The 144,179-nt window shown below is 34.4% G+C and overlaps 11 protein-coding genes and 1 long non-coding RNA gene across 21 annotated transcripts; 7 read left to right on the forward strand and 5 right to left on the reverse strand.

Moving 5' to 3' along the window:
- Positions 1 to 3,126: 3,126 nt before the first annotated feature.
- On the forward strand, positions 3,127 to 4,167 carry LOC132634312 (VQ motif-containing protein 11). The gene has a single exon (XM_060350580.1). The coding sequence runs from the start codon at positions 3,357 to 3,359 to the stop codon at positions 3,891 to 3,893; it is 537 nt and encodes a 178-aa protein (XP_060206563.1). The 5' UTR covers positions 3,127 to 3,356; the 3' UTR covers positions 3,894 to 4,167.
- A 3,866-nt stretch (positions 4,168 to 8,033) lies between these two features.
- On the forward strand, positions 8,034 to 19,443 carry LOC132633073 (formamidopyrimidine-DNA glycosylase). 3 transcript variants are annotated; one of them, XR_009579547.1, is made up of 10 exons: positions 8,034 to 8,331; positions 9,507 to 9,558; positions 9,834 to 9,891; positions 10,815 to 10,883; positions 10,969 to 11,109; positions 17,125 to 17,175; positions 17,786 to 17,863; positions 18,101 to 18,245; positions 18,509 to 18,543; positions 18,628 to 18,731. XR_009579547.1 is itself a non-coding variant. In XM_060349282.1 (10 exons), the coding sequence occupies exons 1-10, from the start codon at positions 8,103 to 8,105 to the stop codon at positions 19,156 to 19,158; spliced, it is 1,344 nt and encodes a 447-aa protein (XP_060205265.1). In that variant the 5' UTR covers positions 8,036 to 8,102; the 3' UTR covers positions 19,159 to 19,443. The 3 variants fall into 3 exon arrangements, 2 of the variants coding, with proteins under 2 accessions (XP_060205265.1, XP_060205263.1); XM_060349282.1 differs by lacking the exon at positions 18,101 to 18,245 and adding an exon at positions 17,947 to 18,046 and having other exon boundaries at positions 8,036 to 8,331; positions 18,628 to 19,443; XM_060349280.1 differs by having other exon boundaries at positions 8,037 to 8,331; positions 18,101 to 18,203; positions 18,628 to 19,443.
- LOC132633074 (uncharacterized) lies at positions 12,091 to 16,020 on the reverse strand. Its single transcript, XR_009579548.1, has 3 exons — positions 15,778 to 16,020; positions 14,175 to 15,693; positions 12,091 to 13,959 (listed from the first exon to the last, which is right to left on the reverse strand). It is a non-coding gene; the product is annotated as an uncharacterized LOC132633074 (long non-coding RNA).
- Positions 19,444 to 27,222: 7,779 nt separating the features above from the next.
- On the forward strand, positions 27,223 to 30,076 carry LOC132633075 (protein FAR1-RELATED SEQUENCE 6). Its single transcript, XM_060349283.1, has 2 exons — positions 27,223 to 27,380; positions 27,873 to 30,076. Exon 2 carries the CDS (start codon positions 27,873 to 27,875, stop codon positions 29,949 to 29,951), a length of 2,079 nt encoding a protein of 692 aa, XP_060205266.1. The 5' UTR covers positions 27,223 to 27,380; the 3' UTR covers positions 29,952 to 30,076.
- A 2,023-nt stretch (positions 30,077 to 32,099) lies between these two features.
- On the forward strand, positions 32,100 to 33,711 carry LOC132633076 (uncharacterized). Its single transcript, XM_060349284.1, has 2 exons — positions 32,100 to 32,235; positions 32,456 to 33,711. The coding sequence occupies exon 2, from the start codon at positions 32,507 to 32,509 to the stop codon at positions 33,488 to 33,490; it is 984 nt and encodes a 327-aa protein (XP_060205267.1). The 5' UTR covers positions 32,100 to 32,235; positions 32,456 to 32,506; the 3' UTR covers positions 33,491 to 33,711.
- Positions 33,712 to 36,232: 2,521 nt separating this feature from the next.
- LOC132633077 (ABC transporter C family member 13) lies at positions 36,233 to 67,820 on the forward strand. Of its 8 annotated transcripts, none has more exons than XM_060349285.1 (36): positions 36,287 to 36,401; positions 37,171 to 37,211; positions 37,297 to 37,384; positions 39,043 to 39,198; positions 39,276 to 39,407; positions 40,049 to 40,149; positions 41,097 to 41,163; positions 41,466 to 41,723; positions 42,224 to 42,293; positions 42,958 to 43,018; positions 43,789 to 43,876; positions 44,950 to 45,068; positions 46,254 to 46,351; positions 46,824 to 46,890; positions 48,251 to 48,368; positions 48,456 to 48,572; positions 48,658 to 48,738; positions 48,823 to 49,071; positions 49,825 to 49,926; positions 49,999 to 50,066; positions 50,297 to 50,428; positions 50,528 to 50,675; positions 61,704 to 61,984; positions 62,162 to 62,318; positions 62,813 to 62,988; positions 63,064 to 63,175; positions 63,299 to 63,352; positions 64,023 to 64,145; positions 64,590 to 64,688; positions 64,891 to 64,983; positions 65,077 to 65,187; positions 65,261 to 65,422; positions 65,998 to 66,185; positions 66,344 to 66,533; positions 66,618 to 66,785; positions 67,398 to 67,820. In XM_060349285.1, the coding sequence occupies exons 1-36, from the start codon at positions 36,363 to 36,365 to the stop codon at positions 67,476 to 67,478; spliced, it is 4,395 nt and encodes a 1,464-aa protein (XP_060205268.1). In that variant the 5' UTR covers positions 36,287 to 36,362; the 3' UTR covers positions 67,479 to 67,820. The 8 variants fall into 8 exon arrangements, 7 of the variants coding, with proteins under 7 accessions (XP_060205268.1, XP_060205269.1, XP_060205270.1 ...); XM_060349286.1 differs by lacking the exon at positions 36,287 to 36,401 and adding an exon at positions 36,467 to 36,683 and having other exon boundaries at positions 37,299 to 37,384; XM_060349287.1 differs by lacking the exon at positions 36,287 to 36,401 and adding an exon at positions 36,683 to 36,813 and having other exon boundaries at positions 37,299 to 37,384.
- A 5,027-nt stretch (positions 67,821 to 72,847) lies between these two features.
- Positions 72,848 to 75,691, forward strand: LOC132633078 (putative receptor-like protein kinase At1g80870). Its single transcript, XM_060349292.1, has one exon. The coding sequence runs from the start codon at positions 73,383 to 73,385 to the stop codon at positions 75,495 to 75,497; it is 2,115 nt and encodes a 704-aa protein (XP_060205275.1). The 5' UTR covers positions 72,848 to 73,382; the 3' UTR covers positions 75,498 to 75,691.
- A 16,485-nt stretch (positions 75,692 to 92,176) lies between these two features.
- Positions 92,177 to 93,055, reverse strand: LOC132633080 (early nodulin-like protein 19). The gene is made up of 2 exons (XM_060349294.1): positions 92,755 to 93,055; positions 92,177 to 92,665 (listed from the first exon to the last, which is right to left on the reverse strand). Exons 1-2 carry the CDS (start codon positions 92,906 to 92,908, stop codon positions 92,319 to 92,321), a joined length of 501 nt encoding a protein of 166 aa, XP_060205277.1. The 5' UTR covers positions 92,909 to 93,055; the 3' UTR covers positions 92,177 to 92,318.
- A 191-nt stretch (positions 93,056 to 93,246) lies between these two features.
- LOC132633079 (pentatricopeptide repeat-containing protein At1g80880, mitochondrial) lies at positions 93,247 to 96,426 on the reverse strand. The gene is made up of 2 exons (XM_060349293.1): positions 95,563 to 96,426; positions 93,247 to 95,156 (listed from the first exon to the last, which is right to left on the reverse strand). Exons 1-2 carry the CDS (start codon positions 96,150 to 96,152, stop codon positions 94,121 to 94,123), a joined length of 1,626 nt encoding a protein of 541 aa, XP_060205276.1. The 5' UTR covers positions 96,153 to 96,426; the 3' UTR covers positions 93,247 to 94,120.
- Positions 96,427 to 97,512: 1,086 nt separating this feature from the next.
- On the forward strand, positions 97,513 to 102,030 carry LOC132633082 (uncharacterized). The gene is made up of 2 exons (XM_060349296.1): positions 97,513 to 97,799; positions 101,771 to 102,030. Exons 1-2 carry the CDS (start codon positions 97,640 to 97,642, stop codon positions 101,851 to 101,853), a joined length of 243 nt encoding a protein of 80 aa, XP_060205279.1. The 5' UTR covers positions 97,513 to 97,639; the 3' UTR covers positions 101,854 to 102,030.
- Positions 102,031 to 102,940: 910 nt separating this feature from the next.
- On the reverse strand, positions 102,941 to 104,904 carry LOC132633081 (chaperone protein dnaJ 8, chloroplastic-like). Its single transcript, XM_060349295.1, has 3 exons — positions 104,470 to 104,904; positions 104,026 to 104,094; positions 102,941 to 103,350 (listed from the first exon to the last, which is right to left on the reverse strand). Exons 1-3 carry the CDS (start codon positions 104,701 to 104,703, stop codon positions 103,168 to 103,170), a joined length of 486 nt encoding a protein of 161 aa, XP_060205278.1. The 5' UTR covers positions 104,704 to 104,904; the 3' UTR covers positions 102,941 to 103,167.
- A 20,682-nt stretch (positions 104,905 to 125,586) lies between these two features.
- Positions 125,587 to 130,615, reverse strand: LOC132633085 (uncharacterized). The gene is made up of 2 exons (XM_060349299.1): positions 129,562 to 130,615; positions 125,587 to 126,396 (listed from the first exon to the last, which is right to left on the reverse strand). The coding sequence occupies exons 1-2, from the start codon at positions 130,242 to 130,244 to the stop codon at positions 126,306 to 126,308; spliced, it is 774 nt and encodes a 257-aa protein (XP_060205282.1). The 5' UTR covers positions 130,245 to 130,615; the 3' UTR covers positions 125,587 to 126,305.
- Between the last annotated feature and the right edge of the window lie 13,564 nt (positions 130,616 to 144,179).

Below are 144,179 nucleotides of genomic sequence, written 5' to 3' on the forward strand. Positions count from 1 at the left end.
AAAGTGAGGAAGAAAATTTTCTAACTAATGAGAAATACTTTCTTTTTGCGATATCACACTACACTAGCTAAGTTTCTAACTTTCTTGTTAAGCCTGTCAGGGCTGCTGCTTCATTCCCCAGCTAATAGAATAAACTTATCGATAATTACATATAATAAATATTTGTATAAGAAAAAAATCTTTCACTCATTTGATTGGATTATTTAAAAACTATAGGGAGCAAGTGTTTCAGACTGACGTGAGGCGATATTTTGTCGCTAACTTAATAAAACAAATTTCCTCTATCAAGGACGATTACATTAATTTCATATACACAATTAATCATTTGAAGAGCTCATTTCCTTAATGGACTATTTAACCACTGTACTATGACGATTGGATTATATATGTCATGATGTATGTCTACAGTCTACGTATATAAATTATGCTCCTTACTAATATTGATACGTCTTTCAATAGAAGAAAAAGGAAACTAGCACCCGTGAAGAAAGAGTTGATTAGAAATTAAACAAACAAACAAAACAAAGAAAGGCCAGCCCGCAAAGCAACCAAAGAAGAAAGCCAAGTGTAAAGCAAACAAACTACGCCATAATTAGTTATAACCACATATAACAAACTTTTCTAACTTGTAAATTGTCTAATAGTCTACGGTCTACTGCTATATAACTGTTAAGGCAAATTAGTACTTGTACTCTTCATATTATTATGAAGAAACTAATAAAGTAAAAAAGCATAACAGAATGAAAAAGCAAGTAGAAAACTTAACTGCGGATGGTGGAATGGCCTTTCTGCCACTGAACAAGCACTTTTTATGTCAAAGTTCACGTAATCAAGGGGAAAGCTCATGCAGAAAGAAAAGGGGAAAACAGGCTTTCATTTCAGACCCAATTTCCTTTATTTATCTCATGTATAAACTGTTTATTTTTTAACTTATCATATGTACATGGGGTGCAGTCTTTCTCCGAACCCTGACATAATATTTTATGCACCGAGCTGACCTTTATATATATATATATATATATATATGTATACACACGGTTAATCTGATATTGTTTTTCTAAAAAAGAAAGAAAAACGGAGGGAGTTTACTTGTATTTGGTGTACTGCCAAAGAGTTCCTCGTTTCCCGTTACAAAATGCTGGCAAGATTCATCATTCATAATGCCAGCTCTTTCCCATTTATTGCCTCTGTGTTTTCTAACTTTGCCCCCACTCCCACTCTTCCCCCTTTAAATTTCAAACTTTTCAACTCCCTAACACCACTATATGCACCCCGGTTAAAATATTTCCCAACCACATTTTTCCTATTTCCACTCCCTTTCTTTTATAAAATAGTAGTGCTAGTAATTTTCACTGCGATAGAGATGGATTAAAATTTGAAATTTGAAAAGTTCAACATTTAAGATAATGCCAATGAACTTGTTCCACTTCATATGTTTAGTATTTAATATTTGTTAAAAGTTTAATAATTATTATATATATATAATTCGTTTCAAAATTATTGAGATCAATTCAATATATTGAACTCATGTTCTATCCGCCTTTACCTACGTATTAACACCAAATATTACTCTAGATGTTGAAGTTTACAAGGCTTTATAGGATACGTAACTGTTGAAAATGATTTACAGCGTGCTCAGGGGCGGATCCACCCTTTAGGATGGGGTGGCCTGGCACCCCTAGGTTGATAATTCTTTTATATACTTATGTTGCAATTTGCTTAAACTTGATTAAATATTTGATCATGCCGCTTCTAGTTGTAAATTAGACAAAGGTATCATGGCTGGTAGACACAACTTTGAATCTATCTTGAACATTTCCGATTCCTGTTTTTCTTTGTGCTTTTAGATCCTTTGTACCATTAATTCCCTTTTCGGCTCTCCCAATTTTCTATTTACCTTTTTATTATTTATATTGTCTTTCATTTATTCTATTATTTTATTTGTGATCTAGTGTGAACACACAAATAGAAACTTCAAAATCCCTTAAATTAAGCATTTTTCTTAATCTCAAATATGTTTTAAATCGAAAAACTTGGGTCTCAATGAGAATTTTGGATTGAGATCAAAATTCAATTTATTTTTATTTTTTAATTTATTTTGTTTATTACTCCCTCCGTCCATGTTTACTTATCTATATTTGACTTGCGACACTCTTAATAAGCAATAAATAAAATGAGAAATGAATTGGAATACTTAATAATAAGGGTAAGATAGGTATAAAATGGTAAATTATGTCTTGGTTTTTCAAACTATACAACTTAAAAGTAAAAGTTGACATATATTTTTAGTATAGTGGACAACTAAAAATGGACGGAGGGAGTGTATTATAAAAAATTGTGGTATTCTATAATTGTTAAATTCAATTTAAATCACTTTACTACTTAAATTGTGATGGAAATTTCGTAAGCATTGCTTAGAAAAAACATGAAATTTATTATTTATTTTTGAGAACTTGTAGTTTATTTAGTTCTACATTTACTTATGGGGTGTAATTATCTATTGAAGAGATTTTCTATTATTTTTCTTATTTTGATTGGTGTAATTCCCTTATTGAAGATGTAATTTTACTTGTGCAAGTTCATTTTTTAAAATACATAAAAGATGCAAGTCCCTTGGTAAAAATATTGATTTTACCTTGCTGTTAATGAGTGTGATTCCTTGTTTAAGATGTTAATTATGTTCGTTTCTGGATTTTTGAGATGTAATTTTCATATTTGCAAATAAAAAAAGGCCTATTAAGTTGATCCTAATAAACTAAAAAAAGATGGACCCGACCCAGCACATTCCTACTAAGATGTACATTGAAAAAAATTATGACACCCGGAACCTTTAAATTCTAGATCCGTCTCTGAACGTGCTTGGCAAACTTTTAAAAAGTAAAAATTACTTATATTTTTTTAAAACACTCTCTATTTTAGAAAGTGTTCATCAAGTACTTATTTGGTGAAGGAATAATTACTCATTACCCTGAATCATTCCGGCATTGACTTAATTCAACAACATTTGTTTTTGTTAAGTTAAAAAAGGTGCTAAGCTTTTAACGTGTGGAATGGAAATATCAAAACTTCAGTAAATTTGTCAAAACGTAAGAAATATTTTTTTGTTCTGCTGTCCCTATATGCCTCAAAGTCTACTCCTTGGAGTATCTGACAATATTACAATCCTCGATAAGATGCTCCAAACCAGCAAACTCTGTTTATATATACACACAAAAACACAACCCAACGGGACGGAACCCAACACTAACAACAATTCTTGATACGCAAAAAAAACACACCTCATTTTATGCCTTAATTTCTTCCCGCTCTCTTTTCCTTTCCGTTTTCCTCTTCTTCTTCTTCTTCTTCTTACAATCATGGGTTCTAATGGGTCCGACCCGAATTCATCAACACCCAATACCACTTTCGTTCAAGCTGACCCGTCTAACTTCCGGGCCGTTGTTCAAAGACTCACTGGCGCAACCCAAGATTCTTCCTCTGTGAAGCTCCCTGTTACTGGGCCTGGTCCAGCTGGGCCACGTCGACCCGCTTTCAAGCTACACGAGCGTAGGCAAAGTGCAAGAAAGCTCGAGATCATGCTCAACAATGGTGGTAGTAGCTTCGGTGGGCCTGCTATGGGATTTGGTTGTGGCCCACATTTGTCACCTTCTTCTCCTTCTTCAGCTAGGAAACGAAGCTTTTTGGCTTCGCCAATTTCACCATTGGAAATGCTGACACGTGGAAGTCCGAGATCACCTATTATGGAGGAAGAAGAAAGAGCTATTGCTGAAAAAGGATATTATTTGCATCCAAGTCCATTAAGCACTCCTAGAGGCTCTGAACCTCCTGAACTCTTGCCTTTGTTTCCACTTCAGTCCCCAACTGCAGCTACAAATGATTCATCATCTACTTAGTTTAATTAATTAATTAGTGTTGTGTTGTTGCGTCATTTATAAATATATTTAACTATATGAAAGGAATTGATCATGAAGAGGTGGTCTTATTCTAATGCTGGTCATGTGATTGTGGAATGTGAAATTATCTTCGTACTTGATGTGTCTCAGATGTTTTGAGATTGTGTGTGGTACCATCTCTCTCTCTCTAGTACAATGTTTAACCTTGCTAGTTGCTACTAAGCTACCAGAATATATTAATAATACGTACTCCTATTAGTTTATGAGTTCTTAATTCAAATTCTTAAATGATTTTCTTCATTTATTTGAATTTTGATGGACAGAATTATTTAGTGTTTGTGTTTGTTGGTGCTCTAAAATTAATCGAAATACACACAAATTAACTCGGATATCAAAAATATATTAATATTAATATCTTTATTAGTGAACGTTCCTTTTTTGTTCCTTCCTTTTTTTTTTTTTTGTTGAAAGTTCAGACCGTGTAGTGTCGCTTAGAATATGGATTTTTTTATGAATTTAACTGAACCTGTTATTTATAGCTTGACCTCTATATATATTCAAGAAATATTTAAAATATTTATAAAAACATATAATTTGAATTTACTTACTCTAAATCCTGATTTGCTTGAAGTAATTGAAGCACTGGATTTGGGTTGGTATGTATTCAAGCTAACGTATTCTTTTCTGCATTATTGATTGCACATTTGAAGAAAGGCCAGGGTAGCAATGATAATTCTATATTGCTTGTTAGGGATAATCCAATGTCCCAGCACTGGTGAAACTACAGGATTTAGTAAACGGAAAAGGGCAAATATACTCTGTACTACTGGGAAAGGGTCAAATATACCCTTCATTATATTTTGGGTCCAAATATACCCTTGCCGTTATAATATTGGTTCAAACATACCCTCCTCCGTTAAGTTTGCCCAAGGTGAACATCCAGTCCAACGTGGCAATGACATTTGATGAGGTGGATGCCACTTGGCATGCCACCTCAGCGCCCCTAGCCCATTTTGCCTCTCTCCCCTCTCTAATTATTCTTCCATCGCGAAAATTTTCTTTACCTTCACCACCATTGACAACAAACATCCGACTGTTATAGTACCAAATATCCAATGCAAGTCCAAGAACTGGAAAGAAAATGTGAAACTTAAAAGTTAATTAAGTAGGCGTTTGGCCATAATAATTATTCACTTTATTCTGGAATTTTGGACCCAAAGTATAACGAAGGGTATATTTGACCCTTTTCCGTTTAGTAAATCATGTTAGATCGATCAACTATTTACTACTTCAATAACTGGCGTCTTTTGCTTGTTTCCGTGCTTTAAATTTTGTAGGCACAAAGCTATTTGATATTTGTGTTGGTACGTAACAAATACCAACATGTATGAGATAATCAATAAAATAGTCAAAACGTGTACAAGTTGATACGAACACTACTTTTATGGAGAAATACACAAGTAAAGAGCAGAAAGGGAGAATGGGTAACGAAAGAAATAAGTTCCATAGGAGTTGAATTTTGTTTGGCAATTTATGTGACATAGGCTTAGAGCAAGTGCGAACAAAAATAGGATTCCAAATTTAAAGTTTATGAATGTTTATTAGACCTCAAGTTGATACTATACCAATAATTGAATTCATAATTAAATATTTTAAAATACTTAATATATTTACAATGTTTGGCTAAAAATTATTGAATTCACGTGAAGCAGTAACTTAGTAAATCAGGCCTTGAGTGCTAATTAGCCAACCTCTGTTATGGTCAGGCCAACGGCTAGGATCCGTGTTTTGCATTCAATGAGCTGCTTCCTTGCTCTCTTGAAAGCTTCTGAAACTTATTGTAAAATCTCTTCCTTACACTCGACTCTAGGTTTTTCAATTTATTACACTTCAGCACATTACAAATTCAAAATGCAAGAGGAAGTACAGATAGAGTCGCCCAAATTTAATTTTTCTGTCATACCAATTCAACTTTTGGGAAGTCAACTTGTTCAGTAATTAATTGGCTACTTACATGTATAGCTGCACGAAACATAAATTGGCAAAATGAATGATCATACAATTGTCACCAGCTAGAGTGCTGCCAGTAGTGGGAGTTACCTTTGATACTGGGCATACAGGTGTATCTCTATATTCACGCGATTTGTTATTTCCAAATATATATTTTATGCTAAGTTCACACGAAAAAATTTAAAATTCTAAAGTCATTTTAGACAACAGTTTTACCGAGAAAAAAATTTAGTTATAAGATTACATCAATCCATATGAAAACAAGACGTGTATTGCTATAGCACTTGCATATAGTACCTTAGCAGCAATTCGATGTTGGAGTCTACGGTACAATGGTTGGTCTTAAGGTTTCTTTTGCTATTTCGTATTTTATTTTATTTTTCATAAAAAAATGTTCTATTGAAAATTTGAATTTCTGGTAAATCAAGCACGACGAAAAAGAACGAAAAGTTGTCGTACATTCCTACATACTACTATTAATTTGCAACTTGACCTATACATATGGCCATTTTCTTCCTTGGTGTGCGTGTATATATTTAAGGGTGGAGTTAGAGTATAGGTTATGGGTTTGGCAAACTCAATAGCTTTATTTTAAATTTTGTATCTATTTTAATAAATTTACTGAATATATGTACAAATTAAACATTTCAAACCTAGTAACTTAACGTAAGCTTCTTGTTTAAAACGCGCATATACTTACGGGCACTTAAAGAGAGCATTTTTACCTTAGGGGATATGTACTTTCGGCATATAACGTCATCCCAAGTTAGATGACAACTAGCCTTACAAGAAAAGGACAATTAATATTGCTCGTAAATTTTACATATCATTTGTAATCGTTAGTGTGCACTTGAAGGGTGATGGAGTTCAAAGTAAAACAAAAAGACAGCAGGAAAAAGCGAGAGAAGTTGAAGACTTTCTAGAATATTTTAGTTATGAGAATGGGAAAAAAATTTCTGACAACCAGTGTTTATATTAAATCAATAAATATAAAATATACAGTATTAAACTTTTTAATCACTTAACCAATATTAATTGGTATACATTCTAACTTTATTGTATCTCTTAACCATGATAAAATTGATGTGATTTGATGTTAATATGGGATGCGATGGAGTATTTTCCGATGCTTGATGTTTCAAAATCAAATATTGTGCGTAGGATCAGTACTTCAATCCGAAGATTAAGGTTTTGTAAAAGAATATTGAGTAAGACAGAAGGGTCGATTGAGGTGACAGTCGAAAGACCAAATTTGTCAAAAGAAGGCAGGTGTTATCGTGGAAGACTGGAATCACAAACCAATAGCTGCAAATTGGATTAGTTTTGATTTGTGATAGAATATTTGATTAGTCATACTAAAATCTGCATAGATGCGGAATATATTCCAAAACACGTAGTTAGTTTTAAATGGGATAAAAGACCTACTTTCGACAATACCCCTGTGTATTTGACATTATTGATACCATTATCTATTTTATTTATTATTATATATCACTAAACAAAAATAATTAGCACACTATTATCTAATTATTGTGTTCATCCTCAAAACATGTTAGCTTTACTTAAGATCATATAAATTGTCTAATGCCTTTACGCTTAAAACTAAAACATTATTACAAAAGATGAGATGGAAAATTGGAAAGGTACTAAATAAGACACGGTTAACTGAAGTATTAATACAAAAGATATTTTTTTGTTCTTCCCATACTCTCATGTAGGTACTGCTAATTTGGACGTGTTAAAATCGAGATGGACTATTTCATAACTCAAAAGGATAAATAAATATCCCTAAACTATTCCAAAAAATATGAAAATCAAACTCCAAGAAAGGAGTTTGAAGTTGAACAAGGTGCCCATTTTAAAAATAAAATAATTGATATGAATATTTTACAACAATATCCATATTAATTGATGTTTACTTTCAGATCTTGAAAAATAATTTAATGAAGAAATAATTATTAATATTAAAGGTAAAATATGAAAAGAAATATTTTTTTTGATATGTTAAAAGTGATAAATAAAAGTAAAAATTAAATTTTAAATATAGAGGACAAATAAAAACAGCTAATATTCATGAGGCAATAAATTAATAAAGGGTAAATACGAGACAAATGACAAATATGAGTACACTTTAGTTTTGCCTTGTAAAACCCTCTAACAAAACCCCCATTAGTTTTGCAGAGAAACTGAACTCGAAAAATGCCAGAGCTTCCAGAGGTAGAGGCAGCTCGAAGAGCCATTGCGGACAACTGCATTGGCAAGAAGATTGTTAAAGCTATCATCGCCGACGATCCCAAAGTCATCGACGGCGTCTCTCCCATGGATTTCAAAGCTTCTCTCGAGGGAAAAACCATCCTAGCTGCTAAACGCAAAGGAAAGAACATGTGGATTGAGCTCCATTCCCCTCCTTTTCCTACTTTCCAGTTTGGTGAGCTTACTCTTACTCTTCTTCTTTGCATCTGAAAACTGACCCCCCCAAATGTTTGTTGTTATAGAAAGCTTATGTATTTGCATGTCTGGAATAGCCACCTACACTGTTAGTTTTCTTTTGTAAATGAATGAGATTCACCAGTGTGGCGCTGAGTAACCCTAGTTCTAGTTATCTTATACTGCTGTCTTGTGGCTTTACAGCTTGTTTGGATGGTTGTTACCTATTGTATTGTACTTTGTTCGTAGTTTAAATATAATGTTTGTTTTGATTGTTACTTTAATTTACTGTAACGACGGAAAGTCCCATTTTGGGTAAAGACTGATTTGGTGTGATTGCGTCGTTACCTTAATTTTTAATAGTAGCTCTACCCCATACCCTACTTTTCATGTAGGTTTATCCTTCAAATTGCTAATGTGTGACATTATGTAACAACTCAAAACAATTTATCTTATACTGCTGTATTGTGGCTTTAGTTGTCCTTCATATGCATAAAAAACAGGGTGGAGGAAAACTTTAAGAAATGGCTCTATGTATCCCTTTTGTTGTGATTGGTTTTGTCTATTGTGCCGGGGAAGAGGCGAGGTGTTGGGAGATCAATTGTAATCATTATTCCTACTTAGTGCAGAGTCTTTCTTTGACAAGTAAGAACCTGAAGGCAGAGCCACAAAGGGGCAAAACATAATGATAGTAGGTTACTGATGTTGTGTCATGTCAATGAAGATGCCTGAAAAACGAGAGAACTCTGTTCAATTATTCCAAATCATAGGCTAGTGAAGATGCCATGCCTATGATTTACTTGCTGATTGGTTTGCTATGATCTTCTATTAGTCCTCAGTTATTTTGTGGTTGTTGCTGCAAGTTCCTTTTAAGGAGGGCCAGATCTAAGACAGGGATCTTAATGATATATCTCCTGGCAGCTGATAAACCATTTTGGTGTGCTATATGCTTTCCTCCAAATCAAATTGCTCTCAGACACAAATATCTTTTACCATTAAGCTATTGATGAAGTTCCCATACTCATGTCTGGCATTTTAACTCTGCCTTTCCTTAGTGTTAATTGAGGTTTTATCTCTACAACAGAATAGACTGTCTATCAGATTGGAAAATAATAGCATCTCTGTTGCTTAGTTTATTTGTTTGGCCTCTTATATTTTCTTGACAACTATGGTCAGGAATGACGGGTGCTATATATATCAAGGGAGTTGCAGTTACAAAATATAAACGGTGAGTGTTAATGTCATGTTGTGCTGGTCAAGCATGTAAAGCTATTCATTTTGCAAACTGATGCACAATAAAGGGTTTAAGGGTCACAACCTGTCTACCCAGATTATGGAAAGTCATTTACTTATCCCAAAAAAATGTTCTCGAAAGTGTTCAATTAGTGGACTGATTCAGGAATTGACAATGTCAAATTAGTTTCTCATCTAATGTGTGATATTGTTCAAAGAAAAGAATGAATTCATCTTCAGTACTTATAACAAATGTAAAAATTATTCTAGGTCTGCGGTAAAAGACGATGAGGAGTGGCCTTCCAAGTACTCAAAGGTTTTCCTTGAGGTATGTTTACTCTTTAGAACAAGTTAATGTGTCAGTCATGTCTTCTTTTTTTAATTGCTAACAAAGATTGTGGCATACATTAATAACCGTAAAGTTAACAGTAGATTCATAAAAGGATAGTGGTCTGAGGTGATTTTCTGACTCAGATAGAATCAATGAAAGCAAATGTGGGTGTAGAAGCACACCGATGCATGGAATTCCTCAATGCACAAAATATAGAACCATTTCCATCTGGACGAGGCACACATTTCAGAACCATCTTCCGTCTGTACAAGGCTTCTTTTACCTTCTCTAGTCCTCTTGAAATATAAAAGATCATCATACACAGCATAGTCCAAGCGAACTGAACTATGACCTACTATCATACTTACAAATTTTAACGTATTTTTTTGTAAGTTACTAGTGGCATTTAAATCAACCACCTTGTTGTATTAATTATCTACCTCGTTTAACTGGACTAGATGGACCATCAACAACAACATACCCAGTGAAATCCCATAAAGTGGGGTCTGGTGAGGGTAGAGTGTACGTAGACCTTACCCCTACCTTAGGAGGTAGAGAGGCTGTTTCCAGTAGACCCTCGGCAGATGGACCATGAAAAATAATTTTGCATTTTGGGGTCCTATTTCTGTATGTTAAAAAAAGTGGATTGAAGCCTTTGGTTGTGAATGGAAATAACTTGTGGCAAGGCTGATATGGTGATGACTTACTGGTAATTATGTCGTAATCTGTTTGCTGTAGATTGCATTCATTCTCTTCAGTTAGAATATTAAATATTGATGATTTCAGAATCATCTTCTGCTTCTCCCTTTTTCTTCATCCACTTATTTTGCTCCTTTATCTCCTTTGCCATTATTTTAGAGATCAAACTGGCACATGAATGTAGCTACTGATGACTGTGGACACCTTTCAAACTTTTGTAGTTGGATGATGGTTTGGAGCTTTCATTTACTGATAAGAGGCGGTTTGCAAGGGTCCGCTTACTGGAGAATGTAAGATGATATTATCACCAATCCTTGGATAATTCCCCTGGAACAAAATCTTGAATGTTATCTCCCAATGAATTTGTCATTGCAGCCGGTTTCTGTTCCTCCAATATCTGAGCTTGGTCCGGATGCGCTGTTGGAGCCAATGACTGCAGACGAGTTCTATAAAGCTTTGAGCAAGAAGAAGAATGGGAAAAGGTCAAAAGAAATTAAGGCTTTATTACTTGACCAGGTTAGAAACCGTTTTCTACTTCTCTATGATTAAGGTTAGGAACTTTTGGGGAAAGGTCAAACGTAATCCTCTAAAACACGTATTTTATTGACATAGTGGGTATCTGACTTTTTTCCCCTTGTTTTCTTGTTTTCTTTTGAGCCGAGGGTCTTTCGGAAACAGCCTCCCTACCTTCCAAGGTGGGGGTAAGGTCTGTGTACATTTAACCCTCCCCAGACCCCACACTGTGGGATTCAGCTGGGTATGTTGTAGTGAGTAAGATGTGCAAAATTTTAGGATGAAGGAATATTCATTCTCAGCAAAGCTATTGTCACGTTATACATTGCTTGTTCATTATTGGTGGCAACAGCTTGTCGTAGGAGGTGTAAACCATCCTGTAGCCTGGTAAGAAAATCTATACGTACCTAGAAGTAGAGTGCCATAAATCATTTCCTTCTGTGTGTAACCTTTCTATTAAGTCGATTACACACCCATCAGTCCTAGCTAACAAGTTAAGGTTAATATCTATCCACAGAGAGCGTTGACAAGTCCTTGAAAAGATTATTCTTCGCAACTCCCAACACCTAAGGGTTTTCAAGTAAAGATATATAAAATGTCTTTCCGAACCCTAACACAATACCTTAATGTAAAATCTCAGATCAGAGGTAAATGACGTTCCTGGATGGAAATAAAAAGTAACAACATAGACTAAATTGGAAACATGGTGAGAGCATTAATAAACTAACACTGCCGAAAGTCTGCTTAGCGTCCTTCTTACTTCATACTTCAGGTCCACAACTTTCTCTACGATGATCTCTATAATATGTGTTGGAAGCCTTGAAAGAGATGGTTCCGCCGTTGAGATGTTGATGTTAGTCTTGCAACACTAAGTTCAAGGTGCTAAATGGAATAACAATTTGTTGTAAAAGTTCTACCACCCCACACAGAGCTTTATAGAATGGAACCTTGCCGTAAAACATTTTGTAGTAATTACTACATTGTTGCGGGTAAACATGAAGAGATAGAGTACCATCATTACAAAGTTGATAAATACTGTACAGTTTAAGAAAATTCAACATAGGTGGAATACACGAGGGATTTAGCTCCTCTCCATGTACCCAAGTTCTTACTTGGATGGGTGACACATGTCCATTTTATTATACGAATAATAGTGTGTTGTGTCTTGCTATTTATTATACCTTAATCTTATTTATACCTTAAAAACTACTACTTTATTTTACGTCTTGCTGTTTATCATACGAATGATAGCGGATCATTAAAAAAAAAAATTACTAGTTAAGAAGTAATTAGGTCATAAAATGTTCATCACTAAAATCTATTTATTCTCCATCATGCTATTCACTATTTTTTTCAGCTTATACAGTTCGCGAAGAAGTGGTATGTCACGTTCAGACAATAGAGCCCTTTTTGTTCCCGTTAGTAGTTGCTCAACTTGTCCCTGTTCCTTTTCTTTCAATTTCAACCTCTCTTTAGTGCATCCAATCTTATAGTCTCATCTTCCAACTTCAAGCGTTATAGTTCTTTTTGTAGTCCATATTTTAGTGAAATGCATTGTTACGTAGTGTATCTTCTCATGCAAATCGATATTTCTCATCTGTAATAAACATTGCAAATATCAAATATCTTAGACAATTTAATCGTGAAAATTAAAATTAAAATCAACACGACTAATCAACCTCAATCGGTTTTGACAAGGTTCCTTCATCACACTGCTTCTTGAACAAAAGCTCATTGAAGCCCGCAAGGCGAATTTCAACTTCAAACCTCAAAATTGTAGTTGAATTTGGTAACATCTTAAAAACAAGATGATCTCCTACCTTTATATTATTATTGACTACAAACTTTCTCCATCCATTTTTGGGTCTTAATGTGCCCCTATATCTGGAAGATTTTACAAATTTTACTCAGTAGATACTATATCGGAAATGGCTAATTTAGCAACAAACTATGCATTTCATCATCTATAAAACATCCAAATATACATCATACAAAGCCATACTTTGTAAGTGGTAGCATTTCTTGCCCAAAGATTTGGATAGTTGAATTCAATCTACACTCAAGTATCCATACGTTGATCATCCATAACGAACTCAATAAACCTCAGGCTGTAAGGACCACATGATGTACCCGAGAGATTTTGTGGGACTTTAGGATGGTGACTTATCTTCCACTCCTTGTTCAGCTTCTCTTTTCCCAAATATTCGAACATATTAAACATTACCATTCTCAAAAAAAAAACCCTCAGGGGTTGGCCTGGTGGCAATTGACTTGAGCCTTGGGGTGCTCCCTTTCAAGGTCTCAAGTTCGAAACCCGCTGGGTGCAAACAATTTCTGAGGGCCATCGGACTGGGGAAACCCTGAATTAACCGTGGTGCACTTGCGGGAAACTCCTTGCCGAGGGCCTGTGCACCCCCGGGATTAGTCGAGGCTCAAAGAGACTCGGACACCCGGGGCTAATAAAAAAAAAATAAAAAAATAATAAAAAAAAAATTCAAACATATTACCGCAACATTTGAGGAACTTGGGAGACATCTTTTTAAGTGGTTTGGCTAGCTCTTCCAGTGATTTCGTTTTGGTTAGTGAAATGTTGTCGTCATATATATCAGTCTTGGCTTCTCCATCAGGAAAATAACGGTGCATAAGTGGTTTTCTCCAATGTCCCACACACAAAAAATCCTTTTTGGCCCTAGCCAAGGCATACCATCTGGTTCTGGACGCGCACCTTTAGCATAACCCAATAGAGAATCGTCGAATCCAAATTCGTCGATCACTGTTCCCAATTCCTCCTTCTGCTCCTTTCACTCTCTGTCTTCAGTTCCTTATATGTGAGTGTCAACACGTTACAGAAATCTGCATCCACAATGACATCGTCAGGAATGTAGTATTCTTCGAACAGTCTACTGCTTCTCTGCATCAAAACCATTATTTCTGCATGTGCTGCAGAAAATAAACTTTATACGTGTAACTTCTAAAGAGTAATTCATTAAAAAAGATATGCGTAAGACTAGTAGAATGTTTATACGTCGAACAATAATACATGCAAATCTTGCAGGAAGTTTACTTACCTCGGTCTCAATCCACGTATTCATTTTTTTCAATTCATCAAACCATGCGACATCAAAGGAACGGGTGAGATATACCTTCAGTTCATTAGGTTCCTAATTTTCCCACTTAAAGTACTCTCTCCCTCTCTCCACCTTTATTCTGTAGAGCTGACACTGCCTCATAACAACACCCTCCATTTCAACCATGCGGCGGCCGGCGAAAACCAACAATCTCCTTGATCCAGATTTTTTTCCAGAATCACATTATATTGTTTTTTCAGCACTGCCAGAATCACATTACTCTGGCCTTAACCCTGCGGATTCTCTTCCGGCCTCTCAAGAAGCTTCTTAAATTTCTCTTCCAGCCCCTCCAAAAAATTCTTGTTTTGCTCTTCCATTCTCATAACACAATTGTCATTTGGCTCTCTCACATTCTTTTTTTTTCATCCAGTGTCTCTGGAGTCTCCTTAGAACGCTCTTACATCCCCGCCAGAAACTTGTTATTTGCCTCATCCAAGCGTGGCAAGATGTACTTTTTCTTGATCTTCCACGTATCCTCGCCTATCTTCAGCTAGGGGACCAAGAATTTTCTTATATTCTCCATCCAGCGTCTCAAGAGACTTCTTTGCTGCCTCTTCTAGTCTCTTTTAGTTCTCTTCACTTGCTTTTTTCAGGTCCTCAAGCATCTGCTCAAAATACTGACCTGGCTCTCCCACGTTCTTCATTTCATCCAGCGTCTCAAGTCTTCTTATGACGCTCTTCCAGCCCCGCCAGAAACTTCTTATTTGCCTCATCAAGCTTGTCAATATGTATTTTCTCTTGCTCTTCCACATATGCATGCCTATCTTCAGCTAGGGGACCAAGAATCTTCTTGTATTGCCTCTCTTTTGGTTCTCTTCACTAGCTTTCTTCAGGCCCTCAAGCATCTGCTCAAACATTAGCTGCATCCTCCCCAACAACCAACTGGGTATCTCTGGATCAGGGCCACAGTAGAACAAAATGCCTCCGGCCCCTATTGTACCTACACCGCTTGAACCCCCTTCCTCACAGGCAACATTGACTCCTCCCCCTACCGAACCCTCATCAGGTTCTACACCATCACCCCCTCCAGATTGGATTTGCAGTGGTAGGGATATTGGAAGAGTTTGCAGACCAGCACAGTTTTGACAAGGCTGTCACCCTTCCAACTCTTCCTTAACCTATCTATCTTGTCATCTGGTATATCAACTTCATGCGGCACAAAGTCCCTCATGCACTTTTGAATCACCTCGCGAGAGGTAGGGACAAGGGAAGGATGCACAACCCCTGTCTGCAGTCATGGCACAGAATAATATCTACATCGAATCAAACAACATTAAACGAATCTTGAAAATAAAAAACTTGATATTACAATGGCTTCACACGTTTTGCGTCAAACTGATCTATTTGGTGCCTGAGGGTGGCTCTTAATGACACTGCATCTCAGCATCCTTGGCAGTACCTTCGAATTTGCCCCGACGACTATACGTTCAATCGATGGTATAGCTTCAAATACCCAAGCCTTGCAATAAAATATGGATTGTAAAATCAGTACAACACGACAAATTATTAATTACACATAAAATACACAGAGACGATAATACACCTGGTGAAGTGATACCAAGAATGCAGGAATTGATATCCGTGAGGTTTTCCCTTTTGTTCAAGGTTTACAACAACTTTCTTATGCACCTTTTTCCAGTTGATTTTTTAAGGCTAGTCTATAGCCCGTCAAAGGGTTCACGCGACCCCATGGATAATTCTCAAAGAGGGACTTTCTTGTGTGTGTCAGCAGCCATTGAAACATATTGCACAAACCAGACCAAGATCAGCTTAACCGTATCTGCTAGCGTGAATTCCTTTGGATTTTTTTTTTTAATCTTCAGTAGGAATTCTTGATCCACACTCAGATTGTCGGCATGGACCCTTTCAACCAGATCTTTCACACTCTTACTTCTGGTTACCTCCTTCAATTATACACTGGTGGGTTGAGGCCGCAATTTAGTCCAGTCATGAGTGCGAACTCCCTCAAGTCAAAACAGAGAGGCCTGTCGTGAAACATGACCCGTAGCTCATTTTTCTTCGAACATTTTATTCCATGAATAAGCATATCATGGACCAGATGTGAGTTGAAGGTCCATTCCCAGACATGGGTAGAAATTTCCTGAAACAACTTCTCTTGAATTTGTCCAAGATTTTTACTTTCTTCAGCGCTTTCTTGAATTTGACAAATTTACCGAAGGAACACCTCTTCCTCGTAGATAAATAAGGCACCTTGGATAAAACAATCGTGAAGCCATAGGAGGATATGCCAACGGTCTTCACGGGATCGGGTATTGAAGCAGTGTCGGAATCCTCCGACCCTCCCGAATCAGCTTCCCCGGTTGCATCTGAATTCTTGTACTTACAGACATATAATCAGTTCGGCGGAGGGGTTATTGTAGTATTTCAGGTGACGTAACTTGGTATGGGGATCTTAGAGGAAAGAGGCAATGAAAAGTCATTCGGATTTGGACCTGGGAAGATATGTTGACAGAAAAATTGGGCTTGTTTTGTAGGATAACTACATCTGAATTTCAGATGGCAAGCACAGTGTTTATAACTTGATTCATATCACTACCTACTAGTATAAAGTTAACTTTGCGCATCAACTGCTTAAAAGATACTGCATATCTGAGCGGTGACATCTATCAATGAATGCTTTTATGCGTGTAAAGATATCTGTATTTCTGCCGCTATCCTACTCTGAACAATCATTGCTATCCAGTTAAATAGGAGCCAGCATGTGGTAAAAGTTAGATTCAGTAGCATATAATTGAAACTGCCTTGCTGTATATACAGTACTTTTTAATAAGGAAAGAGAAAAAGCTATGTCACCCTTTAAATTCATTAGCAGTTTTAGCCAGGTTTCTAGTAGGTATTATAAATTTGTTTCCTGCTGTTGTTTCTGCAGAGTTTTATTTCAGGAATTGGCAACTGGATTGCAGATGAAGTGCTATATCAGGTGTTTGTGCTCAACTCTTGGCCATAATACTAGATTTTTGAGTTTCTTAGATTTACGTTTTACTGCAACTTACAAATTTTGCTGACTTATTTGCTCATTCAAAGTCTAGGTACTATTTTCTTTAATATATGGACATATTTGTCTCTTAATTTTGTGAGATTACACTAGGTATGTTGTTATATGGAAAAATTTGTCTCTTCATTTTCGCTGTAAGCATATCTGTTGTTTCCTTTCTTCGGTTACTGTATTATTTGTTGTTGCTACTGTTCTTTTATCCATTATTTTTTACTTGGCTTCTTCACTACTGTATTTACTTTTCTTATTGATTTTGATATGCTTTACTTGAGCCGAGGGTTTATTAGAAACAGCCTCTCTACCTTCACAAGGTAGGGTAAGGCTGCATACAACCCCTCCCAGAACCCACTTGTGGTATTACACTGGGTATGTTGTTATTTTGCTTACAGTTATTTTAGTTGTAAGCAATTCAAGGTGTTTGGATACAGACTGATGTTGCTAGCAGATTTTTGCATTATCTTGTAAATTTGACCAAATAAAAGAAAGCTCCAATTGGAAATTTTTGTGATTAACTTTGTCAAGTTTCTTTTGACAGGCAAGAATCCATCCTATGCAGTCTGCTTCAAGCATATCCAAAGAGGGCTGTGCAACGTTGCTGAAGTGCATTAACGAGGTAGGTCTCTGTCTGTTGCGATCACTTATCATTTGTATAGGATTGCTTTCCTCATGGCTAGCTATTGGAGATGATACTTCTAGGTTATAGAATTTGCGGTTGAAGTGGATGCTGATTGCAGCCGCTTCCCTTCTGAATGGTTGTTTCATTACCGATGGGGCAAAAAGGCTGGAAAAGTTAATGGTGAGATAGTTTCCATATGCATCCCCATTTTGACACAGAAATGTATGTTCACAGGTCATCGAAAAAGCTGTTGAAGTTGGGGCAGATAGTAGTCAGTATCCTACTAGTTGGATTTTCCATTCCCGGGAAAAGAAACCTGGCAAGGCCTTTGTTGATGGTTTGGCTCCTCACCTTTAAGCTACTCCCTGGTTGGGTTCTGGTTATTCTCATCATCCTTGCTCATCATATCCACATTGTAGTGAACTAGATATTTTTTGTTTTGTTTTGTTTTGTTTTGTAATAGCCTGACGATAGGTTAAATAGCTTTGCATACTTATATAAAATTTTTAAAAAAATTGATCTGCTTGCTTGTGCTCATTGTTCTGCCCGGATTTTAGTTAAAAATTCTGCAGCTTTTTATATGCTTGCCATTTTAGTTTTTCTACATGGAAAACAATTGACAGAAAATTCGGTATTTTGCAGGGAAGAAAATAGAATTTATCACGGCCGGTGGCAGGGTATGGCTCTGTAACACTATTATCTGGTGTAACTGTCTCAAGTGTGATCTAGATAATGACACTTTTTTTTTTTTTAAATCCTAGACATCAGCATTTGTGCCGGACCTACAAAAGAATACGGGAGCTGAATCTGCAAAAGCAGCAGGTAAACGGCAACAGGGCAAAGTTCAGAGAGTCAAGCATAATAATAGTGATGGTCAAGATGAAGAGGCAGAAGCTGGGAAATCCAAGGTGAAGCAGCGTGGGACAAATACCAAAACAGCTTCTACTAACAAGAAGTCGAAGGAAAGCAATAGTGACAATGATGAAAATGATAGTGATGAAGGTCTAAAGAAGCCTTCTGGAAAATCAAAGCAAAACAGGAGCTCCAAGGGAAAAGATGGTGATCAAAAGAAGAAACCTAGAGGAACAAATATGGCTGCGAAAAGAAAACTAGAGGAAAGTGATGATGATGAAATCAACGACAATAGTGATGCTAGTGGGGGTGATAATGATAATGAACAGAGCAAGGATCACAAGCTTTCAAGTAAAACACAATCAAAGGGGAAGAAGACCACCAAACAAGCGGCTGAACCGAGGCAGACGAGGAATAAGCCGTCCAAGAAGCAGAAATAACTTATCATCTAAGTATCAAGTATTGGTGAAAAAGAAAGCAGTACCTAGTGTGCAATTTTGTCAACTTAAAGGAAGTGCTAGTAGCTATTGTTTTTGTTGGGATCACAAGTTTGTAATCGCCGGTGAATAGCTACTAAAGCAGTATGATGACATGACTGTAATATTTCAACGGTTTAGGCCTAGACTAAGGTTCACTGTGGGATGTATATTGCAAACCTCTGAACTTCCTTTAAGGAAATATTAATTAAGTCATCGCTGTCGAAATCACCGGAGACAATTCCTTCCTCTCAAGTCTTCCTCATAATTTGCATCTTTCATTTCATCATTGTTTGTACTGAATTTCTGACCGGAGAATGAATCTCTGGAGCAGCCGAGAGCTTGATGCCTTCTTTAGCCAATCAGTTGATCCGCAAGTAAGCTGTTTGATTGCTATTTCGGGCAGCTTGATGGATGCCAAAATTTTCACGTTAGAGTCATATATATCATGAATCGGGTTCTTTATATTCATATCCAGATTTGATACGCACTTTGTCACGACTTGTCTACTTGATGAGAAATTAGAATAAGAACATTTTCCCAATCTTAGATGATACATGACAACAGAATTTGACGGATAATATTTTATTTATGAACTCAATAAATCTCTGAATGCTCTCTACAATCTCCACAATCTTTCTTGTTATGAAAATAGCTAGTAGTACCCTTATTTATAATAGTAAGAAACCTTTTTTAACTCAAAACAGGAAAACTTATTCCTATACTAATTTGCCTATAAATCCTAACTAGACATGAATTAAAATATCAAATTCTAACCAGTTTTGGTTTCCTATAATTTTGAATTATTATTTTCAACATTCTCCCGTAATTCAAACTTGTATATCTAATTTTTGATCCACTTGTTATCATCTTCCAATTTTGTTGAAGCACGTAAGCAGCAACCTCGTTGATGCTCTTGTCACCAACCATCAATCAATTGTTGAAGCACTTTCTCTTCAACTTTCACAATCGTTGAAACACTTTTTCTCTAACATTCTAATTTGTTGAGGCACTTTCTCATCAACCTTCAATTGTTGGAACACTTTCTCTTCAACCTTCAATTGTTGGAGCACTTCTCTCCAACTCCCATTATTTTTTTTCTTGGTTGTGTTGGAGCACTTCTCTCCAACTTCCAATAGTCAGAACACTTCTCTCCAACACCCATTTTCTTTTTTTCTTGATTATGTTGGAGCACTTCTCTCCAACATCTAATAGTCGGAGCACTTCTCTCCAACACCCATTATTTTTTTTCTTGATTGTGTTGGAGCACTTGTCTCCAACTTCCAATAGTCGGTGCACTTCTCACCAACATTCAATCTTGTTGAAGCACTTCTCTTCAACCTTCAATTGTTGGAGCATTTCTCTACAACTCTCGTTGATGCACGTTGTCACCAACACTCATTTTTTAACCCACTTCTTCAAATTTTAGAGAAGACCGTTCCTTCCTCTTATGCAAATTTATTTGCACCTCTTGAAACATGCAATACTTTTTTCAATCATTCTCAGCATGAGTATTTCTCATGCTTATATTATTGGCCCGACATACTCCAACATATATATTCTTGGCCAAACGGCGGCATATATGAGTTATCGCCGCCCCCCGGCAGTGGAAGCTCTTTGGTTGTCTACAGGATCGTAGAAGCTCTGATACCAATTTGAAGGAAAATATTTTATTGGTAGACTCTAAGAATCTCTACAATATCTCTTGTTCTCTCTCGTTATGAAAATAGCTAGTAACGCCCCTATTTATAATAGTAAGAAACATACTTTAACTCAAAACAAGAAAACCTATTCTTATACTAATTTGACTATAAATCCTAACTAGACATGAATTAAAATATCAAATCCTAACCAGTGTTGGTTTCCTACAATTTTGAATTATTATTTCCAACAAAATTAGAATTAGCCAGTAGCAAACGATCTTCTACCTGGACAAAATTTGTGAAGCAAACCATTCTCGACGGAGTGTAGCAAAATGAAACCAGGATTGTCATAAATTTTAATGGAAGATGGTGTCACGACCCAGCCCCACGGGCCATGACTAGTGCCCGAGCTGGACACTCGTATACGAACCTGTTAGATATAGTCAAACTGAAACTAAGGACGGAATGAAAACTTGTAAAAGCAACTAAAGATTCATAATGCCATATATCATAGTAAACCTGTCTCCTGAGGAGTCACAGCTGACCAAAGCATAACACAATACGCAAGCCGACAGGGCTACCACTATATACGGGAAGATCCAAAACAAGCCATATCGACACAGCTGACCAAAACCTATATACAACCCACATATGTCTACAGACCTCTAAGAGTATAAAAGTGAAATATGACGGGACAGGGCCCCGCCGTACCCCTGGATATGCAGAAGTCTATATCAAAAGATCTGTACCAAAATAGTCTAGGCTCCGGAACAATGAAGCTCTCCAAATAGCTTAGCTGAAGTCCTAGGCTGGAGGATCACCAAACCGAGTGTCTGTACCTGCGGGCATGAAACGCAGCTCCCGAAGAAAAGGGTTCAGTACGAGATACGTACTGAGTATATAAAGCATGAAATACAATAAAGAAGATCATGACTGAATAAAAGATTACATGAGACAAGTATAATAATCAAAGATACCAATGTACTTGTGCCTTATGAAATGAAAATCATGCATAGCTATACATATACCATACCCGGTCCATTGTGGGACTCGGTGAATAAAGTCGTATACATGTATACCATACCCGGCCCATCATAGGACTCGGTGCCATAATCATATCATCATCACATATATATATATGTATATGTGTGTGTGTGAGCGCGCGCGCGCGCGCACGCGCACGCGCGCGCACGCGCGCGCACGCGCACGCGCTTGATCCTCACAAAAAAATGATCAAAGCAATCCATTATACACCGCTTATAACTTGTAATTATATATAACATAATTTTACAAGTATAAACAATACAATGAAATAAAAACTATTATGAAATGCAAAACAATTCTTACATTTTAACTTTCAAACACGGAAAAAAACACAGTTTCTTAAAACACTATTACTATCATACTATTCATTTTATCTCTCTATAAGCAAATAATCAATAAAATTTATCAATATTACAATTAAACATAACTTCTTCATGAACAAAAAATAAAATTATATGATAATTCTGATACATAAGACTTATGACCAATGACAAGTGAAAATGTGCAATTCCACTATGTGTTTTTTTAAAAAAAATTAAGTGATATTCACCCTCTCTAGGGGTATTCATGGTTCGGTTTGGGTCAGTTATTGATTAAAACCATAACCAAATCAATTTAGTCGGTTTTTAAATATCTAAAATCATAACCAAACCAAATAAAATAATAACCACCGGTTTGGTTATTGCCGGTTTGGTTGAATTTTTTGGTTTATGACTAGCAGCCATGAGACTTATCAGTAAAACATTAAAAAGTTGAAAAAGACATGTCTTTTTTTTGCTTCAAACGATAACTTTTATTTATCGTTTAAGGTGGAACATACATCATAGAAATATTTTCACTATTAGTGATAGTGTCATACTCAAGTTACCCAAAGTTGCTAAACTATTACATATAGAGCTAAAAACTAACTAAGTAGTGACTGCACCATTTTTGTCATCTTAATACACATACCTGGAAATAAAGTAGAGCCTAGGAGCTTTTAGTTGTTGTTACAAACATACATATAAATTAAACATAAAGACTGCCTAAAATTAAAATGAAAATATATGAAATAAAAAAACTTTGTGTAATGATCCAAACTTTGGGGCAATACTTGCATTTTGACCTCAATTCTCCCATTTTATTAAAAACACTTTGTGTAATGATCCCAAACTTCAGATGTTTTTCTATCATTATCCCCAGGGCTAGGGTCTCGACTACAGAGAGTTGTTCTTGGGCATTACCATGTGCTTGAGTTACAGCAAATGCTGATGTTACTGAAGTATCTTCTATAGGAACCTCCAAATCTACAACCTCTGTCCTTTTCACATGAAAAATATTAGAAGTTTAGGACCCATTCAGACAAGAAAAAAGAAAGGTATAAATTCGGGAAAAAAAAGAAGAAACAACCTAAAATCAAATGGCTGACAAAGAAAGACTAAAAATTTAAGTTAAAGACATTAGACTCTAACGTGAACTTCTGTTAGTAGGTTTACATTTAACACTTAAAGAGTTAAAAGACTTAAAGACATGGGCTTGGACATATTCTTAAAAACATGGGCCTTAAATAATCATGTGAAATAAGTAGACCAAAAATCAAATTAATGATTAAAAGGTATAAAATATTTATAATTATTTATGAAAAACTAATATTATACATATAAATAATTATAAAATTTATGTATATAATTTATCAGTTTGGTTCGGTTATTTATTCGGTTATTTTTTAATATAACCATAACCAAACCAAATATTATCGGTTTTTAAAATTTAAAACCAAATCAAACCAAACTAAACCAAATGTCGGGTTTTTTATTCGGTTTGGTTAAATTTTCGGTTTGGTTCTGGTTCTAACCAAAACCGTGAACAGCCCTAACCCTCACGACGTTCTCAAATAGTAAATATCCAATACTATGACTTGTTATATGAGTTACACCCAATCTTCTATTTCTATAAATGAAAAGCTATTGAGTATCATTATTTGGTTAAACAATTATGAGGGTGAATGATTTTAATTAAGGAATTTAAAATATAATTTGTGTAAGAACTGTTAGGCGAGCCATGGGCGTTAGGCGTGTTTAGGGCGTACGGTTGGGCGCTTAGGGCGTAAGCCTCATAGGAACTAAGCCCCGCACATTAGCCCCAGGGCGTTTTGCCACTGCCCTGCCCCGGGGCGAGTCCTGACATTGCCTTTTAAAATAATGTTACAAAATTAAATAAACAACTGATTATATTAAGGAGGGTAAATTAGTCGCATTTCAATTTTTTATATTAATAATTAGCAGGTTAAAAGATTTTTTACCAAAAAATCAGGATAAGGAGAAAAGTTAATGACATGAAGTCAAACTTGGAAGGAGGTATCTAATTTATCTCATGTTTCATTTATGAAGTTACCCATGTTAATCTTGCTTTAGAAATCCAAATCTGACTACTAATACTTCAATACATTTGAGAAATAATTAATTCATGATAAGAACAAAATTGGAAAAAGAATTTTTTTCCTATTTACTAAAATATATTGGTGAAAGACTAATCCATTGATAAAATAGACTTGAAAAAAGAAGTAGCAGCAACAAACAAACAATAAAAAGGATATGTGATAGAGCTTTGGATGTTGTAATAATGACAATTTGATGTTTAATACTGAAAATAACATTTTCGGATGTACTAAATTAGTAACTATAATCAGGTTACTATTTAATGCTTTCACATTGAAGAACAAAAAATAAATAGTTAATGTGCATTTTTACCCTTTATGACGTTATCACTGTCATCATTTTAGATATTAATAAGTCACTTAAAGTTTGTCATATTTACGAAATTGTACTGAACAACTAAAGTAATTAAAAAAACTAATCGACGTGCAAAAAACACTTAAAAAAAGTACACAACATTTAGAAGCATCCGACACATTCCAAATAAGGGCTTTAGAATTACGTTACTTGACTGAACACAAGAATGTAAGTGCAATAATAAAAGACATATGCGTTGGGGTAAAAAAGACCTTTAGAAATAGTGGCACGAGGGGTACATTTGGATTTTAGTGTCAACTCACGAAGACTGTTCTATTTCAACTTAGTAGCTAATTTAATTCTAAGTGGACCCAAATTGAAAATGGTTTTGATTGTCTTGAAAACTTTTGCCTATAAATAGAGACTGCTTCTTTCCCATATTTTTCATCAATCTTATGTCATTTCGTAGAGAGTGTTGTCAGAAAAATATTAAGAAAAATCTTTTGGAGTGAATCAATGAGTTTATTTTTTTGGAGTTTTTTAGTAAATTAAAATAATATCTCTTATTTTGTACTCTTTGTAACTTAAATTAGTGGAATCGATCCTTCTTAGAGAGAGTGGCTTCTTTTCTTGTTACGCAAATTGCATCGAGTCAGATTTAATGCTAGGGGCAAAATGCATGCCCAAATTTAGAATGGCCAAAGATGAACTTGATTTTTTTTTTGGAGGTCCTTGATTTTCATCTTAAGACATTCTACAATTTGGGCAATGCATTGTGCCCCTAACGTTAAATTGTGACCTGATGAAGTCTGCATAACAAAGAAAAAATACACTATCAGTAAGAGAACTACGCCTTATGATGTATAATACTGTACGGATATTTACTTATTCGTAATCTTCTATTCAGTTTACTTTTAACGATAGATTGATTTTCTCTCTTTAGTTATGTCATATCTGATAATTAAATTCTATCATTTACCTTTTTAGCTTGGACAAGTGTGTGTGTATATATAAGGTAGATTTAATGTGTTTATTTACATATATAAGTTTTGAATATTGTGAACAAATGTAAAAGGTTAGTTCAAACGGTCCAAGGTGTTTAAAATTGTCTCCAATGTTCAAGGTTTGATTCCCAGGAACAACATTACTTTTTATGTTTAGCTTTTATTAGTTTTTTCAAACCTTACTGCTTATTTTATGAAAATATCCATATCGTCATAAGTTTTGTAACATTTTTTTCTTCCAAAATTAGACTTTTGTCTCGCTTGTCACAAGTTCTGTAGAAATTAGGTTATGCCGCATAAGTTATGTACTATTTTTCATATTATGTTGAGTGTTGAAATTTTTGTCTTTTCCGGCATAACTTGTGTAGGATATTATGATACATATGGCGAAACTCAATGCAAACTTTGCCGAGCAAAATTTAAACTTATGCAGTTTCTCACATTATGTTGAGTGCTGAAAGTTTTGTCTTATTCGGCATAACTTGTGGAATGTTACGATACATGCCGAAGCTAAACATAAATTTTGCCGAGCAAAATCTAAGTTATGCAACGCCAAAATTGTTGAAGAGCAAAAATTAAAGACCAAACATTTTGAGGGGCAAAAATTAAATATCACCCTGAAATATGGGCATTTGGGCGACTGACCCATCAAATTTGGGCAATTTGCACGAATACCCCTATCTTGGAGGTGGTCTTTAATTTTTGCCCCTCAAATAGCTGGTATTTAATTTTACCCTTCGGCCCTTAAGTAACAAAAAAGTGGCCGAAAATACCATTGACATTGAAAAAACAAAAAATAAAATTCAGATTTATGACCTAATTTTGCAAGCCAAAATTCCATAGAAACTATGCCTTGTCTGGCATAGTTATGTAGAAATTAAGATATCTAACATAACTTCATTTCTGCAGAAGTTATATCGAAAAAGGCAAAGTTTCTATAAACTTATGCTGAGCGAATTAGTCACTGCACAAAGTATCTTAATTTCTACAGAACTTTGTTGGACAAAACATAGTTTCTATGTAACTTTGCCTGACAAGACATAATTTTTATGAAACTTTGCCTTGCAATTTTTTTTTCCAATTCTACCCGAATATTTGATTTTATAAATCATCGAATAAGAATACTTTGGCCCACAAATTTTCAATAGATGAGAAAATGAACAAAAATTAAAGACCTCCGCTTTGAGGATAAAAAATTAAAGACCAGTCCATATGAGGTCAAATCCTGGCAAAAAAAAAGAAAAAAAAAGGATCAAATTCTCCTGGGCAATTTGCAGGATTGTCCTTCGCTGGGTGGTCTTTAATTTTTGTCCCTCAAATCAGTGATTTTTAATTTTTGCCCTTTGCTAAAAGCCCCTTAGTTTCAGGTTCGAACTCTCACTCAATCAAAAATTAAAAAAAAATTGGCAAGGCATAAGCTGAGATTTCAAACTCTGCCTTAAGGTAAAAAAAAAAAGACCTATTTTGCTGGATTTTTATAAATCTCTGCCTTTAAGGCCTAATTTTGGATAAAACTTATGCTTTGCAAATTATTTTTTTGATTGAGTCTGAATTCAAATGCAGAACCTTTGAGTGTTAAATGACAGGTAAATATTAAAGACCATCAATTTGAAAGACAAAAAAAAAAAAAAAAAAAAAAGGAATTCTCCTCGAGCCTTTGGAAGCCTAAATACGAGCTAATAACCCAAATTCGGCCCACAACTGAAATGAGGGGAGAGTAGTTTCACTTTCTGACGGCAATTTCACTGAGCTGCCAGCCCGCACCTCTCCGGCGAAATTGATTTGTAAGTAATACAATACTATTTTTGTTTCGAGCAGTAAAACTGTTTTTGTTTAAAAGACCACGTGAATTAGTAAATTGGGGAAACTTGATGATTAACAGAGTGGACCCTTTTGAGTTTAAGTTAGTAGATTATTAGAAAACATAATAGATAATCTTTCTAACTACAGACTGCACTGCATCATTTAGATTTTTAGGTTTGAAGTTGTTCCTGACAGATCCTAAGAATATTATGCTTATTTTAGTGTAGTTTTTATTTATCGTCGTTCAATGCTTGCAAATTATGCAGTTAGATTTAAGCCTAGGCACATAATCAAAATCCATGCAGTGCTATTTGATTAAAAAAAAAAAGGTTTGAGATTGCTTGTGATATAACCATGTTGTTTATTGTTACAAGCAGATAAGATGACCGACCTCAATGTGACTTTGCTCTCTGGTTAGAAGTTTAGCTTGCTAATATGGCTAAATTCTAATTCATTATATATCTTAATTTCAGATGGAAGAAGCTTGTCTTGATAGTGAGCATGATGTTACTGGGCAAGGCAGTGGGAGATTTCAAGAAATAGAGTCAGATGGGTTAGATGATCAGAACAGTGAGCAAATTGAGTCGGATGAATTATTTGTTCAAAATGGTGGGCAGGTAGAGTCAGATGGGTTAGATGATCAGACTTGTGTTACTGATGGGCAGAAGGAATTTGTTGCCCCAGCTGTAGGAATGGAGTTTGAATCGTATGACGATGCTTACAACTACTATATTTGTTATGCCAGGGAGGTTGGTTTTCGTGTTAGAGTAAAAAATTCCTGGTTCAAAAGAAATAGCAGGGAGAAGTATGGCGCAGTCCTATGCTGCAGTAGCCAGGGCTTCAAGAGGATTAAAGATGTAAACCGGCTGCGCAAGGAAACTAGAACTGGTTGTCCTGCAATGATCAGGATGAGAATGGTGGACTCCAAAAGATGGAGAGTTCTTGAAGTTACTCTTGAACACAATCATTCGTTAGGTACAAAAGCATGCAAGTCTATCAAGAAAACGGGTGCTGGAAGCAAGAAGAAGTTGGATTCAAATTGTAATGCTGAAGTGCGAACAATCAAGTTATACCGGGCGCTTGTGATTGATGCAGGTGCAAATAGGAATGCCGATTTTAGTGCAAGGAGGTGCAAAACTTCATCTAATTGCCACGATAAGCTAAACTTAAGAAAAGGAGACACCCAAGCCATGTATAATTATTTCTGCCGCATGCAGTTGACAAACCCAAACTTCTTTTACTTGATGGATCTGAACGATGAAGGGCAGTTGAGGAATGTGTTCTGGATTGATGCCAGGTCAAGGGCGGCATATGCTTACTTTGTTGATGTGATCTATTTTGATAATTCATATTTGTCCAACAAATATGAGATTCCTCTTGTGGCATTTGTGGGCACAAATCACCATGGTCAATCAATGTTGCTGGGCTGTGGCCTGCTTGCTGGTGAGACTAAGGCCTCTTATGTTTGGGTGTTTAAAGCTTGGCTCACCTGTTCTCTTGGACGTTTCCCTCAAACATTTATTACAGAAAGATGCAAGATTTTGGAGACAGCAGTCAGTGAAGTGTTCCCGAGGTCTCTTCATCGTTTTGCTTTATCGCACATCATGAGAAAGGTTCCAGAGAAGTTGGGAGGATTGCGTAACTATGATGTTATTCGAAAGGCATTGATTAAAACAATATATGAGGTTCTAAAGCCATTTGATTTTGAAGCAGCATGGAGATTTATGATCCAAGGAATTGGAGTTGGTGATCATGAGTGGCTTTGTTCATTGTACAATGACAGAGCTAAATGGGCTCCAGTTTATCTGAAAGAGACTTTTTTTGCTGGAATGGCCACTGCCAGGCCTAATGAAATATTGACTGCTTTTTTCGATAAATATGTGCACAAGCAAACTCCTCTAAAAGAGTTTCTTGACAAATATGAATTAGCTTTGCAGAAAAAGTTCAAGGAAGAAGCGTTTGCAGATATGGAGTCGAGAAACTCAAACCTTGAACTCAAAACAAGATGTTCATTTGAGTTGCAGCTCTCAAAAATGTACACTAGAGAGATCTTCAAAAGATTTCAGTTAGAGGTAGAGGAGATGTATTCTTGTTTTAGCACAACGCAGTTACATGTTGATGGGCAGGTGGTAATATTTTTGGTGAAGGAGCGTGTTTTGGATGAGGGAAATGGGAGAGAGATACGGGATTATGAAGTTCTGTACAACAGAGCAGCAGCCGAAGTTCTTTGCATTTGTAGCTGCTTCAACTTCTACGGATATTTGTGCAGGCACGCATTGTGTGTACTGAACTTCAATGGTGTGGAAGAGATCCCTTCAAAGTACATTTTATCACGGTGGAAGAAGGATTACAAGCGATTATGTGCATCAGATCTTGAATCCAGTTCTACTGAACAGGTTCAATGGTTTAGCCAGTTGTATAGCAGTGCATTACAAGTTGTGGAAGAAGGGATGATTTCCCTAGATCATTATAAAGTAGCTGTAAACGCATTTGAAGAGTCTCTGACCAGAGTTCACCACATTGAAGAAAAACTAAATAAAAATTCTTTGTAATTAACGTATCTACTATCAGTCCTTGTAATCGAAGGGTGCCTGAATCTCTTCTTGTGTATAATGTATTTAGAACAAGGACATTTGTAACTGTGTTGAAATAATATATATAATTTCGGCTTCATTTACAGCGGCCCTAGTTTTGCTGTGCATAAATATGAATCTACAAGCTCACAGAAGCTTTCCAAGTGAAAATGCTGAGTAACAAAATTCACTTACTCTTTGTACCTTAGAAATCGGAAGAATGATTGTTTTTGTGAATTACTTCAGCATACGTAGAACGAAACTTTAGAGCATGCTATTTGTTCTTCAATAGGCATCAGCTCACGTGTCATATTTTTCTTTTGGACCTTGTTATACTCGACTACCCACAATGCAAAAACAAATGAAAAAGAAAAAATGGTTTATCGTCTTATTGTGTTTATCCAGTTTCCTCTTTTCCATCAACTTGGTGTGTCTAGGCTGTTTACCACCTTTAATGAACCTTTTATAGGTACCTTATAGAATTAATCTAGGTGCACACCAACTGACTCGAATACTATAGTTATAAGGGAAAATGACATAGTAATACTTGTTAAGATCCTATATTACAAAATATAAGAATATTTTTTCTTATTTACAAAATATACCAACTTAATTACAAAACATACTAGATCTGGAAAAATTAAAAGCCACCCTATATTATGGGCGGAAATTCAATGCACAGAGCCTAAAAATCCATAACAGAGAAGATATTCATAGAAAATACTTAAACGAAGAACTTCATAATATATCATATTCATCATACACACGCTGCAGAACCACACAAAAGATTTGGGAAACTAGAATGCAAAAGGTGAAACCAAATCATCGCTATCTCTAATAGTCAAAACTTCAGTTCTTGAGAGTAGATCCGATGAGGAAGGCAACAACAGTGACGGCAAAACAAGCGGCGAACGATGGTGAGATAGATCCGGCGACGAACGACGGTGAGATAGATCCGACGGATGAAGCCGACGCCAGTGCAAGTGAGTCGGCAACCACCGTAGCTCCGATAAGAGAACAAACTGTGAAAATAACAGAGAGTTGGGGGATAATTGACGAATCTGTTGAATAATTAGTTGGTGTTTATGTTTTTAGGTTTTACATGATTAGGTATTTGAATTAGTTTCTGGAAAGTTTTCTAATTATTATTGTTGTTAATAGTTTAGTTCTTAGGAGATTGGGTAATGAATTGTATGAATAATGGTAGAATCGTGAATTATGTAAAGCATAAAACTCTATGAATGATGGTAGAATCATGACTTATGTTTCAGAAAAGTGTTTTTCAAGTTTTCTATGTTGTTGTTGTATTAAATTTGTATGAATATTGTATGAAAGTTGTATATAATGTTGTTGTAGTTGTATTAAATTCTCAAAAACCTAACATGCTAATCCTTGAGCGAGACATACATATTTCATACCTGTTTCACTTTTCATACATGAAAATTTGAGCAAAATTTTTAAGTCTTGACTGAGATATACACATTTCATACACTAAATTCTGAGCGAAAATTTTAAGCTTTAAGGGAGATATACACTTTTCATACACAAAATTTGAGCAAAAATTTTCGTATATGTTTTGTAAAAAATCTATTGATATGTTTTGTAAACTGAAAAGTATCATCATATTTTGTAAATATACCCTATTCTTATGTATATATAGGTTATTCTCCCTTAGTTATAATAGTAATGCATCTTGATAATGATAGCACAAGCAGTAAAAATTCATCAAGTATACGAAATATGTAGATGCACATTAGCAACATATTTACTAGTCATCTTATTTTAAACAAGAAAACAAGTGTCATAAAATAGAATGGAAATTGATAGTACTATGTTTATATACTTAAGGACCCGTTTGGCCATAAGAATTATTCACTTTTTTTCAGATTTTTTTTTTACTTTTTTCAAAAAATTAGTGTTTGGCCATGAAAAACAAGTTGGTTTTTCACAATCATAACAAGTACATTTCAATAACAAAAAAAAAAAAAAATGCTATTCGCAAAAACAATGGCCAAACACAAATCCAACTCTAAAATTCCCAAAAAGGTGATTTTTTTTTTGATTTCTATAGCCAAACGCCTACTTAAAAAGGTGAAAGGACTACTCTATCATGTAGTCAAAGTTGAAGGGGTATTAGTGCACTTCTAACCATTTCTCTTGTGGATGGCGAAATAGGTCGTCATTTGGCCGCTTCAATTCTCCCGCCATTTGTGAAAAAAGAAAGAGCTCCAAACCCTAACTTTCCTAATTCCTCATCGAACTGGTATGTATCTTTCGAAATGAAACCTAATCGTTGATCAATGTTCCGTCATACTATTTCAGTTTTCACTTTTGCTGCTATCCCTAATCGACGTTTTGAGGTCGTAATGTCTAAGGCTCCTAGATTGTTGAAATTTGCTTTCGGCCGACCGGCTATATGTGTAACTTGGAGCGTGTTGAGGTCTACTTTTGATTTATTCTGAGGTGATTGCTTGGTCTTGCAGGAATCCTGGGAGGTATCGTATCAAATTTCCTTGTAGTGTTTATTGAACTAAATGAAGTTCAAGGCATTTCTAACCGACAATGGTGTCAATCTTTTGGACAAGAGGTTCCTGCCTGCCCTTGACAAAATGGGAAAGATCTGTCACCTCTATCTTACGAGAGACCACGTATATTTCCTCCATAACCTCCTTAATGGTGATGGTATCCAATCCATTGCTCAATTCCGCAAAGAAGCACTCTTTGATGAGTATCGCATCTCTAGCCAAAATGATGATCGGATTTCTTTTGCTATTGACCTCTCTCTTCTGCACCGTGCCCTTCATAGTCTCATTAGTATTTACACCGAGTTCAGTGCCAGCGACAGTGGAGTTCCTGGTGGAAACAACGCCCCTAACCGCATCCAAATCAAGCTGGTAAAGAAGCTCCCTCCACATTCTCAACAACCTATGCCTTTTCTCACTTTTGAGACGAAAGGTTACAAGTCTGCCGTTATTCAAGATGTGCCCATCTCTAAGCCCTTGTCAAGGTCTGATGTACTTGAATTACAAGCAGCCCTTGATATGGCTCAAGATATGCCTCAGACACTTATAGGAGTACCAGACATGCACCAGTTACAGAACTTCGTGGATAAAATGAAAAATGTCGGTGACGTGCTTAATGTTTCAATAAGCAAGTATGGTGATCTCCATCTGCAAGTTTCTACTACCCTAATTACACTTGGTGCTGAGTTCCGGAAGCTGTCAGTTGTAGGAGAACAAGCAGAGAGTCCAACAGATGATCAACATTTGAGTGCTCAGTCAAGGACAAGAATAGCAATTGAGAGAGGAGATGCAATGACAGTGCAGGTGAGCGTAAAGCATTTCTTCAAGAGTCTTCAGTGTCATCAAGCAAAGCCCGATTGCGCTTTCTATGGGATCGCTCAGCTGGGTGCTTGCTTAACAGTCATATTTCAGTTCTACATTCCAGGTACACATCAAACGGATAAGGCAATCAGTCTACATTGCCGGCTACCCGTCCTTGACCCCGGAGCTAGTTGAAATGTCACTAAATTAAGATTTGTATTTCTTTGGCTTAGAAGTACTTTTGGCAGTTTAACCTTCCTAAATTCCTTGCTGGTCATGTGAATGCTGTCATAGACTCATAGCTGAAAGCATTAGTCCTCATAACATGAATTATAGTGTCCTTTCTGTATAATTAAATGAAGACTTGATTGCGTCGATTCAATTTTTCGGGTGCTCCCTCGAGACACTTCAGATTTTACGATTGCCTGGACTTCATCAGGGGAAGGAGGATTGTACAATCCGCTGTTCTCCCTAATCTCTTGCTAGTTTTGGAAGGCGTAGTAAGCGTTTTCTTGATACTCGTATTTCTGTTGAGGTTTTATTTTTATTGTTACTAATTTGATGTGTTTTAGTTTTCTATTATGCTCTGTGTGCGCATGGTGTAGCTCTGAGGCAAATCAGAAGTAGCAGCTTAAAAGGCTAGGATGACAGACTAGTGTATGGTTAAGGAAACTAAAGTAGCCAGAAGATCTATATCTTCCCTATTTTCCTCTCATCATACATGTAGTACTGCCATCTTAAGTGTCACCCTTATACACTAACATTAGCATTGAAGTAATGATTCTCCAAAACCATACAAAGGAGACAAGGATTCATTTGCTCAGCAAATATAGGGCATTGTAACGAATGACACTACGCCCTCTGTCCCAATTTATGTGATACACTTTTATTTTTAGTCTGTCCTAAAAAGAATGATACATATCCTTATTTGATAATAATTTAACTTTAAACTTTAACTTTTATGCTTAACGAAATGATCTATAACCACACAAATATTTTTGGCTTAGTTTAGACCCCAAGATTCAAAAGTCTTTTTTTATTTCTTAAACTTTGTGCTCAGTCAAATTATATCACATAAATTGGGAAGGAGGGAGTATAATTTTTGCGGGTCTCTGGCTTCTCAATGACTTGAATTGTTTTCTTCAGGAGTGTTGCATGTACTGCTATTTAGTTTTTCAGTATACTTCAAATTCGGTGAATGTAAATTGAACTTACTTCACATATTCAACGGAAATTGATTGTTTGGGGCCTAGGATTTTAAAAGAAAGATACCTTTTTCTTTCCTTGCTTTTTAGGTGACATAAAAGTTAATGATATCTTAAAGTTAAATCTGACATTTTTTTGGACATGTACATTGGACTTCAAGAATTTTCAGAATCACCAATCTTGTTATGTTTGCTTTCCCTAGAGTTAATCCTAACATGTGATGTCCAACACAGGCTTTTGGCTGGTGGATTTGTGACGTTACCACAAAGAATCCGTAAAAGATCCACTCCAAAGCGATTTGCACCTTGCCATAGTGGATTTGTTTTTTGAATCCCTCTTCACTCTTTTTTCTTCTCTATTAGTATATTTTCTAAAATTTAAAAAAGGATTTCACTTGATACAGTCCTTTTTTTTCCCTGATAAAATTAATTAATTAATTAGTGTTTAGTTATCACCCTTTTTAAAGAAAAATCATATTTTTCTCTAATAAAAGTTATTAATTTGATTCTTTTTTTCAACAATATAAAATCAATCATTTAATGTTCGACTATTCATATAATCTTAATCTTAATTATAATCCAAACAATTTTTTTACCCAAATGTCACCCTTTAAGTTAAAGAATGGCGATGAGGAATCATATTCGTAATTTGAGAGGCTATATTTCTTCTTCTAAAAAGTTTCAGTCAAGTCAATTGTTAAAATCAATAGTCTAGTGGAATAGAATGTGTTATTATTTCTATATTCGGGAAAGGGGCTGAAATATAATCGAGATTCTTGAATAATTAATTTCCAAAGATTATATTTCATTTTATAAAAACTTAAAATCAATGTTCAAGTGGGAGAGAATGCGTTTTTCTTCCTACCTTTTAGCTTTAAAATTTCATGTACAATTGCTGAATTTTTTCGCTATAACAAGGTGATAAAATTATTTTTTATCATATTAAACTAACTAAATTTACTCACTATAACAATAACATCATAAAAAAAAGTTATTTTAATTGTTTAAACGGCGCAAATAAAAAAAAAAGTCACTTGATGAGAAGGTTCTGTCAACAGAGAAGATAAAATTGAGTGACGTTACTATTACAATGATAAAGTTTAGTCATTTGAATGTAATAAAAAATAAATTTTGTAACTTTACTATTATAATGAATAAAATTAAACAACTTTTTCATTATAGTGCATATAGTTCAATTATTTTAAAATGATAAAAGATAATTATGTAAATTTTGTTAGTATAATAATAAAGGATCAAAACTAACTCTAACTTTTCAGGAAAAAAGTGGGCTGAGGAGTTCACTATGGAAAGAAGAGATAAAGTAACATTTGTTTTGGTTATGGAAAAAATCGTGACAAGGATAGATAAAAATTCCTTCATTTTTAATTAAACGTTTTGAATTTGAGTTTTAGATATGAAAAATACCTGATAAAGCATACTTTTTCTTTAAATGTATCGTATGCAACACGAATTTAAATTAGTTGGGCTCCAATGCAGATGCATGAAAATCGCCTGGGAAAACAGTAACACTAATCAAAAAAAAAAAAAGGCAACCGTTTAAATGTGGAGCTTTGGATCTGTTTACCGTAAAGGGTTTATATTTTAGCCTCCTCAGCTTTAAGTTGCACCATACCGATAAAGCTTAAACTTTAAAGCAATAGCCAGTTAAAGTAAAAGTAGAAAAAGACGAAAATCACCACAACAGATTCAAGGGGGCATGTGGAAAGTTGCGGATTAGACAAAAATGATCCATAAACCCGACCCGCATGTTGATTTGCCAACTTTCTTTCTTTATATATAATGTCATCCATCTGCATGCACTACTCTTGCCAGTTTACTTTCCACTTCCACCGTTGAATTCCATGGACTTGATGAAGCGTCTTTGTCCTCACTCTCCATACGTATGTTTTTACTATTTGCCTAATTCCCACTAATTTGATTACTCTCTATGATCAGTTTTCAGTATTCCCAAGTTTATACATTAAAAAGACTGCTCTTTTCTTGACGGTTTTTGTTTCAAGAATTCAGTTCTTCCTACTTTTCTGGCATCCTTAATTAGTAGGAGTAGTATTTAATTATGAACTACAGAAGTTAGTTGTTTTCCTCAAACATACTTCCTGTGTCAGTTTTCTTTTGCGAATGTTCAAGATCAAGATTCTGTCTGGTTCTGATTACTATACAGAGTGGGATAACTTTGGAAATTCTCTTTTATTCAAGTCTTTTACTTGGTTACATTCTTGACTTCTTGTTGTACACAGTAATCCTACTACAATTTACAAACATCCTCTGTTGGCCTATTCGCCTTGCCGTAGGGTATTCTTTTGCTTTTAAATAATTCAGTTATTTCTCTGCACTGAGTTTTTCTCTCATCCTTTCTCCTGTATTTTCTTAATAAAATAGTAATTAGTACCATCTTTTTTCACTTTTTATTATCTGAAAATATTTCCGCTTCTTTCTTGAGATTTTCTTTGCTAGTCTTCAAGATTCTATCTGGTACTAAGACTATTGCTTCTCGGTGTAACCTTAGTCCTTAGTTCTGAAACTTCAAAAATTACTCTTTTTCTTGAACCTCTATTAGTAGAGATGGAAAATCATGCTTTATATCTTGCTACCTTTATACCTTGTGTTTGTGCTATTCACCACTTCCTTTTTTTATTTCTTGGTGGTCAGGTATGGAATAGCGATGGAGTTTCAGAGTGTTTCAGCAACTTATATCCTTACATTAATGTTTTTTTTTTCTATGTTAAGAAAGATATGTTAATTGCAGTAATTGTTTATTACCTTAACCATGTTCACAGTTTTAGGTTTTGGAGCTAATATCTTGACTGTTGTCCTTGTTGCTGCTATAGGAGCAAGTAAAAGGAGTGCCAGAGATGGAAAAAGGGTATGCTGCATATTCATTGCAAGAGAAGTTGATTCCTTTCACCACTCCGCTTAAATTGGATATAAAAGTTTCTACACATTTCATATAATAAATGTAGCCATTCCATTTAGGAAAGTATATTTCATTTGGCATGATCCATATGGGAAGTAGAGCACTTAATTAGAAGTGCATCTTAATAAGCCTTCGTATCTGATTGCAAAATCTGCAGCGTCTATCTCTATTTCTTGGAGAAGGGAGGGTGCGAAAATATCTTTCCTCCACGGGTTTTGGGGTTGGATAATTATCAATCTGAGTTTGTGATCAAACTCCTAACTGTTGAAGAAACTAGTTTTCCTGTACCTTACATTGATCATGGAACTGTGTTTATGATGGTAAACATAATCCACTTTCGCAAAGGTCCAACTGAGTTTTCTCATTAACGGTAAATGGCTGTGAAGACTTGCAACAAAAGCAGGACAGTTTGGGGAGAAAAGTGATTGGAGCAGAGTATAGAAGAGATGGGGACAGGTGGGTACTCGGATGCTGATGAGTTATCAGAATTCATTAGCTTCAAATTAGTGATCACCATCATATCTCTCTTTTTCCAGGACGGATATCAGTTTCTGGAGATTTTATCATTGCACGGTTTTATGTAGGTTAGCCCAGACACGACGGTTATAAAAAGGAGTTTTGTATAGATTAATGAATATCTGATCATAAAGAAGGTTTTCCGTGCTATTTTCTGGCTGTGTAGGAAGCAGTGTATAGTCAGGAACGCGCAATCATATAGTGTTGCAGAACTTCTTTTTTTCCCACCGAAACTAAACACTTTGTATTACTGCATCAACTAACTACAAAGTTCAAATGTACCATTAGCATCATGCACAATCCAACTTGGTATAAAATTCTCCCAAAAAATACAACCGCTCTTTTGGCTCTCATAGCAAGACAGCAGTGCCACTTGTTTTTATTGAGCTATAGCTGCAGATTAATTATCTACCACATGTAATTGCTTTTACCTATTAGATAACGTCAATTGTTTCTTCCCCTGATATAATTAACAGGAAATGAGGAAATTTATCAGGTGTTGGTGTTTTGTGCAAGGACAAGTGTAACAATTTTATCTCTCCATTTGTTGCTGTCATGTAGCTTGGAAATTGTAGTTCTTACAAGTTTTTAAATCACATAGGTTTCTGGCACATAAGAAAGAAGGCTAGAGGTGAAAATGCACCTAGGGAAGTGTTCTTGTCATTTATGTTTTGATTATGTGCAAGGAAACAAACGAGGGTCTTTAATAGGATTCAAGACCCTGTGTAGAAGACTGAGGGTTCAGTTTGTATTTTACGTGTTTGGGTGAAAAATATAGGGTCTCTAGCTGTTTGATTAGATTTCTTAGAGCCATTTTGTTTTACATAATTGTACTATGAATGTGATTTCTTGGTGCTTTATGGAGTTGGATTAGCTTAAAGAAGACAACATAGTATTTTCTTATTTATTTATGATTAGTCATTTCAATTCTGAATTGCCTTATTTCATGTTTTCCATTCTCTTAACTTTATAACTGCACTTTTTGACTCGTAATTATACAAATTATTTCCATGGAAGTCTTCACTCTATATAGTTAGTTTAATATTTTCATGAGGTGTTTCGTGGGCTAATGGTCTACAGGGATCAAACAGGTACCCCTTCTGTTAAAGGTTTCCTTGCATCTTATACCTGCTTTGGGTGCAAGCATGGCACTCTACGACATGATTGTGCTAATAAAAAAAATGCTTGACAGTAATCATGTTCAATATCATGAATGGCTCTTCAGGTTCTCACAATTCTCAGTTTGGGTGAGACTTGCACTTCTCTATCACATTATGAATTTGTTTGCAGTGATTCCCATTTCTTATCAGGCATACTTTTTCAGGCTACCATTCTGCTGGTCTTGAAGTGTGGGTACTGCTATATTGTTTGCTGCAACCCCATCTTATGTGTTTGGTGGATGTTGAAATTTCTTCTTTTAGTACCTCATTTACAAAGAGATTTTACTTCTCTTCAGGTACAACTTGTCATTTACAGGAAATTTTATATGGCTTTCACTGCACTGAGTTTTTTTAAGATGGTGGACTTGTTGGATCTGTGAAATTTACTTTCTCCAAGAGATCTATTTTTATATGGTGGTAAATGCATTAATCAGTTTTACGAATGCCCCTACAAGTAAATATGCTGGATCTTGTCGCACTTCAGAATCAGTTTTTTTTTTTTTTTTTTTTTTAAATTCCTGAGGAATACGTTGAGCTACTGTTTATTACTTTTAACCCAAATTCATGCATATTGGTACTTGTTGTGCATTGGCATTTTTGTGCTAAAATGTTTTTTCTAGGCTTGTCTAGTGCTATGCTTTACAAGTATGCAGTAGATTACTGCCAAAGCAGATTAATAGATTCTCTACAGTAAGCTGAAGCTAAAGGTGGTTTATTATCTTATGAATCTTTGTGTTCTTCATGGATATACACCCTAAGGTCTTCGAACCAACATCTTATGTAAGAGAAAGTATCTGTTCAGGAGGAGGCTTTACTGGTCTTGAACAATTTTCCATGTTCAGCTCTTGATACTTATCTGCTTTACTGCACACATTTATCACCTAGATTCTGCTGACAACTGAATGTTGAAATAGTCGAATATGATTTTCTGTTACAGGTTCTACTATGTCTTAAAGAAAGCTTCACTGCTTTAATGGATATGTGTTTTGGAGTTTCGATTAATATAATCAGAGCTACAGCAAGGCCTCAGAGTAGTAGGTAACTTCCTCTTCTTGTTTTTGACATTATGAGTTTGCAATGATTCAAAGATCCAGCTATGGTTCTGTAATCTGTGATCCTAGCCTCTTAGTGCAGTTGAGTAACCACATATGCATAAAGATTATAGGTTACCTGACAGATGAGAGGTCAAAAAAAGAGTCATCCTAGTAGGGAGAGGTGCTGTTTAATTTTGAGAAATTAGAACTTTGTGCCCTTGATGAAATACTAATTTATAACCTAATAGCATGAATCAGTGAATGCAAAAAATAAAAAAATGAAAGATACGTTTCTTGAATTAAAACAATCAAATGCAGTGGATTTTAGCATAAGTGCTTTAAGTGTTGTAAACATACCTGAGAATGAATGACAAAAAATGGAGCTTGGAGCTTGGCTTCGGGTCCGCAGATCGATTAACGGAACGACCTCTTATTATTTGTAATCCAAAATGGAATCATAAAACATATTATTCCAATCTTCTATTACCTTGCTAAGTTGATATGGATTTACGTCCAGGATTTGTGTATTCAACCAGCTACTGGATATGTTAAACATTCGAATGTTGATAATCATCTAATCCCTTGAATGCATGCTGCTTTGACTCTCCGAGCTTTCTAAATTTTAATATGTATGCATTAAATGTCTGGCATAAGTTCTGATAGAAGTTCATTTACCTACATTGTTTTGGATGATATTATTCATGCAGATGCATAGAAGTTTTTGATTTTTCATCTACCCGGATTCATCATATATTTATTTATTATTATGTATTCTCAATGTAACAATATGATCTGGCAATAATTATCAGATTTTGAAATTTTAATTATGTTGATCAAACAGTGAATGCGTTGCTAAAGTTAATTTATCCAGTAGTTAATACATTCATCTGTTTTTTTTTTCTTTTTTTCTTAATTCATTACTAACTTCATGATTAATTGAAAAATAAATAGTTGCGTGGAGGAGGAGTTACTTCTGCCGAGTAAAATGGACAGTGGTCAAGGTAGCTCCAGAGGAGTGGTATGTATATCTTTTCCACTCATTATATGAGATTTTTCATGCTATTTATTGAATTCCGTCATGGGATTGTTGAAATATGAAAACACTGAGACCAGTTTTACCACTTTGGACATGTCAGAAAATACTAGTTCTTTAAAAAATAAGTTACAAATTCTATACTTTTTCTGTATTAAAATGGTGCGGAATCCATATTCGTTTTTACTTTGCGCACAAACTTTGGTTCCTCATAACATTTTTACTTTCTGTTCTTCTTTCCTCTGTTTATTCTAATCTTGGAACAATGGCTTTCATTGGGATATTAGTCAAAGGGAATTATATGCAACTGCTGGGATCTGATAGCATTCAAATCTATCAAACCCGTAATGGAATGTGGAGTCAAAAGGCAACTTAACTTTGAAGATTTGCTTGAGCTACCCATTGATATGGATCCTTCATCCTGCCACACTTTGCTGTTGACATGCTGGAAAGCTCAACAAAGAAACGAACATTCTCATCCTTCATTAATCAAAACAATATGTCGTGCTTATGGATGGCAATATTTCCGTCTAGGTCTTCTGAAGGTAATATTTATTGTGACCACTTTATGTTAATCTTGGAAAAATAAGGAAGAACCAATGCGTCCATGTCACCAAGCTGATGCATTTTTGATGGGACACATTTTTTACCAGCTACCCACTGTATTAGACAGTTTATTATCTAAACATACTACAAACAACTCTATGTAACCAAATCAAATCCTTTTCCATAACATATTACTGGACAATGAGAGTCAATTGAATAGGACAAGGGAGAACTGTCTACTGATTCCATAAAGGTTTATTCCAGAGAACTTCTGCATGATGCAAGCTGGTAACTGATGAAAGTCTTTTCTGCTTTAGGTGACTAACTTCTTATATTGCATACCACAAGTTTTTGGTGTTTTCTTACGTGGCATCATATGCAAAGTTTCTTTAGAATATAGGGACCAGTTAGATCTCAAGACCAATAGTTGAATTTGATGATGCATTCATTATTCAAAAATACAGTACTGAATTGTTAATACCTTTTCTCCATTTTGTAGGTGCTTAATGACTGTCTCGGTTTTGCGGGTCCATTGCTTCTCAATAAGTTGATTCGCTTCCTCCAGCAAGGTTTGCATATAGAATTATTTCATTTTATTTTCAGTATCCTTCAGATTCTGAATCTACTGAACTTAATCCATGTTTTTCACTGGAAAAGTGATACTTCTCTCTGGTTTCGGAGCTTTCATATTCCAAGACAGTTGTTTTTTCCTGCTTTTCAACTGACATCAAAATTAATGCTCTCCTAGAGTTAATTAAAACTTTGCTTCTTACAAATGCGATCAGAAGTTTTCTGAATGATTACTCTTGTCAATCGACATAATGCCTCCATAGAATTAATTCTAACCTGATATTAGTACGTGTACTGTTAAAATTTTCAGAATCAATAATCTTGTCCCCATTCAGTTGTTGCATGTCCTCTTTTAGCATGTCCTCTTTTAGTTTTTTAATGCAGATGCTTTCTCCCCATCAATCATTAGAGTGTAGATTTTTAGTTGAAGATGCTGCTTTCTTCTCCTTTACAAGGACTGTAGTATCTTCCAGTCTGACGGTATTATTGACAATGGTTAGCTTTAATGTTGTATATCATCGAACTCAATTTAGCATAGATCAATTAACTAATCATTGGACAAGTCTGCCAGATGCCTTCATGACTGTTCATCGGTTCTTCTTAAACATTCTTCTCAAGGTCGAATGACCCTTCATGACTGGTGTTTGTACTCTTTATCTACAGGTTCGAGAGACTATGATGGCTATATTCTTGCACTATCCTTGGGCCTTTCTTCTGTCTTGAAGTAACTGTTAATCTCCTTTTCTGGAATTCATTTTAATTTTTAGTTATGATATTTTTCAGTTTTTTTCAAGTTCTTGTGAAACTACATGTTGTTCTTGGTGAACTTCGTATCAGAACTTTAGTTACTGACAGAATTCTGTTGCCCAATGTTATCTTGCACACACAAAACATGAAGAAAAAAAGAGAGAGAGAACTGTGTGAATTCTAGGTTGCTCGTTTATCAGCATTTTGGATTTCAAGTTATATCTTCATGTCATAATATACATATCTAACTGCTTAAGTGTTTAGAAAGAGTCGTGTTCATATATATATGTGTCTTAGAAGGGATGTCACTTCCATGGCAGGACATACATGTAAACACAATTGGTCTTGGATAGATGTAGGCTTTTACTTTAGAATTTGCTGTTATCGACATTTTTGAGAGTGGAACATTTCACCTTCTATCTCTGTATCTCCAGCCTTGTTAGAATTTGCTTTGTTTTTTTACTTTTTTGAACTTGAGTTTTACTGGAAAATGGGAAGTCGATTTTAACTGGAGTTCTACCCATCTCGCATTTTCTTTCTTTGGAAATGTATACTTATTGTGGCAAGCTTTCAACCTGAGTTTTGTTATCTATATACCGAATACTTCTCATACTATCTAGCATATATCGTGTCTTTCTCGCATTTGTCTGACCATTTTAGTTGTATAATTTACATTGTAAGATATTATTAGTCTCTGATTTATGACACATTGTCTAAGTTTCAGAAGTTCTCTGTGTAATGCTGCAGATCGTTCCTTGATACACAATATACTTTTCATCTTTCAAAGCTCAAGCTCAAGCTAAGATCCAGTATCATGAGTCTTATTTATGGAAAGGTGAATCTTCTTTATCAACAATAAGCTATTATCAGTTCCTTCTTTATTATCTTCAACAATCTGTTGTATAGCCACACATTACAGCTGTCATACGGGATCATGTTGTATCTTCATTTGTGATTTATATCGTGAGTAATTTTCACTAGACCATTTAGATGGTAAAGTGGCATTTGTAGTCTCTTTAAATTTGGACAGTGTCAGGTGCTTCTTTTCTTGTCAAATGAGGAGGGTATTTATTGTCATTGCTTTCTAATGAAACGAGCTTAAATCTTGAGCTTTCAGATACTATGTCTTAGCTCTTTTAGGTCTGAAGTATTTGAAATGCCTATCTAACTGAAAAATGTTATTATTTTCCTATGTTCTCAACTGAATGATTCTTTTCTTTTAAAAGCCTAAACTGGAAATCTTTACAATAACAACTATGCTTCAGCCCCAAACAAGTTGGGGTCAATGATATGAAGCCTCATTCACCATTACTCCATATGATCTCATCTCTGGACAATATTAACAAAATAAAAATAAAAAGCACTACAAGTTCTTTATATTTTCTTCATTCAGATTATTTCCATCTGGATATTTTCAAACTTAGAATATGTTTGACCTAAAATGAGAATATTGACACCCATTTTATATTCGGTTAAAGCGAGTATATTAGGAGTATTGAGCTCTTTAGATAGTAGAGTATGATTGACCATGATTTGCGTGTTGTTCTTATACGAATTTTTGTCGTCTAGAGTGACAACTGAGAAAAATAATACATTGGATATTTTTGTTCCATGTAAAGGGTGTCCTACCAGTCTTCAAAACCTAAGGCTAGGTAGGAGGGCCAAGTCCCATTTGCAAAACCTAGGAATCCAGGCAGAGAGTACCTTTTATTTATCTTTTCCATTTTTGAAGTATAATGGTCATAGAGAAAAGTGATAAATCGACCTTTGTCCTTCTATAGGCATGTCTATGTGTCTACCACTTTTTTAAACCTAAAGGAGCTTCTCCTTAGTTTTCAAACTTCAGCAGTGAGTGAATTTTATGGCTACATGATATTAGTGACTAACAATGCCATTTTTCTTTTCAAGTGTCTTTCTGTTAGTTTGGCTGAGAGATCAAAATTTTCGGAAGGAGAGATTCAGACATTTATGTCCGTGGATGCTGATCGAATTGCGAACCTGTGTAATAGTTTACATGATGTGTGGAGGTTAGTATTCTCTATCTTGAGAAGATCAGTAACAATGCAATTGGTCCATTCCCCCCGGCCCCCAAACCCCCCACCCCCACCACCACCACCACAATAAGCTATACAAAATGAAGATGTTATAACTTCCTTTTGCTTGCTAACCTTCTTATGATCAGTATCCGAAAGATCTGAGTAAAGGCTTTATTCATGCAGTAGTGGATGCTTTTTATTTTATAAGTTTCAACAATTATTTTCTGTGCATATTTAAAACTCACTTGTGCTTCCTAAATCTATGCCAAAACATTCTTGAGAATTTTTTTAATTGCAATTTGTCATTTGCACTGTGACCGGAAAGAAGAAAATGTTTCGGGAAGTCGGAACCAGTTAAAAAATCATTATGGTTCAGTGAATGATAAAGATTCACTTATTGTCTTTCAGTAGGTAACTTGAAAGCCACGATATAAGAGAACTCAATGTAAAAAGGTAGCATGGCTAGCAAAATTTGAGTACGAATTAACGTATATCTGCTGGCTGTGCAAACAGTTTCTTTTATCAGTAGCTAGCTGTACTCAACCATGTTCTCTAAATTTTGGATATTGTGCTATTTATCCACTATGCTTTTTACTTCATTCAGCGAAAATTTGGTATGATGGGTTCATATTTGTGTTGACGGATCTTTAACTTTCTGACTCTGTGTTACCATTCTTTCTTACTCTTTATGCATACTTCCGACTGTATATTCATGTATTTTATTTGATTACCAGTGAAATCCCACAAAGTGGGGTCTGGGAGGGTAGAGTGTATGCAGACCTTACCCCTACTTTGGAAAGTAGAGAGGCAATATTAAATGCACAATTTTCGATCCTATTGTTAGTTTTTCTTGGGGATAACTAATGATAAATTGTTGCTAAAAGAGAGTGGTCCTGCTCTGCAAAATGTTGAACATACTGTATGTGTTTAGTCAGGGTCAATGTGGAGAAAGTATCTGTTCATTTGTATTTTTCTTGTGTCATTTTCTCTTCTTGTTTCTTTTGTTGTTAAGTGCATCTATTCAAGAAAAGTGAGGGTTTTTTCAAGATCTACGATAAACTCACTACACCTTCTTGTGACAAAGAGTGTCTATTTGAAATGTGATGAAGCATATTTGGATGTTGTCCTTTTTCCTTTTCCTTGGTTACCGGATCTGTTAATCATGAAATGCATCAGTTTGCCATTGCAGATTGGAATTGCTCTTTATCTGCTGTATACACAAGTCAAGTTCGCATTTCTTTCTGGAATAGCTATAATAATCTTGCTAATACCAGGTACTAGATGCCTCTGATATAGAGTTGAACATGCTGCAAAAACAATTGACAATTTGAAGCTAGTGTGTTTGCCTAAATACGAGTGCATATGACAGAGACAAGTATATGTTTTAAGTTGGTCTGATGGAAATACGGTGTCGCGATAATACTAAGTTTATGGATAACTTGCTTATTATTGGAGAATCTGTAAGTGATAAATACTGATTAGTTGTCACTAGAAAACATTGTTGATATGCTTGCAGATTAGTTTTCCTTGATGCGAGGTTGATGAAGGTTTAGGCCTTAGTTTGAGGAGCAATTTATGTTTTTCAACTTATATAACTCATCAGCGTCAGTAATAAAATCAATAGTCACCATATATTAAGACCTTTTCCTAGTTTGAGTTAAAGGTTGATAAGTGGTTATTGATATGCCTAGGTCTTAATGGTTTAGACAATTCTAGAGAAGGCTTGATAATTGTTATTTTATGCAGTTAACAAGTGGATTGCAAATGTTATTGCGAAAGCTACACAGAGCATGATGGAGCAAAAGGATGAAAGGTATATGCCCAGAAACTCTTTAGAGCCTTGCTGGATTTCATTTTAGTATATCACCTCATATGGGACTATTATTTTGATTTCATTTTTCTTTTTCTTATTGTTTTTCTTCTTTGCTCTATTATTCATTCCTGAAATGTATGTTCACTCATTATTTAATTATTTCTTATAAGAAAAATGTATGTTCATTCATTATTTGAACATTTCTTATTAAAAATGTATGTTCATTCATTATTTAGACATTTCTTATAAAAAAATATGTTATTCTCATTAATCTTCTCTACTTGGTCAGTATGATATTGGAAAGAAAAGTGTGTATAGATGCCCGTGTTCAATAATTGCAATTTTACAAATTTATTTTCTAAACTTGGCATGGAGTTTGTAGTTTCACTACCTCAATATGATCACATCTTTTAACATTCCTTTTGCAGTTTTTTGTCTGGTGATCTGTAGTTGCTATAGATTATTTACAAAAATTAAGTAGAGTCAATCAGTTTTGTTATTTTACTGAAACTAAGCAACAGTTCACATCTTATTGGTGACGTTATTTAACTTTGTTGAAATTATTATTATGCCTTTTTTCTGGAGTATCAAGTGCTTGGTTTGCTCACAGAAATCAAAATTTATGTGTGTGGTAAAGGGAGACATATAGATGAGAGCAGATAGGTTAGATATGTCCAAACATTCGAGGTGTTTACTGTGGCTGGATGTTAGGTCAGATAGCAACTAAAGATACTAGATGATTGCTGGTAAGGAAGAATTGTATGACACAAATGAACAGGTCGAAACAGTTTTTTCCTTCACAAAGGCGAGATGTCTTGGATTGTGGTCTCACATCAGTTTATATGCTGGCTTTATAAGAATTGAAATATAGGCCAGCAATAATTTTGAAGATTGAATATTGCATGTTCCACCTGCTTAAATTCATTTTGAAGGTCTTTACACACTTAATCAGCAGCAGTTTCTGGAAGTATTGCTTGTAAGGAAGAATTAGCTTACTCAAAATCAGATAGTTTAAAAGAGACTTTCCTTTAAGCTGCTGACATTCCATAATTAGGTTGATGCTGTCCTCATGTTACTGGGGATGTTCTTACATTATCCATCTTGTTCCTTCACAAATAAGAAAGGGCTGGTTGGATTCTTTTCAGAATCAAGCTGATAGTTCTACTTGTTGAAGAAAATATTTAGGAGACAGTTGTTTGTGTATAGTTCTTAGGGTGGGAAGGAGTGAAATGTCTTGGATGAATATCGTGTGCTGTTTTTTTCCAATAAAAACAAAAGAAGGGATGAGTTACGTCTTTTGAGTTTATGCAATTAACATTCTCTATATTTGTTACGATCTACTGTTCATGCCTCTTTACAGGATTAGAATGACATCGGAGATTTTAACACACATACGCACTTTGAAAATGTATGGTTGGGAACTACTTTTTGCAAGTTGGCTAATGAAGACGAGATCAGAAGAAGTGAAACACCTATCAGTGAGACAACATTCTTCCTTTTTCTAGTTCTTTACGCTTGATAGTAACATGAGTCGTATGACTTAATTCTTATTATTTTTATGTTAGACTAGGAAATACTTGGACTCGTGGTGCGTTTTCTTCTGGGCAACAACACCAACACTTTTCTCGTTGTTCACATTTGGACTCTATACTTTGATGGGCCATCAACTTGATGCAGCAACGGTACAATCACAGATTCTAAAGTACTTGCTTACTTGGGCCATTTTTTTTAAATCATATTTTCCCTAATTGTTTGGTTATATTGCAGGTTTTCACTTGTGTCGCACTGTTTAACAACTTGATTTCTCCATTAAATTCATTCCCTTGGGTCATCAATGGGTTAATTGATGTAAGTTGTGAAAATTCTTTTGTTTGAGAAATTATCCTCCTTTATTCTAAAATATTTTTCACTTTTTTGTTTTTGTTTTTGCAGGCTGTTATATCTTCTAGGAGGTTATGCAAGTATTTATCCTGTTTTGAGCAGGAGACAAACATGGAAGAACCAAACAATTGTTCAATTTTCTCTTGCTCTAATAAGCAGAACAAATTACAAGATATGGCTGTTGTCACCCATGATGCATCTTGCACATGGTCGAGCAGCGACCAGAACGAAATAGATTTGGTTTTGGATCCTGTTAATCTTCTTATTCCAAAAGGTTTACTGGTTGCAGTAGTTGGAGAGGTGAAACTTTGCTTGATACTGTTTATTAGTAATTTATTCCATATCTTTGAGCTTATAAATGTAAGAAAATTTGGACCAACCTGCCTCATTTGATATGAAATTTAGAGTATCTTAAAGCTTTGTTTTATGTTTTTCAATTTAAGGTTCTCTTTTTACCATTTACAAACTTTTGGGTTATGCAGTGACTTTTCAGAAGTTGATGCAGAAAAAACAAACTAGACGATATAACATTTTGAATCAAGAGATATTTGATATATGCACACTTTGTCTTAGAAATGGATAATATGTTTAGAATTGTTATTGCAAAGCCTCTGCTTCTTTCTGGTGCAAAAGTTCGTTCTACCTGAGCTAGTGAGAATACTGTATATGTATGACTTCCTATTTGGGGTTTTTCTTTCACCGTGTCCAGTTGGACGAAGTTGGAGACATGATTATAATTGCAAAAAAGAAACTTGAATCTATATCTGTGTGATCCTTCTATACTGATACTACCTGCAGTCTAGCACAGGCACCTTCTTTACTTTAGTTCACCTTAGTACCCAGTTTGGTAGTTTTAACTGTAGGGAAAGAAACTATGGTTGGTGCAATATAGTACAATAAGAAGCTATACCTCCCTTTTCCAGCATACGAAATGGGTGTAGCATGTAATGCACTGATTTTCTTGGACATGTAATGTTATCCAATGCTTCTTCTCTGCAAGGTTACTTTCTAGCAAAACTATTGTTTCTCTTATTATGAATCTCTTTCTTGCAGGTTGGGTCAGGGAAATCATCCTTGTTGAATTTGATTTTGGGGGAAACGAGGTTAATTAATGGATCTGTGGACCGGAATGGTTCTATAGCATATGTTCCGCAGGTGTGAACAAACTGCTGTTAGATTTGATGTGTTACATAGTAGTCCTGATCACATAGTTTGCCTGTTTTTCAGGTTGCTTGGATTCTCTCAGGAACTGTACGTGATAACATTTTGTTCGGGAGAGAGTATGATCCAAGGAGGTCTCTTTCCTTTACCTTTTGACAAGGCAATAAGAATGTGTTTGGATAGTTTCAGTTGCATTCAGTTGTTAGTTCTCAATTTTGCATTTCCAAAGTCCCCATTCTTCTGGTTAACCTCAATGTTCTTTGGGATGATATTTTGTATGCCCTGGACCCTTGAAATGCAATATCTGAAGGTTTATTGAGGAGTCACTACTTAACATAAGCTTCTTGGATTTTGATGGGAGCAGATACTCAGAAGTTTTACGAGCTTGCTCCTTGGACTTCGATATTTCCAGAATGACAGGAGGTGATATGGCCTTTGTTGGAGAGAAAGGATTTAACTTATCTGGTGGACAGAGAGCTCGTCTTGCACTTGCCAGGTGACATGATTTTCTCTCTTCAAATTGCAAAGGTCCTTGTCTAGTGACTGTGAATACTGAATTGTCTGATCTTCTGACAACTTTTTCTGTATCTGACAGAGCTGTTTATCATGATAAGGAAATTTACCTGCTTGATGATATCCTTAGTGCAGTTGATGCACATGTTGGTTGTTCAATTTTACATAATGCAATTCTTGGCCCTCCAATGAATCAGCAGACGCGCATCCTTTGCACACATAATATTCAGGTTTTTCATTCACCAACTCCTCTTTTATGCTGGATCTAATAGAGCTTTTTGAGGTTTCTTACGTACATCTTTTTTTAACTCATTAAGTTTTTTATTTCCCTTACAAGAAATGCTGAAATTCCAATTCCTGACAAAGATTATAAGGAAAAAAAAATAGAAAAATATTGATAGGAACTTCTATTAAGTAACGAGTGAGTGAAATAATCAGTAGGGAGATAATTTGATGCTACTTTGTATATGGATACGAGCCATTGGTTTTTCATGGCTCATCGTTTTTGCAAGTACGAGCCAACTTGCCTTAATAAAAGACTAGTTGATATAGCTTGTTGAGCTTGATAATGCACATGAATGTATTGTTGTCATGCAATGAGTTGTGCGTAGTTCAATGGTCAGTGTAATAGGTTTTTTTCTATATTCAGCTTGTCACACCCCATTTTTAACCCTGGAGAGTTAAAGTAGAAGTACGACATATTGGAGATTCCTGTTTTGGTTTGTGTTAAGGAGTCGCCACCTAATTATTTATGGTGAATTAGGACACCTAAAGTTTATTAAAGTTATGTTTAAAGTTAACTCTGTTTAAGTCTGCGAAACTTAAGATTCTAGGTAAGGGTTCAATTAGTCTAAAGAGAAGGTATTAGGCACCCTTTAAGACCCATTAACAATGGTTGACCGACCGGACATAAAATTAATTAGGCTAAATGTAAATATAGTATTATAAAATATTTAAGAGAATATCTTGAAAGTATTGCTAAAGTTTTAGATAGAAGAAAAATGTTTAAAGTAAAACTTGTAGAAAAGTAGTGATTTAATAAAAAGATTTTAGTTATAAATAAACCAAAAGAAAAGGAAATGAGTAATGTTTATACGTATTCGGAATATGAATTACGCCAACTTGCAAATTAAAAATGTATTTGTAAAGTTATTGCAAGATTAATATTAATGTTTTAACAAATGTGTATTTCAAGTGTTTGAAATGAACTAAAGTGAAAGAGTTATCCGTTAAATTAGTTTGTCTTTTTATTTAGAATGAGCTAATGTTATGTAAAATTTGTGACGTTTTAAACTTCTAAGATAATAAGAGTAAATCTTGATTCTCCAAAATACGTAGTCATAATATTTTAAAATCAATCATTCCAAAATAAATAGTAAGGATACTATATAAAATAATAATAATATCCATGAATTAGTTGTTAGCTCTCTTTTAAATTAACTACTTCTTATTAAACTAAACTCCACTAATTCGCTAAAGTTCATCTAAATTAACAAAACAAAAAGTGTTAGTCATACAACACAAATTAAACGCACAAAATGAAATGGAAGAGCAAATAAGTTAAATGGACTCGGCCCATTTTAGGACTGCTGTGAGCGTAGCTGTTGGGCTTCGGCCCAACAATCTCTTTTTCTGGATCTAGGCCTCTGTTGGGCTTCGGAGAAGAATAGTTCACGTTGGACCTTAGCCCAAACCGAATGTGGAGGAAGGCGAGGGAGGCGAAGCGACAGTGGAAGGGAAAGGTGGAAGTGCGGCGGCGATGGGAGAAAGAAGGAGTTAGGGTGAGAGAGAGAGAGATGACGAAGGAGGCGGGTGAGAAGGAGAAAGAGGAGAAGAGGGATTAGGGTAAAGGAGAAAAGGATGGGCTGGACCGGGTCGGGTAATGGGCTGGTCAATAATTCGTTTGGGCCGGTCTATTAATTCAAATATGGGCTGACATAAATGTGGGTTGGGTATTAAAATATGGGTTGTTTATTTGAGTAGGGGAATGATATTGTATTGGTATTTTGGGCCATTAATTTGGCTGAAAATTGTTGGTCCTTCCTCCGCTATTTTAATTATTTTCGGGCTTCTAATTTAATAACTAGTACCATATTTATTATGGTAGATAAATAGTAATTAGTATATAGAAAGTAAGGATTTTACAAAGTGTTGTCTTGTAATTAATTTAACGATTTCAGACCCGAAAATGAAACGATGACTAACCGTTTAAAATTTGTGATAAAGTAATGCTCGTAATGTTTAAAAAATAAGAGTAGTGAAAATAATAGTAGTGAAAATAAAGTATTTAGTTCATCAGTAGATTTAGGACCCCGAGTAAATTAAATAAAAAATAGGGACAAAATTGGGTGTCAACAGATGCCCCTCTTCGACCGGAGATGATGTAAGAATCTTCGGGCGAAGAAGTTGACGTAGTAGCCAATTTTGTTTGGGCCAACGAATATGAATTTGTAATAAAGGAAAATTGATGGAAAATATTGTGAGGACCGCAGGAATTATGGAAAATTATGGCCGAATCTCATTTTTTGAGTTGCCTACATATCTCGGGCTGCACGAGAATCAGGCCATGTGTAGTTCGAAAGTTTTTTGCGGATTCATAATCTTGCGGGGGGTTGTAGACAGGTGACGAGAACGTTCAAGAATGGAACATATGCTTATAGCCTCCTAATTATAAATGTGGTGCACAACACACCCATAAGTAGGACTCTTCTAGACACGGCGTAAATTCTTCAAAGATGCCCCAGTGTTGAGTTACGGAAACGCTGGGGATGTAGAAAGGAATATGAGATTGTAGTTGATTGAAATACAGTTTTGGTGGGGAATATGAAAGAGAAATTGACCTATGCTTGTGAGTTTGGTAATCCTCTTCAGCAAATTTGCCCCAGTTCACTGCGTAAGATAAAGTTCCACGTTGTGTCGCGCCTCTGCAGGTTGTACTTTCTGCCAAAACTGAAATTCATGTCAAAATTAGTAATAAAGTTGAAATTATAAAGAGTGTAAAATGATAGTAAATATGAGTGTGGGAATGAAAATGAAGCCGTGTGGCCAATGTTGTATCTGGTTGTCTTCAGGGACTTGAATGAATGCGTGATGTGTATGCTGAGGATGCAATAATATCTCTAGTTGCAGTTCAAGATGATAGTGATAAGGCCTCCGGCTGTCTTCCGGGACTCGATGATAAATGATATCTGCAAAATTTAAGGTAAAGTCGTTAAAATAGGTAAAGTCGTTAAAATAGGTAAAGTAGATGATGAAATAAAGCGATAAAGTATAGAGTAAAGTAAGTGTGTAGCCGTTTGGCTTATGTGAGTGAGGCCGTATAGCCATGCGATGTCTCCGGTTGTCTTCGGGGACTTGATGATGCGTCTCCGGTTGTCTTCGGGGACTGGATGCTATGTCTCCGGTTGTCTTCGGGGACTGGATGCTATGTCTCCGGTTGTCTTCGGGGACTTGATGCTATGCCTCCGGTTGTCTTCGGGGACTTGATGCTATGCCTCTGGTTGTCTTCGGGGACTTGATGCTATGTCTCCGGTTGTCTTCGGGGACTTGATGATATTCCTGTAAAGTTCAAGATAAAATCGTTAGAGTTGATGATGTGTAGCCGTCTGGCTTATGCATATGAGGCAGTATAGCCAAGTGATGCCCGGTTGTCTTCGGGACTTGATGATCTGTCTCCGGTTGTCTTCAGAGACTTGAATGAACATCTCCGGTTGTCTTCAGAGATTTGATGATGTGTCTCCGGTTGTCTTCGGAGATTTGATGATGTGTCTCCGGTTGTCTTCGGGGACTTGATGATGTGTCTCCGGTTGTCTTCGGGGACTTGACAATAATTCCTGCAAAAAAAAAAAAAATGATTAAAGCTGGTAAAGTATATGATAAAATAATTGATAAAGTACGGAGTAAAGTGATGGAATAGCCGTCTGGCTCATGATGTTGATGGTATCGTGACAAGCCAAATTCAGGACACGTAATCCTGATTTAATTCGCCTTCAACCTCGTCAACCTACAAAACAGGTGTATAAAGTTATAAAATTATTTTGATAAAAATAAATTAAAAGATAAGGTTGGAAGTAAATTCGGATGGCTCTTGAGGTGAGGCACAATGGCCCTGATTGATAGACTTGACTGTTGATCTTGTGATTTTAAGTTCCTGCACTCAAAGAAAAATTCTTAGTTTGGGAGGGGGAAGTTGATTCGTGTTGACTCGAAGCTTGACTTTGTTGGCGCTCCATTCATCCTGTTTGTTTGGATCTTGTGGCCTCTATTTAAGCCTCGGTAGAATGAACAGTAGTGAAAATGATTGAAAGAAAGTATTTCATTTGAAAGGTAGGTATATAAGAATATGTATAAGGAAATGTAACTATATGTAGATAAGTTGTGAAATATGTATATGTAAATGTATGTACGTAAGGAAAGATATATATGTAAATTTATGTATGTAAGTTGTAAAATATTCTGCCAACTTCGGATTGTGACACTTCTAAAGTAATTGGTTCATAATACTTCCTGTCTGGTAGCCTTAATCTTGCCGATGCACAATTGTTCTTTTGTCTATATCTTTTCAAAACATGCCCCAGTTTTGATTCAGAAGGGTATACTAAACCTATGCTATGTCGTGACCGAACCTTGTATAGGTTGGCTACGTATCCGCCAAGGAATCAGGTCAGAACGTAGTTCGTGAGTTCGTAACAAAATGGTCTGAAGTTTTCTAATAAAAGGACCGAACCCGATGTGGATTGCCTACGTATCCCACCAAGGGAATCAGGTCGGCGTAGTTCTGCTATGCAAATGGCTAAAAGGTTTGTAGGATTTGTATCTAAATATGATTGACCTGTATGTTGATAGTCTACGAATCCCGCCGAGGGAATAAGACCTTGTGTGGTTTTCTTTATGTAAGGATTTTTTGGATTTTCTGTTATAGCGCAACCGAACCCTATGTGGGCTGCCTACGTATCTCACCATGAGAATTAGGTCAGAACGTAGTTCGTATGCATGCAAATGGAAAAAATTCTAACCTAGTATGACCGAGTCCCTATGTGGGCTGCCTACGTATCCACCGAGGAATCAGGTCAAGCGTAGTTCGCACGGATAAGATATTTTTTGGATTTTTTTTTGTTGTAAAGCAACCGAACCCTTTGTGGGCTGCCTACGTATCCCACCAAAGGAATCAGGTCAGCATAGTTCGTACCGGTTGTTAAAGGAAAGGTTGCAAACTAGGTTGTCTTACCTAATGTCGTCTTTTGATTTCTTCTTGGATTGCTAGCTTTCAGGCTTATGTCATCACCTATCGGCTATTTCAATTTCTTTTGAGTGGAATCTTGTCTTGTCCTCTAGTTTCTTTGTCACTCTCTCGGGATTTGTCTATTCGTTTATTTCATGTCACAATCGTAGAATTGGCAAATTTGATAATTATAGTATAAAATAGATGATTAAGAAAAATCAGAAAATGCATTCATAGTTTTTGCAATTCAAGCTTCCATAAGGTGAAGCAAAACAAACAAAATTTTGGGTACGGTTCAAGCATCAATAAAAGAAGACAAGTTCACTACATGTTCATGCTACCAAGGCTCCCGACGGATCGGGGACGGAGTACAAGTCCAATTCTTCAGAATTTCCCCTGGTTCGGCACCTCGTGTGATAGGTGTCTCGAGTTTGTGAGTAGCTGTAGCAGTAATCTTCATGAGTGTCTGTCTTTGGATTGTTCACGGGGACGACAAAAGTTGATGACATGTCCCTTTCCGCAATGGACTCCTTCAAATCTTGGCATCTCCGTGAGCAGGCAAAGGATTGTTGACCACATTGGGCTTAGCTTCAGCGAGCTGGATTACTCCTTCCTTAATCAGGGCTTCGATTTTGTTTTTAAGCCCATAGCAATCTTCAGTGGCGTGCCCAACAACTCCAGAGTGGTATGCACAGCGTTTGGAACCATCAAACCATTTCGGGATAGGCTCGGGAATTTTTCCCTCAATCGGTTGTATTATGCCTGCTGCTTTCATTCTTTCGAACAATTGAGCCAAGGGTTCAGCGATCTGAGTGTAATTACGGGTGTTTTTGATGTCAGGGTTTGGACGGGCTGTAGGTATAGTATGTGGTCGATTTTGGTAAGCTGGAGCTTGGTTGGGTTTATACGGACGTGGGTTTTGATGTGGAGGTGGTCGGGGTTGGTAGTAGTTAGCTTGGGTGTTGTAGACAGGGTAAGGAGATAGTGGAGCTTGGTAGGGTTCAGGGTAGTGGTAAGGGAAGAAAGGTTGTTGTGGGTGGCTAAAGTATGGAATGGCTTGACTCGGCTCATGCCTTTGGATGTTCATGACTGCAGTGACATCTTCTTTCTTCTTTTTAATCCCGTTGATAGAACCAGATTGAATAGCTTTGTTTATTGCTTGTAAAGCAATAAGATCCTGAATTTTCCCCGATTTGATTCCTTCTTCTAAGGCTTCTCCCATTCGGACAACTTCTGTGAATTTTTGTCCCATCATACCTATCATTTTCTCGTAAAATATGCCAGTTTGGCATTCAATGAAGGTAGCAGTCATTTCTCTATCATTCATCGGAGGTTGAACCCTGGCTGCTTCTGATCTCCAACGTAACGCGTACTCGCGGAATGTCTCAGCTACTTTCTTAGTCAACTTAGTCATGTAGACTCTATCCGGCGTGATATCGGTATTGAAACTGAATCTGTCCATAAAGTCTTGCGCCATGTCACTCCAACCACGCCATTTACGGACGTCCTGTTGTGTATACCAAGTAAGTGCTTCGCCAGATAAGCTTCTTATGAAGAGCTTCATCCTTATGTTCTGGTCTCTGCCCACTCCAACCAATTTGTCACAATAAGCCCTTAAGTGTGTATGAGGGTCGCCTGTTCCATTGAATGTATCAAATTTCGGCGGTTTGTAGCCTACGGGTAAATCGACGTCAGGTTGAACACAGAGATCTTCGTATTCTACACTCTTGGTTCCCCTAGCAACTTGAAGGTTTCTCATTGCTTCTTTGAGACTGTGGATCTCTTTTAGCAATATGTTATCTGCCCCTGCCTTTGCATCCTTTTCCATTTCTTCGTATTGATCTACCTCGGGTTGGAACCTGACTGTTACTGGGTTGGTAAAGGCTTGTGTTTCTGTGGCATATACCGGAGGAACATATTGTGCATTTGGGGTGACAAAGTGTGCCCCGTGCATATGCTGGGTTGGATAAGTTTGGACGATGGGGGTGTTCTGGACAAGGGGTGGCGTGTTATAAGTGGCGTTTATAGGTGGTTGATCTGGTGGGTTTATAGGAGTAGTTGTGGGCAGTGGGTTAGTGTTGGTGGGTAAAGGAATGTAAGGAGTATGACCTAGTGATTGATTTGGTGGGTTGACGACTGGTGGATTATGAGTAGCATAGGCAGTGTAGGTGGGTGGTTGATTTTGTGGAGGAGTAGAGTTAGTGTAAGTGGGTGGTTGACCTTGTGGAAGAGTATAGTTAGTGTAAGTGGGCGGTTGACTTTGTGGGGGAGTATAAGCGGATGATGGATTTGGTGGATTTGCGGGGGTGATCGGAGGTAGGTTGGTAGGTGCATTGTTTTGGGGAGGAAAATGCTCAGGAACTGGGGATTCGAGTGATGGGAAACGAGGTAGTTCTGGTGCAGTATTGCTAGGTTCAGAAGGTGAATTTTGGAGTGTGATGGATAAATTGGTCAAGTCCCTAACCCGATTTAGTTCTCCACGTAGATTCTCAATTTCTTGAGTCAGGCGGGCGATATGTTCATCCCATTGAATAGTAGTTCCGTGTTCGGAAGTCTCGGGCGGATCGCTAGAGATCACGATGTTTTCCACACCAGTCGAAATAGATGCGGCCGGATTAGACATAGTAATTTCATTTCCTTGAACAACCCAACTACGTTCAGGTAACGATGACGTCTTTGACCTTGTGATGTAAGGATGGTCGGCCATCGAGTGTCAACACGAATCAACTCTCTTTTGGGAATAAGATAAAAGAAGTATAAACGATGTTAGTCTCATGAACATATCTAGGTAAAGTCATTATCACGTAAAGTCAAGTAAGTCATGTAGCAAATAATTCATCAAATAGAGTCAAACAAGTTGTCAAACAAGCATATCAAGCAACAACGTGTCCTAACATACATGTGACCTCTTTGTGCCAGAGGTAGGCCTAACGTTTGTTTGAAGGGTAAAGTGTGCCATAATATGTCATCCCGTTGCTTTGATTAATTAAACGAATTCTATTTCCCAAAATAAAGTACAAGATAATGTAATATTTATTACATGTCAAATGAATACAACATAAAGTGTTTCCTAATCTAAATAAAGTAAATAAAATTTCTATGTCTAACTTCTAGCTCCATTTGTGATACCCTTGATCTTCGTCATTTGTTATATTCCGATGCATACCTGTCATAGAAATGTTAGTCATTCCCTTCTTCCTAAAGTTTAATTAATTAGAGCAACTAGTCAATATTTAGGCACAGTTATCCTTCAAACATGCACATAAGTATGATTGGTGTCACTCGGGGTCGTGAACCCAATTGGACGTTTGGGTAAAGTCGTCTAATGAGTTTAATACACCAAGGGTATTAAACCTCCTAGGTCAAAAATGTATGTTCTTAGTAAAGGGTGTTGGTTTAGCTCTATCTTAGGCTGACTAAGAGTTGGCTTCCTATGACACAAGGTTCCCCCAAGCGGACAACTTGGGAGTGGAAAGTCCGTGGCCGTCGACTGCACCGCTGATCGACTAAATCCACAAGATCGATCCAACTAAAAGGTAATTTAATAGTGAACGGGCGCGAACCGCGAAGCCGTTTTAAGTGTGTGAATATGTGTGAATTTTCCAGAAGTGGAGGAAATATGAACGGAATGACAGTTTATCAAAGCAGTAACATTTAAACAATTTATATCAAACAAACAATTAATAGCAGATAAACAGTTATAACACGTGAAAATAGTTTAAGAAAATAAAGTTAGCACACAAATCCTAATTAAATATAAATCCGTTATGGTTAGAACCTAAGTGTTCCCCAGCAGAGTCGCCAAGCTGTCACACCCTATTTTTAACCCTGGAGAGTTAAAGTAGAAGTACGACATATTGGAGATTCCTGTTTTGGTTTGTGTTAAGGAGTCGCCACCTAATTATTTATGGTGAATTAGGACACCTAAAGTTTATTAAAGTTATGTTTAAAGTTAACTCTGTTTAAGTCTGCGAAACTTAAGATTCTAGGTAAGGGTTCAATTAGTCTAAAGAGAAGGTATTAGGCACCCTTTAAGACCCATTAACAATGGTTGACCGACCGGACTTAAAATTAATTAGGCTAAATGTAAATATAGTATTATAAAATATTTAAGAGAATATCTTGAAAGTATTGCTAAAGTTTTAGATAGAAGAAAAATGTTTAAAGTAAAACTTGTAGAAAAGTAGTGATTTAATAAAAAGATTTTAGTTATAAATAAACCAAAAGAAAAGGAAATGAGTAATGTTTATACGTATTCGGAATATGAATTACGCCAACTTGCAAATTAAAAATGTATTTGTAAAGTTATTGCAAGATTAATATTAATGTTTTAACAAATGTGTATTTCAAGTGTTTGAAATGAACTAAAGTGAAAGAGTTATCCGTTAAATTAGTTTGCCTTTTTATTTAGAATGAGCTAATGTTATGTAAAATTTGTGACGTTTTAAACTTCTAAGATAATAAGAGTAAATCTTGATTCTCCAAAATACGTAGTCATAATATTTTAAAATCAATCATTCCAAAATAAATAGTAAGGATACTATATAAAATAATAATAATATCCATGAATTAGTTGTTAGCTCTCTTTTAAATTAACTACTTCTTATTAAACTAAACTCCACTAATTCGCTAAAGTTCATCTAAATTAACAAAACAAAAAGTGTTAGTCATACAACACAAATTAAACGCACAAAATGAAATGGAAGAGCAAATAAGTTAAATGGACTCAGCCCATTTTAGGACTGCTGTGAGCGTAGCTGTTGGGCTTCGGCCCAACAATCTCTTTTTCTAGATCTAGGCCTCTGTTGGGCTTCGGAGAAGAATAGTTCACGTTGGACCTTAGCCCAAACCGAATGTGGAGGAAGGCGAGGGAGGCGAAGCGACAGTGGAAGGGAAAGGTGGAAGTGCGGCGGCGATGGGAGAAAGAAGGAGTTAGGGTGAGAGAGAGAGAGAGGACGAAGGAGGCGGGTGAGAAGGAGAAAGAGGAGAAGAGGGATTAGGGTAAAGGAGAAAAGGATGGGCTGGACCGGGTCGGGTAATGGGCTGGTCAATAATTCGTTTGGGCCGGTCTATTAATTCAAATATGGGCTGACATAAATGTGGGTTGGGTATTAAAATATGGGTTGTTTATTTGAGTAGGGGAATGATATTGTATTGGTATTTTGGGCCATTAATTTGACTGAAAATTGTTGGTCCTTCCTCCGCTATTTTAATTATTTTCGGGCTTCTAATTTAATAACTAGTACCATATTTATTATGGTAGATAAATAGTAATTAGTATATAGAAAGTAAGGATTTTACAAAGTGTTGTCTTGTAATTAATTTAACGATTTCAGACCCGAAAATGAAACGATGACTAACCGTTTAAAATTTGTGATAAAGTAATGCTCGTAATGTTTAAAAAATAAGAGTAATGAAAATAAAGTATTTAGTTCGTCAGTAGATTTAGGACCCCGAGTAAATTAAATAAAAAATAGGGACAAAATTGGGTGTCAACACAGCTAATAGTGATCAAAGTTACAGAACAATTGTTTCTTAATTCTGAATTGTAGTCAAGTACATAATAGTAATAGTTATTTCCTGTTTTAAATGAAAATGGCTCATTTGAACAAGGATCTCTACGTCAAGTGTAAGACCTGATTTAAAATTTACTCTCAATTGACCCCGGTGCATCACTGGAAAATTTATATATGCAGTGTTATTCGTCTTTTCTATCTAATGACATGATGCTGATTCATGCACCAAAATTATGTTGATGAAGCAATGATTGTATATTGGCATTTTTGAGAACTCTAGGTAAAAAAAAAGAACTGGAAATGCATCAATAATTAGAAAAGGTGCATTTCTGTTTTGTAATCTCTTGTTCAAGACAGAACTAGAAAAGCATTTATAATCAGAAAAGATGCAGTAATCTCAGGCACAGCTAACATCTCTGTTAATAAATTGACTAGACGTTGGCAATTCAGAGGAACATTCATTTAAGATATCTAAAGTACTGCTTGGCTTACATATACTAATTTATTCATTTACTTTACAGGCAATATCTGCCGCAGACTTGGTAATTATGATGGATAAAGGACATGTAAAGTGGGTGGGAAATCCAATTGAGTTTTCTTGCCCCTCTGATGTAGCATTCTCAACAATCGATGAACTTAGCAGTTGTTCTGAAGTTCAACAGCAGGATAAAAGATCAAATATTTCTAGTGAGATCCAGCAGAAAATTTCAGAGGGTGATTTTATCTGTACTCCTGATGGAAATCAAGTGACTGATGAATCAGAGGCTCGGAATGAAGGAAAAGTCGAAGTCATTGTATACAAGTGAGTTGTCAATTTCTTTTAGCGTGAAGTAATTCTTCAACAGCTACACCTCAATCCCAACCGAGTTGTAGTTGCATATGGATTCTCACTATCCATATAGCCATTTGATAAGATATGGAACGATCCTGCCAGTAACATATTTTCAGTTTGATGATTTTATCATTTTATGTCTTGCAGGAGCTATGCTGCTTTTGCTGGTTGGTTCATCACAGTTTTAACATGCCTCTCTGCGGTTTTCATGCAAGCTTCTCGTAATGGAAATGATATGTGGCTCTCGTACTGGGTTGATGCAAGTGGAAGAAACCAGAAAGCTTATTCAACAACTTTTTACCTGGTAACTAGCCAACTACTTAAATTCTGAAGATCATCACCAAGTCATTTTCTTTCCCCAGCTTTATTTTCCTTTACTCGGAGTATCAAGGATTGTTGTAGGACTCACCTTAAAGTAGAAGAATAGTGAAGAGCTCTGGTGTTGCTTCATATATTCTTCTCCTACTTCTCCTATTATCAAGAGAAGAGAAGATCTCATTTTGAGATGGCACGAGGCTTTCTTAGAATTCTATTGGGCCTAATCTCAGAAGCAATAATTCGGTTTCTGAAGAAAGTGAATTTTTTCTTAGTATTTTCAACACCAAAGTTTGTACTAAGCATAACTGGTTTCACCTTGTACTAAACATAACTAGTTTCAGCCCCTTCCTCCTCTCATATCTCAAATGAAAAAAAGGTGGAATTGGAGAAGGCGCCATGCCTATCTGGTGATATACAGCTCATGTTTAGCCATATGGTTCTCAATTACCAGTTAGCTTAATGGTTTTATTGATGTTGCAGGCTGTACTCTCTCTTTTCTGTCTGGCAAATTCCTTGTTAACTTTAGTGAGGGCATTTTCATTTGCATTTGGTGGTCTACGTGCCGCTGTTAAGGTGCATGATCGATTATTACAGAACCTTATGAGTGCGCCTATTAGCTTCTTCGATCTAAACCCATCTGGAAGAATTATAAACAGGTACATCAGATACGCTAAGATTTAAAAAAGTTCTTTCTTTTGACATGTAATATGTGTACTGACTGGACTATACAGACTGTCATCAGATCTCTACACTATTGACGATTCTCTTCCCTTTATTCTCAACATTCTTGTGGCTAATTTTGTTGGCCTGTTGGGGATTGCTATAGTTCTGTCATACGTGCAGGTATAGCTAGTTCCTTGTTGCAGAAATTTTCACGGTTTCTCTTTTACAATTTTTTTTGAAGTACTGCAGTCCAATTTTTGCTTGTTAGAACTTCTGTTTCTAAAAGGTTATGCATATATGCAGGTCACATTTTTGTTGCTGTTAATGCCTTTCTGGTACATCTACAGAAAATTACAGGTATGTTACAAAATTTCTATATATCTCACTAATTATCAGAGACGGACCCACATAGTGCACAGGCACATGTCCACCCTGGTGTAGATTGTAGTACATAATATCTGGAAAATTTAGATATAAATCTTATTGGCACCCCTTTCGATATATATGCACTGGTTAAGTCCAAGCTTGGAAAGACTCTTTTTCATCATCTAGTCACTTCTCCTATTTGAACCAATTATATTTTACATTGATATTTATGTATCATCTACTTCAATAGAAGCATCACTATGTAACATATTTATTCAATATAGCTTAGTGAAACTTGGGATATCATTTTCGAAGAAACTAGGGATTTTTCTGTTAGATATATATGGGTATTCATAGGTAGAAATTTTGCAAGTACATTGCATGTTTTAACCTATTCATGCTGATTAAAATATGAACATTATAGAACAATCAAAGTTTCTCTTTAAATCTCTTTTTATGTCTTTTCTTGTTAAGCACAATCTGAGAAGTCATGCTATTGATCCACATTACTAGAATATCAATAGAGGTTATTAAGATGACCTTTTTCTCAAAATTCCATATGAAATATTTTGATGCGGAATGCAAAACTTTGTCACTGGAATAGGTAGTTTCACTTTGCCATACTTTGATTTGACAGAATAACTGAAGATAAGATCTTCAGCTGTACTACAGGTCAACGTCACGTGAGTTGCGTAGACTAGACAGTGTATCTCGATCACCTATATATGCATCTTTTACGGAGACTCTGGATGGATCATCGACAATAAGAGGCTTTAACTGCGAGGTAATGGTGTCCTGTTTTTTAATTAAATGGCTTCACTTCCATAGGAGCATCTCTGTCTTTTCTTTTAGAGGATATAAATTTTCTTTCCTATTTAATGAGAGCTTGTATTTGTGCTTATCCATTCATATAGATTTCAGGTGTCTAACACCCCTATTCCATAGAGGAACAGTAAGGTTGCAGTGAATGTTAAAAGGCAGTAGCTTGGTAATTTCCCTTGTACGTCACATGATTAAGGAATGTAGTTTTTCTCATGCTCTGTAAACAGCATCATGAAGAGCACTTTCTGGACTCCTCTTATTGCCAGACAGAAAGACCCTTTGCTATCCTCTATGTGGAAATTATCTTTCTGAATGCTCTGTATTCCAACTTTTCCAAAGGAGAATTTTATGTCCAACCTCCGTGTTTCTCCATTCGGAAATTCAAACAAACTCTATTGTTGGGCAGGATCTTTTTCTACTCAAATTTAATCAGCATCTGATGATATATCAGAGGACTTCGTATTCAGAAGTAACAGCAAGTTTGTGGCTCTCCCTGCGCCTTCAGGTATGTGTTACACTTTCAATGCCACTATAGTGGAACTACTACTTATTTTTATGTCACCATTTTCTTAAGTTTGACAATTGACTTGTGAACATTGGTGTGCACACATTTCTGATTTGTGTACTTCATATTGTAATACTCAAAAATTGATGTTATAATGACACTAGATGCTATAGTTGTTACTGAAAGATTTCAACATTTTCAGTTGCTGGCAGCTTTTATCGTCTCATTCATTGCAGTGATGGCAGTTATTGGTTCTCATGAGTACCTCCCCATCAATTTAGGTACTCCAGGGTTGGTAAGTTTCTAAGTGCTTCTTTTGCTCTTGACGCTTTACTGCAAAGCAATCATAATCTTCTCTGAATTTGATGTACCGATTCTATGTGAACAGGTCGGTTTGGCTCTCTCATATGCGGCTCCAATTGTATCTTTACTTGGAAGCTTCTTAACAAGTTTCACGGAAACAGAAAAAGAGATGGTTTCCGTTGAGAGGATCTTACAGGTAACTAAATTGAGTTAATATTCATAAAAGTTTATCACACAAATTGAGAACTCCTTTTTACTCCTCATTCTAGTATATGGATGTTCCTCGAGAAGAAGATGTTGGAGGTTATCTGTTACATCCACAATGGCCACATCAAGGAGACATCAGTTTTGTCAATGTGACTCTTAAATACAAGCCACAACTGCCTCCTGCTTTATGTGGTGTTTCTTTTGCCATTGCTGGGGGAACACAGGTCTGTTTGTCTAAGTTAGATATCTACCATATCCTTTAGTTGAAAATTTAACACTTGCAAAATTACATGTCAATAAGATGGCCTAAAACTGTCTAAGGTTGGGAATTAAGTAATTGTAATTTCTTTGTTTTACATAAGGACGTGCTCTCAGGAACCTTGTATGAAGATAAAGCTAATTCCCTAACACTGTTTGGTGTTTCCATTATCTGGATTCTCCTGTCATTAATGGTTATTGATGCTTATGGTAGCTTTGAGAAACGTAATAGTTTATCATCTGGATTATCCAACCCTTAAATGTCGTGATGGATATGCTAAGAAATTGTACTTTTGCAATTTGTAAAGTTTACTGTACTTCTGTTTGGATTTTCTTGGAGAGTTTTCTGGCACTAGGGCAATGTCATGGGTCCTTTCTTTGAAGTTATCAAGATGATCAAAGGTTTCAAAAGCTATATTTCAAGGCATGGCTAGGAGGGATGAGATTCGAGTGGTGTGATATTTTGTGTTTCTTTTCTTGAAGTGTTAGCTCCTCCGGTTCCAGTAACATTGAAGTTAAAGGTTGTCCTGGTATCTATCAGGTTGGTATAATTGGAAGAACAGGTGCAGGAAAATCCAGTATTTTGAATGCCCTATTTCGACTCTACCCAACATGCGGAGGATCTATCATGGTTGATGGGGTAAACATTGTTAGTGTTTCTGTAAGATATCTTCGTTCGAGCTTTGCTGTTGTTCCCCAGGCTCCTTTTTTGTTTGAAGGATCAATAAGGTAAATGGCATAGAGAGATAATATTTGTTATGTCTTCTATGATGTACTGTCTTGCAACATTCCCTTCCTTTTTTCCTTCTGTAACACCAGCACTGACCAAAGCATGTGTTTATGTTAATGATGATTGGTTGGCTATATGGCTTCCTTTCACATCTTAGGAAAAATCTAGATCCATTGCAAGAGTATCGGGATTTTGAGATCTGGAGTGTCCTAGAAAAATGCCACATCAAGGAGGAGGTAGAAGCAGCCGGTGGACTGGATGTTCAACTAAAAGGGTCTGGAACAGCATTTTCTGTTGGTCAAAAGCAGCTACTCTGCCTTGCACGTGCTCTCCTCAAGTCCTGCAAGGTCGTATAATGTGTAAATGGAGTTGCTAAGGAGGTGTGTACGAGAAATGGAGAGGAAGTACTGACAGTTTACACTTTTCTGCAGGTGCTTTGCTTGGATGAATGCACGGCAAATGTGGACACTGAAACAACTTCAAAACTACAGAAAACTCTAGCCACTGAATGCCAGGGAACGACAGTTATCACAATTGCTCATCGCATTTCCACAGTTATGAACATGGACAATATCCTGATTTTGGATCGAGGGTTTCTGGTAAACTTACTGTCTTGACAAGAACTTGCCTATGTGTAAACTATGTCTACACATGAAATGAATTATAGGAATATAACTAAACTAGCTGACTGGTAACTAAGTCTCTTCGTGTTAATTATTTACGATTCTACTTATCTGGAAAATAGGGCGGCACAATGGTCAGTCATTATTCTTAACGATTTATTTCTGCCCATCATTTGTTTATGGTTTCATTGTCGTTCACTGACATGGTAGAGCCACTAGGAAAAAAATCTTCGTTTTACATCGCAAACTTGATTTATGCTTTGCTTGCTTTACCTCCATCGTTAAGGCTCTGATATGAACAACCAAACAAGTATTGGCACTCAATTTAACGCGTATCCACTCTATGTTGATTTGTCCAATGAACATTCTTCAATTGTTAAATAGGTGCATCTCATAGAGAAGTCAACTGCCTTAATCTTTTTGATCTGTCAACCTTACGACATTCTTTGATTGTTAAATTGGTGCATGTTAATAAAGGAATAGAAAAAGAAAGACCGTATCATGGTACAAGTCTATATTTAAAATGCTAATATGTCATCCAAATTGAGATTTATCCAGTTTCTCATCTTTCCTTTTCTTGCTTTACAGGTTGAACAGGGTAACCCGCGGGTTCTTGTAGAAGATCAGTCATCCATATTTTTCAGCTTTGCCAATGCTTCAAAAATGTGATGCAAGTATCTCCGATGATGACTCGAGTTTTCGTGGACTAGTTTGGCAACCGGAAGGAGCTGTATAGTAGAGCTACTCAGAAACTATCCGCTTTCAATCTCAATCTTGTGTTACTTCTAATTCTAATAGTTGCTACTTGCTAATGTACTAAGGTGCTGAACTAATTTTTAAGTATGAAGTTGCTGTAAAACCATTATCTTTACTTGAAATGATGCTGGAAAAAACCTTGGTAAATGTTCAAGGTTATAACTTCTATGGACTCGAGGGAATATTTTTACACGACATGTACCACTAAGATGTTCTTTTTCACATTTTAGTAAAACTATCTTCGAGTGACTTTCACACTGATTGAGCAATATATAATGTTAGGCTGAACCAACAAAGCATATGGATATCCTAACCTTTTTTTTTTTTTTTTTTTTTTTTGAGGAATTGATCTATTATGACAATTTACAAATTGAATAGAAGAAAATGACATTTTCAGATCTCTCATGTGAAAAATCAAGATCTTATAAAAAAGACATAAAATTAAAACAAATTTGTAAAGGTCTCCAAAATCATTTCTCTTCTTTTGTTTCTTTTAATTACTATAAAGGCTATCCAACTCGAACGGAATGAAATGATATAGCCTATAGTCTCTGTTAGATTTTCCTTTTGAAGGAAATAAGACACATTTTTTTTCCTACATGCTTTCATTGGTCACTGACCAACAAAAGGAGACACAAAGTTGGACTAATTTTATTTTCAGTAGCTTCCATCAATTCAAATTTTCAATGATCAATCTTGGTCATTAGCATATGCTCATATTATAGTGGACCATCCGCGCGTCGGCCATAAGTTAAAAAGAAAAGGAAGGCCAAAATTAGCTTTTTTTAATGTGCCTGGAGCATAGTGAAAGAGAAACTCAAGATTAACTTTCTTGGCTTTAGATTATGGGGTTCGTTTGATTGCAAAGTAATCCTCCGTTCACTTTTACTTGTCCGCTATGAACTTTGCACATCTCTTGAAAAATAATAAATGAAGTGAATATTTTACCGTAGTACCCATATTAATTGGTGTATGGCTTCTTAATGGATTTGGAAAATGATTTGGAATGCGTAATTAATGCTAAGGGTAAAACAGGAAAAAATAAAGTGTCTTCTCTTCATATGCTAAAAGTGACCTGTAAAAGTGAAAATTTATTTTTAGAATACTGGACAAGTAAAAGTGAACGGAAGGAGTATAAGGCATTATATTTATAATACTCTCTCAATTCATTTTTACTTGTCCACTATTTCAAAAATAGATTTTTACTTTTACTTGTTCACTTCCGCATATTAAGAGAAAAATAATTTATTTTTCCTATTTTACCCTTAGCATTAATTACTCATTCCAAGTCATTTTCCAAATCCATTAAGAAGTCATACACCAATTAATATGGGTACTATGGTAAAATATTCACTTTATTTATTATTTTTTAAGGGGTGTACAAAGTTCATAGTGGACAAGTAAAAGTGAACGGAGGGAGTACTTGATAAAATTCAACATTAGCAATGTGACCAAGTTCAGTTAACATTCTGATATTTGCATAAAATTTTTGCATCGGCAATGCAATGTTTGGTTATTTGCATTCAAGAATTTATTTATTATTTTGCACGGATAGAAGATGAAATAAGAGTACATGATTAATAATACATCAAAATTTCGTTATTTCTCTTTCTTTTGTTTTCTTTTTTCCTTAAATAGATTTTTGTTATGTGGGGTCTAAACATCATAAATGAACTTGATTGGAGATATAGATATAAATAATTCCTACTATCAAGGATTAGACTATTTAGTTACTCCTAATTACCCCTTCCTAAGTTGAAAAGTTAAATTTATGAGATTTTTACGTTGAAGAGCAATAATTATAGTTCATCCCTCATTATATCATTATATGACACTATTTCTGTTTTCAGGTCCACATTTTTTTTTCTAAAATGTTTTTAAAACATTTTTTATTACCCAAAATTATACTCCCTCTATTTCAATTTATTTGAACCTATTTCCTTTTTAATCCGTGTCAAAATGAATGACCTCTTTCCTAATTTGAAAACAAATTCACTTTATGAATGATTTACAACCACACAAATTTTCAAGGCTTATTTTGAACCACAAGTTTCAAAAGTCTTCTCTCTATCTTAAATGTCGTGCTCACTTAAATGAGTTCATATAAATTGAAACGGAAGGAGTAATTCACAGTACTTCTGTCTAATCTCTTAATATGCAAATTCTATTTCGAAATGTTAAAAATTTGATGGAGGAAAATGATTCAAATATTCTTTTGATCTTTCATCATTAGAAGCCTCTGTTTGTCACTGTTCCCTAAAGAGTAAAGCATAAAGCAAAAGGCAAAATGGTTGCTCGTGCAATTTTCGGTGAATACGACTAGACAATGATTTCACACCCGCCCATAAAGTTAACTAAACATTAAACGGAGAAGAGAATTTTGAGAACAAAAAATGAAAGCACTACAATGAACTGTAGTTATTAGCAAGAAGAAACAAAGCAATATATAATCCCTTGTTGGTGAAAATGGTCCCATGGCATGTTCTTTTGGTTGCTACTACTGTCTAAGAACAAGAAAGCAACTCTCAGTTCATTACCATTTTCAGCTCATATCTCCCCATCCCATGCCTTCTTATCTTTCTTTTTTGAACCAATAAGATCAAGGTAGGCAACAAAAATCCTACTTTATATGTGTGGACGAAGCCAGAAACTTCATAAAAAGATTCAAAATAAAAAGAAGTAAAACATACGTAAAGGAATAGGACTATTATCATTTTAAATTAAGTTTTACTTTCCGTTTTCAAGTTAATTTTCACTGTGATTTTCAAGCAGTATCAACGTTTTATTATTTTATTTTATTTCGAAATTTTACACGTAATTATTTTTGTTTTTTCGCAAAGCAGCAAAATGACACATCTTACTCAAGGGCGGTGTGTTGGATTTTGCCATTTTGCCTACCGTGCTACATATGTGTGTCTTCACGAAGCAAAATAATAGATCCAAATAAGTCCTTGGCACACATGGCCACTAGCTATTACAACCTAATGTTTCATTTACACGAGAAAAAAAAACCACGTTCCTTGTTTTATGATGTTGATAATATAAATGGATAGTCAAGTAATACGTACTGAGAGTGTGATAATCAAGTCAATCAATTAATTAATACTATAGTAAAGTTGCTTTGCTTGAAAAGCAAAATAAAGTAGGCATAGACATATTGAGACGTGCACAATACACAGACAAATTAGACAATAAGATAAGCAGACAAAGCATCTGCATCCATTCTGTTGCCATTTCCCTTTAGGACATCTTTTGTTTCTCTTTTAGGATATCCAATTATGATCCATCATCTTTTTCTTTTTTTCCTTTTCACCCCCAAAATCATAGTTTTGTTTCTTTAACTTTTTTTTTTCTTTTTCCTTTTTCTTTTTCTGTTTTTCCATCCTTTGTCTCTACAACTTTCATGGATCCAATGCTTATCTTAGGTTAATTCTGATAGTCTTTTTCCACCTGTACTGAATACTACACCAATCTAATAGCACGTGTCTTTACAAACATGGCTATCACGTAACCGTAGTTAACTAATACACATTGACATTTTAATAAATAACTTAGCTGTGGTAAATTAGTACTGTAATTTGGTGTAAACCCCAATGAGAGTAAAGTTTTTAGCTAACACTTCTCAAATTTCTACGATCTCCAGACCTATTTTACCATTAGTTTAACAATGGAAGAAACAATATAGTTGCAGGAACTTTTGACACATTATGACATTAACAAAATTTCAGGTGAAAGTACATTTTTTGTTACTTGTAAGACTACTATGAAATTCTTTCAAATAACAACAAAAGTTTAGTACTATGAAATACAGTTATCTTTTTATCTTTCACTTTAGTATTTTTAATTTACGTGGTTGCATTACTATGATTAACCAATAAGAATAAATGAAGAAAGGCTCCCATAAACTAGTTCCTCTGGCATTTTTGGAATTTCAGACTTGAGAGTGTGAGTCCTATAATACCAGAAGTACCTGGCCCTCATCAGGCTTAAATCATAAAGATCTGCAAAGAAAATTCTATGTTTAAAAGGTAATAGTAGTATATACAAGAAAGAACCTTTTATATCATGCGTATATATTTAATATATTCATCTTCAAAGGAAATGAAAGTTGAAACGATAGCACTTAATTTGCTCTTTTGAAAATCTTGAAAAGGTGCTTTGCTATAATGGTAGTACTATAGTATTACAATCTTATAAGGATGCACCGCTGTTTTTCCATTCTTGTCTCAATCTGCTTAAAAAGTCGTCTTTTCTTTTATTAGAGGAGAAGCACATATAATAAACAAAACATAGAGACTAGTAGATCTCTTTGTCAAGATTTTATCTTTTCTAAAAGTTAGATTTATGTGTTCCTTCAAACTGCTCTATAGATGTATGTGTTACTTTAAAATGCTCTACCTTTTAATCCTCAACTTTTGTCATTACTATATATTCTTTAATACTCTTAATTTTTTGAAATCAATCCAAATAAGACAGACGTGAATTAAATTACTACTCCTATTTATGTCGGTAGTTTGAATCAAAGTCGAAATTTACTTACTACTACTTCCATTTATGTGGGTATTTTGAATCATTTGACACTTGAGTCCGACTCTGCGAAACGTCTAGTAGTCTTTGACTTGGTCTTCAAATCGTATGCTTCAGCTCGTTCTCGGCTTGCCTCGCTCTCGGGTTGGCCTTTCTACCTAACTAAGTAGTATTCCACTCGTGCAATGGGTGTATGGGTTGGCTCATGGTGCGATCAGCTGTGATATACTCAATTTCTTTTTTAGTAAGTTTATCTACAACATTTGGTGGCATCCTCATGGGCACGTTCCTCTCTAGGGAGGTCTAGTCAAATCGAATTTAACTAACTCACATGGAATCAGATTTAGTTTACCGAACTGATCACTTGAGTCTATAGGCTATTTTTGCTATCCAGTTCCTACAAGGTCAACTTTTAGACCGAGCAAATCCTTGTTATTTATATAAGTAGGTTGGGACTAAGGTCGCTCCTGGTAACCAAACTATTGTATAGTTTGATTTACTTAACTCACAATCTTCCCCATGTATTGCCTTGCCTCAATCAAAAAAATACATTATTAGATCATTTAAAAGATAATTATTTATAGTGAACCTGATTATTGACCTAGAAAATAAAAGTGATAATGCGCGTTAATAAGTTAAAATATACTGATATGTAAAACTCAATAAAAGTAACTTTCACTCAATATAATTCAAATTAAATCCTATGAAGTATTCATACTAGCTCTACCCCAGAATCCAGATGGCACGTAGGCCACATTTTCCTGCAAACCAAAATAAACTAATGTATACAAAAACCTGCACTGAGAGCACTCTATTCCAACATACCACAATCACTTTTCCCTTTGATACTTGCAAATTCTTCTTTGTTAGTCAAAAGCAACTCTGGCCTTCTGGGTCCCCCACACCCCCACTATTTCAGTACATTTCACCAAGGAAAAACACTTTCACTAATTCCCTTCTGCTTTTTTAATCATTATCATCCCTCAATCTTCAACTCAAAAGCTTACATCATTAAAATAGTACTACTACCAAACAGAAATTCAAAACACTCTTTATTCTACTACGATTAGTAGTACTATTCCATCAAGAACCATTTAAGACATTGCACTAATCCTCAAATGATTATCCAACTGTAAAGCAAGATCCATCACTCCCCCTTAAAAAAAGAACAAAAATAGAACTTAACAAAAACTTCTTGAACCTAGCAAGTCCTCAAAGTTCTCAACTTTCTTCTCCATTTCTTGAAATTTCTCTGTCCCAAGTGAGTTAGAACCTAAAACTAGATAAACAATGACTTCAAGACAGCCAATTCCTTCAAATCCAAGACACACGACAAGTATAATTTTTCTCATCATTACAACCTTAGCTTCACTTATAATCCTGTTTGCCATTCTTTATTTTCTTTACTATCTTTGGTACTCTTTGGTGCACCGTTCAAGAACTAATCCTTTTGATTCCAACACACCTCTTGTTAAGCTCCATAGGTTCAGTTACAAAGAGCTAAAATCAGCAACAGAAGGTTTTAGTGATTCCACTTCAATTGGAAAAGGTGGATCTGGAACTGTATTTAAAGGAATTCTTAAAGATGGGAAATTAGTTGCAGTTAAGTTATTGGACTCTGATTCATTCCAAAGTGAAAGGGAGTTTCAAAATGAGCTTCAAATTCTTGGTGGGATAAAATCTCCACTTGTAGTTTCACTTCTTGGTTATTGTGTAGAGAAAAGTAAGAGACTTGTAGTTTATGAGTATATGCCTAATAGAAGTTTGCAAGAATTACTTTTTAATGAGTCAAATTTGTGTATGAATTGGTCTAGAAGGTTTGATGTTATTCTTGATGTTGCTAGAGCATTAGCATTTTTGCACCTCGATTGTGACCCCCCAGTGATTCATGGGGATGTTAAGCCTAGCAATGTGCTTCTTGATTCAGAGTATAGAGCTAAACTTTCTGACTTTGGGTTGTCAAGATTGAAACTTGAGGAAGAATTTGGTGTGGATATGTTCAGTCAAGAAATGGGGAAGAGTCAAGAACTTTGGAAAAGTCAAGACCTTTCTGGGAATTTAGGGGCAATGACTACTACAGGTACTGAGACTCCAACACCTATTGGGACACCTATGGAGAGTCAAGATGAGGTAGATTTTGCTATGGCTTTACAAGCTTCATCTTCTTCCAAAGGTAGTAAAAGTTTCCAAAATATTAGACCCTTTGGCTTTAATTCTGTTACCCAAAATTTGAGTTTTTCTAATGAGAATGATGTAACAACTAGGAATGCCAAGGGAAAGGAAGTATCAGTTACTGAAAATGGTGTAGCAAGTTATGAAGAGGAGTTGGACTTAGGTGCTACTTTGGGTGGTGGGGATGATAAAGCAAGAAATATCAAACAATGGGGTAAAGATTGGTGGTGGAAACAGGATGGTAGTGGTGAATTATGTAGCAAAGATTATGTAATGGAGTGGATTGGAAGCCAGATTTGCCCAGCAACTAATCCTGAGTGGGACTTAGAAAAGAAATGCTCGCCCCGGGAAAACAATTTGGATATTTCAGCACCTCAGAGTAAATTTGAGGAAGTGCAAGAAACCACATTACAAGAGCAAGAGGCAGAAATTCCGAAGAAAGAGTCCCAGGAGGACTTGGCGAAGAATGGAAAAACACGTATTAAGAAGCCGAGGAAGATGAAAGAGTGGTGGAAAGAAGAGCACCTTGATGAACTAAACAAGAAGAATAAGAAGGCCAAGAAGCTAGAAAGTTACTGTAAAAAGCGGTTCAAGATACCACATTTTGATATAGGTAAACGCATGCGGTTCAAGAGAAAGAGAAAATTCAGAATGCAGGACCAAAATGGAGATGATCCGGATGGTGAATTCAGTTTTAGGAAAGGTTGGAAGAGAAAGCATTCACGTTCAATGGGGAGTGATATGTGGAGCGGTGATCTATTCAGTCGAGAATTGAGCAGCACGACGAGCATGAGAGGTACATTGTGCTATGTTGCACCAGAATATGGAGGGTGTGGTTACTTGATGGAAAAGGCTGATATATACAGCTTTGGAGTTCTTGTCCTTGTAATAGTCTCCGGTAGGAGGCCTTTACATGTCCTTAATTCGCCAATGAAACTCGAGAAAGCAAATTTAATAAGCTGGTGTAAACAGCTAGCTCAAGGTGGAAATGTGTTAGAACTTGTTGATGACAGACTGAAAGATGACTACAACAAAGACCAAGCAAGTCTTTGCATTAACTTGGCACTTGCTTGCTTACAGAAAATGCCCGAATTAAGGCCGGATATTAGTGACATTGTTAAGATTTTGAAAGGTGAGATGGAGTTACCATCTCTCCCTTTCGAATTCTCTCCCTCCCCACCTTCGAGAACGTTCAGTAGATCAAGGAGACGACAGAAGAGTTATGCAGAATAGGTTCCTTTTCAAAATTAGTTTTCCATTTTCAGAAATTTTTTCGAGTGTGTATGTTGAGAATCAGTTGTTTTTAATGTAAATATGATGAATGTTTTTGTAATTGTCCTACTGATGATTAATAGCTGCAGTCTACAATTGCTATCATTGTTCTAACATAACAGGCAGACCTTCCTAACCATTTTATTGCAGCTGAAATTTGATTCTGACTTCCTAAAGTTTCGAATTCCTTAAGCAGAAAACTTCCCATTTTGTTCTATTTTTAATGTTGAAAAGTAAAGGGAGTTGTAAATGGAGGGAAAACAGAAGACATTAATTAGCTTCTACTTGACTTAATTTAAGTATTTTGTCTCTTTTTCATGATGATAATTTGGTCCACTTCATAAAAATCTCACTTATTTAAAGCAGTTCTGCAATTACTTCCTGTTTGGTCTACAATTTTGTTTTGCCTGGACCAGACAAGATCACTAGATTCAAGTCTTGAGTCCGGAACCAAAATGCCTCAAAAAAATCACGTGGAACCAAAATACCCCAACAAAAAAAAAAGTGACAAAAGTATCTTTAGCGCAGTAATTTATTGCACTAAAGCAGTTCACGGAGACGGAGTCGTTAACTGCTTTAGCGCAATATTTTACTGCGATATAGAAGCAGTTAAAAAAAAAAATCTATAACGCAGTAAAATTTTACTTCGTTATAGAAATAGTACCAAAAAAAAAAAAAATTGGCCAACTTTATTTTTTGCAACACTTAGTGTTTTTTTTTCATACTTTGACCAATGATTAGTCGTGTGTCAAGACTCCGAAACGTCAATATTTTATATAGAACCTGATATTTTTTTCTGCGTACAATAATATAGGCTCAATACATCAAGGATACGTAAACATTCGGATCGTCATTTTAGGGGTTGAAAAGGTGCCCGAAGTAAGTTTTGTTTGTAAACTTTAGGTTTAAGTGTTCTATATACATGGACGTCCATTTTTGTTTGAAGACTTGTTGTCATTAGCTTAAAGTTTTTTATTTTTAAGGTTTAGATTTAAGTGTGTTATTTTTTAAAGCGTAACTTTATTTTGAATATACACGGTTTTTTGCGCTCGGACGTCCGATTTGCGCGATTTTTTTTTTTTTGCAACATATTCGAAATAAAGTTACGTATTAAAAAATAACACACTTAACGAACACTTAGTGTTTTTCCATAAAAAGATCACAACATCTTATTTTAATAAATCTTTTCTTTGCAGCACTTAGTGTTTTTTTCATACTTTGACCAATGATTAGTCGTGTGTCAAGACTCCGAAACGTCAATATTTTATATAGAACCTGATATTTTTTTCTGCGTACTATAATGTAGGCTCAATACATCAAGGATACGTAAACGTTCAGATCGTCGTTTAAGGGGTTAAAAAGGTACCCGAAGTAAGTTTTGTTTAAAGTTTAAGTGTTTTATTTTTTAAGGTTTTGATTTAAGCGTGTTATTTTTTAATCACGACATAACTTTATTTTGAATATAAATATAATTCTAAAAAATATAGGGAGAAAAACTAGTTGTAAAGTGGTCATAACTTTGTGCTCGGACGTCCGTTTTACGCTTTTTTTTTTTAACTTGCGTATTTTTTCGAGATCTATGCGGACAAACAGCCACAAGGCGGTTTGGCCGAGCCGATTTTTAAAAAAATACCTTTTATCCCATTCAATTTCAATTTTCCCCCAAATTGGCGTGAAATTTTCAGTTTTATTTACTTATAAAATGATGATACGCAATAGATTTCAACGTAAAAATCCCGAGGTAATGTAGCTGTAAATGTCAATTTCACATCTGCGGTTTCAATTTTTGAAAATAAAGCTGACTAATTTTCTCGACATATAAAGTTGACTAAAATAACATTACAGTCAAGCACTAAGTTTTTTCAAACAAAACTTACTTCGGGTACCTTTTCAACCCCTAAAATGACGATCCGAACGTATACGTATCCTTGATGTATTGAGCCTACATTATTGTACGCAGAAAAAAATATCAGGTTCTATATAAAATATTGACGTTTCTGAGTCTTGACACACGACTAATCGTTGGTCAAAGTATGAAAAAACACACTAAGTGTTGCAAAAAAAAAAAAAAAAAATTGCCAAATGTTTTTTTTTTAGTGCTTGCTATTTTACTGCGCTATACAAACAAAAAAAATATTCTTTAGCGCAGTAACATACTGCGCTAAAGCAGTTAAAAACTTTTTGGCAACGGCTTTATTTTCAATAAATCTAAACCCTAAAAATAAAAAACCTTAAGCTAATGACAACAAGTCTTCAAACAAAAATGGACGTCTATGTATATATAACACTTAAACCTAAAGTTTACAAATAAAACTTACTTCGGGCACCTTTTCAACCCCTAAAATGACGATTCGAACGTTTACGTATCCTTGATGTATTGAGCCTACATTATTGTACGCAGAAAAAAATATTAGGTTCTATATAAAATATTGACGTTTCGGAGTCTTGACACACGACTAATCATTGGTCAAAGTATGAAAAAAAACATTAAGTGTTGCAAAAAATAAAGTTGGCCAATTTTTTTTTTTTTTTGGTACTGTTTCTATAACGAAGTAAAATTTTACTGCGTTATAGATTTTTTTTTTTTTAACTGCTTCTATATCGCAGTAAAATACTGCGCTAAAACAGTTAACGCCTCCGTCTCCATGAACTGCTTTAGCGCAATAAATTACTGCTCTAAAGGTAGTTTTGTAACATTTTTTTTATTGAATATTTTAGTTCAAAGTGATTTTTTTGGGGCATTTTGGTTCCGGACTCTTAAGTCTTTCTCCCAGGCTAATACGCAATAAATTCTAAAAGAACTATATTAACTAAATTCTAGTTCCAAAATATATTCTGTAGCTTTTTTTCCTTTCTTTTCTATTTTATTTGTATAAACTAATAAACAATTTTTCTTGCAATTATTAAAAAGGAAGGAAATCAAATTATACATAATCGTGTATCATTAGTTGCATAAAATATTGTTTATTAGTTAAATAAATATTTTAGACTTTTTTCAGGGTGATGCCGTGATGGCATGCCTTAGGTGAGTAATATTCTCTAGTTAACGTCTCATCCTTCAGAAGAGAATGTCAATGGCATCTAGAAATATTGTGTTAGCTTAAAGTACACAATGATTAGGACATTTCAAACAAATCTAATTAAGAGCCTGTTTTGATGGGCTTAAAAAAAGCAGCTTACTTATAAGCTGGAAACAGCTTATAAGCTAAAAAAAATAAGTTGCGGTCAATCAATTTTTTTTATTTTTATTTTTTTGGCTTATAAGCTGCTTTAAATAAGCTAAGCCAAACGGGCTTAATTAATTTTTTGGATTTATTTTAAGCACAAAATGGCTTTAAGCTGGCCAGTCAAACACTCAAAAAAGCTGAAAACAGCTTATAGGCAATTTATAAGCCAATCCAAACGGGCTCTAATTAGTTAGTTAAAATCTTTTTAGCAGATCTGTTTTCTGTGATACTGGTATGCACATTGGAGTTTTATTGTTCACTCTAAATTGAATTTGGAATAGTTTGGTAGAAGCAAGAGTTGGTAGATGGTCTTTTAAATATTTATCTTGGTAAAGGGATTTCTTGAGATTCTGTGATCATTAGACTTTTGAGATTTTCAAATTAATATTTTATCCCTTTTAAAATTCTTTTATCTCCAACATGTTAGTTGATAATTTGTCAAATTATATTACTTAAATCCTTTCTTGACATTCTTTTTGTCACATCTTCATACTATTTAGGCACCCAACAATTAAGTTATTCATGTGTTAAACTTGAAACTCTCTGCTAGTGGATAAGGGTCATCTTTTAATTAATTTCAACCACTTCAACAGGAAAAGACAAGTCTGGACTTGAGACTTGTTCAACATAGGGTAGCTATCACATTAATGGATTGTATTCGAAGGTAGGCCTGGCTTGTATTTTTTGGGTAGGCCTGGATTGTATTCTAATGGATTGTATTCAATTGCCAAATATTAACAATAATCGTAGACAATAAAATTTATCTATATGTTTTATAAACTAGTGTTGGTCCGTGATCATGCAAATGTCCTTATGTATAGCTTTATTTAATTAAAAATCGTATATACATTTAAAAAAAAAAAAAAAAAAAACAACTAGAAATTAATTTAACAATAGAAATTCACACATACAATACTACCTGGGTGGTTGTTAAAAAAGAAAAAAGAAGATCGAAGATCAATAAATCTAAGACCAAATTTTGAGAAATTAACGATGATTATTTTGAAAAGTTTTTTCACCGTTATATAATAGATATTGATGATTAAATATGATAAAGTAAGAAAATAATATAGTAAGATAAATATAGTAGAAACCATTCTCTAATAGCCGTTTTGGGAGATATTTTAAACCTTTTTTATTTCTTTTTCTTTTTGTGTCTAGCTAAGAAATATAATTAACGGAAAATATGGACTTTAAACACATTGCATTTTTTTATTTTATGCTTTAAAACAAGTAAATATCCACTTGTCAACTAAAAAGATAAACTCACATAAATAGTGTTATGTCGCCTTAAATGTTATCCTAATTATGATAAATTAATGGGTGAAAATCATTTACACCTCTTAACCTTGAATAATATCTGAAGGGAAAACATAAGATATTATTAGCTTCTACTTTGACTTAATCGTTATAAATATTATTATAATATTGTGATGTCTATCTTTAGGAGAAATTTTAGGGTTTGTGACTTTGGCACCAAGTCAATTCTCTCCTATAAATAGAGGGGTTCTCTTCATTGTATTTGATCCCTTATAAGAAATAAGAACTCTCTTCTCTCTTTCTCTACATTACTCTTCTTGCTTGCTTTATTACTTTATAACACGTTATCAGCACGAGTCTCTAATCTTTTATTTGAGTTTAGCCCATATCGGTACTACCGTCTTTGTGTCATCCATGCCTTACTGAAAATCAAGGTATTATCCTACCCATCTAAAATAATATACTTATGCAGAAGTTTTTGTTATTTAAGTGGTTGCAATTATAAATCATCCGGGAAACGGTTCACGACGGTGTATGTAATCAAGTATTGTTTGCAATTTTTCATGAGGTTTGGGTATCTAGTAAGTTATACTAGTATCTTATAATGGAAACAGTTTCCATCACAGGTAAAGTGATTTGAGCGTTTTGCTTATTATTGTTGGTTTAATATTTTTAATTCACTTCTAATGTTACATGCTATGTTTATATATGCGTATGTCGTGGTTAATTTGGTACCTGTTTTTAGAATGATCCCAGAATTGACATTCATACTTCACAAGTCTAAAGCATCACTAAATTTATTTATATTTATGGATCATGATCACTGGAAGTGATGATTCATATATAGGCCTCCATATTGTGATTTATATTGAAAATATGTTAGAGAAAAATCTCTACATTATATGCATATCTCGATTTGCTCCTGAAGTAGCAATATCTTACAAGAGCTATCATAAATTGATATGATTAAGACACGTTCAGACGGTTATATGCCATTCCTGAAGAATGAAAACTTTTGATAACTATTATAAAATACAGATCCATTCCCTGAAGTGAATGTAGACAATATTTAGTAAAAATACAAATAAGAATATGTACTTGATCGTAAAGATATCACTACTCATCTCTAGAAGAGATAAAATAATAGAGAAAAAAAATTCTAAATATTCTATGTTTTATTCCCGAAGTAATAACTCAGAAATCTGCTCCTGAAGTAGCAAGCTCTGAAATCTACTCTGAAAGTAGCAAATTTTGAATTTTACTCCTGAAGTAGTAAAACTTTAAACTTTACTCTTGAAATAGTAAAGCTGGTGAACTCTTAAATTTTCTTTCGAAGTAGTAGAACTGTGAATTTACTCCTGAAGTGGCAAACGTGTGAACTTTCTCCCGGAGTAGTAAAATTTTAAAATTTACTCCAAAAGTAGTAGAACTTTGAGATTTACTCCCGAAGTAGTAAGACTTTGAACTATACTCTCAAAGTAGTAAGACCTTAAACTTTATTCTTGAATGTTGTAAGGCTTTGAACTTTACTCCCTTAGAAGTTTAACTTTAAAATTTACTCCTCGAATAATAATAATAAAAATGTCTGAAACAACCAGTGCTAATAATTTTTCTACATATATGTGGCAGATTGAACATGGTAACCATATCATGTACATGATCTATATAATGATTATTAAACTTCTTCAGTAATGACACTTGATATGCATGTCTTTACATCATTGTCAAAGCAATTATACTATATATACACACATCGTTGTTAATAGTCTTGACAAACACTCCATGTTATAAAGGTAAATGTTTCATAATTCTCTTGTGTTCTAAAATATTTATGTGGCATAATGTTGATGCTTTAATATGCTATATATACCATTTAACTTGACCAGGAACATATTTGTTTTGTTTTATTTTGAGAAATCAGTACAAATAAATGTGGTCATCAAGTTTTCTTTTGCTATCTTTTGTGTATTTGTTGTGCTTGAGTAAAATAATGAGCCGCTAAAATTATGTATAAAGCTCATCTAAATGACCAAGTTTCATTCCCCGAAGTGAATGAAGAAATACCACAACACACCTCCTGAAGAGATAAAATAACAAAGGATATAGATATTATTTTGTGGTATGAAGGTCATTGTTGCATGTACCTGTCGTGCGTCAAATTATCTTGGATACCTTTATAACGTATCATTCCAAGGAATTTTGTAGAATATGTTCTATTATAACCACATTGATATAGCATTGGTTAGTTGTTATTGATTTTCCTGAAGGAAATAATAAATTCATATATTTTTCTTGATCAAGGATGTAATTTTATGTGGTCACCGCTAAGATACAAAATATTTAGATATTAATAGCGAATCTCCCTGAAGGAGATGTTTGAAATACTGAAGTTTAGAGCATAATGTTTATTGTTAGTTATTTATGAATTTATTATCTTTAAAAGTAAATTTGTTTACTGTATTCTTACATGACATCAGAAAGATCATCAAATTCTCTTTCGTGACACTAGCAGTGTCTAAGCAATATTTGGTAGTGCAAAACTAGTGACCAAGGTCTCCAGAAGAGCTTAATTATTTGTGCACAAGAATAATGACCCGGCAGTGTCCAAACAATATATGATTATGGAAAACATATTGAAAGCTCCTAAAGAGTTTATCTATTATTATGTCATTCTTCTTGTATCGCAATATAAAAAAGTTGTTATGATCGAAATACAAGTTATAGTAAACCCGAAGTTTACTGATAAAAATGATCAATACTACAAATGATTGGAAGATTCATCTTCAAGTTACTACGGGTAAGAAATATATTTATGAAAGGTTGCCCGATTTGTTCTACAAATATAAGCGTGATGAATCACATGAACAATAAACCAGAAGTTTATATTGATATAAAATTCATGTCATAGTAAACCAGAAGTTTACTAAAACAAATAGCACATGACATGGTAAACTTGAAGTTTACTAGTATAAATAATTTTATTAGTCGGCATGAGCGATTTGATCATCCCAATTCAAATATGATGTGCAGATTGAGTATTTGACATATATTGAAGAACTAGAAGATTCTTCAATAATTTATTGTTGTTGCTTGTTCTCATGATAAGTTGATTATACTGGCTAAAGTTGGGATTGAGTTCCCTAAATTCTGAAAAAATATAAAAGGTGAATATGGGCCCATTCACCTGTTATGTGATGTCTTAAATAGATGCATCGATAAGACGGTCACATGTGCTTTTATTGTCAACCCGCAGTTTCACATATGCAAAGTTACTTGCTCAAAATAATTGAGTTGAGAGCACAATTTCAGATTATGTAATCAAGAGAATTCATCTTGTTAATGCTGGTTTGGCGTTAAATGCCTCTACTAAATAGCTAAACCATTACTTATGAGAACAAAACTTCATGTGGTGATCTGAAATATGATATATTGTATACAACATCACTTGTATGCTTCAGACCAATAAATTATGATAAATTCTCTCCTCACAATTGGTTCAGGGTTAAGAACCAAATGTTTCCATCTAACAGTTTTTTATGTGTGGTATATGATTAATGAACCTACCATGATGCACAAAGATGGATTCCCCCAAAGAAGATGGGATATATGTTAGTTTTTCTAACATAAGGGGGAGAGAATAAGCAGCTGAGGAATATGTTATGAATTATCATTAGTGAGATCCTCATTAAAAGGATAATTCAACTCAAATGCTAGAAGCATTTGCTGACCCAAAATTAATTTCTAATTTCAGCTGCAAAATGCTCCTATTAAATTCATGTCCCTGAAGGATATAGTCTACAGCATGCATGAAGCGTGGTAGACTAATCGGTTCCAAACGCAATAATCATTGAAAAGAAAGAGGAGTAAATGGTCAATGATCATTATAAAGAGGCAATGTGCTCTTGAAGAGCCTACGACATAATACTTCATGAAACCTCATGAGAGGTTTAGGTACCTAAAAATAATGGAAGTGATGAGATCTCAATAAGTTATGTCACATTGCGAACCGATATAAATGATATACCGTCGACGATATTTTTGATACAATATAGCGCAATATTGTAAAAGATTGTGAGGATCTAAATTCTACATCTATTAAAGCATGCTAATGTAGAAATTATTATCAAGTGAAATGACGCATCTTGGTAAGCGTAAAGCTTATTGGACCTGCTATCCGGACACCAGAAGATGTCACATATTTAGATAGAAATAGATGTTGTCACAACCTATATGAATTACTTGACAAAATTATATGAAAATTCCTGAAGAATTTTAAATGTCTGAAGCATATACAAGTTGTAGAAATTTGTTCATAATTCTTATATGAATTAAGCAAGGTGAAGGTGATTTTATCACCTTAATGAATATTTACTGACTAAGGGCACAAATGACTCTATTTATCCTTACGTCTTTGTGAAAATCAAAATCTGTCATATTGGTTAGTGCAAGTTGATGACTTGAGAATTATTGAAACTCTTGAAGAGTTTTTCAAAAGAAATAAATTATCTGCTGAAAGAAGTTGAAATGAGAAACTTGCAGAATTGTTTGGCCCTGAAGTGCCATATCTTTATGCAATTAATGCATTTATATATTTTGCTATGACTATGGGGGATTATAGTCATACGATGTTGTTCTACATGACAGTCAAATGATATAAAGGTAACATCTGTTTATAAAGCAAGTCAGGAATGCACTTGGAGTGATTTCAACAATATTATATGCCGATGCAACTCTATCCAAAGATTGAAGATGCAACAACATCCATAGCCCAACTAAAGAGTGGATTCATAAAAGGACAAAGCTTATTTCACCACAGTTGTTCTTCACACACGAGCTTCAGAAGAATGGTGATATCAACATGCAACAAATTCATTCAAGTGATAATATGGTTGATTTGTTCACCAAGTCTCTATCAACTACAACTTTCGAGAAGATGGTTCACAAGATTGGAGTGTGAAGATTCAAGTTTTTGGATTGAAGTTCTCATCAGGGGGAGTTAATACGCGTTGTACTCTTTTTCCCTTTCAAGGTTTTTGTCCCATTGGGTTTTTCCTTGTAAGGTTTTTAATGAGGCAACCAAATAGCGTATTATTAGAAATGTGTACTCTTTTTCCTTCACTAGATTTTTTTCCCATTGGGTTTTTTCTAGTAAGGTTTTCACGAGGCACATTAGCTATCGAAATAGACATCAAGAGGGAGTGTTATAAATATTATTATAATATTGTGATGTCTATCTTTAGGAGGAATTTTAGGGTTTGTGACTTTGGCACCAAGTCAATTCTCTCCTATAAATAGAGGGGTTCTCTTCATTGTATTTGATCCCTTATAAGAAATAAGAACCCTCTTCTCTCTTTCTCTACATTACTCTTCTTGCTTGCTTTATTACTTTATAACATTAATTCAAATATCTTCTTCCTTTATTATGATGTTATAGTTTGGGCCACTTCATAAATCTCACCTATTCAAGGCAGATCTTCACTTACTTCTTGTTTGGTGTCCAAGGTTTTGCCTGGACCAGACAGGACCACTGTTCAATTCTTTCTCCCGGGCTATTACGCAATAAATTCTAAGGGTATGTTTCGAAAGCCACTTGGTAATTGGAATTGGTGTAATTACTAGGGTAGTAATTACACAGCCTAGTAATTACACAGTATTGTAATTATAACGACATGTTTGTTTGTCATTATGTAATTACAGTATAATTACATGCGTGTTGTTTGGTTGCACAAGTGTAATTACACAGTTAGTTTAATTTTAAAATTAAAATTAATACTTAAAAATATGTGCCTTTATAAATGATATTAAATTAGTTATTTAATAACATATTGTTTCTTGAAAATATATTAATTAATAATCATATATTTGTAACTAACATTGTAAAAAATAATTGATATCTATTTTTCAAATTAATAAAATTTTAATTAACTATTTTAATTTTAATTAATTATAAAACTTAAAAGCAGACTCTTTTTGTGAGACCATCATGGATTGGATGTTTGACCAAAAAAATAATATTTATAAATATAATGCCATAACATTATTGAAATGTTTGACCAAAAAAAAATCTATCAATTGTAAGAGAAAAAAAAAGCATAGTAGGGACTTAGTAGCTCAGTTGGTTGGCTACCTGAACTTTCACCTTGTTAGTGAGGGTTCAAATCCCCACATTGTAATCTCCTTCCCCTACCCCTATGTAATAAAAATAATTTAAAAAAAAAACAGCATGCAATGTGAAATAACAAGTCAATAGTACTAAAGCAAATAAATTAAAATAAAAAATATAACCTAAATTCAAAATCCAAAAGAAAAAGTTTAACATAATACTCTTATGTCAAATTCCAACATCACATAAGTAAATTCCAACGTAACTTAAGTAATATAATTCAAAAGAAAAGGAAAATATAAGTCTATAACCTCATTCACAACGAAATTTTACTTTAATAACATTGCTCATTATATGCCAAGTTTGTTAATGACTCATTCTTTCTAATATTAAGAGGTGTAATTTCAAAAATTAGAATAATAACATGGTTATGCTAAATGAATAAAATAATTTTAAAAAAAATACGAGCAATTACATGGAACTACAAGAAGTTAAGGTTGGAAATGAGAAGAAAGAAAATGATAAATAAATAATATATATTTAAAAAAGTAAAAATAAAAAATAAATAAAAATAATAGAAATAAAAAGAAATGAAATTAAAATAAAACAAAAAAGAAAGAAACTAAATGTAACCCTGTAATTACAGGGTGTAATTACACTCAATTCTCAGCCCCTCCTTAAAACTTAGAGATTGTAATTACACTCTCTCAATTATACTCAATTCCCACCTAACTGTGTAATTACTTGGTTAAATAAACATGGCAAACTGGGTAATTACACCCAATTCCAATTACTTGGTGGCTTTCCAAACAGGCCCTAAAAGAACTCGGTTATCCAACTCCAATTCATATTATATGCATATATGGTACTTTTAGCTATTATATTAGTCCAAATAAATGATTTTTTTTACATAACCAATACTTCCTCTGTCTCAAAATATTTGTCGCATTTTTTATGTCCACGCTCATTAAGAAAGCATTTATAAGAATAGCATTTTGACTATTCTACTCTCTTAGCATATTTCATCATGTTCTCTCTCCTCAATAAATATTAACTCTATTAATGATGAAACCTTTTAAATGGTAGTATGTGAAGTCACAAAATCAACCCATTTATGTAATTAATACAAGGATAAAATGGGAAAAGGCTACTTAATTTTATCTTGAGTAAATAAAATGACAAATATTTTGAGATAAGTATTTTTAGTAAGGACGACAAATATTTTGAGACGGAAGGAGTAAAATATCGTTTCATTTTACTTGGCTCATGTTGACTTGATACACCCTTAATTTTTTTTTATTAAGAGTGTATTTCACTAAACTAATCTTCTTACTGATGCTTTGGAACTCTAAATTACTTTATAGTTATTTCATACTAAGGGTAGTCTGTGAGAAAAATAATAGAACTCTCTTGATTTTCTAAAGTGGACAATTCAAAAATTTATTTTTAGTATAGGGGCCAGTAAAATGAAATGGAGGGAGTAGTTATTTCCTCAAATTTACTTTTATTTAGATAATTGAATTTATTGAATTTTAAATAGGTACTATTTAATAAGGGTAATTTAGTGAAATTGCCTCTTACTTTCTAGAGGTGAGTGAAGTTTGTAAAGGGTGTGTCCAAATTAAAGCACAATATAATATGGACCGGAGGAAGTAACAAGTAGCATTAAGTAGGAGATAAATTGTAGGATTAAGTATTGCTCCCTCCATTCACTTTTACTTATTCAGTTTGATCTTTGCATATATTTTTTTTAAAAAAAAATTGATATGGATATTTTATCGCAATACCGTATTAATTAATGTTTGAGTTTTAGGTCTTGAAAAATGATCTGGGGAATAGTAATTAATACTAAGGATAAATCATAAAATTTTCTCTTGATATGTTAAAAGCGACAAATAAAAATAAAAATATATTTTTAGTATAGTAAATAAGTAAGTATTAAGTAGAAGATAATCCCACCAAATAAAGTTAAAAGTAACATAACTAGCATTAAGTAAGAAGAAAGTATAACTTTAACAATATCGAATACAAAGTAAATACTCTGAGAACACTTAGCTCCCGTTTGGCCATAGATTTTAGGAGCATATTTTGAAGATTTATTTTTACATCTTTATTTGGCCATAAAATTTTGGTAGATTTTGAAAACAGATCCTCAAAGTTTCAAGTTATGGCTTAAACTAGTTTTTGGGTCAAGATCTATATTTTGACCTTTTCAAAACTTTTAAAATTACCCCAAACTTTTGTATTTTATATAAAAAAAAATGTGTTTAAAACCCAACTAATTCTATCTACTATTTTCCTCCATTAAAGCCGTATCTATCATGTTTCCACAATTAAAGCGGTCTCTTCTATAAAGTGAAGATTGTTCGTACAATGTGGGAAGATTATATTAAAAAATAATTAGTTACCACCATTGTTTTTTTTCTTGCATGGATGGATCTTTGTAGTGTAATTTGAATTGTAGTAGCTAGTAAGTGTGTTATTAGCAATTGTATTAAAATATCATATTCTGCATAATTTGGGATTAGCAAGTATGTATGTTTTTTATGGTTGGGTACTTGATAGTTTTTAGAACTTATGGGTATAAGTAATGTTTCATGTTTTCCAAAACAAAAAGTGAAATATGTTTTAAAAAAAGCACATTCTCGAAACTTGAAAAACTTCACCCAAAACAAGTGTTTTTTTTTTTTTTTTTGAATCTATGGCCAAACGCTAGCTTAATATAGTTTAATTAACACGTCCAAAATTGGCTACGAGGTGAAAATCCTACGGCAGTGTCACGTTATGTTAAAAATGTCTTTGTATGGACTTTATTTCGACGATTAGTATGAGATTCAATGGCTAAACGAAATGAGTACGCTGATGACAGAGAAACTTGACTGTTGCATTTACCAAAAGCTTGGAGACGCAAAGGAAAAAAAATAAAATTGCATGTAGTCACAATTCAGTGTCCTTTCCCTTCTCTCTGTAACATAATTTGTGAAAACAACACAATGCTCTTTACACCACTCCATGTTGAAGAAATTGCACGATTTTCACTTCAACTGGGCTGGTCTTTAATTTTTGCCATTCAAATGGGTTGGTCTTTAATTTTTGCTCTTAAGCAACCGAACTTATGCGTAATGGGGCACAAGTTCTTTAGGCATGTGGGGCATAACATGTGAAATATTATGAAGGGCCGGAGCCAAGTGGTGGCTAGGGGGTTCGAAGATTACCCTGTATGTACGAGGTTAAAATTATTTTTTATTTATATATAGTAGATATTGAGCCCTCTTAACTTTTTCGTTTGTTTAGTCCTTTATATTTTTGAACCCCTTGGTAATTCTGATTCCGCCACTAATTATGATACAAAACATATAAATGTAGGTCCGCGAAAAAGTAATTTGTTATGGGGACAAAACTTAAAGACCAGCATAAAATAGGGGCTTAAGTGCCAATGAACCCTCCATCTTTCATACTTTTTTTTTTGTGTGCGGATTATCCTTCTTTTGGGGTGGTCTTTAAATTTTGTCCCTCATATTTGTAGTCTTTAAATTTTGCCCCTCATATTTGTGGTCTTTAAGTTTTGCTCTTCGCTTGAAAAGGTGAGCAAATACCTGAGGTTCTGGGTTCGAACCCCCACTCATGCATAAAATAAAATAAAAAATTCGCAAGGCAAGGCTGGGGGCGTGTATGCCGGATCCGGCATACACCCCTTAAGGAAAAACTAAAGTTATGCCGGATCCGGCATAATTAAAAGTCTATCTCATAAGGCAGAATTTTTCCTTAAGACATAGTTTAGTTATGCCTTATGAGTAGGGGTGTACAAAGTAAATCGACAAACCGCACCAAACCGATAAACCGAGAAAAAAATCCGGTCTAGTGGTTTGGTTTGACTTGGTTTGGTGTTGAAACAAAAAACCCGACCATAATTGGTTTGGTTTGGTTTTAACTAAAAAAAGTCAAACCGAACCAAACTAACTCAACATTACATGTATTCAATTTTTAAAATATTTTATACATAAAAATATTTATTTGTAATGTAATTTATAAATATTTCTTAAATTTTTTCGTAGTTCTTTAACTATTATCATATTATTCAAGCTTGAACTAAAAAATTTGAAGGTCAATAAGTTTTGTATCCTATGGATGTTAGTAACTCAAATAAAGTCTAAACCAAAACCAACTCAACACTAATGCTAACAAAATAAATTCAATTTACCACTAGGAATGACAATAATGTTGGATATCTATTCTTTAGTTTTGCATAATTTATTTAGAGAGTGAAAAAACATAACTTAAGTTTTATTTCTTTGTCATGTAATTAATACTTATTAGCCGTACTTATTTTAACATGACTTAATATTTTTAGATTATGGTCATTTTCTTTATGGCTTGTTAATTAGCAATATTTATTTTGACCGATTTTATTAGCTTTTGTTGAATATTTTAATACAATGTCATCACTCTTCTCACATTTTGTGTTATTTCCTTAAGAAACACCTTAATTATATAGTTGTATCTTAATAGGACTAAAGAAATATTTGAAGTAAAAGTTATATGTTTTGTATCAAGACTATTCCGGAAAAAAATCGGAAAAACCCGAGAAAACCAAATAACTCGAGAAAACCCGAGGTTGAAAAATCTGAATTTTATTGGTTTGGTTTGGTGTATAAATTTAAAAATCCGACGCAATTGGTTTGATTTGGTGTTTAAAAAATCCGAACCAACCTGATCCATGTACACCCCTACTTGTGGGGCAGACTTTTAGTTAAGGTATAACAAAAAGTATGTCCCATAAGACAGAACTTTTTCTTAAGGCATAGATTTTGCCTTATAAGGCAAACTAAAAGTTTGCCTTTAAGGAAAAGTTCTGCCTTATGAGGCATACTTTTAGTTATGTCTTATGGCCACACTTTTAGTTAAGTTATAACTAAAAGTTTGCCTTTAAGGAAAAGTTCTGCCTTATGAGGCATACTTTTAGTTATGTCTTATGACCACACTTTTAGTTAAGTTATAACTAAAAGTATGCCCATAAAACAGAACGTTTCCTTAAGGCATAACTAAAAGTTTGCCTTGAAAAGTAAAATAAAATAAAATATATGCGTCAAGGCAAAGTTTGCCCCCTCCGACAGACTTTTAGTTAATCATAACTAAAAGTCTCTCGGAGTGGGCAGAAAAAGAAATTCAAACTCTGCCTTGTGATTTTTTTTAAAGTTTTTGACTGAGAGGAGGTTCGAACTCGGAACTTATGGATTTTAGGCGAAGGGCAAAACTTAAAGACCATTAATTTGAGGGGCAAAATTTAAAGACCACCCCAAAGAATTGCCCTCTTTCATAATCGGTTATATCTGGTCTGGAAGGAGTTATAGGATAGGCCCTTGACTAGTTACCCTGGTATCACCTGTAATTTTTGTGGGTCGTCTCTTTTTGGTATAATTATTTAGTAAACGACTTATTTTTATTTTTATTGTAACTTATGAACTTTTTAGAACACAGTCTAAATATTTTTATCAAGTAAATTAAAAATTTATGAAAAAGCGCTAGATCGCAATTTAAATTTTTGTAAGTTATTCTATTTGTAAGGTTGAGAAATATACGGACAACCATCAGACCCAACTCTCTGACATTGTCTAGAAGAGTAATCTTACAAGGTATTTGCACAACTTCTGAAAATAGGTACAAAATTCAAATAATAGCCTAAAAATGGACATTTGCGTATATCGTTCTCATATCAATACTTTCTTTATAGTCCTCATATCAATTTTGGGGCGGGGGAGTATTATCTAACGGGGTAGTTGGGAAAGAGAAATTAGTAAGAGAGAGGGAGTGAAGTAAAACGACACATGGAGTAATTATCCGGCTTAGAGCATGTAAGGAGTGGTTTCCTCCCTTTCCCTTTGTCTTTCTGTCCTCAGAGTTCTTCTTCTTAATTTGGCCATTTTAATGGTAAAGTTGAGGGCACTTATACCATTTTTCTTTTCATTTTCGTTTAATAGAACGAGAGGTCGTAGAGGGTCAAACCTAAAACAATAAAAATGGCGCTTAAAGAAACAATTTTAAGAGAAAACTAGCAAGAACAGAAACTCCTTGAAATTAAGAACATACATTGAAAATGACAGATGCACACTTCACACTTATGTTTGTGGCAGTTTCAGAATTCAATCGAGCGATACTAGTACAACAATATCAAACAAAAGGACCTAAACTTTGCTAGATCCAAACTGAACCATATAATGTCAATCCAAAAAAAGCGAAGCTTGTAACCAGTAGTGACCCAAAACCACGCGCTACCACCGGAGCAGCAGACTCTTTGGAGGAATGCTCGGCGGCAACGGCTGACATTGGAGGAGACGGAAGAGGATGAACAACCACCGAGACCTTCATACCGTTCATGCAACCACCGGTGCCACAAATGAAGTAATACCTCTGTGTCTTGTTCAGCATAATGAAGTCCTTTCCACTAGTCCAGTTCCCAAATGCACCTTCTATTGTGCAGTTATCATATCCAGTCTGGTTCACTAAGAACACATTGTACTGCGTCTTCTGGTACCTAAACGCTGAAATATATAGAGAGAGAAAAGTTAGAGAAATACTAACAAAGAGCGAAACATTTACATACTTGTTGTTTGTAGTGTAGTATACGTACAGATATAGTCACCAGCGTAGAAGGTTTGGTTGTTGGCCCAGAGGGTGTAGTTGATCCCTGGGTTCCAGCCTTTGTTAGCTCCGACGATGTGGTCGGTGGCGTTGACGGCGGTGGCAGCGGCGGCGAGGAGGAAGAAGAGAACAAAGAGAGCCATGTTGATAGGCCAAAGTGACAGAGGCTCTGAGCTGGACGTGAATGGTTGAAGATTCTTCAAAGCCAGCTGAGCTAGGCCTACTTCATGACTCTACTTGGCCCAGCCGCTACTATATATGGATTCAAAGCAAATTAAATGACCGTTATCTATTTTATCTCCTCATCTGCTATCTTTATGGGAATAAATAAAAATCGTTCAACTTGTTCTGTAATTTGTTAGGTATATATTTGATTTTCTTTCCAAAAGTAGTGTTATTATATTATTTTGTTCAACTCTTTTTAGACTCTGGAGCCAAAACATTTGAAATCATGTATAGTAGAATTTAGTAAAAATGTAATGCCATTTGAATAATGCACGCGGTAGGGACAACATCACATTCAATGAGTATGTTCAGTATAGCCACGCTTCAATCACGTTGCAAATTGCAGGGAGGGAATTATTATTCAACTCAACTTTGCAATTTTCTTGATGGTAATAAAGTAGAACTACTATATTAGGCAAATTCCACCACTAGGAACTCCATCTTTCTCGATTCCCCTAATACCGCAGTCCACGGTATGTGTTCTCAAAAGCAATGAGAAGTCTGTCCCCGTCACTCGAAGTGCAGCTCTTTGTAAAAACTCCATATCCAATGTGGGTAGGATGACTTAAATAATGTACCTACTTCCACTATAACAAGCTTAGTAAAATCAACTGCTTGGTATATTAGTTCAGAGGGCCTCACCTATGTTCTTTTTCTACAGCAATTTGACCTGCTTTCTTGGATTATACAAAGACCCAAGAACCAAAGACATGGTCTAGTGCTGGCATCAGTTATAGAAACGAGGTCAAATTAGAGAATGAACACAAAACAGCACTGATTAGCCATTGATGTCATCTCGGATGCTGAACCAGTGAAAGGCAATGCGATGACCTCAATTTTGCCAAGGTCGATAATGAACAGATTTGGCAATATACAAATGTTCTTGGAACGGTTTCGTTTTGGCAGACCATATATAGCATGTAACTAGTTATGTAGGTCAGACCATGCATAGCATGTAACTAGTTATGTCTGTCCGGCCAAACACATTCCTACTTTGCCACTTAGGGGCAGCCATATGAACCATCTTGAAAATAGCTTGGCAAATTGGGCTTGTAATCAATTCTCTTTAGAAGCAATCAAGACCACCGCTAACCTGGTCCCAGCAAATTGGGGTTTTAACCATCGTTTTATTACCTTCTAGGTTTTCCACTTCTGATCACATTGTGTCTCCCATGTTTCACTAGTTTCCCCTTTTTAGTATGTTCAGGATTTTTCACTTCTTGTCCTCTTGGACCAGTTGGCTGTAAGATCTTTCGGAGACCTGGGTCATCAATTCCGTTTGATTTCATCTCCGCATATAACTCTCTCGCCTTGGAAAATAACCTGCACTCGAGAAGTCCTCCCACCAGAAGAGAATAATGTGCAGACTCGGGCACTACCTCATACTGCTTCATCTCCATCCATATCTTCAATGCATTTTCAGGCTGCTTCAACTTCACAAACCTACCAAGAATTAACGAAAAGGTATCCCTGTTTGGACTGACTCCAGCTTTTCTCATAGTGTTAAGAATTTCAATAGTTCCTTCTAAACTCGCACTTGCAAGAAATGCGTGGTACGTTTCAACAGTTGGATTGATTTTCTCTTCCTCCATCAGAGCTAATATACTTCTCGCCTCATCCAATTTAGATGATTCACGTAGAGGACGTATCATCAAGTCGTATGTATTAGAATCAGGACGCAGACCCATATGTTTCACTTTGTCAATAATCTTAAGAGCTTCCTTCACGCAATTCTCACAAGTCATTACATATATCAAAGCGTTATATACCTCCAGGCCTGGAACCCAGCCCCGTTTCTGCATTTCATCATAAAGTCTGAGTGAATCGAACAAATTTCTAACCTTGGAGAAGCAAGAAATCATGTGGGCATATGAAGTACCATTTGGTTCAATACAACACTTAGACATTTCTCGCCATATTCTTTTGGCTTCAAATATATCAACCACTATATTGCACCATCCATTGAGAATAATATTAAAGCCATCAATTTCCAAGGGAAATAGCTTCTTATTGATAAGCATGAACTCTTCAGCTTCTTCAATAAAACCATGCTTACAGAGAATATTCAAGAATGTCAGTAATGTTCTCTGATCAGGAGACATACTAAACTTTTCCAAAGTCTGGAATGTCTGTATAGCTTTACCAGCATTATTCGCAGCGGCATATCTGTTGGAATATCATGAATTACAATGTCAAACAACATCTCAATCAATTTATCTTCTTAATCAAACTATAGCAGAGCATTTTCCTCAGTAGTTTATTAGGAATATCACTATATAAGTAGTACCTTAACTCAAAAAGGATTGACTAGGCCAACTGAAACTATGAAACACTTTTCTAGCTACATAGATAAACTATGGGGTAATATTTCTTGTTGAGACTACCGATATCTACCAAATGATGCTTAAACATGGTTAACAGTGGATTCTCATAATTATGTAGATGAACTCACCAAAAATTATAAGAAACCGTGTTATAAAGGTTCCACTACAAGAAAATGAGTTAGTTCAAATTTCAACGAATGGTATGCAATAAAAACATGAAAAGGAAAGAAAAAAGATTAGCTTTCTACCTATCAATCATGATGAGGACCATTTCTTGAATATTTGTTGACATCTGAATAAGATCTCGGATCAAAGACCAAGCAGTACTGAATTTACCATGGTTACCCAAAATCCATATCATCAAACACCACGTATTTTCGTCAAGGCAATTGCATTTCTCACCCCATTTGAATAGCAAAAAAGCTAACTTCCACTGCTCCCTCCACTCCCAAATCACCAAAAAGACCAAGTCTTGGTTTGGTTTAACGCCACATTCATCAAGAAACAACATGGCTTCATCTCCAGAACCAAAATCATTAGCCTTTTGTACAATCCCAACAAATTCGTGAACATCAATATGAGTTTTTTCGCGCAATATATCCACACACTTATCGAAATTGATGATTCCGTAGCTAGTGGAATTGCTGTAGCTAAAGAAAGGGGGCTTGGGCGGTATAGTAGAACAGTGTCTGGCAGATGTTTGACGAAATGCGTCAAAGAAATGGCACGTTAATACTTGCCGTGCGGAAAACAATGAAGGATGCTGGTAGCCAATTATATGCTTAAAAGTGAGCGGACGAGCATTGTAGAGCCTTCGTGCAAGAGAGAGCAACCGCATAACTTCTCAGTTACATGGAAGAAATCTCCATGTTCCTTTCTACTGTTTTAACTGTTGTGGAAGTAGTGGCGCTAACAAGCCTCTGTTAGCTCAGTTACAATTGGATGCCATTATTCTCAGCCCAAGACCAATTTGATCAGGCCCATGGATTAGTGTTTCACTTTTGTTAATATCCTGTTCTGCTTTTACAATGGGAAAAAAAAAAGATAGCAGGTAAAAAGATTGTAAATAAAGCCTTGACATGTGATTAAAAGGTAAAAATGTCCGGCTCCACTTTAATTCAGTTAGTGGTCGTTTGGTTTGAGGTATAAAATAGGTTATGTCAGTATTAATTTTTATACCACATTTGGTATAAGGTATAGATTTATTCCGGAGTATTTTATACCTTGTACCAAACATGGTATAAAAATTAGTGCTGGAATAACCCAACTTATACCTTCTTAACCCACTTATACTGGGATTATTTTATACCATTTTTCAGATGGTATAAAATAATACCAACTGATGGGATAAATTAGTCCCGGGATTGTAATCCCGGGACTATTTTGACTAGCAACCAAACGACCACTTAGTATTTGTTGTATGATAGGTTTTGTTCCGGTCAGTTTGTGCGGATCTTAATTATTTTATCCGTTACTTTTCAGCATTTCAGGTAAGTCTATCTACCGAAATTTAAATAGATGAAAAAAAATTACATGGTAGGATTTCTTCTTTTGTTCACTGTCCGCTAGAACAAATCTTTTAAGTGCAAAAGTTTTTGTTCTCATACTTAGAATCTCAGACCTCTAGTTAAAAGTTCACATGAAATCAGTTCTTATCAAACTAAGATTTTATCATTTTATATGTCTTAATTTAATTAAATAAATTCAAGAATATATTAAATATTTATGAATATTAAAATTTTAAACTAAAAGCGTAAATAATTAGTACGGAGTAACTTTAGGGTAAAAAATTATTCTAATTCTTTTTAAATTAGACTAAAGAGGAGAATAAACAACATTTCATTGAAACGGAGGGTAACATATGTTGTTATTTTTCCTATTAGCATTAGCACTTAGAGGCTGTTTATTATAAGCAAATTAGTATTGTATTAGTTTGATTTGACACAAAGTTTAAGAAATAAAGGAAGACTTTTAAAATGTGTAGTTTAAAATAAACTTTAGATATTTATGTGACTGTAAATTATCTTATAAAATTAAATTATTTTTTGAATATAGAAAGATGTTAATCTTTTTAGAATAAATTAAAAAGAAAAGGAAGATAATCTATTTGGAAAGAAGAAAGTACTAATTTTGACAATATAATAAAGAGAAGAAAGAAAAAGATGAAGCGATGCACCACGAGCCAGTCAACACGTGCAGCTAGAGAGGGGGTGCACGACAAGCCCAACCGCGCCTGCTGGGACTAAAAATGAATAGCCTCTTTCTTAAATTCTTGTTGAAAAAGAAAGTCAGATAGGGTTTAAGGGTTTTATTAAGGGCAAACAAATGGAGAAGAATACGGGAAGTGAGACGAAGAAGATTAATGGAGGAGGGTTTAGGGCGAAAATGGAGCATGCCTTGTATAGCGGCGAGAAGAAGTACGTCATTGGTGGCATCGCCATCATCGGCGTCATCTTTGGTGTTCCCTGGTACTTCATGACCCGAGGTTCGTTAATTTTCCTTCTCCTTATATTACATCTGTTTATCCAAGTTGCTGAGTGTACCAACAATTAATTGTTTTTTAACTCAATATGTGATTACCTCTAGTTGGTGAACCCTTAACATCTACTTGTCCCAATATTCAAGAAAGTTTTCTACTGTCCAAATTACTTCCTTGGAATCTGAGTCCCATTTATTCTTTGCCCTGCTACTGATATGAGAGATTGAACATACCATGGTTGCCCAGAATCCATTTTTTAAGATAACCGTGGTGTGCTTGCACGCAACTCGACTAATTCTATGGTTTACATGCTACCCACCAACACAGATACCGGATAACTCTATCTGTCCTAGTCCTGGACAGATGAGAAGAAATCAAAGGATTTGACTTTGAGACCTCATGGTTCTTAACCCTCTTTATTGCCCACTAGGCCACACCCTTGGGTGCCCCAGAATCCATATCATCAAAGACCACATATTTTTGTGAAAGCGTTGGCATTTTTACCCCATTATGATTGCAAATAAGCTGGCCTCTCAACCCTCAAATCACCAAAAAGATCAAGTCTTGCCGTGGTTTAACGCCACATTCATTAAGAAACAACATGGCTTCATCTCCATAACTAAAATCCTTCATCTCAAACTAGTTGGGTTGATGTATGAATCGTTAATATCCAATTGTTCCATTTGCGCCACTTTCAGTAGGAAGTTGGAATTTTTACGCTACCCAAATTACTTCCCTTGAATCTGATTCCCATTTTTGGGTTACCCTGCTACTGAACCAAGACTAGAAAATGAAAAGCGAAAAAGAAGATTCCCCCTAAACAAGTGTCAAACAAAGTTCAAATATTTACCCTAGTGTAGCTTATAATGGAAAATGCCTCCAAAGTTAGAGAGATTATAAGTTATTGTGAGATTAGGTATTCTCCGATTTGGTAACAGTGTCACCCGTTTTCTCCTCTGTTATGTTATGTAGTTCTTATTGATTCTCACAATGTTGGTCTCTTCTCTTTACCTGTACACGAAATAAAATTGGCAGATAGCACTGAGCTGACTCTTCTTCGATAGCTTTCATGCGCCGAACCCCATACAATTTGTTTCGTAGTCATAGCTTATTGGCCTGAGATTCTCCATTGAAGGAATGGCAAGGAGTGAAATTCAGTCTCCCTCTCCGCTTTGTCTTCTTTTCTTCTGAAGAATGCTTTGACCTGACACTATTCTTAAGCTTCCTTTCTTTGGGAGTAGGATCTCTTTCCTAGGAGCTCATAGAAAGATAGTTAAGTCAGATAGACAATTAGCACACGTCTTGTTATTTGTTGCAATAAGGCAAACACTGGTGGTACGATTTAATGTTTCCATGTACCAAAGCGGTTAGAACGAGCAAAAAGGTGTTGCTTTTGAGCTATCATCTGATGTGTATTTTGTTGCTTTACTTCAAAAGGATATTATTCAATTCTGCTCAATAAGAAGATAAAACATAGGAATTTTTCTCGTCTTTCTTTTTTGGTGGTGGGGCGGAGAGGAGTCTTTGGGGTTGTTCTTTGATTTTCTCATGAATAGAATCTGTCAAGATATGTCTATGTCAAGGGAAACAGACACGTAGAAGTGCAAATATAAGGGGCTGCTGGGCAGCACAACTTTTTTTATTTTTTATTTTTTTATAACCGATAAATACTTGAGGGTCAATTGTACACTGTTTGAAAGTCTATGGTTAATGTACCCTCCCCTCTATCCTTCTCCGCTTGAAAAGGCTGGACTGTTATTCATAAATAAGGCTAAAATGAGGAACCTGCTCCTTTTTACTAAATGAAGTGAAACTAGCAGAGTCGGTATGTATATAGTAAGAGAATTCGAAATAAACAGATGCCACACACATAAAATTCACGCAGTAGTGGTTCTAAAAAACTTCATCTCATGAAAAGATTGTTGGTATAGCTGCATTCCTTCACCCCCAGCTAAATAATTTCTGTAGGGTTCCTAGTTGTAATGTTTTGTTTCATTTAGGCTTCATCAAAAAACAATGTGTTTCATTTAGTGATTTTAAGGTTCTATAGGTCTATGGAGTGTGCTGCATCAGTGCTGATACAACAGACAGTTATCTGCTTATGTCTGTCTATGGTTCTTGTTGTTATGAGGTTTGTTTAGGTCAAATTTATTGAGAGCACCTAGCTTATAACTCAGACCAATTGATAACTAAAAGATATAAAAGGATCTGGATGTGCCATGTACAAGATATATATGAGTCCTAGCAGTTGTTATAAGCATAATGCAGTCTCAAAAGGCTGTCCGATCATGTTTGCCTATGAATATGCTAGTTCACTATTTTCTTCATCTATTTGTATGGAGTACATTGTACTGCGATTTCAAATGGTAAATTCAGCATTTGGAACCCAAATATCATACATCTTATGTAGATGATCCCTTCACTTGGGAAAAAAAAAATGGAAAAAAATTCTGCTGGATCACATATTTAAAATATAATTTATAGATAAAAGAAATAATAAATCGGTGAATCATGCCGTGATGTGTTGGCTGTGGATCCTTATAAGAGTTCTTTTATTTAAAATAGGGAAAAGGGTCAAATTTACTCTCCAAGTATGGTTTATAGATTAAATTTGCCCTCCGTTAGAGTTAGGAGTCAAATTTGCCCCTCACGTTAACGTACTTGTTAAAATTGCCCTTATTATGGATGGAAGTGTGACTAGAACTCCTTATCAGTCCGCATAGTCGCCATGTGTGTAAATAAATTTATTTTTCCTTTAAATCTTAGTGTAAAAACATAAAGGGAAAATGGTCAAAAACACCCCTCTACTTTGATAAATTGGCTAGTTTTACCTTCCGTTATAAGTTGGGATCAAAAATACCTCTCCCGTTAGCAAAGTTAACAAAAATACCTCTAAGTTGACGGTTTTCCCCAAATCAACTTAAAATCCACAATTCATTTAAAGTTACCCTATTTCAAATGAATCTCAATTACTCGACCAGCGACCCACCAGATCAACCCAAAAAAAAAAAAGGAAGAGAGAATCAAATTACCAGATCCACATTTAGCCGTTTTCCCTTCTTCTTCATTTAAAATTACCCTGCTTTAGGTTACTGATATCTTCTTATTTCGTTCAAAGAATTGTTGGTGACTTATAATCTATGCTTATGGGTTAAGACAGACGAAGCCTCTCATGTAAATCTAATGGATGAGTCAGTGTTTGGGTTCAAGAGAGAAGACCCAATATAAAAGATGCAGACCTGGAAGCATCCGCTGGAATTGAAACGAAGAAGAAGGGAAAAGGGCTAAATGTGGATCTAGTAATTTGATTTATTTTTTTTGTGGGTTGATCTGGCGGGTCGGTGGGTCGTGTTTAATTGGGATTCATTTGAAATCGGGTAATTTTTAATGAATTGTGGATTTGAAGTTGTATTTTGTTAACTTTGCTAACGGGAGGGGTATTATTGACCCTAGCTTATCACGGAAGGTAAAACTAGCCAATTTATGAAAGTAGAGGGGTATTTTTGACCATATTTCCTTTATGTTTTTACACTAAGATTTAAAAGGAAAAACAAATTTATTTACACACATGGCGCCTATGTGGACTGATAGTAGTCCTAGTCACACTTCCATCCATAATAAGGGCAATTTTAACAAGTATGTTAACGGGAGGGGCAAATTTGACCCCTAACTCTACTGGAGGGCAAATTTAATCTATAAATCATACTTGGAAGATAAATTTGACCCTTTTCCCATTTAAAATATGACCAGCTTTCTTACCCTTTCCTCCTTTGTGTTGCTTGTTCCGTTGAGAAAGGAACATCGCTACGAGCTATGGACAATGCGTCCACCCATTTGTGTACTCCTCTTAACCTTTATCTGCTGTGGGAGCATTATTCTGTTATAAAATACATTTGTGCTCCCTCAACTCCAATTCATCTTTGGATATCAGGAACGGAGTAAGCTGATTAATCTTTTTTTCCCTTTTTCTTTTGAAGGCTCCAAGCAACAATCTCACCAAGATTACCTGGAAAAAGCTGATAAGGCACGGAGTGCGAGACTTTCATCCTCAACCAAATAATGAAAAGAATTACTTCAATCAGGTTTCCGGTGCCAATTCCTTCAGGCTTTTGAGTTAAAGTTAGATGCGCGGTGTTCCCCAACGACTTATATAAATGCCTCTTTTGGACAATTTTGTGTAATATGAAGCTGTATTGCATACCGAACCAAATCATAATCGAAAGACCTATTTTGTGTCTTTCATTGTCAAGTATGTTGGAGTTGAACATATTGACATTCATTCAAGTCCCTCTTAGTCTTAACATTGGAAAGTTCTCTTGCTGGTATTGTTGTAGAATATAGCCTTTCTTGTCACGTTCGATACTGATTAACAGGTATATTACCTAACTACCTGAATTATGGACGTGAGACACAATTCAAATCTCACAACTTCCATAAGAGAATTGGATATTGGACGTGGATTGTTTAGCACATTATTAGGAGGTGATTAATTAGGATGTGAACAGGAAGTCATATTTCCACCATTGTGTAGAGAAACTAAATGATCACGTCGCTCAAGAGTTTAAGTTGGATATCCCTCTTTAAGGAGGTTTACTTGTATGATATGACAGTATAAATAATTTTGTAAATTTCTTTGTAAGATAACGACAATAACATATCTAGTTTAATCTCATGGGTGAGATTCAAGATCCAAAATATCTTTATATGGTAGTATGAATAAATTTGTATACTATAACGTATGTAACTTAAATTCTTCACATAATATTGCTGGAGTGAATGCCTAAACGAAAGCTGTAGGTGAAAGTAACATTTCTTATATGTTAGCATTTTCGCCATCTTCGTTATCATTATAAAATTGACCACTCGGTCTTTTTGTTCTTGAAGAAACTTAGTTATGATAAGTTACAGGGCATATTGTATCGTGAGAAAAATGCATGACTTCCTTGCAAGTTGCAATAAAGAATTCGAATCTGTGACGCTATAATTAAGAACTTTCTTACTAAGATGTATCTTCTATAGATATCAAGGCGACCGACACAAATCCATATTCATAATATTTGCCATAAAAAGTTGTCCTCATAGGTATCATCAACATTGTTGCTGTTACAACGTTACAGCTCTGTGCCAGATATAATAAGAACTACATATAATAAGAACTTCAATCTTTTATTTATCAATGAGATAGCATCGTATCATCACAGTTAATAAGAACAAACAAGGAGGAAATCCCAATATGTACAAAGAAACCTTCCCCCTTACTTCCTCTTGAATATGTACAGAAACCTCAAACCATTTTCGATTTTAAGAAGATGGGTGGGTTTTGAGTTTTGGATTTTTCGACTAAGAACATAATTCCCAAGTCATTAATTAAAGATCAGATGTAAGGATTAATATGAGAAGTATAATCACGAATGCCGGCACCTTCCCATCCCATCCACTCTTCCCACATATCCCAATCAGGTTCATTCATTCCTCTCATAGAATCATCATTATCATCATACTCCTCAATCATCTCCATCTGTGCTCTTGTTTCACCCCTCAAGTTACTCATCACAACCTGCAACACAAACACATACATCAGTGAAAAGAAATAGAAGAATTTATTTAATGATAAATATAAAAGCGACTACTACGCCCTAATCCCAAACAAGTCAAGGCCTCTTAGATCTATGTTGTATTTTATTTTAGATCATTATAAAGATGTACAATTAAAATCCAAATTCCTAAAAATTATAGACCACTTTTACAAGTTCGTTACGCAATGATAAACATTGGATAGTGATACCATCAGGTTAGGGGCATCTTTCAACATTAGTGAAAGAGACATCACTATGTTTGCTAATTTTATTGGTCAGAAAGACCATCAAAGTGAAGTCATTGATACCGACTTTGACTTTGTTTGTGGGCAAAGAGTCATTGTAAAGCCTTTGGTGTATGCAAAAAGTCATATTCCACAAGGGTCCCACCACTTGGATGTATTCCCACGAAAAGGTTAACTTTGTTTTTAATAGTAAAACTTACTCCATCAAGGAATCCAAGTTCATTTTATTTGGTCCTCTTTCATATTCTTATCTTCTATATACTTTAAAAAAGTGAATCAAAGAAACTAGATGACTAATCCTACTCGACACTCAATATTTATTCACACACTGTCATTATAGCTTAGCCAAAAACATAAATAAAAATTAATGAATCAACATAAAATCAAACGTAGCTGTACGAAAAAACTTACATCGTATGCTTCATTGATTTGGTGAAATTGGACACCACAATTGTTTCCCCTGCATACGTCCGGGTGATACTGTAAATGCAATTAAAGACATCATGTTAATTACTTAACATTTATCATAAGGTTATAAAAATTAACAAAAAATACCAAAATAGGCACCATGTTTTTTCTTGGGTGCTAAATTACCAAAATAGGCATCGTGTTAATTACATAACATTTTATTATAGGCAAATAAAAAGGGACAAAAATAGGCAATAACCGGATTAACCTGCGATAAATTAGTAGAAACATTTTTCCTTTTAAATTTTTCCAGGTCTCAAATAGAAATTCATGGAGCTTGAACGCCATTAAAACGATTAAAAGGATATATTTTAATTATCCCTTGGGGGGTGTAACAATTATAAATCAAGAATCTAGATGGGAAACAATTGAAGGATAAACAAATACCTGAAGAGCAAGTTGTCTAAAGGCCTTTCTAACTTCAGATTCAGAAGCACCTGGTTGAATCCTCAACGTCTTATACGGATCAGCAACCGTAGATGATGAATAAACACAAGAAACCTTAAATCCATTTTTGTTGTTCCTTGTCTTCTTTTTTGATGAATTCCTCAAACGAAACAAAGATGCAGATGCCGCCCCACATCCCCCAATACTCCCCACCATACCCATAGCAGTAGCCATTGATTCTTATTTGAATGTACTCAACCAAGATCCAATGAGAAATCACAAAATATAACAACCTTTATATAGATTAATTACACAAATATCTAATGTCAATCAATTTGTTTCAACCCAAATGGGAAAACGAGACTATTTTTATGTTTGTTAATAAAGGTCAGCAAGTTGTTAAAAATGGAATATAATTTGAAATGGACGTGGAAAAATAGAAGGGTGTCTCGAGTATATATAAGCACAAAAAAGGAAAAAAGAATGGTGTGGTAATTATTTTTTTTTTTTTTTTTTGTTTTTTGAGGTGATAATATGGTGGTGGATATGGGAGGGTGACGTGTCTGTCTCGTTTATCGAGGTGACGTGTCTATCTGAGAGCGGTTTTAGTTTTATTTGAGTGGTGTAAAAGACGTGAGGACAGACAAAACAAGTGAGGCCCATTTTGGCCCAGTCTTTTTTTTGATCTTATCCAAACCTTTTAAATGTTTCATATTTGGTCTCCTTTTGGAATCTTCTTTCTTCAAAGTATATGCCGCTTCTTGCGTTTATTGACCCCTTCTTAATTATTTTATCTTATTTAAAGCGTGTTTTCACTGATGAATGTTTCTAAATTTGACAACCATCTTTAATAGGATTAATATTAAGAATATCTTATCCCAATGTGAGTATCACTTGAAATACGGTTTGCTTTATCCTAATTTTTCGTCCTAATTCTGTTAATTGTTTTGAAGGTCGACAATTTTCGTTAAATGAAAGAAATTTTCAAAATATGATTAAAATATTATGATATATACTAAACAGGTGATTTTAAAAGGACGAGATTAGATGGATATAGTATCAGAAATTTACTTGGTAATAACTTACATACATCTAACATCTACCTCAGACTCAATCATTTACAACAGCATACGCAGACTCAATCACTTACCAAGTGAAATTAATCATGATTAAGAAATACAAGTTGACATATCAGACACCTCTTATTTTGCTATAATCACTGGTGTAAATACGTTTTTACTATTCCTCTGTCTCGATATTGTTTGACTAATCACGAAATTTAAGAAAAAAAGAAATTTTTTTGAAATATGTGGTTTAAAACAGATCATAGATATATGTGTGATTGTAAATCATTTCATTAAGTGAAAGGAAAATTTAAGTTAAATTATTTTTAAATATAAAAATGTATCATTCTTTTTTGGACAAACTTAAAAGAAAAATATATTACATAAATTGGATAGAGGAAGGAGTAATTTTCGTTCCAATAATTTGACATTATTTTTCTGTTCATCTCATAAAAATGTCGACGCATATTTAGAAACTTTTAGTGGTTACATTTTCACTTCAGCCTTAAATTAGTTGCTTTTTAGGATCTACATTTATGAAAAGTAGTAAGATATTTAACATATACTACTATTTAGCATATAAAACAATAATTATTCAATAATTTGTTTAGTAAACCGCGTTAATGATTATTATTAAATAAAAAGAGTAAATACATTACTATTATATATAAGGAACAATGTAATGAGTTTTGTAGTACTTAGTTATATTGTAACTATTTTATTGGTCCAACCTAAATAATTTGCTCTTTCAAATTGCCCTTGAATTTACTAATTATTACTTCATGTACCTAAGTATATTTCCAATAAATCTAGATTCAAACCCTTTTTGATAGCATATATTTTTTATATGTCTTATTTTTGCCCCTACTTTATTTCATTTTTACTTAGATTGACATAATCAATTTGGTAAATATAATTAATTTTGAGTCCTTTAAAAATGCTTAAAAAGTTGTAAATAGTGATGATGTCATATGATAAAAGTAACTATGCACAAAAGTAATCTAAAATGGTGATGATGATAATAACTTTGAAGAACTCATTTGGTACTGGAAGAGTACTTGGTCGATTAAATTTCTTTAGTAATTCTTAATCCCCATTAAGTTTCTCTTGATCTTATTTTTAGCAAAAAGAAATTATTCTGAAAATATAAAGTTAGATTTAATGATATAATACAATTATACAATAGAAAATAAATTTTAAAACTTCTTAACAATTAATAGATTAAAATCTTGAAAAATAAAAGAAAAAACTTTAAATTTTATTCAATTTGCTTAATTAAGTGGGATGGAAAAGAGGAAAAGATGCTTACCAAGTGATCAACTCCTCAATATATTGATAAAGGCATCCTTCTTTTCTTACAAACAATTTAAATTGTCAGAAATCACGAAATCCTTAATTGATTGAGTAAGGAAATTTTCTTTTAAGAATAAAACATCAATGAGTTAATGACAAACTAAATTAATTCTTAAACTTTGTTTTCACGAATTCAATTCTTTTTTAATTATATCTAAACCTAGACTTTAATCACCATATTTGTTTTATCACAAACCATTGTCACATGAAATTATGAGTAATTAATTAATAAATACCAAAATATGCTATTCCTACCTCTTACTAGAAATTATATGCTCACAAATTCATAAAATATTAAAATGTCCTTTTCAATTTATGATTATATTCAGTTTGAAATCATTTTGCATACTTTAAATTATATTACTAAACATCAAGTTATCTCTATCTCTTTGATATATGTTTACTCCGTAGCAAACTTTCTTTCCAATAACAATTCTTTCAATAAATTATCTAATTATGTGATTAAAAACTTGAAAAATGAATAATACATGATTAAGAAGTTATCATCTTAAAAGAGTTGTATTTAAAAAATGAACACAAATTATTATTTTTTAGTTAAAACTTATGAAGTGCATTATTATCTTAATTTTGGGCCCAAATTTATCACGGGCTTCACTGGACCAGTAATAGAAGATCTACATGTACAAAAGGAGATCAAAATCTTGAGAGAGAGAGCATATGAGGTGTTTCCAAGTCATCACATGTGGCTCACTCTGCAATTCCAGTGCGAAGCGCGTGTTTGTACACTTTGGGAACCGTGTCGAGTGAAGATAGGAAACGTCGGTGATTCTGAATGGCCACATGTTTTTACTGGATAATGTATATCCGCTAGATCTCGTGGCAAACAGAACCGTAACGCATACACGGCTTGGATTATCCACATATATACGTGGCATACATGCAATGTAAACGTGGATGCTCCAATTTTTATAGTTTCCGTGCTTTATGGACTTCATTTTTTCCTTAGTTTTAACTGTCAGAAGTTGGCAAGGAACTAGTGCGAAATTACGAGGCTACTTAGCAGGATGCGGCGTTTCGGTTACATATTTTTCCTCCTAACCTAACAATGGATAATCCACCTACAAATTTTTAAAAAAATGGATAATGGTGTATAATAATTAGGAAAGCTGAATGAAAGACGAATAGTTAGAATTACTGAATATTTTTAAATGTGTAAATTACACAATTTTTTTTTTTCATGACGGCCTTTTCAACTTTCTTTTTAAATTGAGGATCCATCGAAAACAACATTTCTATCCCAAAAAGATAAAGGTTTTTTTTTAAACCCAACTTATGAGATTACACTGAATATATTTGTTATTGTTAATACCTTTTTTAGAAAAAAAATACTAGTAGTAAGAATGGTTAGAAATCAGGAAGTGAGTATACATGGTATAAAAACACTACACTGGTATATGTTAAATTCCACATCGTTGGGATTTACAATTACTTTTCTTATGATTTTACATATTCTGGTATTATGAGCTAAATTTTAAGCTTCAATTAGATTAAATGTTCATTTCTCTAGCATACATATTTGTTCATTTTTTTAACATAGATATTTGCCAAACCCCCCCCCCCCCCCCCCCCCCCGCCTCCCACCTACCATGTTATATATGTTGACTACGCTTTAGATGTCCAATTTTGAGGTGTGCATCGATTGACGATTTAAAAATGAATGATTTTGAGCATCTATCACCCGATGAGCTATTTTTTGAGTTGAATTAGACCTTGATTCATTTTCTTGTTATCATATCGAAGCCTATGTTCATCCCAATTTCTTACTTCACCCAATCTTGAAACCTATTATATTTCGCAAGCTCTAGATGTCTTGTCTCAAAAGTGCGTAGATGTGAGATCCCACATTAGATTGGGAATTTAAAAATGTATTTTCGTATATAATCTTGTATTTGTTGGAACCGAAATAATCAGGACGTGATGCGGAAGCTAATAATTGTAAACCTCTAACGACAATAAATCAAACGACAAAGAAAAATATACTAAAAAAGGCATAATATTCTAATTAAATGGTTTGATCAATTGATCTACATATGAAAACTAATATAAAAACATAAAAACTATTGATAGAAAAATCTCTCCCTAAACAAAACTCTCTAAACGACTACGTTATGAATGTTATTGTGTTATGAATGAGAAGAATGAATCCTCTATTTATAGAAGTCTAAATCTTCTCCTACAAGAAAAGGAATAAATATGGTAGAATACTTTTCCACAAAGAAACCCTTTTCTACAAAGAAATACCTTTTTGTGTCGCAATTGCAACCATTACTTAGGGATCGTCTTACACTTTATAACTTGGACGGGTACACCTACATAGTGTAGTTTCGATTTGTGAGTTTGGACGATATTTTTGGAACAAAAATGGATGAAAACGAATTCTAGAAGCAGTTGATGCAAGCTTCACTCGCTTGAAATAGCATTGATATATATTTCACTTCACATAAAACAAAAACGGATGACAAAAGTATAGGAGAACGATAGTTTTTAATTTAATTAATGCTGAAAATGAACTTAGACTTCTTAGAGAAATAAGGTAATTACACTAAGACATGCATGCATGACAGCTTTATTGTATTGTAGATGAATCAATAAATATAATGAATTTGTTATAAATTCCACTAGTTTTATTTCAACCTATAGCCTCAGCATTCTTTATCATTTTTAGGCAGGGGTATCTTGCACCAATAATGTGAAAGAGAACACTGATTGATACCTTTGGCACTACATGCTAAACTAATATAGATAAAATGCTAAAAATCCAAAAAGAAAAGAAAAAAATGTAATAAAGGAGTTGATGGCTAATAAATTGTTTAAAATAACATATCCCCGCTGTCAGTAATGGACGACATTTGATATTTTTCTTTCTTTGGCCCTAAACGTTGCTGATATTTCATGGGGAAAAAAAATTTACTGGGGAAAAAAAATACTCTGTGTTGGTGATCTTGCAGTGAAATTACAATTACAATTACAATTGAAAAATAAAAATGAAGAAATAAAATTTCTTCGGCTGAGGCGCGGATATCTCGCTCTCTTTAAGGAGATTCAAGCCCACTGCAGCAAATTTACCGGTCCAACAGTAATCTTTCTAACTTGTCCCCTCCAGGATACAACAGCCCGAACACGTCGTATAACTCAACGAACTCTGGACAAGATGTTGAGTCCAAAGCTCCACCAAAAGAACACCTTCCTTCAACTAATAAACTCTTTTATTTTTTACCTTCCTCACTTTTCCTCTCTACACCCACAAGTTAAGGATTGAACTTATTTTTTCTTGAATGTATTAATTGGTGAATCATAATTCATCCTTTTATAATGGATGAAAATGTGAAAATCATGGTCAACAAAAAATGTGAAAAACATTGTCACATTTTATATTACAAAACAATGTGAAACTAATGTCACACCCCGTTTTAACCGGGTTCGATTTAGGAGTATGACGTATTGGTGATTCCTGTTTATTTTTGTTTTAAGGAGTCGCCACCTAATTAGTTTAATGGTGAATTAGGACACCTAGAGGTTAACTAAGGCAAAGTTAAAAACTAAACCTCAATTAATAGTCTGCTTAACCAATGTGATTCTAGGTAAGGGCTCTATATTATCCTAAAGGGAAGGGGTTAGGCATCCTTTAGAATCCGTTAACTTACGGTTATCCGACCAAACTTAGGTTAATTAATTAGGGCTAAAGATGCAAATATAATATTTAAAATTAACGAAAATAGCTTATAGATACTGCTAAAGTCTTAAAGAATATATTAAAATATGCTTTAGAGAAAAGATAGTGATTTGCATGAAAGAAGATTTTAAATGCCATTTTCGAATAAAACTTATAAAAATCGCTAAATCTCTAAGCAATAATGCTTTTGAAAAATAAGATTTGGCACTGAATATATGAATAGAAGAAAACACGAATTTTGTGCAATGTTTTAATAAATATTTGAAATAACTAAATGGCGAGATATTAATAATTCTTTTTTCGCGATTTTAGAATATAAACAAAAAATACAAAATAGCTAATGTGAATTTAAATAAACTTATATTGTATCAATATGGTGATATAGAAATGCTTAAGACTTATTTTTTTTTTTTTAAAAAAGGGACATAAATTTCCCTTCTTTTCATTAGTTTTATTAATTACACTTAGCTAAAATGATGTGTGATTGATTCCAAATTTGAAGAGTTATTTGCGAAAATATGCTTGAGTTTACATTTATGTAATAGCGGTGTTTTGAGAATCAAAAATATGAATTTATGCCATCAATTATTCTAGAAGCAAATATCATCTATTCTATGAATAATTTAATGTGGAGAGAAGAAAATAAAACTTACGGGATTAATTATTGGTTCCTCTCTTTAAATTTACTACCTATTCTACTAAAGCTAACCCACTAAATTCGCTAAGGTGCACTTAAATTAAGAAAATAAAACAAAATAAAAAGTTAGTCACATAATACAAGTTAAATGCAACAACATAAAACAGAATGTGTAAAAAATGTAGTGAGATGGGCTTAGCCCATTTTTGGGCTGCTGTGAACAGTGGCGCAGCCCATTTTTGGACTGTTGAGAAACTGTTCACGCTATTGGGCCTTGGCCCTGAATTTCCGTTCCCTTTTGTTTTGCTGCGGATAAAAGGCTGATGGGGCTGATTACGTTGGGCTTTTAGCCCAACATCGACTGCGGAGGAAGACAAGTCCCTCGGACTCATATGCGAGGTTCATGCATAAAAGAAAGATAAGAATTAGTACGCAATCATCATATGTGGAAAATTTAAAGACAAAATATTCATGTGCAAACGAAACATTCGACCCGAAAAACAGAGAACTGGCAACCGAAAACTAAATGACATATGAAGAAATGGGCAGTAAAGCCCAAATACCAAGCGAAGCAGTCAAATAGGTGCAAGCTCAATTAAAACGACAACAGTCACAGGGGTGAGAGCAGCCCCAAAACGTATCAAAACAACAAAAGGAAAATAAAGTAGGCCTAGTCTAGATAATTTAGTATTCAATTTGAAATCAACCCTTTGAACACACATCAGTCACATACATTTTTTCGAAGAGGCCAACTTAGAAAAATGCCATTGTATAAAAGCGAGTCTACGAATAGCATTAATAACTAAATAGTATGCTAGCCCTTCGGAATCATTCTGGGAAAATAGACCGCCTTTGACAAGGAAAATTAAATCTCTAAGCCACTTTCGACATCTCGACTCAAAAGCATATATTCAAGCAAAAAATGGAGAAAGGGATCACTGCCACATAAAACGTCAAAAACGCTAATGCTTAAATATAAAACTAGAAGGGAAAACGACTTGAGAAAGGAATAGAGAAAGCTTAGCACAAAAGTTTAACATATCATTATCCATAAATAATAAACTCCTCCTCATACTCATATTAAGTTAAACTCATAGGCAAGATATTTAAATACTTGACAATCATTTGAACGTATATATATATATATATATATATATATAGCAAATATCAATAGCAACAGATGCCAAACATGACTCTTTGTTAAAAGGATGAAGAACTAAAGAAACTAACCCATTAATTTGAGTAAGATTGAAACTTATACAAAATAGAATTAAACTACTAACTCATACTAAATTTAAACAGATGGAAAACAGCAGAGGGAAGATGATTAAAATACTCGATGTATGCAACACTTGAGAACAAACATCATTCTGACCCTAAACACCTACCTTTGTAGACAGTGTAGTCATAAAGGAAAATAACACATTCGACATGCGGAACACAATCTTAACAGCACAAAGGCTTAAACTGAGCTCAATATAGATGTATAAGCCATAAACAAGGCATGCTTTGCGACTGCCAATAGTACAGCTAGAACAACCACGAAGCTGAATTAATTCGTGCTGACAAACTTTAACAAATCATGCTGGGATTTAAACATTTGACTTCAACTATTGTACTCAAGCTGATCCATTAACATGATACCACATATTAGTCATCAATTAATCCTTACGTTGGCACAGTTTCTCAAGTCAAATGAACTAACACATAACCAACTATCCAATTGGAAGTTAAACCACACTAAAGATGAACACGTACGGCCAGAAACTTATCTGATGGCAAAGATATATATCGAGCAGAGTAACAGGGCACCAAAACGCTTCAATTTCCAGAGGAACCATTTTAAACAAAGGAAAACAACGCCTCCATATACTCAAATAGCATATACACACACATATACATACATGCTTGCTTAATTATAAGGGAGTAAATACGACTAATCAAAGATCAAGCTAAGTGGCAAAGAAACCAGACCAATGTTTAACTAACATACACTTAACCAAATAGCAACTGCCTAATCTAAATTAGAAAAAATGAGCTTATAAGCAACAGCAATGTCCAATCAATCGCACTTCAAATTATTCATTCGGATGTCCAAACAGGAAGCCAAAACTGGTTAAAAAGAAAAACTATTAAGATTAAGCAAGAGCAAGATTTAAACCTATCAGGCCTGCTATAAGTATAAAGCAAATTAAACCTTAATCGAGGGCATCCCAAATATATCTTAAACTAAATTAAAACAGAACGAAAGTAAACTGCCAACAAACAAACAAATGAGATAACAAACTACGTCATATAAGCATTTGAACACATCCTAACGATATGTTGAGCTAAACAGCAAATTAAGCATAGAAACAGGCTACATACTAGAACTGGAAGATAAAAATATGAAGTTTACTGACCTTAGACTAAAGCAAACATCATTCTAAAACCAACAAGCTAACCATATATGACTTATATTAACATGAAATCATTTAACTATGGACTTGTATTAATATTCCGCTAGACAGGCTCGTGATTAATTGAACTAACGGGGAATCATATCCATATGGGGAATAGCTAACGGTAAAGGGGTTTCATAGAGATGCCAATGACTCAAGCTGCTGCTACTCAACTGTCTTGTCGGTATGAATGACCATTAAACATGACCAAATACAAATATTGCTACTTAGCAACCAAACATAAATCTAATAAAAAAGCTAGTAATTAATCAGACTTACTAATATAAACAAATGCTAAACTAACTTAATTTAGACCATAATAATCACCAACCAACATGCAGACACTTAAGAATCTTATATGAAATTAAACAAACTTCTAATACTAAACTCACTAATATGCCACACTAACAGTTAATCCAACATTAACAATCGCCAACATACATAAGCATACCAAGACACTATAAATTCAACTAAGGAAGCTTTTTTACCTTCTTCGAGTGCAGCGAAGTGAGGCCTCGAATCTCCGATCTACACTCGAAATAACACAAACTCCGAAATCTCGGTACTTATACTCGAACGAGCAAAATAGAATGGATTTAGTATTTTTTTTTTTGAGGTAATATGGAGGAAATTGAAACTGTTATCAAAAGAGAATTTGAACGATTAAAGACTGTATTTTCGGGTATTCCAAAGGGATTGAAATAACTCTTATTTTTCACAGATTTCGAAATGGCGATGAGTAATATTTCTTGGGGGTTTCTGCGGTTAAAAACGAATTGTGTTTGGGGAAATTTTATGAATCAAAGATTTCGTTCTTGGGGGTTCTTAACGATCCCAAAAAAATCCCCCCTTTTCGATTCAACCCTACCACCATTTATGGGTCTTTTGACCTTTGTATTGAAGAAAGAAAGAGGAAACGGGGACAGCGTCGAAGTGGGGGCAACAGTGGCGTGGGGAACAGGAAGGCGTGGGAGTAACGTGGTGAAGTGGAGTGACAGAAGGTAACGTGGGGGAGATGGGAGACGAAGGGAGCAGAGGGAAGTGGGGTGTCAGGGGTGTAGTGGATGCGTGGGAGAGAGAGTGATGGGGTGGCGATGGGGACTGAAGAGAGGGCGACAGAGAAGAGGAGCGAAGAAGGAGGAAAGGGAATAGGGTGTGCGGCGTGAAGGAGAATGAAGGGAAATGAGGGGCCCTTATTTTTCATGAAAATGGGTCGGATCCGGGTCAAAATTAAACGGGTATAGGCTGGTAAATTAAAATGATGCCAGGTGAATTAAAGTGTGGACTGGTTTTGTGAATTGGTCCAAAAATAGTGTGAGTTGATTGGGCTATTACATTTAAATAAAAGACCTATTTAAATAACTTGTGTTAAAATATTATTTAATATAAAATATGCAATTATTAGTGCTAAGATAAAAAATGGCGTTGTAATAGCCGTGCAATAATATTTCGAAAATCCACAGTAAATAAACACTATTATTTAATTATGCAAAGATAAATGCGATGCGTGTGCGTAAGCTGGTAAAATGTCGAAATGATAGAAAATTGTGAATTATAATAATAGTAATAAATAATAATAATAATAATAATAATAATAATAATAATAAGTGATAAATGGTAAATGATGATGAGGATAGTTAGTAACTGTAATAGAATAATGCAATGCCGGTATTGATAAAAGGCTAATAATTATAATAAAACATAATATATATTTTCCTTATTTTCCAAAAATATTAGAAGCGCAAATAGGTATTTCGGAGGAGAGGCGGGACAAAATTAGGTGTCAACAACTTGTCCCTCTTTGCCCGGTAATGATGAAAAGAGTTGGCGGGCAAAGACGTTGACTCAATAGCCTATTTTGTCCCGGCTAAAGGAAACTTGAGAAAATTATGACCGAACTCCGGCCTCTGAGTTGCCTACATATCTCGGGTTGCACGAGAATCAGGTCGAGTGTAGTTCTGGGATACTTACGACACTTGAACCCCGATTGGCGCGAAACTTGAAAAATATTGTCCCAGTGTTGAATTGTGATAACACTGGGTATTATGATAGAAATTTGAGAATTCTTGAATGGAATTGCTGGAATGCAAAAGAATACTCGTGATTAGAGACGAGTGTTCGAGGTAGATCTTTGACCCGTGTCGGGAAGTCTGATTATCCTTCCTGACAAATTGCCCCAGTTCGCTGCCGAAGAAATAGTTCCACGAATTGATGTGTGATGCCACTTTAATATTGTCAAAAGCCACAAGCTAAAAACAATTGTTAGCAATAAAGAAATATATGTGTAAATAACACAGGGTTGGAGAAGTTACACTTGCAACCCTTGTTTCGAAAGTTGAATCCACATTCGGAGTTGGATGCCCGAACTGAAATATAAGATTCCCGCATTCGGAGGTGGGTGCCTGAACTTGAATATAAAATACCCGCATTCGGAGTTGGATGCCCGAACTGAAATATAAGATTCCCGCATTCGGAGGTGGGTGCCTGAACTTGAATATAAAATACCCGCATTCGGAGGTGGGTGCCCGCATTCGGAGGTGGGTGCCTGGACTTGAATATAAAATACCCGCATTCGGAGGTGGGTGCCTGGACTTGAATATAAAATACCCGCATTCGGAGGTGGGTGCCTGAAATAAATATAAGATACCCGCATTCGGAGGTGGGCGCCTGGACTTGAATATAAAGTACCCACATTCGGAGGTGGGTGCCTGGACTTGAATATAAATTACCCGCATTCGGAGGTGGGCGCCTGAACAGAAATATAAAATACCCGCATTCGGAGGTGGGTGCCTGAACTGAAATATAAGATACCCGCATTCGGAGGTGGGTGCCTGCACTGAAATATAAAATACCCGCATTCGGAGGTGGGCGCCCGCACTGAAATATAAAATACCCGCATTCGGAGGTGGGTGCCTGCACTGAAATATAAAATACCCGCATTCGGAGGTGGGTGCCTGGACTTGAACATAAAATACCCGCATTCGGAGGTGGGTGCCTGAACTTGAATATAAAATACCCGCATTCGGAGGTGGGTGCCTGAATTTGAATATAAAATACCCGCATTCGGAGGTGGGTGCCTGAACTTGAATATTAGATTCCCGCATTCGGAGGTGGGTGCCTGAACTTGAATATAAAATGTCCGCATTCGGAGGTGGGTGCCTGGACTTGAATATAAAATACCCGCATTCGGAGGTGGGTGCCTGAACTTAAATATAAAATTCCCGCATTCAGAGGTGGGTGCCTGGACTTAAATATAAAATTCCCGCATTCGGAGGTGGGTGCCTGCACTGAAATATAAAATACCCGCATTCGGAGGTGGGGGCCTGAACTTGAATATAAAATACCCGCATTCGGAGGTGGGTGCCTGCAATAAATATAAGATACCCGCATTCGGAGGTGGGTGCCTGAACTTTGAATATAAAATACCCGCATTCGGAGGTGGGCGCCTGAATTGAAATTTGAAATCCATGTCCACTTCCACGGTGTAAAATATAAATCCACGTCCGCATTTCATGGTACAAAAATAAATCCAACATCCATTTTCACATCCGTATTATACGGTGTAAAGAATAAATCCACCTCTACTTCCACGTCCGTATTATACGGTTGTTTGAAATAAATCCACTTCTACTTTCACGTCCGTATCATACGGTGTAAAGAATAAATCCACTTCTAGTTCCACGTCCGTATTATACGATTGTTTGAAATAAATCCACTTCTACTTTCACATCCGTATTATACGGTGTAAAGAATAAATCCACCTCTACTTCCACGTCCGTATTATACGGTTGTTTGAAATAAATCCACTTGTACTTTCACATCCGTATTATACGGTGAAAAGAATAAATCCACCTCAACTTCCACATCCGTATTATGCGGTGCAAAAATAAATCCACTTCTACTTTCGAAAAATAAATCTGCATCCACTTTCCATAATTATATGTGCATTTTCTTTTGTAATATAAATCTACTTCTGCCTCCTTGCTCACATCCACAATGTAACTGTAAATCCACGTCCACTTAAAATGGTATTGTAGAAAGGTATCCACGTTTATATCCACAACCAATAACGGGTGACCACAGTCAGTCCCCTTTGAAGAAAGTTAAATCCACGATTATGTGTATTTGATCCATCGAGAAATGCCACGGGGGCTCTTCGTTGAGAAGATAAATTCATGTCCACTGCTGCGATCGGGATTTCATAACGAGTGGTACGACGTCCACCGTTCATCATAAGCTACCTTTGCATCCACGTTGAACAATATTTGCATTTTGAAGGAAGCTAACTCTTTGATCATGTCTATAATTTAAAATATGCACCACGTTCATGTTAGTTGAACCTGTCTAATCAAAGAAAAATTGTGAGTTTAAAAGAAAATTGATTGACTTGTGCATGTCGGGGAACTTGGCCCTTGAATTGATTTTGTCTCGGTCGCATCCTTCATTCTTCGATGCTTCACCACACATCTTGCTTTGCCGGGGAGTTTCAGTTATACAAAATGTATTTTGAGAATAAAAGTAATGAGATTTGAATGATTTTGAAAATACTTAGTGGCTCTAATCTGTAAAATGTCTTGATTTTTGAATTTATTTGTATTTTAGAAATATGGATAGATTCTTATTAAAAAAAATGGTTAAATATTTAAGACCACTTTATGCTATTTCTAAAATTTGTCCCAGTTTCAGTCCTGGAGATGCTTGATTCTGGACAATTGAAAAGCAAGAACCTATAATGAAAGTTTTTTGAAAGTGATTTGACCGACTTAAAAAATTTGTCCCAGTTTCAAGATACTAAGACACATGAATTTAAACGGTGGGAAGACCCAGTCTTGTATAAAATCTTTATGTATTTTATAGGTACCAGAATGTTTGGACAAACCGAAGATATTAAAAATTTAAAAATAGAAGGGCTGAACCCGTCTCGGGTTGCCTACGTATCCCAAAGGAATCAGGTCAGACGTAGTTCGTGATACAAATAAAGACTTTTGAGTTTTGTTTTTTAATAAAAGGGGGCCGAACCCGATATGGGTTGCCTACGTATCCAAAAGGAAATCAGGCCACACGTAGTTCCACCCATACAACAAAACACTGAAATATTTTAAAAAAGTGGCCGAACCCGATGTGGGCTGCCTACGTATCCAACAGGAAGTCAGGCCAAACGTAGTTCCAACCACAAACAAAGATATTGGAATGATTTGAAAAGAGTGGCCGAACCCGATATGGGCTGCCTACGTATCCAACAGGAAGTCAGGCCAAACGTAGTTCGTTAACAAAATAAGAACTTTTGATTTTTTATTATTATTATTTTTTTAATAAAAGGGAGGGCCGAACCTGATGTGGGTTGCCTAAATTGAAATTTAAAAATACCCGCATTATGAGGTGGGTGCCTGATTCGGAATGAGCTGGTCGAATAGCTTGCTTGGTTTGAGAATCTGGCATAGGCAAAGTCTAACGATCCCCATGAGATGGAGTTATATGTGGCGGATTTTGAGAAAATTACTGATTTTGAAGTACCATGTGGCTTAATTCAGCAACTCGTCTCTCCAGACGAGCAATTATCTCCAAATGTGTTTCTGGTTCATTAGAGGATGTGGAATTACTTGTGATCGGTAAACTAAGAGATGGCTCAGATAAAGTGGTCGCATTGATCAAACTTTGCTCCATTTTAGAAGGAGTCCTTTTAGTTAACCAGGTGATTAGTAATGAGTCAGAGTCTGATTTCTTGGCTTTAGGTCGTGTGAAATATGAATGCTCCGCCAGTTCCCCTTTAGCACAAGTCAACCTTTTTGTTTTGAAAAATGAGTTTAAAAATAAAAAAGATAAAAGAAAGAAAGAAAAAAAAGAAAACGAGTTAGTATACGATAATGACATATTATTGCACATAAACACATTATTGCACATAATACATCGCGTTCTATAATGCAAGGGACCTCTTTATGCCAGAGGTAGGCCTAACGAATATTTGAAGGATAAACATGTCTTTTATTGTATCATTCCATAACTCTTCCTAAAACTAATTTACAAGAATAATAGAAATTATTACATGCCAATCAATAATACGTCTCAAAGTTAATCTAAGATATCTAATACTTCAACTCCACTAATTTCCTTTGGTTGTTCTCAACCTCCGGCATTAATTTGGATGCTTCGCGACAACCTGCAACAAAGGTCAGTTTCCTTGAAATTTTTATCTATAGAGTACTAGGTCCACATATTCCACATATTTGTCCTTCAAATAATGCACATAGATAGTGAGAACTGTCACTTAGAGTCATAGACTCATTTGGACATTTGGTAAGGTTGACTAATGGACTTAATACACCAAGGGTATTAAGCCTCCTAGGTTTAAAATGATGCATGTCCTTACAAGGTTTTGGCTTCGCTCTACCCTAAGTAGACTAAGAATGGGTTTACTAGACGCAAGGTTCCCAAGCGGACTGCTCGAGTGAGAAGGCTACGCGGTCCCCGTTACTCGGGCACCCCGCGCATACGCCAACTCTCCTAAAATTTGGATTCTACGAAAGAAATTTGCGGGTGCGCAAAACACACCTCGCGTGTACGTGTGATAGTGTGAGTTTCCAGAAGTGGAAGAAATATGAACGGAATGCCAGTTTAAGGAAAGCAGTAATGCACATATTACATAGAAAAAATGCACATAAGGAATGAAATACAAACATTTAGAAGTATATAAAGCAACAATATAAGGAAAATAAAGCAAAACAAAATGTCCCACAAATTATTTATTAACCTAAGTTGTTATGGTTAGAGCCTAAAGTCCCCAGCAGAGTCGCCAAGCTGTCACACCCCGTTTTAACCGGGTTCGATTTAGGAGTATGACGTATTGGTGATTCCTGTTTATTTTTGTTTTAAGGAGTCGCCACCTAATTAGTTTAATGGTGAATTAGGACACCTAGAGGTTAACTAAGGCAAAGTTAAAAACTAAACCTCAATTAATAGTCTGCTTAACCAATGTGATTCTAGGTAAGGGCTCTATATTATCCTAAAGGGAAGGGGTTAGGCATCCTTTAGAATCCGTTAACTTACGGTTATCCGACCAAACTTAGGTTAATTAATTAGGGCTAAAGATGCAAATATAATATTTAAAATTAACGAAAATAGCTTATAGATACTGCTAAAGTCTTAAAGAATATATTAAAATATGCTTTAGAGAAAAGATAGTGATTTGCATGAAAGAAGATTTTAAATGCCATTTTCGAATAAAACTTATAAAAATCGCTAAATCTCTAAGCAATAATGCTTTTGAAAAATAAGATTTGGCACTGAATATATGAATAGAAGAAAACACGAATTTTGTGCAATGTTTTAATAAATATTTGAAATAACTAAATGGCGAGATATTAATAATTCTTTTTTCGCGATTTTAGAATATAAACAAAAAATACAAAATAGCTAATGTGAATTTAAATAAACTTATATTGTATCAATATGGTGATATAGAAATGCTTAAGACTTATTTTTTTTTTTTTAAAAAAGGGACATAAATTTCCCTTCTTTTCATTAGTTTTATTAATTACACTTAGCTAAAATGATGTGTGATTGATTCCAAATTTGAAGAGTTATTTGCGAAAATATGCTTGAGTTTACATTTATGTAATAGCGGTGTTTTGAGAATCAAAAATATGAATTTATGCCATCAATTATTCTAGAAGCAAATATCATCTATTCTATGAATAATTTAATGTGGAGAGAAGAAAATAAAACTTACGGGATTAATTATTGGTTCCTCTCTTTAAATTTACTACCTATTCTACTAAAGCTAACCCACTAAATTCGCTAAGGTGCACTTAAATTAAGAAAATAAAACAAAATAAAAAGTTAGTCACATAATACAAGTTAAATGCAACAACATAAAACAGAATGTGTAAAAAATGTAGTGAGATGGGCTTAGCCCATTTTTGGGCTGCTGTGAACAGTGGCGCAGCCCATTTTTGGACTGTTGAGAAACTGTTCACGCTATTGGGCCTTGGCCCTGAATTTCCGTTCCCTTTTGTTTTGCTGCGGATAAAAGGCTGATGGGGCTGATTACGTTGGGCTTTTAGCCCAACATCGACTGCGGAGGAAGACAAGTCCCTCGGACTCATATGCGAGGTTCATGCATAAAAGAAAGATAAGAATTAGTACGCAATCATCATATGTGGAAAATTTAAAGACAAAATATTCATGTGCAAACGAAACATTCGACCCGAAAAACAGAGAACTGGCAACCGAAAACTAAATGACATATGAAGAAATGGGCAGTAAAGCCCAAATACCAAGCGAAGCAGTCAAATAGGTGCAAGCTCAATTAAAACGACAACAGTCACAGGGGTGAGAGCAGCCCCAAAACGTATCAAAACAACAAAAGGAAAATAAAGTAGGCCTAGTCTAGATAATTTAGTATTCAATTTGAAATCAACCCTTTGAACACACATCAGTCACATACATTTTTTCGAAGAGGCCAACTTAGAAAAATGCCATTGTATAAAAGCGAGTCTACGAATAGCATTAATAACTAAATAGTATGCTAGCCCTTCGGAATCATTCTGGGAAAATAGACCGCCTTTGACAAGGAAAATTAAATCTCTAAGCCACTTTCGACATCTCGACTCAAAAGCATATATTCAAGCAAAAAATGGAGAAAGGGATCACTGCCACATAAAACGTCAAAAACGCTAATGCTTAAATATAAAACTAGAAGGGAAAACGACTTGAGAAAGGAATAGAGAAAGCTTAGCACAAAAGTTTAACATATCATTATCCATAAATAATAAACTCCTCCTCATACTCATATTAAGTTAAACTCATAGGCAAGATATTTAAATACTTGACAATCATTTGAACGTATATATATATATATATATATATATAGCAAATATCAATAGCAACAGATGCCAAACATGACTCTTTGTTAAAAGGATGAAGAACTAAAGAAACTAACCCATTAATTTGAGTAAGATTGAAACTTATACAAAATAGAATTAAACTACTAACTCATACTAAATTTAAACAGATGGAAAACAGCAGAGGGAAGATGATTAAAATACTCATTCTGACCCTAAACACCTACCTTTGTAGACAGTGTAGTCATAAAGGAAAATAACACATTCGACATGCGGAACACAATCTTAACAGCACAAAGGCTTAAACTGAGCTCAATATAGATGTATAAGCCATAAACAAGGCATGCTTTGCGACTGCCAATAGTACAGCTAGAACAACCACGAAGCTGAATTAATTCGTGCTGACAAACTTTAACAAATCATGCTGGGATTTAAACATTTGACTTCAACTATTGTACTCAAGCTGATCCATTAACATGATACCACATATTAGTCATCAATTAATCCTTACGTTGGCACAGTTTCTCAAGTCAAATGAACTAACACATAACCAACTATCCAATTGGAAGTTAAACCACACTAAAGATGAACACGTACGGCCAGAAACTTATCTGATGGCAAAGATATATATCGAGCAGAGTAACAGGGCACCAAAACGCTTCAATTTCCAGAGGAACCATTTTAAACAAAGGAAAACAACGCCTCCATATACTCAAATAGCATATACACACACATATACATACATGCTTGCTTAATTATAAGGGAGTAAATACGACTAATCAAAGATCAAGCTAAGTGGCAAAGAAACCAGACCAATGTTTAACTAACATACACTTAACCAAATAGCAACTGCCTAATCTAAATTAGAAAAAATGAGCTTATAAGCAACAGCAATGTCCAATCAATCGCACTTCAAATTATTCATTCGGATGTCCAAACAGGAAGCCAAAACTGGTTAAAAAGAAAAACTATTAAGATTAAGCAAGAGCAAGATTTAAACCTATCAGGCCTGCTATAAGTATAAAGCAAATTAAACCTTAATCGAGGGCATCCCAAATATATCTTAAACTAAATTAAAACAGAACGAAAGTAAACTGCCAACAAACAAACAAATGAGATAACAAACTACGTCATATAAGCATTTGAACACATCCTAACGATATGTTGAGCTAAACAGCAAATTAAGCATAGAAACAGGCTACATACTAGAACTGGAAGATAAAAATATGAAGTTTACTGACCTTAGACTAAAGCAAACATCATTCTAAAACCAACAAGCTAACCATATATGACTTATATTAACATGAAATCATTTAACTATGGACTTGTATTAATATTCCGCTAGACAGGCTCGTGATTAATTGAACTAACGGGGAATCATATCCATATGGGGAATAGCTAACGGTAAAGGGGTTTCATAGAGATGCCAATGACTCAAGCTGCTGCTACTCAACTGTCTTGTCGGTATGAATGACCATTAAACATGACCAAATACAAATATTGCTACTTAGCAACCAAACATAAATCTAATAAAAAAGCTAGTAATTAATCAGACTTACTAATATAAACAAATGATAAACTAACTTAATTTAGACCATAATAATCACCAACCAACATGCAGACACTTAAGAATCTTATATGAAATTAAACAAACTTCTAATACTAAACTCACTAATATGCCACACTAACAGTTAATCCAACATTAACAATCGCCAACATACATAAGCATACCAAGACACTATAAATTCAACTAAGGAAGCTTTTTTACCTTCTTCGAGTGCAGCGAAGTGAGGCCTCGAATCTCCGATCTACACTCGAAATAACACAAACTCCGAAATCTCGGTACTTATACTCGAACGAGCAAAATAGAATGGATTTAGTATTTTTTTTTTTTTGAGGTAATATGGAGGAAATTGAAACTGTTATCAAAAGAGAATTTGAACGATTAAAGACTGTATTTTCGGGTATTCCAAAGGGATTGAAATAACTCTTATTTTTCACAGATTTCGAAACGGCGATGAGTAATATTTCTTGGGGGTTTCTGCGGTTAAAAACGAATTGTGTTTGGGGAAATTTTATGAATCAAAGATTTCGTTCTTGGGGGTTCTTAACGATCCCAAAAAAATCCCCCCTTTTCGATTCAACCCTACCACCATTTATAGGTCTTTTGACCTTTGTATTGAAGAAAGAAAGAGGAAACGGGGACAGCGTCGAAGTGGGGGCAACAGTGGCGTGGGGAACAGGAAGGCGTGGGAGTAACGTGGTGAAGTGGAGTGACAGAAGGTAACGTGGGGGAGATGGGAGACGAAGGGAGCAGAGGGAAGTGGGGTGTCAGGGGTGTAGTGGATGCGTGGGAGAGAGAGTGATGGGGTGGCGATGGGGACTGAAGAGAGGGCGACAGAGAAGAGGAGCGAAGAAGAAGGAAAGGGAATAGGGTGTGCGGCGTGAAGGAGAATGAAGGGAAATGAGGGGCCCTTATTTTTCATGAAAATAGGTCGGATCCGGGTCAAAATTAAACGGGTATAGGCTGGTAAATTAAAATGATGCCAGGTGAATTAAAGTGTGGACTGGTTTTGTGAATTGGTCCAAAAATAGTGTGAGTTGATTGGGCTATTACATTTAAATAAAAGACCTATTTAAATAACTTGTGTTAAAATATTATTTAATATAAAATATGCAATTATTAGTGCTAAGATAAAAAATGGCGTTGTAATAGCCGTGCAATAATATTTCGAAAATCCACAGTAAATAAACACTATTATTTAATTATGCAAAGATAAATGCGATGCGTGTGCGTAAGCTGGTAAAATGTCGAAATGATAGAAAATTGTGAATTATAATAATAGTAATAAATAATAATAATAATAATAATAATAATAATAATAAGTGATAAATGGTAAATGATGATGAGGATAGTTAGTAACTGTAATAGAATAATGCAATGCCGGTATTGATAAAAGGCTAATAATTATAATAAAACATAATATATATTTTCCTTATTTTCCAAAAATATTAGAAGCGCAAATAGGTATTTCGGAGGAGAGGCGGGACAAAATTAGGTGTCAACAACTAATACCAAATATGTTCATATGGTGGCTATCATGGTCTTCACATTTTTTTCCACAAAAAATGTGAAAGATATGGTCAACTTTTGTGGCTACCCAAATGAAAATAAAATTGCATGGCAAGGCACAAAACATGTGACGAATTTGGACAAAATGTGAAAGATATTTGCAATATTAAAATGCTCAAAATCTAACAATCCCCCACTCATTTTAATATTTACATAAGAGAGTTTATCAGTTGAAGGTAGATTAATATGCATAATGAAGGTGTGCTCTGCATTGAACCTCCACTTAGTAAAACAATAATCTTTACTCCAGAGCCGTAGTGGTCTCAGACTTGAACTATGACTACTTTAGGGAAATAAAGAATTACCGCTTACACATAATAATCAAGGTGTTGACATGAGCTTTAATAGCCAGCACATTACGGCCTTGTGCTATCCCGGTTTTCATGAGTGCTTTTGAGAACGAGCCCAATTCTCATAGGAAACGGCCTACTTCCACACTCACATAGGTGAAATCTGTCAAGAGTGCTTCTGTAACTTAACACCCCACTCATACGAGCTACAGAGTTTCATTAAGAGTTTATAAACTCAACCTCCACAAATTGTTACAGAATAATGCACTTACACCATAGGGAGGGAATAAATAAAATAGTGCATTTTTCTCAACAAGTCATCATATGATTCGTTTTTCCCATTGAACCTGGTTATAGGATCTCTAGTCCCCAGGTTGGGTTTCCTCATATACGACTCATGAATTTATAGGCTTCAATCCCATCCCCCTCGATGTGCTCCAGACCTTTTCTCTTGCCAAGGCCTTGGTTAGTGGATCTGCAAGATTATCACAAGATTTGACATAATCAACATTAATGGTACCACTTGTCAAATATGATCTCACAGTACTGTGTTTTCTCCTTATAGATCTGGATTTACCGTTATAATAACGGTTTTGAACTCTAACAATTGCAGCGGTGCTATCACAATGAATTAAAATAGGAGGAATTGGTTTTTCAAAATAAGGAATTTGAAATAATAAATCTCTTAACCAATTCGCTTCTTCAGTAGCTAAAGCTAAAGCAATTAGTTCAGCCTCCATGGTAGAGTTAGCAATAATAGTTTGCTTTTTTGATTTCCAACAAATAGCACCACCTGCCAACGTAAAGATATAACCAGTGGTAGAACAGGAATCACCAGATAAAGTGTTCCAATCTGCATCAGTAAAGCCTTCAAGTACAGCAGGATATTTTTTTATAAAACAAGCCATAGGTTTTTGTACCAATTAAATATTTCATAACTCTCGTTATGGCATGCCAATGTTCACTACCTGGCTTGCTTGTAAACCTGCTAAGTACTCCACCTGCATACGCTATATCAGGCCTAGTGCAATCAGTCACATATCTCAAACTTCCAATTAAGCTAGCATATTCCTTTTGATTTATCACATCATTGTCACTTTGAACAGGAAACAAGTGAACACTTGAATCAAAAGGAGTTATAACATGCTTGCAATCAAGAAAGTTATATTTTTTCAATATTTTCTCAACATAATGTGACTGGTCAAGGAATATTCCATCATATGTTTTAGTTATTTTTATTCCAAGAATTAAAATTGCCTCACCAAGATCTTTCATGTCAAAATGGCTTCTAAGAATATTTTTAGTTTCATCAATAACATTCATGTTAGAGCCAAAGATTAATAAATCATCAACATAGAGGCAAACAATAACATGTGAATTATTCCAAGACTTATGATAGATGCACTTATTACATTCGTTTGTTTTAAAACCATTTTCAATCATGCAGGAATCAAATTTCTCATGCCATTGCTTTGGTGCCTGTTTCAAGCCATATAGGGATTTAGTAAGTTTACACACTTTGCTCTCTTGACCTGCTTCAATAAAACCTTCGGGTTGTTCCATATAAATTTCCTCATTTAGGTCCCCATTTAAAAAAGCAGTTTTTACATCCATTTGGTGAATGTGCAAATCAAAAATTACAGCAATAGCAATTAAAAACCTTATGGATGTAATTCTAGTTACCGGAGAAAAAGTATCAAAAAATTCTAGGCCTTCTAGTTGTTTAAAACCTTTAGCAACTAGTCTAGCCTTATATTTATCAATAGAGTCATCCGGTTTTAACTTTTTTCTAAGGACCCATTTACACCCAATTGTTTTACAACCCGGTGGTAAATCAACTAACTTCCAAGTTTTATTGGAAATAAGTGATTCCATTTCATCATTTACAGCCTCTTTCCAAAAAATAGCATCATGTGAAGATAAAGCTTCTTGTAAATTGAGAGGGTCATCTCCAACATTAAAAACATAAAAATCAGGACCAAAATCTTTTTCTACTCTAGCTCTTTTGCTTCTTCTTAACTCAAAATCATCACTTTCTTTATTTTTCAAAACAGAAGTAGAAGAGCTAGGTAGTGACAAAATATTTTCATTAGTCCTATGACCCCCACTATTTTTAGAATCAAATGGAAATTTATTTTCATGAAAAATAGCATCTCCTGATTCTATTATTATATTATCTTCAAGACTAAAAAATCTATAGGTTGTACTATTTGAAGCATAACCAAGAAAAGCACAAGTAGTAACTTTTTTACCTAATTTACTTATTTTGGGATCCATTAGCCTTACATAAGCTAGACAACCCCAAACTCTTAGATATCCCAAATTTGGCTTGTGACCTCTCCACAACTCAAATGGTATTAATTTAGTCTTTTTATGAGGCACACGATTCAACACATAACAAGCAGTTAAAATAGTTTCACCCCAAAAATTTAAAGGTGCACTAGACTCAATAAGCATGGCATTTGTCAACTCAACTAAAGTTCTATTTTTAATCTCCGCTACACCATTAGATGCAGGAGAGTAAGGTGGAGTAGTTTCATGAATTATTCCCAATGATCAAACAAAAGAATTAAACTCGTTAGACTGATATTCACGGCCTCTATCACTTCTAATTTTTTTATTTTTCTACCAAACTGATTTTCAACTTCATGGAGATAAATTTTAAAATTTTCAAAAGCATCACTTTTATTTTTCATCAAGAAAACATATGTATACTTAGAAAAGTCATCAATAAAAGTGATAAAATATCTATTTCCTCCACGAGTTAAAATTCCTCCAAGTTCACAAATATCAGTATGTATTAACTCTAATAATTCAGTTTTTCTTTCAACTTGAAAATGAGGCATTTTTGTGATTTTGGCTTTACTACAAGCTTCACATTTTTCAAAATCCTTTTTAATCATTGGGATTAATCCTAAACTACTCATGATTCCCACATAACGATTATTAATATGACACAAACGAGCATGCCAAAAATTAGTGGAAGAAAGCATGTAAACAGAATTAGTAACTTTATTCATCTCAACATTCAACTTGAACATCCCATCACAAGCATACCCCTTTCTCACAAAAATACCTTTTTTCACTATTACATATTGATCAGATTCAATAATTTGTTTGAAGCCTGCTTTGTTAAGGAGAAAACTAGACATCAAATTTTTTCTCATGGAAGGAGTAAAAAGTACATCTTTTAGAGTTAACACCCTTCCTGAGGTAAAGCTCAACTCGACATCTCCCTTTCCAAGCACTTGAGTAATGTGAGAATCACCAAGCATGATGGTTTTGGGCTCCTCAAATGGAGTATACACTTTGAACCAATCTTTGTCATAGCAGACATGACGGTTTGCACCAGAATCATCCCACCATCCATCAACATTTCAACCATATTTATGTCTGTTATCATCGCCACAAGTGGCTCTTCGGTAACGTTCGCCTGAGGTGCAGGACCACGTTTCCGAAACTTGCAAAATCGAGCAATATGCCCACTCTTGCCACAGACAAAGCATGGTCCTCTATTTTGTGTTCCATTATTTTTCTTGGGAGGTCTACCGTTATTTTTCTTAAATATTTTCTTCTTAGGCTTCATAGAGGTATTTTTGTTAGCATTAGGAGCAGCATTATTTGAAGTAATTAAATTTACCTTATTTGTGACGGGTTGTAAGTTGCTCTCTTCCGTTGTAAAAGTGCATCTTGGCCCCTTGCTTCTTCCTCCATGCGGATTCGCATTATCAACGTCTCAAGAGAGGTTTCCTTTTGTTTGTGGCGCATGGTTTTTTGAAATTCTTTCGATGAAGGTGGAAGTTTATCTATTATGCCACAAACAATAAGGTTATCTCCAATTTTTATTTCCTCGGACCTGAGCTCTCCAACGATCATTATAAAATCTTGGGCTTGGTCTACCACTGATTTGTTGTCCACCATTTGGAAACGAAAAAATCTACTAGCAGCATATTTTTTCGCTCCAGCCTCCTCGGTATCATATTTACTCTGCAACGCTTTCCAAATTTTCTTTGCAGTAGAGTAAGTTCTATCATAATAATCATAAAAATTATCGGATAGACAATTAAGTAAATAATACCGACACTTGTATGAATCTTCATCATATTTTTCAGTTTTTTCTTGAAGAGAAATAAGTTCCTCATCATTCATGGAAGAGTTGTCTATTTTATTTGGATTCTTCTCATTTAACACATAAGAAACATTGAGAAGACTTAAGTAGAAGAGTATTTTACCCTTCCATCTCTTAAAGTGAGTACCGTTGAACCGAAATGGCTTGTTAAGATCTCCTACTTTGACATCCGCCGATTTTTCAATTGTAGCCATTTGAATCTCCTTAAAAATTGTTGGTTATCTTGCAGTGAAATTACAATTACAATTGAAAAATAAAAATGAAGAAATAAAATTTATTCGGCTGAGGCGCGGATATCTCGCTCTCTTTAAGGATATTCAAGCCCACTGCAGCAAATTTACCGGTCCAACAGTAATCTTTCTAACTTGTCCCCTCCAGGATACAACAGCCCGAACACGTCGTATAACTCAACGAACTCTGGACAAGATGTTGAGTCCAAAGCTCCACCAAAAGAACACCTTCCTTCAACTAATAATCTCTTTTATTTTTTACTTTCCTCACTTTTCCTCTCTACACCCACAAGTTAAGGATTGAACTTATTTTTTCTTGAATGTATTAATTGGTGAATCATAATTCATCCTTTTATAATGGATGAAAATGTGAAAATCATGGTCAACAAAAAATGTGAAAAACATTGTCACATTTTATATTACAAAACAATGTGAAACTAAGACCAAATATGTTCATATGGTGGCTACCATGATCTTCACATTTTTTTCCACAAAAAATGTGAAAGATATGGTCAACTTTTGTGGCTACCCAAATGAAAATAAAATTGCATGGCAAAATACAAAACATGTGAGGAATTTGGACAAAATGTGAAAGATATTTGTAATATTAAAATGCTCAAAACCTAACATGTATCATTCAAGAAAGGCATCTCCCATCATCAATGTACAAGTTTTGTATTCTATACGACTGAGACGATATTAGTTATCCATTTTCCTACCTGCTATCATTGGCAGAGTGATGGCATCTATTCGTTATTAGTATAATAATTTAGTATTGCAATAAAATGGTTTGTTACCTTAAATTGTCAAAAATATCTTTCTCCAAATAAGTGGATCGGATTATACACGTAGCTCATTGATCTTTTACAAATATCCCAAAATCATAGTATATCCATATCACAGCCTGTTGCCACTTGCAGTCGATCCGCACCTTACAATATGAACAATATACAATTGAGAAAATATCTTCATACCTTATCGTAACCTTAAGTTATTACCACACTATCTAACAAATAATTATTGATGGAAAATATATTTTTTCCTCCGCGATAGTGTAATACGAAGATCACTAAGATTGAATGGACTTTCCCCTTCAAACAAAACTTGTGCCCTCTAAAATATGAGCCCAGAGCCAAAATGGCATATTTTTACAGTCATTAGACAAAAATAGTATGCTTTTTTTTTTAGACCAAAATGGGTATTTCGTTGGATAACCAACGAAATACCCACACAACGTACTGTTCCGTGCCGGTGAATTTCTTGCATTTCGCTACATGTGTAGCGAAATGCAAGATTTTTTTTTTAATTTTTCCTTTGCATTTCGTGAATCAATTCACGAAATAGGCATTTTTATTTTTTATTTTTTTTCAATTCGTGTAATTAAAACTGTTTTTTTTTAGCATTTCGTGATGCAATTCACGAAATGGATTTTTTTTTATTTCGTCAATTAAATGAACGAAGTTGATACGAAATGCAAAAAATTGCAAAAAAAAAAAAAAAAAAAAGCCTATTTCGTGATTTGATTCACGAAATGCAAGAATTTTTTTTTTATTTTCCTTTGCATTTCGTGAATTGATTCACGAAATAGGCATTTTTTTTTTTTTTGCAATTCTTGAAATTAAAACTGTTTTTTTTTTTTTGAAATTACAATTAAAACTTTATTTTGAATATAAATCTAATTCAATTATTATTTCCTATTTCGTTGGTATATCAACGAAATACAATATATATATATATATATATATATATATGTTTTTTTGCATTTCGTGTATTAAAAAACGAAATAGGATAAAAAAAATTAGTTTTATCCTATATGTTGAGAAAATAAGTCAACTTTATTTTCAAAAATTGAAACCACATAAGTGAAATTGACATTCACAGCTACATTACTCCGAAATTTTTATGTTGAAGTCTATTGCGCATCATCATATTATAAGTAAAGAAAACTAAAAATTTCCCGCCAATTTGGGGGAAAATTAAAATTGGAAGGGAAAAAAGAGGTTTTCTAGAAAATCGGCCCGGCCAAACCGCCTTTTGGCGGTTTGCGCCGCTAGATCTCGGAAAAATATGCAAAATCAAAAAACAAATTGCATAAATCGGATATCCGAGCGTAAAGTTATGACTGTTTAAAGTTTCACCAATTTACAACTACTCTTTTTCCTATTTTTTTTAACTATGTTTTTATCTAATTGAATTAGATTTATATTCAAAATAAAGTTTTAATTTTAATTTCAAAAAAAAAAACAGTTTTAATTTCACAAATTGCAAAAAAAACAAAAATGCCTATTTCGTGAATTGATTCACGAAATGCAAAGGAAAATAAAAAAAAAATCTTGCATTTCGTGAATCAAATCACGAAATAGGTTTTTTTTTTTTTTTTTGAAATTTTTTGCATTTCGTATCAACTTCGTTCATTTAACCGACGAAATAAAAAAAAATCCATTTCGTGAATTGCATCACGAAATGCTAAAAAAAAAAAAAAACAGTTTTAATTACACGAATTGCAAAAAAAAAAAAAAAAATTAAAAATGCCTATTTCCTTTGCATTTCGTGAATCAATTCACGAAATAGGCATTTTTTTTATTTTTTATTTTTGCAATTCGTGAAATTAAAACTGTTTTTTTTTTTGAAATTAAAATTAAAACTTTATTTTGAATATAAATCTAATTCAATTAGATAAAAACGTAGTTAAAAAAAATAGGAGAAAGAGTAGTTGTAAATTGGTGAAACTTTAAACAGTCATAACTTTGCGCTCGGATATCCGATTTATGCAAAAAAAAAAATTGATTTTGCATATTTTTCCGAGATCTAGCAGCGCAAACCGCCAAAGCCGGGCCGATTTTCTAGAAAACCTCTTTTTTCCCTTCCAATTTTAATTTTCCCCCAAATTGGCGGGAAATTTTTAGTTTTCTTTACTTATAATATGATGATGCGCAATAGACTTCAACATAAAAATTTCGGAGTAATGTAGCTGGTAATGTCAATTTCACTTATGTGGTTTCAATTTTTGAAAATAAAGCTGACTTATTTTCTCAACATATAGGATAAAACTAATTTTGTTTTTATCCTATTTCGTTTTTTAATACACGAAATGCAAAAAAAACATCTATATATATATATATATATATATATATATATATATATATATATATTTTGTATTTCGTTGATATACCAACGAAATAGGAGATAATAATTGAATTAGATTTATATTCAAAATAAAGTTTTAATTGTAATTTTAAAAAAAAAACAATTTTAATTTCAAGAATTGCAAAAAAAAAAATGCCTATTTCGTGAATCAATTCACGAAATGCAAAGGAAAATAAAAAAAAATTCTTGCATTTCGTGAATCAAATCACGAAATAGGTTTTTTTTTTTTTTTTTTTTTGCAATTTTTTGCATTTCGTATCAACTTCGTTCATTTAATTGTCGAAATAAAAAAAAAATCCATTTCGTGAATTGCATCACGAAATGCTAAAAAAAAAAAAAACAGTTTTAATTACACGAATTGCAAAAAAAAAAAAAAAAAAAATGCCTATTTCGTGAATTGATTCACGAAATGCAAAGGAAAAATTAAAAAAAAAAAATCTTGCATTTCGCTACACATGTAGCGAAATGCAAGAAATTCACCGGCACGGAACAGTACGTTGTGTGGGTATTTCGTTGGTTATCCAACGAAATACCCATTTTGGTCTAAAAAAAAAAGGCATACTCTTTTTGTCTAATAGCTGTAAAAATATGCCATTTTGGCTCCAGACTCTCTAAAATATCGTACTCTGACATGCATTCACTACAAGAAAGTTTAGAAATGGCAACAAAAAATTTAATATTTGGTAACAATTTAGTTTTATTGTTGACAAATGAACTTTTTGTTGCCAAAGAATTTAATTTTGTTACCATAGTATTGATTATTGTTGCAAAAAGTACTTTTGGCAACTTTTTGGCAACAAAAAAAAAGTTGTTGCACGTTGTTGCAATAACAACCGTTGGGAAAAGTCTATGCAACAAAAAAAAAATGTTGCTAAAAGTACTTTTTGCAACAATAATCAATCTATGGCAACAAAAATAATTTTGTTGCCAAATATATTTTTTCTTGTAGTGATTAAAAAAATCTTCGAGATAATTGAATTTATCGGGAATTGAGGGGCCAAATACATTCCAAGAAAAAGATCTTTAGGTTTAGAAATTAGAATTCTCTGTTTGAGAATGTTTTGGAGCCCGAACACAATTTATATTAAACTCACCAACAAAAGAAATCCTCAAACAAAATGCTAACCCTAGCGTATGTTTTTGTTCCTTCGACCTAAAGACAAATATTATACTCCTGTCTTAATTTGTGTGGAATACTTGTAAAGAAAACTTTTTCCATTCTTCAACATCTGGTGCGTGGTCAATTTAATTTGGGAGTCCAACATCGGGTGAAATGAGTTCTGCTCTGATGTCATGTAAAGAAATGGATCTTGAGTCCAACTTAACCCCAAAAGCTTACTTATGAGGAGAGAATTACCCAAGTCCATATAAGGAGACTACCCATTTCATTAACCACTAGTGTGACACTTTTTCTATTATTCAACACCCACCTCACGTCCGGGGCTGGACATCTGATGCGTGGCGAGTTAATTTGGAAGCCCAACATCGGGTGAGATGGGTCCTGCTATGATACCATGTAAAGAAATGAATCATGGGCCTAACTCAACAACCCCATACCCCACCCCACCCCCATAAGTCGAATTAAGTTAAGCCCATGATTATTTTTTTACAATACTTCTTTTTTAATCTGATATTAAAAGAAAGTCATAATTCCTTATTTAAAACTAAATCAACTTAACATTAAGGTTCTCATTTAATTTAATGAATAGTAATTTATATTTACACAAATATCTATGATTTCTTTTAGACGATAAATTTTAAGAGTCTTTCTTTTAACTTTTTCTTTTTTTGGCCCAATAAAATACGCTACATAAATTACATATAAATTATGATCCTAAAAATTTCGAAGAGGTCGACCATAGACTAGTATCGAATGCAGGCATTGTTTTGTTCCATGCTAGTTGAGAGCAGATTTGACCAAATTCAGAGAATGCATGCTATCCTACAAAAAGACAGGAGAGTTCACTTTCAAAATAAAAACATCGACGACGACCATACACGAACGTTTTGTCTTCAGACACTTGGAGAAAATTTAGTCCATGAAAGTTGGTATAATCCAAATATAACTACTCAAATTCATCATTCTACTGGCTCCACCCACAACCAATCAGGTCTTACTTATTCATTAGTGTATTAAACACAGAAGAAAACGTAGATAAAGGGTGTGTTTGGTACGTATAAATTAAAATGATTTTCACGAGAATATTTTTCGGAAAAAAATAAGTGATTACCTTATTTACTTTTTATACTTGATGGACAAAAAGTATTATTTCAACGTTATTTATATAACACTAGGCAAACACAAGGGAGTCGGGGTGCGGGATGGGAGTGTGGGGTGTGTTTGAGGGTGGAAAGGAAGCGATCTATGCATAATGTCAGTTATAGGACTCGTTTTTCTTACTTTTATTAAGGAAGTAATTTTCTTATTTTTATGAAACTTGTTTACCTAAATAAATATTTGACCAACCAAACATGAAAAATTGAAACTGAAAATGTTATCCTTCCTACCAAACACGCCCAAAAAGTAAGCTTTCTTTCCAAGTTTGAATTTTCACAGTAAGCTTTCTTTCCAAGTTTGAATTTTCACCACTTGTCCTTTTTACGAATAGTTATTTAGTAAATGTCCTTTTTTCTTTTATAACTTTTGCAACTTATGAGCCTTTTAGACCACGGTGTAAAATATTTTTTTAAGCAAACTAAAATTCGTATGAAAAACCATTAGACCACGGTCTAATATTTTATGGATGTTAGAAGAAAGTCTAATATTTTGTCAAGTTTAAAGACTATATTTGCACAATTTTGTAAAATAAAGACAAAATCTAAATAATGGACCAAAAAGGCACATTTGCGTGAACCAGCCGTTTCCAAGCCCACAAAATATTGGGCTGCTGGTTAGCAAGTATTATTGTAGGCCCATGTCAAGGATCCAATACCTACTGGAGGCATGCCCGCCTTTAACTTTAGTCTTTCTACTTGAAAGGGGGTCTAAAATAACTACAAGTCAAACACAGGAGCTATATTTTTATCTGGACAACTATATGTGTATATATATATATATATATATATATATATATATACACATCTTAAGGAGAAATATTTATGAAATGTGATGATAGTTTTATATTTACAAAACATAACATTACAAACCCTATACAAAATATGCTTTTTTAAAAATAAAAAAAAATTGTTTTTTTTTAAAAAAAAAAAAATTATTTTTTAAAATATTTTTTCACTCAAAAATTTATGTATGAAAGTTGTATGAAATGTGTATATCTCGCTCAAGGCTTAAAAAGTTCGATCAAAATTTAGTGTATGAGAACGGTATGAAAAATGTATGAAATGTGTATATCTCGTTCATGGATTAAAAAATCCGCTCAAAATTGTGTGTATGAAAACAATATGAATTTTGTATCTCGCTCGAGTCTTAAAATTTCGCTCACATTTTCGTGTATAAAGTTCATGTTAGATTTCTGTAAAATTAATACAATTAAAACAACATTGTATACAACTTTGATACAACATTCGAGACTTAAAATAATCGCGCAAATTTTTGTGTATTAAATGTGTATATCTTGCTCAAGGCTTAAAAAGTTCGCTCAAATTTTATGTATGAAAAACGTATGAAATGTGTATATCTCGATCAAGGCTTAAACATTACGCTCAAAATTTTATGCATGAGAATGATATGAAATGTGTATATCTCGCTCAAGACTTAGAATTTCATTCACATTTTTCATATATAAAGTTCATATTAGGTTTCTGGAAAATTAATACAACTACAACAACATTGTAACAACTATCATACAATATTCAAGGCTTAAAGTTTTCGTTCACAATTTTGTGTATGAAAATTATATTAAAAATTTCGCTTACACATACACATTTTATACATTTTTCATACAGATTTCATACACAAAAATTTGAGGTAATTATTTAAGCATTTGAGCAAAAAAAATATATATATATATATATAATTTTTTTTTTTATAAAAAAAAAAAATTTCTGGAAAAAAAATTTAAAAAAAAAAACAAAAAATATATGAAAATCCGTCATGTTTTGTAATATATCGTTATGTTTTGTAAATAAAGAAAACTATCGTCACGTTTCGTAAATATTTCTCCTTAGTATGTATATATATATATATATATATATGTAGTTTTCCCTTTTTTTATTTGTGGAATTTGAAAGAGCTTTAAACAAAAAGACAACTGCTTTTAACATTATGATCCAATACTTTGAATGTGAATTATTAATTTGAAGAAAAATTCAAGTTTTAAATTAAACACATTTCGACTCAGCAATATTAGTGTTAAAAAGAATACTTAGTTTAAATAATTAAATGTGGGGACTTTCCATTGGAAGAGCAATTCGGTTCCTCTGTTGATTAAGAAAGGTACATAGGAAAATTAAAAAGTAATGAGGTTTGGCAATAGAGGAATATCTTTATTTATTATTATTTGGACCTTCTTTCTAATTTTACTTTTTTGAAAATATAAAGCTAGTTACAGTTTTTTTTTCCGGAAGATTTAAAAGAGAAATTTTCAAATAACGTTTTGGGCTGTACAACATGTTTCGATTTGCTTAGGCTCCATTTGAAACCATGTTTGAACATGCAATTTGGATATTTTAAGGAGTATTTTCTCTTATAGACATAAAAACCCCACAAGTTGTGAATACTATCAAAACATTCTTAATTCTTATACAATCTTACCAAATGAGCAAGTCATAGTTCATAACAAAATTAATACGCTAATTCATAACAACTGGCTCAAAATTAATACTAGAAGACCTTTCTAAAAATACAACATCAATTGATTAAATTTTAGTTCAATAAATAAAATTAAACTATGGGTCTTTTTTTACAAAATTAAAAGGTTGGTAGACATAAATAAAATTTGGTGGAAGTTAATGAGATTGGTAAATGATTGATGGGGGTAATTGTTAAAAATATCTACAAACTTATGGGTCTTTTTTTACAAAATATAAACTTATGGGTTAAATTTTATATTTAAAAAAATTGAAACCGTAGTTTCAAATCATGCGTAAAAACGCATGTCCAAACGCTGATTTGAAATCATGGTTTCAAAATTCATGGCCAAACGCCTACTTAGAATCATTTTTTTGTGCGGATTGCGCACTGGTCAAATTGCTGGTCTTTAATTTTTTGCCTTCCCCGAATACCATGAAGTTTGTGTTCTAACCACGGATTAGTTAAAAAAAAAAAAAAAAAAGTCGCAAGATAAAGTTTCGTAGAAAAAGTAGGCCTATGTGGGCAAAAGTTAGGTCTTAAAGCAGAATTTTGCAAAATTCCAACTAAGTAAAAAAATATATTGTCTTAATGCAAACCTCTACCTTAAGGTGCCTGAAGGCAAAACTCTATCTTACGTAGAGTTTGGAGTCAAACTTTGCCTGATCAGGTAGAGTTTGAGGCAAATTCTGCTTTAAGGTAAAATTTGAAACTCTGCCTGAAGGAAGAGTTTTGCAGGCAAACTTCTGCCTTGCAAATCCAAAGTATACATTGCGAATTTTTTTATTTTTTTATTTTTTAACTGAGTGGAGATTCGAACCTGGAACCAAGAAATTTTTATCGAAGGATAAAGATTAAAGACCGCCCATTTGAGGACAAAAAATCAAAGACTACCCCGGAATAAGGCAATCGTGCAAATTCCCTGCTTAGAATTAACCAAATAAAAAAGTAAATCGAATTTTCCGGGAATTGTATGTACAGAAACTCATAAAACTACGTTAAATTAAGAAAGGATGACAGATCTAACAATGAGATACTGAGTGCTTGACATCAAAATCATGTTTTTGTTGGCAAAAATAATGTATTTCAAAAGATCGTGATTGGTTGAAATAAGGGTTAAAGAAAATTGTTGGAGGCCATGCAAGAGTGATACGTTTTGGACTTGCAGGAAAACACGAGTGACACCCAAATTCGTCCAAACCAAAAAATACCTCATTATGTTTTTATCTTTTTATTTTATTTGTTTTCTACCGATTAGAGCCCAATTATATCCGGATTAGCATTGTGTATGGCTCATTTGGAAGAAAGCTCTCTGCCAAGAATTCTTTCCCCTTTCATATCCAAAGCAAAGCTGAAACCTCTTGTTAAGGGAGGAGCGGCCCCATTCGCTGCCCCCACAACCTTCCGTGGTTATATTTTTATCATTTTAACATCAAAAGAAATAGGCTAACCAAAAGTCAATCATAGTTACCCTCTCTCAGAACTTGCTGATTTTATCATCTAAATTTTGTTGTTTTTGCGTCCTCTCTCATGAACGTAGATTTTGTTGTTTTTGCATCCTCTCTCATGAACGTAGAATTGTTTAATTCTGGCTAGGTGCACATTTCACCTTGCTTTGTTAGGCCATATCCAGCACGACTCAAGCTTATTTATATATATATTAGTGTCACTTGGTCCGTGTTATGCCCGGGTCCAATCCTAACAGTAAAATTAAATTTCTAATTACTTTTTATTTTTTTCTCGCTCTTTATGACATTAAGTTATTGAACGAGTAGGTCGACATTTTAAGAACTAAATTATAATATAAAAGTATTTGAAAGTTAAAGAAGAATTTCTTTTTATTTTCAAATAAATTCATGATACAAGATTTCTTCTCTTTTTTTTTTTTTTAATTTCATTGAATGCTTTTGAGAATATAGAGCCCAATAATCTAAATTGAACTTTATCATCTGTTGGATTAATTTCAATCATTTTTTTTCTGAATTAAATCAATGTTCACTAACCAACTATTATAAAAAGATATTTGAGTGTTCAAGAAATGCTAGCATGAATTTCAACCTCAAATGAATAAAGAAACCATGATTTAATAATAGCGAGTAAGTGACGTTATATGATGTGCATTACAAAGCAACTGTCTGTTGACGAAGCTAATCATTTATTTGCAAATGTTTTTCTTTTTTATTTTGCTTTATCGTATTGGGTATTTCAATATTTATTGCTGAAATTCAACATCAAATAGGCCGGTGTATTTTTTCTGCAAAATATCCAAGAAGCAAGAACAAACACAACGGTCGATTTGCTCAAATTAATAAACAACACAAAATTATATTCATTGATTTTATTAGCTATCCTAAAGGCACTACTTTGAATAGCAAGGTCATCATAGTAGAATTCAATAAATTATTCATAATAATGTTAAATTCTAAAATCTCTAAAGGGCACCACAAACAATATTGTAGGTGGAATCTATATATAGTTTTTGAGCTTAAAATAGAAGAATAAAATCTATAAATAAACTTGTAAAATATCTATGTTAGTGATATCCATCTATGTGATGGCAATTAAAATAATATTGAACTAAATTAGGGGCAACATAAAAGAGGAATAAAACAAAATCATAAAGAGGAACACATGTCACTTCTATAAGAAACTCTAGGAAATTATAAAAATGACCCTGTGAGGACTACAAAAAAATCCTCATTCTTGCTTATATATAGTAGTAATAATATATATATATATATATATATATATATATATATATCAGCTCATAGATAATAGTTATTGTTGTATTCCCCTTACTTCCCAATAGTTTTCACATTACGTAGTACTTTGCGACGTTTGACAAAATTTTATGTGCAAACACATGTATCCGGTGCGGATAAGTATTTATCCAGGTGATAGATATGATCTACTGACGAGGCCAAAGTGCATAGGAAATTTAGCTCGTACTCTGTCAAATTCTAATATAGTTTAAAATATCGTCCCACAGAGATGGAAAAATCTATGCTACAAACTTTGTAGTATTTTTGCTGCTATTTGAGAGAATCAGATTGATGAAAGGAGAGTAGTGACTTAAATTTGTAAATTACTTTACAAAAGATTATCTTAAAAGAAAGAGTTGGGAGTCGTTGAATCCACTTAGTGTATCTATGACAATAAAACCTTTTTTTAGTAAATTCCGCAAAACAGTAGAAATAGTTTGTAGACTTGCTTTGTGTTATGAGGACTGGAGACCTCTTGCGATTAGTCCTTAAATCAATAAACTTATTTGAAATAATCCCTCCGCGAGAATTAGAATTGAAAGAAATAAGATAGAGATCCCTCAAATCAATAAACTTATTTGAGACTGTCCCTCCATGAGAATTAGGACGGAAAGAAATAAGATAAAGATTTAAACCTAAGAACTAACTTGAAATAATCCCTCCGTGAGAATTAGGATTAAAAGAAGCAAGTTCAAAGATTTGGAATAATAGATGACTAAAAATTATTATTACATATATATTTTATGCGATTATTATAGTATATCAATTTCCCTCCTTGTTAGAAGTACAAACTAATATAACTATAATCATAACACAAAATATACTAAATAACGATAATGATCAGTAGAACATATCATTCCAACACAAAGTATGGTACTTAAATAATATCAAGACGAGGAATAACTAAAACAAGATAATATAACATTACACCAAGTTTCTTCAACTATCCCAACAAAAAGAGATTACTCCATTATGGAGTTAGAAAAGAGAAAATATGAATTGAAGAAACTAGAAATATTGAAAGACTTGGAGAAATATTTTTACTACAAAGGAAAGACAAGAGAATAGATCAAGATTAACACAATTGTCTTGTAAATTATTGGATGATTTGTAAGCAAAGTGATGCTTCTATTTATACGAAAATGTAGTGTCTCCCCCTACGAATGCATTCCTTGAAGTAGTGCTCACATCCGTAACGTGACTTGATAGGTGAGAGTATGACAACGGCAGTCGCACCCGTGAATTTTGCAACTTCTTTCTTGATGCCCACAGTTGACGGGTGTGAGTATGAAAGTGGCGGTGACACCCGTGGATTTCAACACTTGACAGGTGTGAGTATGAAAGTGGTGATCACGCCCGTGGATTGTACAACTTCTTTTTGTGATGCCAACGGGTGTGAGTATAAAAGTGGCGGTCACACCCGTGGATTTCAACACTTGACGAGTGTGAGGATGAAAGTGGTGGTCACACCCGTGGATTATGTAACTTCTCCCAATGTTGTCTTTTGTAATTCCCACATGTAAAACTCCACGGTTACGACTTATGAATTCATGGTTGCACCTCTTGAATTCTTTGCTTACTTCTTTGATAATATGTTTCTTCTCTATTGTTCTGCAGTACTCTTCTTTCTGTAGAATTTGTCAAAAAATATGCGAGAATAGGATATACTTATTCATGTTTTATTTAAAAACTTACTTTTATATACAAAATATCATGAATAATTTATATTCATCATCTACACGGTAGCAAATGACATGGAAATAAGTATTTTGGGTTAAAGTCACGATTTTCGCATGCCACTTAGCTTCTGAACGTTTAGCGTCAAATATTGTGACAAGGTAATTAATAAGGTACGGTCAAACCTCTTTATAATTGTCATTCGTTATAGCAGCATTTCACTATAATGACTTGATTTTCTCCGAAATCAAATTTCACGTTACATTTTACTTCTCCATAACAACATTCTACCTTTAACAGCAGTGACATTCATTATAGTGACACACTCTTTGTAAAATTATTTTTCTATAACAGTCATACTAAAGAATTGTGTAATAATATTTTGTAAGAAATGTAACATGTATAAAAATAAAATATTAAAATATTTATGGTAATCATCATTAATGTCATGCATATAGTAAATTTCAATAGATATTAGATGCAGAAGGTGACAACGAAGTGTTGATGAAGATCCTCAACCTACTGCTATTTGGGATGCGAAAAAAGAGTCAATTAATAAGCTCTTAGACAGCCTTGAAAGGAAATCAATTAAATTCCTTTTTGCTGAAAATTTGGATAAAATTTCGTCAATTCAATCATATATATTATCACTAAGCGACTGAAATTTACGAAACAATGTACAATTACAGAATTCTTACGTCAAACTTGAAAATTTTAAATTCTCAATTAATTTTAAATGTATGCATTCCTTTGTCGATACGATACAACTAGTTATGAATTTTTATTAGTCTTTTTAATTTTTAATTAATGAGATATCAAAATCAATTGAGATTTTAAAATTAATTAACAAGTATATTATTTTCGTTTATAACATAAAAAGTACAGAAAACTAATTGTTTACGTACTTTTGTTTATAATAGTTAAATGAGATCTAAACATTAATGTCAGTATACAGTACATACATAACAACACTTCACTATAGCAGTCATAAAATTTTCAGACAAATGTTGTCATTATAGAGAGGTTTGACTGCATATGATGACTCAAAAATCGATGGTATATACTACTTCATTCCAGATTGTAAATTTCGACATTTGTAACTTATATAGCTATTAAAAAGGGTGTTCTTGTAATTAACTCTACATTATATTCGCGCAGTAAATAACAGGGGTAGAGTTAGCTTTTTGTTTGCAGATTTGACAGAATCTAGTAGCTTTTGTTCATATTGTTTTATATTAAAAATATTCAATTAGTATCTATATAATTTATGCAGGTCTCAATAACTTTTTTTTCTTTGCAGAACTCTTAAACTCAAAATTCTAACTCCGTATAAATAATGAGCTATAAGACGCAATTACCACAAAAAATGAGCTATCTAACGTTAGCATGGAAAACTCGCATTAGAGGAAAATGAAATGAAAAAGGGGAAGAGCTTCATCAATCAATGAATAAAACGTGAAAGTAGATGCTCAGATTATTCGTATGTAGCATCAACTAGGCGGTACCTACAGCAGTCTGAACTGATAATATCAAAAGTTAAAGTGTAAATACTCTCTCTGTTTTAAT

This window comes from Lycium barbarum, chromosome 3 (genome assembly GCF_019175385.1).
Source record: "Lycium barbarum isolate Lr01 chromosome 3, ASM1917538v2, whole genome shotgun sequence".
Taxonomy (NCBI): domain Eukaryota; kingdom Viridiplantae; phylum Streptophyta; class Magnoliopsida; order Solanales; family Solanaceae; genus Lycium; species Lycium barbarum.

What these genes read in the sequence shown, in the direction of transcription:
- LOC132634312 (XM_060350580.1), top strand. Translation starts at nt 3,357, where the DNA reads ATGGGTTCTAATGGGTCCGACCCGAATTCATCAACACCCAATACCACT.
- LOC132633073 (XM_060349280.1), top strand. Translation starts at nt 8,103, where the DNA reads ATGCCAGAGCTTCCAGAGGTAGAGGCAGCTCGAAGAGCCATTGCGGAC. An exon ending in GCAGTTACAAAATATAAACG is followed by an intron (nt 9,559 to 9,833) that starts GTGAGTGTTAAT and finishes AAATTATTCTAG; the next exon opens with GTCTGCGGTAAAAGACGATG. An exon ending in CAGATGAAGTGCTATATCAG is followed by an intron (nt 17,176 to 17,785) that starts GTGTTTGTGCTC and finishes TTCTTTTGACAG; the next exon opens with GCAAGAATCCATCCTATGCA.
- LOC132633075 (XM_060349283.1), top strand. Translation starts at nt 27,873, where the DNA reads ATGGAAGAAGCTTGTCTTGATAGTGAGCATGATGTTACTGGGCAAGGC.
- LOC132633076 (XM_060349284.1), top strand. Translation starts at nt 32,507, where the DNA reads ATGAAGTTCAAGGCATTTCTAACCGACAATGGTGTCAATCTTTTGGAC.
- LOC132633077 (XM_060349286.1), top strand. Translation starts at nt 36,640, where the DNA reads ATGTTCAAGATCAAGATTCTGTCTGGTTCTGATTACTATACAGA. An exon ending in AAGAAGTGAAACACCTATCA is followed by an intron (nt 48,369 to 48,455) that starts GTGAGACAACAT and finishes TTTTTATGTTAG; the next exon opens with ACTAGGAAATACTTGGACTC. An exon ending in TTGTTTGAAGGATCAATAAG is followed by an intron (nt 66,186 to 66,343) that starts GTAAATGGCATA and finishes TTCACATCTTAG; the next exon opens with GAAAAATCTAGATCCATTGC.
- LOC132633078 (XM_060349292.1), top strand. Translation starts at nt 73,383, where the DNA reads ATGACTTCAAGACAGCCAATTCCTTCAAATCCAAGACACACGACAAGT.
- LOC132633080 (XM_060349294.1), bottom strand. Translation starts at nt 92,908, where the DNA reads ATGGCTCTCTTTGTTCTCTTCTTCCTCCTCGCCGCCGCTGCCACCGCC. An exon ending in CTACGCTGGTGACTATATCT is followed by an intron (nt 92,666 to 92,754) that starts GTACGTATACTA and finishes TATATATTTCAG; the next exon opens with CGTTTAGGTACCAGAAGACG.
- LOC132633079 (XM_060349293.1), bottom strand. Translation starts at nt 96,152, where the DNA reads ATGCGGTTGCTCTCTCTTGCACGAAGGCTCTACAATGCTCGTCCGCTC. An exon ending in GTCCTCATCATGATTGATAG is followed by an intron (nt 95,157 to 95,562) that starts GTAGAAAGCTAA and finishes ATATTCCAACAG; the next exon opens with ATATGCCGCTGCGAATAATG.
- LOC132633082 (XM_060349296.1), top strand. Translation starts at nt 97,640, where the DNA reads ATGGAGAAGAATACGGGAAGTGAGACGAAGAAGATTAATGGAGGAGGG. An exon ending in CTGGTACTTCATGACCCGAG is followed by an intron (nt 97,800 to 101,770) that starts GTTCGTTAATTT and finishes TTTCTTTTGAAG; the next exon opens with GCTCCAAGCAACAATCTCAC.
- LOC132633081 (XM_060349295.1), bottom strand. Translation starts at nt 104,703, where the DNA reads ATGGCTACTGCTATGGGTATGGTGGGGAGTATTGGGGGATGTGGGGCG. An exon ending in TTAGACAACTTGCTCTTCAG is followed by an intron (nt 104,095 to 104,469) that starts GTATTTGTTTAT and finishes TTGCATTTACAG; the next exon opens with TATCACCCGGACGTATGCAG. An exon ending in AAATCAATGAAGCATACGAT is followed by an intron (nt 103,351 to 104,025) that starts GTAAGTTTTTTC and finishes TTTGTGTTGCAG; the next exon opens with GTTGTGATGAGTAACTTGAG.
- LOC132633085 (XM_060349299.1), bottom strand. Translation starts at nt 130,244, where the DNA reads ATGGCTACAATTGAAAAATCGGCGGATGTCAAAGTAGGAGATCTTAAC. An exon ending in TACAACCCGTCACAAATAAG is followed by an intron (nt 126,397 to 129,561) that starts GTAAATTTAATT and finishes ATAATCTTGCAG; the next exon opens with ATCCACTAACCAAGGCCTTG.